A 144,179-nucleotide genomic window follows, 5' to 3' on the forward strand; every position below is an offset into this window, starting at 1 on the left:
AGTGAAAAATGAATATTTAATAATACAATTTATTTAATAAATAGATAAGGCTATTATTTTAACATAGATGAAGAATCAAAGGGAATATCATAAACTATAACTAATCATAAACTATAATACAATGAGAAGACCATAGCTGCTAATGGAATTCTAATACATCGACTCACTAAAGCTAAAAGTATATACTGTTTATTAAGTGAACTATATAAATGGTATATGATCTTTAACTTTCGCACATAAATAATCTTTTTTATATACGAAAGTGAAAGATCAGGTACCATTTATGCAGTTCACTCTTATTTACTTGGCAAAAAGGTCTACAATTATTTGAGAAAAAGTATGTCTTTTTTAAATATAATTTTATAAATAACCTAATTATTTCATATGTGAATGGATAGTGTTATGTAAAAATCTCATTTAAAGGGTAAATATATTTAAATTGGGACTAATAAATTTAAATTGGGATGGAGTCCATTTAAATTTAAAATATATTCGCTCTGTCCATGATTTAAAATCTCATTTTGTCATTTTTGGGATGCTCGTGATTTAAAGTCTTATTTGCATATTTCCATTTTAATTAAATGGACCCACCATTCAACTAACTCATTATACTCAGATTCTATTATAAAACAAATACTCCCACCGTCCGTCAATAAATGTCTCATTTCATTTTTATTATATTTGGCAAGTAGATCGACATTCCACTAACTCATTACACTCATATTTTATTATAAAGTCAGTATATAAAAGTAGATCTCTTATTCCACTAACTTTGTTCTTTTTCTATCCACTTCACTACATAAAATCAAATAATTCTTAAAACTCATTCTGATCAAATACAAGACATTTAATCATGGAATGAGGGAGTACATATAAAAGTGAAGTCTATATTCCGCTAACTCATATTTTTATTTTTCTTTAAAAGTTAATTTATTAATTTCTTATTCTTAGATATATATACGACCGGCCTCTGATTTATCCGATCTATAAATAACCCTCCACTTTAATTTGTTAATCAAGTTATAACTACAAGCAACAGTACTTCAATGTCCGAGTTCGGCGACTCATTCCACCAACTCACTACCTCCATCGTCACTCAGCTCATCGCCTTCCTTCAACTGAAGTACCACGGCACCGATCCGGCGCAAAACCCACTCACCACGGATCCAACAACAATGCCCATCGCTCTCTCGAGCTTCGTCATCTACTACGTGCTCCACGTCGTGCTGCTACGGTCCCCGGGGCAGGGCCGCTTTGCTGCCGTCGCGGAGCGTTTCTTGGTCTGGTCTGGTCTGGCTACGCGGCCGTTGTGAGCCTCGCAGCTGCCGTGTGTTGGAAATTTAGGCTTCCACATGACTAATTTAATGTGTTGCCCAATTAAAGTGATCTGTTAAAGATTAAAGTTTGGGCTAAAGTGTATTTATTTGTTATAGAAATAAGTGTAGATATCTTATGAGATTTTCTATTTAATGAAAGACCGAATAGACAATAAAGGGTCTTATATTTATATAAATATAAAATTAGGTTATGGTCCCCAAACGTAAAAAGAACATTCGATATCTCTGTATTCTCTCGGCAAACTCTGATCGTTTGGAAGATCCATAGTCGCTGCAAAGCAATTCAGCCTTTTGTAGAAATCATGGAATAAAATATGTCCGGTCAATGGATTTTGACCAAATAATAAATGTGACGAGACATCTAATTTTTTGAAATTAAATGATATATCGTCAATCTATATTTTACGTAGATAAATGTAGTATATTCACTTTCTCAAATCCGATTTCCGGTGAGTGAGAAATAGTGGATTAAAGTTGGGCATAATTAGCTTTTAACTAAAGCTTGGAGTTTGAGCCTAGGGAATAATTAACTAGTGTTAATTATCCCACATAGGAGAAGTGACACATCTTTTAATGTGCTTAAATTAAGTGACTTAATGTTACTTAATAATTATAGTGGACCAAGATGGGTGAAAGAGCCCACGCGCGAGCACACGCGCGCGCCGCCGCCCCCGCCCAAGCCCGTGCTCGCGGGCCTCGGACTCGGACTCGGATCTTGGCAATTGGTCTTTGGGTGGTCTTTGGGCTCGGGTCTGGACCCGTAGTAATCTTTTTAGACCACCGCTGAGTCAGCAATCCAAGTGGCTTGACACATCGTCAAGCGTGGCACAGTCAAAGTCTACACGGCTGCCACGTGAGAAATCCAAACGCGAAAGGCACACTCCTGCCACAAGCATGTAACCGCCGACGGTTACGAATGAGCCATGATGAGCCTTCATGGTTTGGTTGACCTTGCATGGTGGCTTGGCCTATAAATAGGCTAGTCATTCCACTGCATTACACACACTGAATATCACAAGCATACTTCCTCTCTGCATAGTCTTTTCGAAGCTCTTCCCTATTCCTCTTCCAGTTCGCCGGAGCTCATTCCAACTGTGGTGTTGCAAGGAACGAGACGTAGCCGTTATATCTTTGGGGACGTCGCGCCAAAACCGAGAACACTACCGGGGCGTATCTCGTCTTGCGGAAAGAGGCCTTCCTCGACTCGGCTAAGTTCATCTTTACAGTTTCAAATTTCTTATTGTAATTTTCGTTTCTGTTTTTTCTTTTCTTCGATCTTCTCTCGGGTTGTATTACGCCTGGTTAGTGTTTTTTATAGCTATATCTCCAACACCTTTCAATTTGTTATGGATCAAGGTACCCTTCCGCTCTACAGTTTCTACTCCTTCTCCATCGTTTTCGGTTAATTATCATAGAGAACTTTATATAATTGTTCATTCAATGATTCCAACATGTGGTATCAGAGCCACTTTATTATTGATGATTCTCTGAGAATTGGAAAAGGAGAATTAGGGTTTCTTATTCTTAATTGGTTTTATGAATCCAGAAAAATTGGATTTGTATAACTGTTTGGATGACCGATTTCAATTCAAAGTTTATAATAATTATAGCATGTCGGGGAATTCTTTAGTCTTTGTAAATTGATTGGATTTGTGTATAATTTTAATTTGGTTGTATTATGAAAATCAATTCACCGCCGCTGCTTGTGATATGTTTTAATTGCAAGATTCTTTTGATGATTTGAGATATGGTTTCCTCTTTGTATTCATGTCATATATCTTAATATATATACACGGCAGTTTTGGGAAAATTGATTTCGGTGAATTTATAATTATGCACACTTATTGGATGATTGCCATTGATGATTTGAGATATGGTTTCCTCTTTGTATTCATGTCATATATCTTAATATATATACACGGCAGTTTTGGGAAAATTGATTTCGGTGAATTTATAATTATGCACACTTATTGGATGATTGCCATTGTTGTATAATGTATAATCATGCTTGCATAATTCACGTTTTCTGTTTAGGAATTGATATTTCAATTCATATACACGCATATACTCGTTCTGTGGAAAATTAATTTATGTACATATGTCGTGACTTTGTGCTCGTGAATTCAGAATTCGTGGGAATTCCATTCTTGTTATATGTTTGGTTAGTTCTGTTCAAGTAAAGTACTTCGCTAATTCTATACTTGTTTGGAGTATTAGGATTTTTGTTCTTGTTTTGGTAAATCCATTAACAAGATCATAAATGTGAATCCATCGAGATAGATATGATGAACACCGAAGAAGATATTTTGGAGAGGGAAAACAATCTGATCTCTCTTATTGATTGAATGAATTGATACAAAGCCAAGCATCTTATATATAGTGCATGGTGTAGGTACATCTAAAGCATGAGATAAAATCTCCTATAACTAACTAACGTCATTAACAGAAGATGACAGCTAGCACGAGCGGTTATTGAGTGAATTCATATATTCTAATAGCCTCCCTCATGATGGACTGTATACGGTAGTGAAATCCATCTTGAAAAGTAACATCTGAAATGGAGTGGTGGCCAGCGATTTGGTGAAGATGTCAGCGAGTTGGTGAGAATTATGAACATGGACAGTTTTGATGACTCCTTCAAGAATTTTGTCACGAACAGCGTGGCAGTCGATCTCTATATGTTTGGTGCACTCGTGAAAAACTGGGTTCGAGCTTATGTGAACAGCAGCTTGGCTGTCACAATATAGAGGCATCGGTTGATGCACTTAAAGTCCAAAGTCCTTGAGCAAAGCCACAATCCATACAACTTCACAGCAAGCAAGTGCCATTGCCCTATACTCAGCCTCAGCCGAAGATCTAGAGATAGTATTGCTTCTTTGATCGCCAAGATATTAGTGAGGTGCCTAGAAACAAGGTGAAGCCTGAGATGGATCTCCTAGTGTCGGGGCAAGCCGCCCAATCCGTATCAGAGAAGATGCTTAAAGATGGTGAAGACTTTGCTAAGTAAAATAAGCCATGGCCAATAGTGCCTTTTAGGTACTTCAAAACTCTCTCACCAGCTGCCATGTGATCAGAGCACGGTTTAGAAAGAAACTGACTCAGTTTGTTGACTGCAAATGTGATGTTGGGCCATGTTATGCAGAGATACACAAGCCTCCCAATCAATCTTCTGTATATAGTTGGGTCAGCTATAGGCTCCCCTGCATCCACAGCTAGTGATCTTGTTGAATCCATAGGGGTAGAAGCTGGCTTAGAGCCTAACAAACCAACATCAGTTACCAAGTCTAGAGCATACTTGTGTTGACAGATGAAGATTCCAGAGTCATTCCTAGCAATCTCAATGCCAAGAAAATATTTGGGTGTGCCCAAATCTTTGAATTTAAACTGACCAGCAATGAAGTCCTTGAACTGATTTTTCATTCCTTCATGACTGCTAGCCACTAAAATATCATCCACATAAATGACAACTCCAAAGAAATTCCCATCATCAGAATATTTATAGAAATAGGAATGGTGAGGGGCAGATTGGAGCAAACCAAAACCAGATAGGACTTGAGAAAATTTCATGTACCACTGTCTTGAGGCCTGCTTGAGGCCGTATAGAGATTATTTCAATTTGCAGACAAGCTGCCCAGATCCAACAGGAGGATCTGTGATGACAAGGTCAGGGGCAGAACCATGTATATTTCATCCTCAAGATATCCATACCAAAAGGCATTATTGATGTCAGGATGAGCTAATATCCAACCTCTAATAGCTGTTAGAGCCAACATCATCTTAACAGTAGTGAGTTTTGCAACAGGGGAAAAAGTATCATGAAAGTCAATTCTTGCATGTTGAGTGAACCCATTTGCAACCAAGCATGCTTTATAGCGTTCAACTGTAGCATCTGCCTTGAACTTATCTTATAAACCCATTTGCATGAGATTGAAATCTTGCCTGCTGGTAAAAAGGTGATCAGCCAAGTATTGGTTTTGATCAAAGCCTGTAGTTCATCCTGCATAGCCAACACCCATTCTGGATGTTGGGTTGCTTGTTGTATGATGAAGGTTCAGTGAGTATGGAGAGGAGAACGGTGAATTTTTGATAGGGCTGTGAGAGTTTGGCCAAAGAAAAGTAGTCAGCTATTGGATATTTGGAAGAAGTCACTGAATTACATATGTAGTCAGAGAAATGAGATGGATGTTTTATTTGTCTGCCTGATTTAGATATATGAGTGGAAGAAGCTGAGTTTTAGGTATCTGATGATGTTTGAGGAGTAATGTGAATAGAGTTGGAAGAAGATGCAGAATGTGGAGAGACATCAGTTAGGAACTGTGATGGAGTTTGATGCGAGAAAGGAAAGTCAGACTCATGAAAAATGACATTTCTACTGATGAAGATGTCACTGGTCTCTAGATTTAAGACTTTATAACCCTTATAACACGAAGGATATCCAATGAAGATGCATATGATGGAACTGGGAGAGAATTTGTTTTTACTTTTGTCCAAAGTTGAAGCAAAACAAAGGCAACCAAAAACCTTCAGATGGGAGTATGATGGAATTTTTGCGAAGAAAACCTGAAATGGAGTGAAGTTGTTCGGTAGGACAAAGGATGGTGTTCTATTTATGAGAAATGATGTTGTGAGAACACATTCACCCCAAAAATCAATGGACAGATAGGACTAGAAGAGAAGGCTCCTGGCAACATTTAACAAGTGTTGGTGTTTTCTCTCCACTCTAGCATTTTGTTGTGGGGTTTCTACACAAGAGTGTTGTGTAACGGTTCCATAAGAGGAAAGTAAGGATGTGATATTGAACTCTGGGGCATTATCACTTCTCATGACTTTGATTTTCTTGGAAAACTAAGTATTTACAGTGGAGAAGAACTGTGTCATGACTTGTTGGACCTCAGACTTTTGGGTGAGGAGAAAAGTCCAAATAAACCGTGAAAAATCATCCACTCTGGTCAAGAAATACTTGAATCCATTGTGTGTAGGAGTTGAGAAAGAGCCAAACATCACAGTGGATCATGTCAAAAATGGAAGTTGATTTATAGTTTGAATCTAGGAATGGCAATCTCTTTTGTTTAGCAAGGGGACAGATTTGGCATGTATTAAGATGAGTATTTGATGGAGATAGAACATCAGATAAAAGCTTCAATTTATTCAGAGAGTGATGCCCCAACCTTTGATGCCAAACATTTAGGCTAACAACTAAGTTTACAGAGGCAGAGACAGAATTTAAAAGCTGATAAATATCAGTGTGAGGTGAAGTAGGTGAAGTTGAAGCCATACTTGGATAACTCTTTGGTGTATCTGGGAATTCAAAGATGTAGAAATTACTAACTCGATTACCCCTCCCAATTACTGTCCCCAGTAAAGCTTCTTAATTATGAAGCTATTATGAGTAAAAATCACTATACATGTTGTATGTTTGGTGAGAGCACTAACTGAAATTAGGTTGAAAGAAAAGGATGAGACATATAGGACTGAGGAAAGAGTGATGAGAGGAGTCAGCAGGACAATACCTAGGTGTGTAACTGGAGTAGTATGGCCATTTGCGAGATTGACAGCAGCATTGGCTATAGGTGATGCATAAGTGAATAATGAATGATCATGACACACATGGTGAGTAGCCCTTATGTCTAAAATCCAAGTAGAAGAACTAGAGCATGAGATAGAATTAATATGAGAAGAAAAAGAGATTGTACCATAAAAGTTATTTGTGAATGGATCTGAATTTTCTGCAGCAGAAGTATTGATCGATGGTGATGAGGTATGGAGTTGCTGGTTCTGCAGAAGACTAACAAGCTGTTGATATTGATCAATACTTGGTAGATTAATTGTAGATGGAGCAGGCATACTCAGAGGAGCTATATCTTCAACCAATTTAACAAATCGATTCTGATAAACAGCTTTTCCAGAGGAACTAGCAGCTGCATTGCCTCCATTCCCTCTACCTTTTTCCTTGCCAAATCCAGGTGGAAAACTGTGGAGTAGAAAGCACTTCTCCACAGGGTGGTTTGTCTTACCACAGTGAGAACAGAGAAACTTATTTTTGCTCAAACCACGGCCATGAGAAACTGCAACATTAGAGAAAAGTTGCTCACTAGGAACTGGAGTGTGAACATGAGCGGGTTGTGATTGTGAGAAAACTTTTCCATCAATGTTTTGCTGCCTTTCTTCTTAAATAACTAAGGAAAAAACTTTTGACAGAGAAGGAAGAGGCACCATAGAAAGTATATTAGATCTAATATGAGAGAATGAAGGATTCAAACAAACAAGGAACTGCATCGTGCAGTCGGCTTCCTGGTGCTGAGTCCTTCTTGAAGCACTATCACAAGTGCATCTAGAGCAGGTACACCATGTCAGAGGCTAAGAGTTTTTGAATTCATCCCACACACTGCGCAATTTTGTAAAATAACCGCTAACATCAGCAGATCCTTGCGAGAGGAACGGGAGTTGTTGTAGTATCTGGTAGGTCCTAGCTGAATCGCCAGTAGAAAACCTCTCCTTCAAATCTGACCAGATCGCATATGCATCATCGATGTACATAATGCTTGAGCAGATTTCAGCAGAGACCGAGTTGTGAAGCTAAGATACCACCATACTATTGCATTGGAGCCATAGCTAATAAAGAAGATCATCACGCATTGGATGAAGGATCGAGCCATCAACAAATACCAATTTATTTTTGGCGAGAAGAGCAGTGGTGAGTGATCGACTCCAAGCCGAATAATTCGAGCCACTGAGCTATTGATAAACAAGGATAGTACCCGGACTATCACTCGGATGAAGATAATAAGGACTAGAAGTGTCCTCATCCGGAGGAGCACGATCATTGCCGTGATTACCCCGGCCATTCATCATGAGAAAATATGCCAATGAAGAAGAAAACAGCTACAGAATCCGAGTAGCAAGAGAAGAGCGATTATTGAGTGAATTCATATTTTTCACTGATACCATAACAAGATCATAAATGTGAATCCATGGAGATGGATATGATGAACACCAAAGGAGATATTTTGGAGAGAGAAAACAATATGATCTCGCTTATTGATTGAATGAATTGATACAAAGCCAAGCACCTTATATATGGTGCATGGTGTAGGTACATCTAAAGCATGAGATAAAATCTCCTATAACTAACTAACGTCATTAACAGAAGATGACAGCTAGCACGAGCGGTTATTGAGTGAATTCATATATTTTAATATCCGTAAAATCTAGAGATTGTGTTTTATGAATTTATTTGGTAATTTTGATGTTGTTTTTGGATGTGTTTATGTTCGTTGGTTATGATCTTGGGTAACATCAAAATTTGGATTTTGTCGATTTTAATGAAAATCGGATATGGATAAATTATATGGAATCCCATTAGGAGTCACCAATTTGCAATTTTCTGAGGAGTTATTGGACTGGCCATCAGGATTCAGCGACTTGCTAAGTTCGCGAGGTATGCGAACCCAGTGACTCGTTTGCTAACCACTGTATTCCGGAAAGTTATCAACGACTTGCTTGCAAGCGTTTGCATTCAGTTTTAAAATTATAAATTCAAAATTTTTGATGCATCACATGTTCGCTTATTGATGTGTGTGTATTTTAATGTGAATATTAGTCGGCCCACAGGAAGATTAATATTTGGCACGAGACAAACATATACCTTTAGTGATAAATACGTGACAATTATTCAGTTTTCGTGTAAGTAGTGTGTGATGCCCACAGGTGGACACTAGTTAGCTCTTATTGTCAGTGTTTGATTACTGTAAAGAGGCTACCACTTACAAATTCACATTACTGTCAAAGGACTTATTATGAATGTTGTGCTCGGTACCTCGATATGTTTTACTAATGTTCAAAATAGATTAGTCGAAATAAGACGTTGCAACAGTAACCTCTCTTGTCTAGACTTATTTACTGTGAATATTAGGACGGTATGCGTGTGTGTATTTTAATGCGGATATTAGTTGGCCCACAGAAAAATTAATATTTGGCACGAGATACACACATACCTGTGGTGATATATACGTGATGATTATCCAGTTTTCGTGTGAGTAAATGTGATGCCCACAAGTGGACATTACTTGACTTGATCTTATTGTCAGTGTTTGATTACTACAAAAGTTTACCACTTGCAAGTTCATATTACTTTCCATAGACTTGATATGGATGTTGTGCCAGTACCTCGAGATGTCACTTTTTTTTATTTGAATTTTATTATGTGAGCATGACAATTATTTCAGTTTTTGTTCTCTGTTTAGTTATGATATTTGCTTCTACAGTTTCGTCCAATATAAATAATATATTAATGTTGAATGGGTAAAATTTTAAGGATTGCAAAGATAATATTCTGATTACTCTGGGTTGCATATATCTGGATTACGTGCTAAGGACCGAGCAATTTATTTCTCGTATGGATAATAGTACTCTTGATCAAAGGAGAAACTATGAGAAATAAAAAAGTTGGAATCGCGTATGTCTAATGATCATTAAGTATAGCATCCTAGAAGCCTTTCGAGGCACTACATCTTAGAATATTACTAACGCCAGTGAATACCTTGCCAAAATTAAGAAGCGTTTTGAGAAAAACGATAAGGCTGAGACAAGCATGCCTGATCTCAATAAAGTATAAGGGCAAGGGCAACATAGGGGAGCACATCATGCAAATGTCTCACGTTGCTTCACTTAAGCTTGAATTTTAAAGACTTGCTTGTGCATTTGGTGTTTCAAATCTAGTCAGTATCTCAAGAAATAAAGTAAAAGAGCATTAAAAGAGTGTATTGAGAATGCTACTATGGATAAAGGTTCATCACAAAAGAAACAATATAAGGATAATGATAGTTAATTGATGGTGAAAGATACATCTAAGTGTGACAAATATCACGCATGACATGCAAAGGAAGTTACAATTCTTGCTTTGGTCTGTACTGGAGTTAATTTGGCTTTAGTCCCTAATGATATTTAGTGGGTAGATTCAGGTGCTACTACTCACATAAGGTTATCAACGTAAGACTGTCTGAGCTACCGAAAGTCAATTGATGGTGAAAGATACATCTAAGTGTGATATGACAAATCGGTGGAAGTATAGACTATTGGTCATTGTAGATTGTTATTAAAGATCGGAATTTTTCAGGTTTTGAAGGATACTCTATTGTATAGTCATTTAGACTGAATTTGGTTTCTATTTCTGCTTTGGACAAATTTGGTTTCTCTTGTTCATTAAAAAATAGTAAAGTTCTTCCTTTAAATAATTCAAGTATTATGGACACTGTTATGTTAAGTATCTATGGCAATCTTTACATGCTTAATTATGTTACTTCATATTCAGAAGCTTTACATATTAAATCAAAAGGGACTAAGCAAAAATTATATAATGAAAATTCAGTAATTTATGGCACAAGCGTTTAGGTCATATCTCAAAATCAGAAATTGAGAGACTTGTGTCAGATGATACATTGAATACACTTATCTTTTTAGATGCTGATTTGTGGGTTCAATGTATCGTAGAAAAACATATCAAACATTGGAACTAGGTGCCAGTAGAGATACGAATGCCTTAGAATGGATATAGACAGAATTTGTGGTCATTCCCTTCGGATTCTTGGAATGTTCAACAATATTTTATATCAATCATAGACGATTGTTCTCATTATGGGTACCTATATTTTATCCATCAAACGTTTGAGGTTCTCGACAAGTTCAAAATATTCAGGGCTGATGTTGAGCTCCAACTCAACAAAGGCATTAAGAAAGTCAAATCTGGCTATTGTGGTGAATACTACGACAGAAATGAACGATTAGGTGAACAATGTCAAAGACCTTTTGCCCTCTATTTGGAAGAGTGTGGGATCGTCCCTTAATACACCATGTCAGGATCGTCTAGCATGAGTGGTGTAGCTAAAAGACGAACTGGAACTCTTAAAGATATGTGAAGGAGTATGATTTCTTATTCTTCCTTGTCACATTTTCTTTGGTGAGAGGCATTAAAGACTGTAGCATATATTCTCACTTAGGCTATCCACAAAAATTTAGGGGTTTTTAAATTTCATGATCCAACAAAAGGAACTAATTTTAGGACGAGAAATATAGTATTCCTAGAGGATGTTGAGTTTGGGGGGAAGAATGTATTAAGGGACATTACTTTCGAGGAGGAGTCTGTATAGATACCTACTACTGTTTCTGACAATGTTCAGGTATCAAATACTATAATTGAAGAAGAAGCAGATTAAGAACCTCAATATGATAATGTTGTAAACGTTCAATCTCATGTGGATGAGATCATTTCAAGCAAATCTCAACAACCTCAATTAAGACTCTCGTCAATGGTACCGCAAATTTTATGAAGCAATTCTTTCATTTGGATTAAGAAAGAATGCTATTGAGGGTTGTGTGTATCACAAGTTCATTGGGAGCAAATGTATCTTCTTGGTATTATATGTCAATTACATATTGATTGTCATTAATGAAAAGGATATGTTGCACTAACACCAAGAATTTTCTCTCGAAGAAATTTGAGATGAAAGATCTTGGGGAAGCCTATTTTGTATTTGGGATCGAAAGAAATAATTTTCGATTGTCACAAAAGGGATATAGTGAAAAGGTTCCTGAAGTATTTGAGATGCATAATTGCAAGTAAAGAAATACTTATATGACTAAGGGAGACAAACCTAGTCTCATTTAGTGCCCTAAGATAAATCTTGTGATTTAGAAAATTCAGAAGGTTCTATATTCTTCGGCGATTGGGAGCCTAATGTGTGCTCAAGTATGTATTAGACCCAATTTGGTTTTAGTTGTTAATGTGTTGGGCAGATATCTCAGTAATCCGGTATGGATCATTAGGAAGCAGCAAAACGGGTTATGAGATATTTATAGAGAACTAAGCATTACATGCTCGCATACAGAAAATCGGATCATTTGGAGAGATCATTAGGTATTTTGATTCTGATTTTGTTAGATGCCAATACAGTAAATGATTCATTTTAAGTTACGTATGTCTGTTGGCTGTGGAGCCATTTCGTGGAGAAGTGTTGAGCAAACACTTGTAGCTACTTCTGCCATGACAATAGAATTCGTAACTTGTTTTGGGGCATCTAGTAATTGAATATGACTGCAAAAATTTTGTCACGGGGCTGCATATTGTTAAGGTATTAAAAGACCACTTAAGTTATGCTGTGACAATAACTCTGCGGTATTATATTCTAAAACAACAGGAGTTTCCTAGTTGGTAAATAAAGGGTTTGGAATGGACAAATACATATAGAGCATAAGGGAACAGATTTGATGATGACAAATCCGCTCACTAAGGGACTAACACTCAAGGTCTTTCATGGGCATGTAGCCCAAAGGGGTGTTATGTTGTTTAAGGGAACTTCCGTTCATTGGGAGTAATTTTGGTTATTGCCCATATCGTGTTTTGAACGTGCAGTTATAAAATTCATGTTATTCTCTGCAGAAATAAAGTATTATGTTTTGTCCATTATTTGTTTTATTTGATTTTGGTTTGATCTTGCTAAGGATTTGGGAGGACCAATTGGAAATAGGCATGTATGATCATCTTGCATGAAATTTCCATGCTACACTCCATAATTGATTTGTTGTTGATTATATTTTCATATGTGATTACTGATGGGTTTAATCATGAAAAAATATGGTGACTGCCTATGTCGATATGGTTGATAATAAGATTATTTGGGTATACACTATGTGATAGCATATTTGAGTGCTTATTCAGTTTGTACACATTTATTTGGTGTCATGTGTTGCCCAAGTGGGAGATTGTTGAAAATTTGGCCTTCCACATGACTAATTTAATGGTATGGCTATCTTTCAGTTGCCCAATTAAAGTGATCTATTAAAGATTAAAGTTTGGGCTAAATTGTATTTATTTGTTATGGAAATAAATGTAGATACCATATGGGATTTTCTATTTGATGAGGGACCGAACAGAAAATAAATGGTCTTATATTTATATAAATATAAGATTAGGTTACGGTCCACAGACGTAAGAAGATCATTCGATTTCACTGTATTCTCTCATCAGACTATTGTGAAGAATGTCTCTAATCGTTTGGAAGATCCATAGCCGCTGTAAAGCAATTTCGTCTTTCAATTTGTTATAGATCAAGGTACGCTTCCGCTCTACAGTTTATGCTCCTTCTCCATCGTTCTCGGTTAATCATCATAGAGAGCTTTATATAATTGTTCATTCAATTATTCCAACACCGTGTTCTCCAAAGAGGCTGCCCCTTTCCTCTACACCATTTTCGGATTGTTATCAGCATTTGAAGTGATGTATGTTGGTTCTACTGATTACAAGAGATAAAAGCCGGGCGTAATACAACCCAAAAGAAGGAATACAAGAAACGAAACTGAACTGAATTACAATGAAACAAATAAACCGTGAATGTTTAGCCGAGTCGAGGAGGCCTCTTCCCGCAAGACGAGATACGCCCCGGTAGTGCTCTTCGGTTTGGCGTTTCGTCCCCAAAGGTAAAACGACTACGTCTCTTTTGATGCAGCACCGCAATCAGTAGAGCTCCGGCGAACTGGATGGAGGAGAGGGCAGAGCTTCGACAGAAAGACAATACAGAGAGGGAGAGAGCTTATGATGCAGAGAATGCTTGGAATTGTGTGTCCTAATGCAGTGGTATGGCTAGCCTATTTATAGGCCAAGCCACCATGCAGGGTCAACCGAGCCATGAAGGCTCATCATGGCAGATTCGTAACCGACGTCGGTTACGAGCGTGTGGCAGGCGTGTGCCTTTCGCATGTGGAGCGTGTGGATTTCTCATGTGGAAGCCGTGACTGTGCCTCGCTTGACGACGTGTCAAGCCACTTGGATTGCTGACTCGGCGGTGGTCCAAAAAGAATAGTTTGGGCCAAGCCCCAAGCCCCAAGCCCAATTGCCAAGATCCAAGTCCAAGTCCAAGCCCAAGCCCAAGATCAAGATCAAGATCAAGATCGAGATCGGGATCGGGATCGGGATCGGGCCCGGGCCCTGGCCCTGGCCCGCGGCCCGCACGTGCACGGGCTCGGGCTCGGGCGGCGGCGGCGCGCGCGTGTGCGCGCGTGTGGGCTCTTTCACCCATCTTGGTCCACTATAATTATTAAGTAACATAAAGTCACTTAATTTATACACATTAAAAGATGTGTTAATCCTCCAATGTGGGATAATTAACACTAGTTAATTATTCCCTAAGCTCCAACTCCAAGCTTTAATAAAAGCTAATTATGCCCAACTTTAATCCACTATTTCTCACTCACCGGAAATCGGATTTGAGAAAGTGAATATACTACATTTATCTACGTAAAATGTAGATCGACGCTATGTCATTTAATTTCACAAAATTAAATGTCTCGTCGCATTTATTATTTGGTCAAAATCCATTGACCGGGCATATTTAATACCATGATTTCTACAATCCCCCACATGAGTGGAAATAGCCGAATGCATATGCATGCAGACACAAGCTCAACCCTCGAGAGGTATATAAGCATAAGGATAGGTAGTTGTTGACTTTGAACCCTCCATAGTCGACACCATCGGATACACAGGCGGCTTAGTAGCGCGATGCTTTGAACTAATCCCCCACGGCGTGCACCGAGACAATGGTGTTAACGCTTAAACACCTCAACCTCATCCGTTCTCACGTTTTGTGTCCATTGCGGTCTTGGACACCACTTTGGATTCATAAGTGCGTTTTTTTATGAAGCGACCACACTTCGCACTTACATAGGTGATTCTTAGTCAAGTACCTTGCCATACTTGGTCTCTTTGAGAATTCCATCTCTTTGAGATCCTTAAGAACCATTAAAAGTCATAGACTTAGCCTTTACCACTAGGCAAGCTCTCCAACACTCTATTGATCTCTAGGGAATAGATATAGTTGAGTGTTTCTCATGAACTCTCATAGCTTAGTTGTCCCTTTGAACCAAGTTCTTGGGATCTCCAGTCATCATGGTTGGGTTACCACTATGATAATTCTTTAGTTTGTGGATTTCAAACCCATTCCCTCTAGCAACTTATTCATTTGATCACGGTTTAACCCTTTGGTTAGCGGATCCGCTAGATTATCTATTGACTTCACATAGTCAATTGTAATCACCCCTGTTGTGATCAAATGTCTCACGGTGTTATGTCGTCGACGTATATGTCGAGACTTACCGTTATAGAAGCCATTGTTTGCCCTTCCAATAGCTGCTTGGCTATCGCAGTGGATCAGCACTGGTGGCACTGGCTTAGACCAACATGGAATGTCTTCAAGGAAGTTCTTAAGCCACTCGGCTTCCTCACCAGCCTTATCCAAGGCAATGAACTCCGATTCCATTGTTGATCGGGCTATACAGGTCTGTTTTGTGGATTTCCACGATACAGCACCACCCCCAATAGTAAAGACATATTCACTTGTTGAAAGTGAGTCTCTATTATCGGATATCCAATTGGCATCACAATACCCTTCAAGTACCGGGGGGTATCTCGAGAAGCGTAGCCCATAATTTTGAGTATGTTTTAAATATCTCAAAACCCTTACAAGAGCTCTCCAATGCTCTTTGCTTGGATTGCTCGTGTAACGACTCAACTTGTTCACGGCACAAGCGATGTCAGGTCGAATGCAATTAGTCAAGTACATAATGCACCCGATGACCCGTGCATACTCTTCTTGAGCAACGGGCTCGCCTTTGTTCTTGCTCAAGTGAACGTCGAGTTCAATTGGAGTTTTAACCGGCGCGCCATCATAGGCTTTGAATTTATTCAATATCTTCTCAACATAATGTGATTGTGTTAAGATGATTCCATCATTCGTTCTTAGAATCTTCATTCCAAGAATTACATCGGCTAGACCCATGTCTTTCATGTCAAAGTTTCTCTTTAACATGGCCTTTGTATCGTTAATTACTTGAGTGTTGCTACCCAAGATTAACATATCATCAACGTAGAGACACACTATAACATGACCGTTATTAGTGCTCTTGATGTAGACACATTTGTCGCACTCGTTGATTTTAAACCCATTTGATAACATCACATTATCAAACTTCAAGTGTCATTGCAATGGCGCTTGTTTCAATCCATATAGGGACTTTACGAGCTTGCATACCTTTTTCTCTTGTCCAGGTACTACAAACCCTTCGGGTTGTTCCATATAGATTTCATCTTCTAGTTCACCATTTAGAAACGCGGTCTTTACATCCATTTGATGAATCTCAAGATTGTGCAATGCAGCAATAGCGAGAAGCACTCGTATAGATGTAATCCTTGTTACAGGTGAATAGGTATCGAAGAAGTCATGTCCTTCCTTTTGTTTAAAACCCTTTACTACTAATCGGGCTTTATACTTATCAACTGTTCCATCGGCCTTAAACTTTCTTTTAAGAACCCATTTGCATCCTAAAGGTTTAGCACCTTCGGGCAAATCAACCAACACCCATGTGTGGTTTAGCAAAATTGAATCAATTTCGCTTTGAACAGCTTCTCTCCAATGCAGCCCGTCTGGGCCAGCAAAGGCTACTTTTATCGATGTTGGTTCTTCATCCAACATGAAAGCAATGTAGTCAGGACCAAAATTTTTTGGTGTTCTGACTCTATTACCACGTCTTAGTACTGTATCCTTTGGATCGGGCCTTGCACGCTTGCGCGATTCAGGTTCCGCATCTGCTGATTTAGAACTAGTAGCTTCTTCTTCCACTTGTTTAGAACTAGTGGCTTCTTCAATTCTTGTCTCAGAATTGGTTGAGACTTTTCCTTGTCTTTGCAAGGAAATGTATTTTCGAGAAATACAGCATTCCTCGACTCAATTGTTGTTCCTACTGTGATAGTCGATATTTCAGACTTGTGAACAACAAATCGATATGCACTACTGTTAAGTGCATATCCAATGAAGATGCAATCAACCGTCTTAGGTCCGATTGTAACTTCTTTGGGCGGAGGAACCATCACATTTGCCAAACACCCCCACACTTTGAGGTATTTGTAGGATGGCTTCCTTCCCTTCCACAACTCATAAGGAGTGACATCTTTTCCTTTGAGAGGGATCTTATTCAAGATATAGTTGGCTGTCAAAACAGCTTCCCCCCACATGTTATGTGGTAATCCTGAAGTTAGAAGCAGTGCATTCATCATCTCTTTTAGAGTTCGATTTTTGCGTTCTGCAACACCATTAGATTGTGGTGAATATGGAGCAGTTGTTTGATGAATTATACCACTTGCGTTGCATAACTCCTCAAACGGGGCTACATATTCGCCTCCTCTATCGCTTCGAATCATTTTGATTTTACAACCAAGTTGATTCTCAACTTCGTTCTTATAATTTTTGAACGCTTCTATTGCTTCATCTTTACTTCTTAAAATATAAATGTAGCAATACCATGTGCAATCATCTATGAAAGTGATAAAGTACTTTTTACCACCTCTTGTTTGCACCATCTTTAAATCACATACGTCCGTGTGAATTAATTCAAGGGGTTTTGTGCTTCGTTCAACCGAGTGAAACGGCAACTTAGTCATTTTTGCTTCAAGACAAATTTCACATTTATCTTGGGTATCCAATTCATTAGCCTTTAGTAAATCTAAATTCACTAATCTTTTAATAGCTTTTGAATTCACATGTCCCAATCTACAATGCCACAAATTTGAAGACTCAATCAAATAAGAGGAAGTAGATGCTTTATTCTTATTAGCCAGTGGCTTTGGAACACGCAGTGTTGCTACACTAAGCTTGAAAAGTCCGTCGGTTACATAACCTTTTCCGAGGGACTTCCCAAACTTATACAATGCAAACCTATCGGATTCAAATACAAGTTTAAAACCCTTATTCACTAGTATTGATCCTGAAACTAGGTTCTTCCGGATGTCCGGAACGTGCAGCGCATCCTTCAAGGTGATTGAGACGCCAGACGTCATCTTTAGGATTACATCACCAACTCCGAGGATTTCAGACGAGGCTTGATTCCCCATGTTTATCTTTCTCCCTTCAACGTTGTTGTGGTGGAGAACATACTCCTATCTGCGCAAACATGTGCAGTAGCGCCGGTATCAATATACCAGCCACCCTTGTTGTTGTTAACAAGGTTGACCTCTTCAATGACCACAGCAATGAGGTCGTTCTCATCCCAGTCCTTGAACTCCTTCTCAACGACGTGGGCAGCCGGCTTCTTCTTCTTGCTGCGGCAGTCTTTAGCAAAGTGGCCTGGTTTGCCACACTTGTAGCAGTCGCCTTCAAACTTCTTTGAAGGCTGCTTTCCCTTCCCTTTGTCGTTTGGACGGTTTGGGCGAGGGCGTTTGTTGGAGGGACCGCCCCGCTCCAACAGGTTGGCTTTGGCTTCATTTGGGGTGAAGCCCTTAGCCTTTTGATCACTTTTGCGCACGTCGGCCTCAATGCGCAACTTCACGATCAAGTCTTCAAGGGTCATCTGCTTTCGCTTGTGCTTGAGATAACTCTTGAAGTCCTTCCAACTTGGAGGGAGCTTGTCAATGATCGTGCACCTTAGGAACTTATCGGGCAATGTCATCCCTTCAGCCACTAAGGAGTGGATGATCATTTGGAGCTCTTGGACTTGCTCCATGATGGGTCGAGAGTCGACCATCTTGTAGTCCATAAACTTGGATGCTACAACCTGTTCAGTCTCTGCAGCATTGTCTATGCTATATTTCTTCTCTAGGCTTTCCCACATTTGTTTAGATGTGGTTACATTGGAGTATACATTATAGAGGCTATCATCTAATGCACTTAAAATAAAGTTTTTACATAGATAATCCCCTTTTCTCCAAGCTTCATAGTCCGCCATGACTTCGAGCCTAGTCTCTTGGTCGCTTGGCGCGGGCGGCTCGTTCTCCGTGAGGAAGTTGGCGACGCCCAATGTTGTCAAGTAGAACAATATCTTCTGGTACCACCGCTTGAAGTCAGATCCTCCAAACTTTGGTGGCTTCTCGGCAGGTGGCATCATTCTTGGTGTCATAGGTGCCGCACTTGGTCCTTGGAATGAACCAATTCCGTTGCCCCCGAAGGAGCCAACAACATGGTTGGGCATAGAGCCCCCACCATTCATGTTGGGCATAGAGCCCGCCATGGTCGTACCAGCCCCGAAGGGACTAGCACCCGCATGAGACCCGAAGGCCCCAGCATTCGTGTGAGACCCGAAGGCCCCAACACCCGTGTGAGACCCGAAGGCCCCAGCACTCGATCCATTAAAGGACCCGAAGGAACCACTAAAAGTGGAACCAACCGACCCACTCGAAGTGGATCCACCAGTGAGCCCAAGGGGGTTAACGAACTCCCAAGGGGTTGTTGAGGAAGAAGGATAGCGCCCGAGAGTGGGCATCATCGTCGGAATCGACGACGTGTTGACAGGTCCAGTGGTCGCCATGGTTGAAGGAATGGCGGCGGTGGTGGCGGCAGCGGTGGTGTTGGATTCCGTCGACATCTCCAGCAAAGGTGTATTAAATTTCGAAATTTTAAGTTCAGTTTAGAGGTCAAAAATCCCTTCAAAAGCAAGTTATCTCGTCTTGCGATTGTTGGTTCTACTGATTACAAGAGATAAAAGCCGGGCGTAATACAACCCAAAAGAAGGAATACAAGAAACGAAACTGAACTGAATTACAATGAAACAAATAAACCGTGAATGTTTAGCCGAGTCGAGGAGGCCTCTTCCCGCAAGACGAGATACGCCCCGGTAGTGCTCTTCGGTTTGGCGTTTCGTCCCCAAAGGTAAAACGACTACGTCTCTTTTGATGCAGCACCGCAATCAGTAGAGCTCCGGCGAACTGGATGGAGGAGAGGGCAGAGCTTCGACAGAAAGACAATGCAGAGAGGGAGAGAGCTTATGATGCAGAGAATGCTTGAAATTGTGTGTCCTAATGCAGTGGTATGGCTAGCCTATTTATAGGCCAAGCCACCATGCAGGGTCAACCGAGCCATGAAGGCTCATCATGGCAGATTCGTAACCGACATCGGTAACGAGCGTGTGGCAGGCGTGTGCCTTTCGCATACTGTGCCTCGCTTGACGACGTGTCAAGCCACTTGGATTGCTGACTCGGCGGTGGTCCAAAAAGAATAGTTTGGGCCAAGCCCCAAGCCCAAAGACCACCCAAAGACCAATTGCCAAGATCCAAGTCTAAGATCGAGATCGAGATCGGGATCGGGCCAGGGCCCGCGGCCCGCGAGCGTGAGCACGGGCTCGGGCTCGGGCGGGCGGCGGCGGCGCGCGCGTGTGCGCGCGTGTGGGCTCTTTCACCCATCTTGGTCCACTATAATTATTAAGTAACATAAAGTCACTTAATTTATACACATTAAAAGATGTGTTAATCCTCCAATGTGGGATAATTAACACTAGTTAATTATTCCCTAAGCTCCAACTCCAAGCTTTAATAAAAGCTAATTATGCCCAACTTTAATCCACTATTTCTCACTCACCGGAAATCGGATTTGAGAAAGTGAATATACTACATTTATCTACGTAAAATGTAGATCGACGCTATGTCATTTAATTTCACAAAATTAAATGTCTCGTCACATTTATTATTTGGTCAAAATCCATTGACCGGACATATTTAATACCATGATTTCTATATCAGTATATGCATGGCGGAATCATGGAAGAGGATGGCTCCATTTTTGAGATTTGTAAAAAATGTGTTTGTTTCTGTTTCCAACATTTATGGTTTGGCCTCGCCAACTGGGTAATTTCTTTCAGAAGGAGACCCCACGTCCCCACCTATTCCGACTAGATTTTCCAATTTCCTTATATGGACTTTTTTTTAATCATAATATATTTCTCTCTTTGTCCATAGTTGATGTCACAATTCAGGATTGACATGAGATTTTAGGAGGTGTTGTTTTGTGTGTTAAGTGGAAAGAAAAAATAATATATTTATATTAATGTGAGAGAGAACTTTTTCCAAAAAAAGAAATGTGACATCTTTTATGGGACAAACTAAAAAGGAAAGTATGACATCTATTATGGGACGGGGGTGTATGAAAGATTTTGTTGGAGGTAAAATTATTTTTAATCCTGTAACATTTTATCTCAATGTTTTCTTGTCTATATTAAGACGCGTTTGAATGGAATAATACTCTGCTTTTTAGAGATGAAGTAGTATCTTTAAAGAATAATGCACTTGTGGTTATATATAGTGATGTTAACTTAGTCAAAATTTGGATGTGGATCCATATATTGACTTGTTATGCTAAGATAATTGTTGAATCTTGAATGAAGAAATGGAGTAATTGCTATGGTAGTGTTCGGTTTGCAAGATAAAATAATATCAAGATACAATCTAAGATTGAGTTGTGAGATTATTTTAGTCATAGGGGGTTAGCTATGACTAATTATTTCATGATTATCCATCTAAGATTGAGTTGTGAGGTTGAATATCATGAACCAAACTTACAACAAATTTAATCTCGGATACAATCTTGCAAACTGAATACCCCATGAGTATTCACTTCGTAAATTAACTCCTCTGCCACATCATCAACACTAAAATACCCCATGTCACATCATCAGGACAAGCAACTGGACAAGCAATAGCTCAGCCATAGCCTAGCCATATCATCAGCACTAAAAACAAATAATTAACAATCACACAAAATACGGAATTAAATTTACGACACAGATACGGGAAAATTCAATAATAATATTAAAATTTTAAAAAGTACATTAATTAAAAAAACACACTTCATTAAAATTAAAATAACATTACAACATCCTCAAGAATGAGTTTGTCCCACATCGAAAGTGGAATATAAAACATTCAAGGATGTCTCTATAAAAGAGAAACAACCAAGAATGAGTTTGTCCCACATTGAAAGTGGAACATAAAACATTCAAGGATGTCTTTATAAAAGAGAAACAACCAAGAATGAGTTTGTCCCACATCGAAAGTGGAACATAAAACATTCAAGGATGTCTCTATAAAAGAGAAACAACCAAGAATGAGTTTGTCCCACATCGAAAGTGGAACATAAAACATTTACGGATGTCTCTATAAAAGAGAAACAACCAAGAATGAGTTTCATAAAAAAACATTAAATAAAAAAAATTAAAATTTTCGCTCGCCGATCGGGAGGCTGCAATAGGGGCGAGCCGATCGGCGAGCGCCTGGGAATCGGCGTGCGCTCGCCGAAATTCTCGCCGATTTGGCGCTCGCCGGCTGTAATAATTCCGCGAGCGGACCGGCGAGCGCCAAAATGATTTATGGCGCTCGCCTCTATTGCGGATGCTCTAAAGAAAAGTAGCAGTACATACTTTCTTATGTATTCTAAAAAGTACTATCAGGAAAAAAAAAAAAGAAAGTTGCCGGTGAATACATAACATATTTAAGTATCCCGTTATTAGAATTTTATGCTGAATTACATAGTACTATTTAAGTATCTCGTTATAGAATTATATAAGCAGTAAGATATTGTAAACTTCTTTCTTGCGTCATACGACTTATACCATAGCCTATCAATCAAATACTACAATAATATCATGATTCATAACCATTTTCATAGTCTTAAAATACAATGGTTATATAAAACAGCAACGCCGATATCTATAGCAATACTATACTACAACAAACTTTTGAATTCATCAATCAAATGAGACTAATTTAGATTTTTTTTTTTTATTTCTGTCCATTCGATGAAGAAAAATTATATGATTAATAAGAATCTTCAAGTATGTAAGCTCTATCAACTTAATATACTTAGTTTGGTTGATAACTTATACTCCAATATGAGATCATAGTTATCATATGGAAGATTTATAAAGAGTGAACCATCTACAAAGTCCCATATAATATGGTTTGTGCATTTTCGATATGAGGTGTCATTTGGACAAAGATTTAACTATATTTGGAGTATTTTACATTATTTTCAGACTTTTGTCCATTTTCCCATTTTTTAGTTATAATGGATATTTTAGTCTTTATATTTACTCTCTCTATCCCACAAGAATATGTCATCTTTTCTTTTTACTTCATCCTACAAGAATATGCACTTTCTAATTTTAAAATATTTTCTCTCTAATGAGGTGAGACTCATTCCTCAATAACAATACTTTAATTATTTTTTCTCTCTACTTGTCTCTTACTTTACCAATTTTGCATTAAAACTTATGCTGAACCAAAGTGCATATTCTTTGGAGACGAAGGGAGTAATATTTTCTTTAAACCAAGCACTGAACACTGACACGAGCCGAATGAATCCCCAACAACAAGTTGTGCATGGCTAGATGATTGAAGCCCTCCAACATTAATTGGGTATGTCGGTCCTGTCGCGGAAGCAGTTTTTAATTTTTAGGATTTGAATTATGTAATTTTTTATTTCAAAAGATTTAACTTATGTAATTTTTAATTTTAAGGATTTAAATTATGCAGTACTAGTAACTTTGAAGTTTTAGGATTTAAATTAGGCAGTACTAATAACTTTGAAGTTTTAGGAATTTGTAATGTCATTTCTGGTTTTATTATGAAAATATGTCTTTTAGTTTAGAAATGAAATAAAAAATAGTTAAAAGTGATTTGGAGCCTATAAGAGTGTCCATAATAGGCCCGTTGCAGCGGTCTATAGCTGGACGAGGATAGCCGCTGTAGGGTGGGGGGGGGGGATGCGGCGCGGACGGGGTGGTTCCGCGGTGGTTCCCAGCGCGTGCAACGGTACTTTTTTTTCTTACTTTATTTTGTGATGATGTGGCAGAAAATATTTTATGGCGATGGACAAGTTTTTGTAGCTGTGGCGTGGTTGTTCCAGACTATTGTGGACACTCTAAATAATTAAGAGATGGCTTTCCACAAAGTGGATGCTCTAATATATAATTCTATTGTTATCAATATCATGTTTGATGAAAAATAGTATTTCTTCCGTCCAATAAAAATACAAATATTTGGGACGGGGTGAGAATAAATGAATAAATAGTCAAGCAAGAAAAATGAGGAAAATGTTAGTTAAAATATTGTTAGTGAATAATGAGACACAAACTATTATTAGTGTTTAATGATGAGTCCTAATGATATAAATTGTAAATAAATTGATGTACTCCCTTCGTCCGCCATTAGGAGTCGCATGTGAGTTCTACACAGATTTTATGAAATAAAAGTGGTTGAATAAAGAGAGTGAAATGTGAGATCCATTTTTATATATTAATTTTATAATAGTATGTGGATTGGTTATGGAAAGTAAAGTCTACCTACTATTATAAAAGTGAACCGAGACTTCTAATTACAGACGAACTAAAATAGTAAACCGGATTTTTAATAGGTAATGGAGGGAGTATATGAGTAATAAGTTGGAGAGAATTTTCCATAAATGGAAATGAGCTATTTTTATGCAATTGACAGAAAAGAAAAATGTCCCTACTTTTATGAGACGTATGGAGCATTAAATACTACTCCCTCCATCCCAATTTAGGACAGCAATTTAGTTAGGGTACGGGTTTTAAGAAATTGTTGGAGTGTGTAATAATTAAAGTGAGGTAATGGTTGTTGAAATGTGTAATAATTGAAGTGAGGTAGTGAAAAGTATGACCCTTTTGACTTTTTGTATGTTTAGGATTTTGTTTTGTTTTTATGAAAGTAATGGCATTTAAGTGTAAATTTCATCAACAATGAGGTTAAATTTTATGTCCAAATATGGTAAATTCTAAATGACACTCTTAAATTGGGACGGACGGAAGTGGCAAAACAAGACTTTTAAACTGGGACAAAGGGAGTATGTGATAGATTTGATTGTGATAATTTTATTGGTATGCATAATCTCCACAAAGTTTATTAGAATGTTATCACAAGTGAGTTAAATGACATCGTAACGATATCGTTTGGTTGAAAAATATCTAAATATAATAAACGTAGGCGACCATATTTTTTCAACATAGGGTAATTAGGAGCAAATTCAAACTTCATGATTTTTATGACTAATTTTAAGTTATGGGATTGACTATAATTTGACCAAATTTAATTCTTTTTTAGGAATTTGCATAAATTGCATTATACATTTATACTACCTCCATATATAAGATTATGTTTGATAACAAAATATTAAAATATTCATATATATATATATATATATACTACCTCTATCCACAAGAAATAGATCAGTTTTTACTATTGTGGTCCATCCATCAAAATTACACAAAGGTCTAAATATGGAAAATTTTAAACATTTAAATACTAGTATTAAAAATGTGGACCTCATAATTTACTAACATTATTTCTATTTTTCTCTCTCTTATTTTACCAATTGCACATTAAAATGCGTGTCATACACAGTAATAAGTTCTATTTTTGGGGAAGGGAGGAAGTACTTTATTTATAAATTATATGTACTTCCTTTATATTAAAGGAGTCGTACTATTCATTTATGAAAATTTCCAAATTAAATGACTTTATTCTTTTTTTAACCTTGTGCAAGAATCAGTCATATCTCTTAGATATTAAATAGTATTTTAATATCTTTATTAATATATATGCTTTTTTTTCTTTCTTATTTATTTTTCTTTAATTATTTCGTTAATTCTATCATTTACGATTTTATTTAACTCACTAAATATTAATGCAATTTTATATTCTCGAGAGAAAAATGTCTAAATTTACGGAATTCAGTACAGGGAGTCGTCTGCAATGCCAATAGCAAACCCCTAAATTATAGAGCGAGTTTTAGTGTTGATTTTGAGAAGCAACAGAAACAGAAACAATGCACTCTTTTGCGCAGAGAGCCAATGTTTTGCTAACGTTCGCTATCACCCTCCTCGCTCTAATGTGCGCCATAGCCTCCGTCTCCGACAACTTCAATTCTTTGTCTCCGAACGCCCAAGTCCAAGTGCGCTGCTTTACCGACCACTCCTATATACACTATTGCGTCTGCTAAGCTAAATTAACTGTTTTGGTATTTGTTTTTTTTCTGCATTTTTAGGTCGTGAATATCAATTGGTTTCAGAAGAAATCTGCTGGTGATGATGAGGTAATTCGATTTTCTCTCCTTCTGTTTGAACTTTGATGTGCTGAGCTGAGCTGATTTTGCCTCTTATTTCTGCAACTTTGATGGATTTTTGAATTTATTTTTTTATGTAAATTGCAATAGAATGCATCGTTCGTTATTTATGTAATTGTGAAACTGTGATATTGTATTTGTGAATTGCATTTCTTAGCCATTCCTTTCTTTTCGAAACAGTTTAGTTTACAATCTATGAACTAAATTGGGAGTAAAATTTAATTTGGGGACCTATAGAGTTGGTCGCAAAATGATGTCCTCTGTACCAGATTTCATCCTTGAATAAATAATCCTTCATTAGTTACTAAGCAGGAGTGCTATCCATCAAGATATAGACTGGTTCAGCAATATCTTACAGTCGTTTTTATGTTAAAACCTAGTTAAGATGCATTAAAAGACCAATCATCATCTAATCTAGGGAATAATGATGAGACTTGGGATTGGATATCTTGCGTATTATTACTATATAGTAGTATATACTGAATCCAGCTTAATTCCTGATGAAAAAGAGCCTTGAAGCTTTCCCACCTTTTTTTGAGCTTCAACCAAAGGGAATTGAAACAACTACAAAAGAGATATTAGAACTGCTTTTTTTCTCTTTTGTTGTCTCTCTTATGGATTTCCTCTTTTTTTTCCATTTTCAGTTCTTTTCCTATCTACTCTAGGGGATTTATTACCTGTGTTCTCAATTGGCATAGCAAACACATGACCAAATTCAAAGTTTGTGCCCTTATTATTGATGCACTAAATATCACAATTAATTTCAACTTACAGTCTTACACACAAAGTTGTGGGCATCTGATTTTCCGATTTTGTGAAGCAACAAAGCGAAAGTGATTCTGGATGGAAGTTCGTACATAATTGTCCAATGAGTTTTTTACATTATGCAGGTTAGCCTGTCACTGAATATATCAGCAAATTTAGAGTCATTGTTCACGTGGAACACAAAGCAGGTATGTTAGCATGATCACACAGTTTAGTCTCTACATTAGTGTTTTCTGAGTATGCTATGATCTTGGTGTTTTAGTGTCCAGAAGAGTTTTTTTTAACTCTTTTATTGTTGAACTTGTTTGCTTTTCATCATATTGTCCTTTGATGTTGTTTTGGTATTCATATTTTTTGTCTCAGTGCCTCGTAGATTCAGATTGCAAGCATAATAATAGATGTGGTCAACTCAGTTTTCAGTGGCACAAAAATGGAACGTTATGAAACCAATTGTGTTATGATTATCCAAAGATGTTTTACTATGGAAATGTAACTAATCTAGAATCTATCTGAATAATCATGCCACTGTGTGTAATTTTGAATTGAACTGGTGTTGAAATGGTGTTTACTTTGCACCTCCTTTTTATTGGCAGGGTTTAAGAATCAAAAGGAGTAACAAAATAAGTTTCCACTTCTTAATCTTCAAATATTTTGCAGGTGTTTGTATTTCTTGCTGCGGAGTATGGAACCCCTAAAAATGCACTTAACCAGGTTTGTGGATCCATAAATCCAGCTATACACATGTTTCCATTATTTTCCCATGGTATTGGTAGATCATGTGTGCCTTTCACCTGAGTATTTTTACACAATTATATTTATGGCGTTCAGTAGAATTCTCTAGTATCCAGTTGTCATCCAATTCTTGTTAAAGTGGATGTGCTTATATCACTTATATTATGATATTTTCTTTTGATGCATGCAACACTGTTATTTTGATGTATTGTTTCTTTTTCCCAATGTTAGTATATGGTTTAATTTTCCAAAAGTATCTTCTCCATACAAAACTTGTGCAGCTTATCCTTTTTCCCAACCAAAAACCAAATGTGGTTGGTTGTATATGTGATATGCTACACATAGTGATTATGATGAACACGTGCTTCTTTCGATCGATGCATGAACTTCTCAAGACCTCGGCCATATTTGGTTCCTTTTTTTATTGAAGTTCTGATAAACTCACAAAATAACTGAAGTTGACTCTGAGTATGGTTCCTTTTTCTTTGCTTATAGAAGTTAATATATGCCCTTTCTACATTAGCGGTTGATCCAAATACATGGGAAGTAGTTCTCCATCTAGGTCATGGGAGTCATTTAAACTCTTAACCATTTCAATAACACACGTTGCCGCTCTTTAATGAATTGCATCCAGATCAATCTACTATCTGGATTTCTCATTCACCATAATCTGTATGAGGTAGATTTTATGACCTGCATTGAGTTCCATATGAAATCTTGAAGGTAGTATACTTGGTTATGATATTCTTTATTCACAATCAAGTGTTTCATATGTTCCTTATTTAAAATCTGTCTTGATGTGCTTTGCTAATGAATTTGAATGTACTATGACAGATCTCCCTATGGGACGGTATAATACCTTCCAGAGAGCATGCAAAGTTTTGGATCCATACATCTAACAAATATCGATTTGTTGATCAAGTGAGTGATGATTTATCTCGTGTTTTTTTCTTGTTTGGTAGTACTACTGTGTTGGCATTATTTAGAAATTCCATTTGTTTGTAGGGGAGCAATCTGCGGGGCAAAGAGTTTAACTTAACGTTGCATTGGCATGTGATGCCGAAGACAGGCAAAATGTTTGCTGACAAAATAGTGATGAGCGGTTATCGTTTGCCGCAAGCATATAGGTAGGCATGTAATGGCGTATCCGCAGCTTGGGCTAGTTCGATAGATGATTGCTCTATTTTACTTATGGAAGAAAAAACAGAAAGATGTGATGTTATGTCAACAAAAAATATATAAATATTATGTATGCTACATAACTGGTCGGAGTAATTCTTCGTTTGCAAGTTGCAAGGTTAAAGTTTAACATTATGTGATGTGTCTTTGCACTTCATGGATTGACTGCATCACACACCAGCACTACATGTGATCTTCGAAAACAAATCGCATAATAAGAAAAATAAGAGAATTTGGTGCCGTTGTCGTACATTAGAATATGAAATCCCCACAACTAAAAGAAATGCAGACACAGTCAAATAAGATGCAAGCAAGGATTGTCCAACACTACTACACTGTAGTAAGATATGGGTTAGGGTAGGGGCGAAAACCATCGATCCAAGACTGAAAAGATGAGAGAACTGTTTTGATGGCTTCCTGAAATGGCGATCCACATGTCATATATACGAAAGCTGGTGATGAAGAGAGAAGACACAAGTCAATCTAGGTAGCGTATCTCATTGCTTTCAGTGCTATCCCCTCAAGAATCCCGTCTGTGGCAAAAGTCCCGTGGAATTGCTGAGGGTCAACTGGGCCAGGCAGCTTGAAAGAGATGCAGAAGGGGCCAGGCGGGCAAAGATTCTGACTTCGCATCTCAAATACTTGAGACCATTTCTCCACTGTTCTTTCACCGGTCACTGTCACTCCTTTTATGACCACCGTGCCATCACTCTCAACTTCACAGCTAAAGTCCTCTGCAATGTAGTGTTAGGTTTCATGTTACTGAAGCTAAACAAGACAGGAGTGTAGAGAAACAAATCCTATCACTAAAATTGAACATGATGATTAGCAAAGGGAAAGAAGCAAAGTTAAAACAAGCTTTTTCCACATTAAAATGACCTATTAGAAATGGGTCACTCACCCCCTTAAAAGGGCTCATAAGGGGGGAGGGGTTATCCAAATTTATATAATTAGATAGGATCATCACCAAGTCGATATGGGACAAGATTTAAGAGATTTAACATGACCAAATAGACAACTTAAATGTATAGATAGCATAGGCTTTTCTTAATCTAGCAAAATAATTTACCTGATCACTACATACAAACTATGAATGCCCAAATTATGCCAGGAATGTACTGTCATGGATCCTTAGAAAATCTGGAACTTACTTGCATCCCTTTTAACTCCGGGAAGAGAGACACGGAACAGATAGGAGTCCTCTGCTTCCCCAATATCGATAAGGCCTAGAACTGGTCCGAGATGACCTCTTGCAGCACTTCCAGTAACAGCAAAACCACCGTTAGTTGAAGAAACAAGGTTGCTCCATTCTTCCTTAGAAGGGCATGAGGGAAGGAATAACATTCCCTGGTCGATTTCTTGCCCGGAACTAGCCTTGATTTGTGATAGCACTGTGGAACCGCATGCCACGAGGTAAGTATTAAACATCATAAGAAGAATAGCTAAAATGTATTGTAGAAACAGATGGTTCATTACCATCAGGACATGTCTCAGTGCCCGGGATGCAATCCAGATGTTTACCATTGTCGCTCGGCATTGTACCATCTAGCTCTGATGTCTCTTGCACTTTGTTATAACATAAAGCCCTGTCATCCACTGTTTTGTGTGGAACTAGACTCTCCAAATCCAGATGAAAGTCTTCTAACCCTGTGAACCTCTTAAACTTTTCGAGATCACATGGCTCCAGGTAATTCATTTGGGGGTTGCTTACGAAGACAATGTTATCAATGGTGCCGTGTTGATCTCTACATTGAGATCGGTGGTGCAGCATGGGAGGAAAGAGATCGTCAAACAGAAGGTATGTCTCAGTACCTTCCTGTGCAACTGGAATACTACCATGAATATACTGAAGCAGTATAGACTGGTTAACAACAGCTGATGGGTCAGCTTTTCTCAGCACATAGTAATACACATTCTCCATTACTCTTGTGTTTATCTGTGAGCATGCTAAGTCATTTGCAAGGTATTGTGCGAGGCCTTCAGCATGCCTTTGTAAAGCAGACTTTTGGGGATTTCCTCCCTTGAGATCGGGGGCAAAATAGGCTCCCATGATCAGGTATAGAAGAAAATGCTGATCATCTGTCAGCAAAATATAAGGCATACTTTCTATTTCTCAACCTGCAGCAATTGGATATCTCGGTTTCACAAACTAGATGCAATAATATACCAAAAAGAACTATATACGCCATAATCGGCGTATTTAAGGAAATTTATCTAAATGGAGCTTGTATTGATGCCCAACAACTCTAATAGTGCTTGTGAAAATGTGAAGAATGTGCTAACCTCAGTATTCTACCATTTGAGTTTGAAATAGATGACACAGTAGAGATATGACTCTACAAGTAATATTATTTAGCATTGACAAACAAGATCATACCATATAAGGCAAAAGTGTTGATGAAACATAGTGGATTATTTTCTACATGATATTACAAAGTTAGATATAAGTGCAAACACACTGAATTGGTCTCCTGGAACATATCTACCTTGCAAGTTACCAGAATTTATTATCAGTATTAGTACAATTTATACTATGAGGGAACTAGAGCTCAGGAGGAATTTGCTTTACTTCCACCTCCAATTCCTAATCTCCATCTACCTCCATACATGATTTCATCTCACTTTTCAAATTAAAAAAAATAGAGGAATCTGGGGGTAATTCATGAAACTCGAAGATATAACAGTAAATTACAAAAACATTAGCAGCAATCATCAATTCATGAAACTCGCAGACTAATCTTCACTTACCTTATGATTTTTCTAGATACAAACACCATAAATTAGGAAATATGTTACGCAAATAGAGTTTAGATAGGGAGGAACGAAAAGCACAAAACTAAGAGAGTAAGTATCAAGATGAAGAAGGAAGAGAATCATTACCAGTCAGGTGAGGTTGATTACCAGTGAGAGAGAGAGAAAGGGAGAGAGAGTGAGTGAGTGAGTGTTGAATTGAAGAAGAAAGGAGAAGTGGAGCAGGCGCAGGGCATCAATTTAGTCATGCAGTGCCACGGGTGCAACTTTACTACCCCGTCACCGAATCTCGCGTGAAAAATGTTGGGTTAACTGCCACGTGTCGAAAAATTAATTCAATTTTATTGGACTAAAAATGTGTATGCAAAATAGTGAGAATAAAAATAAGTAATGGTGTATAGGGCAAATTTGAAAAGTAAAACACATATTTACAGTCCATTGAAGTCCATCAATGAGTGCAATTTCTTGTTTTATGACCGGAAGGATTTCGAGTTCAAATTTAATTGTTCCTCCCACCTAAGTCCTAAGGGTATCCACAGTATTAGATCCCGTGGACTTGGCCGGGCCACTAAAAATACTTGTTCACACTATAGTGGACAAGCTCAAGCCACAAATTAATTATTTTTTTTATTTTTAATATATTTTAATTTAACTAGAATAAAAATTATCGTATTATAATAATTAGAAAAAAAAAATTAATTAATTAAAAAAATGTTGACAATTTCAAGTAAATATATTTATTGAAAATTCGAATTTTAATTATTTCCTTAATTGGGGTGTGAATTGAAATCACAATCCTTAATTAAAAAGTTGACCAATTTTAATTGGGATTTAGTTTTAGAGATGATTTGCTCCCTAAATTAATGCTAATTTATTTTTTTGAAAACCGCCATCCCCTTTATTTTTTTTGAAAACCGTCGTCCTCTCCCTCTCTCCACTTCCTCTTCTCCATATTTCTCTCTGCACTTCATCTTCTCCAAAATTAGCACAAAAACTGGAAAAAAAAACTAAATCGAACCTGGGCTCACGCCGTAGCTCTCAGCCGCTACAATAGGGGAGCCGCCGCCAAGCCGCCGGCGTGGCTCTCCCCTGGGCACCCCCCCCCCCGCGACCTTTGGTGGCGCTTGTTATAGGGAGCCGCGACCGAGCCACACACGAGCCATGAGCTGCGGCTCCCCTATTGTGGTTACTCTAAGCATCCACAATAGTGTGGACATCTCGGCGGACAAGCACTAGACATCCCAAAAACACCTCCTGCCACGTCACTAGGACATCCCATTGCACTGCCACATCACTAGGATATCCCACTGCACAATAGCGGACAAGCACTAGGACATTCTAATAACCTAGCACAATAATAAATAATAAAATAAATTCACAAATACGCAATTACGGAATTAAAAATACGACACGAATACTGACGGAGAAAGTGCAATAATAATTTTATTAAATAAAAAAATTAAAATAGTACAATGCAATAAAAAAACAATAATTTAAACAAAGTACATGTTAGTATGCCTTGAATCTGTATGCGTTATCCGGTCGCTCGTCCGTGGTGCAAATGAAATGAAGTGCAATGAGCCGTATATAGACTTTTGAAAAAAAAATCGAAAATTGAGATGTCCGTCGACTCACTATAATAGCGGACGAGAGGATGGACGATCGCACATAACCGCGGACGACCTCTCGTCCGTCCGGAACGTCCCGACGGCCAAGCCTAAGGACATCCCAAAAATACCTCCTGCCACATCATAAGGACATCTCACTGCACTGCCACGTTACTAGGACACCCCGCTGCACAATAACGGACATCCCCTAGGACATTCCGACGGACATGCACAATAATAAAAATTCAGAAATCCACAAATTAACAATTACGGAATTAAAATTTTGACAAAAATACGAATGGAGAAAGTACAATAATAATTTCATTAAATAAAAAAAATAGTACAATTAAACAAAAAAAAACAATGATTTAAACAAATTACATTATAAATATCAACGTGCACTCCTCCGCGTCCAATAAAATGAAGTGCAACGAGCCGTATATATAAAGTTTTGAAAAAAAATCAAAAATTCGGATGTCCGCCGGGATGTCCGTCGAGTCACCACAACAGCAGACTAGACGACAGACATCCCGACGGACGTCCGCTCATGACCGCTGACGACCTCTCGTCTGTTTGAGAAGTCTGTTGCCGGGATGTCCGTCGCAATAGTGGACGTCACCGACGGACGAGTCGACGTCCATCAGGATGTCCGCTATTGTGGATGCTGAAGTCAAACAAAAAACACTTTTTTACTTGTTTTATAATAAAGATATATAGGTATGCTAATTATAATATTGGCATTAAATATATTTAAAATAGGAACATTGATTTTGTAATGATTTTTAAGTTTTTATTTGATTCGAATCATATTATAATTGTAATAATAATACAAAAAATATATACATTGTTGTCCAAACATGTAGTATCAAACTTATCAGAGATAGTGGTCATTGATAATCTATCTTAGAAGGTATATTAGCTTATAAGCTTCTTTAAGCAGATTATGAAATCATATTCCTCGACAGTTTTATATTTTGGTGCAACACTTTTCCCTATACATGAAGGTTATGTAGAATCTGTACAGTGCTCACAAAAGAAAACCACAACTATTTATTTAATTATATGAATCCACATCTGCTCAAAACCAACAGTGACATTCCTTGAATTTCTTAATCTAGCCACTGAGCTGTGTTTAGAGCCAATCTACATGCTTGCTTGAGACCTTGGGATTATTCTTAGGAATTTGATATCGATTATTCTCGTATCGGGTGAGAGAGTAAAGGAACTCAGCCTCCGCTGATGTATCATATGGCATGTTGAGGATGCTGCAAGATATATCATCGATTCCCATTAAAGAATGACTATTTTTCACAAGGAAGAATAATTCAGGCGAACCTATATAGGCAATATATACCTGTCAAGAAGCTCCTCCAGAATAATTCTCTGTGATGGAGTGACATAATGCATACAACTCCTTGGACACTGACCGACTGCACGTTGAACTTGATAGTCTCCAGCATGCCCTGACAAACAAACTCTATCAGCAAAAATCCCACTGAATCTTATAGTCCTACCCCATATATAGATCACACTCAAATTGAGAATAATACGATAGTTCCATTCCGTAGTTTCCTTTCCTTTCCTACTCTATCGCATTCTCTCGTCTGTGAATAAAGTTCGACCAAGAGTGTTATACTGGTCCAAAGTAAAGGTGGCAAACCAACCTTGAGATGTTGCGCGTGCAGTCCCTGTTTCTGAAGAAAATCTAAAAGCATGTGGGGCTGTATTACACATGAATATGGACAACCTGCATATTTTGAAATGAGAGTGAATTTAAGGAACCAATTCCTCATGCTAAATCATCTCATATGGATTGTTTCGTTAACAAGGACTCTTTGTTACAAGGATTCACTATATAAGTGACATTTTTCCAAAAATCATATGCATTTCAGTACATTTTACATCCCAGATCCTCAATACTACTTGTATAATTTTGGATCAATAAAAACAATCAAAGAGTTTGTACCTTTTCCCATGCAAAGAACCTCATTGATAAAGACATCATACGCCTCACACTCTGGTTGGTCAAACGGATCCATACATTCCCTGAAGTGTTGGGTGGATCGACTGATACGGTCAAGGCCTGGAGGGTATACAGCCGCCGAAATAAGAGGGAGACGGTTGAGGGCGGCGAGGAAAAGAAGGAAGCAGGCGCGGGAGTCTGAAGAAGTCAGCTGAGGACTCGGCCCAGCGTCAGCAGCAGTTCCGCATTCCCTATTTTCATGCATCCCTAGTTTTATGCTTTTTCAGTTAAGTTGCTTTAGTATAAATAAATGTAATTAGGGAGTTAAATTCATCTTGGATAGATCATTGAAATTGGACGACAATTGTCGTAGGCCTCTTCGGAGGAGTGTTCGCTACTATCATTCTTGCAATACAAGTGATCGAATTCCATTCATTACTAGCCTTACATTTTACATATCGTACTTCCGTGCACACCTCGTGCTCCCTACCCCTCCCCTCGTCTTCACTCCTATCATCGACCGAGCATAAGAGATTACGGCATATATCATAAGATTCATAACCAACAACCTTATGTGATAAATGAGCATGCAACATTCTTATCGACCTACGGATACGCGATGTGTCACCATAACATACACTAGAGAGTATGGTAAACTGAAGACTTTTGTTCCTATAATTGTGTAGAACAAAGTCACACCAGTGTGCAGAAGAAGGAGAAGCATTACAGTGTGCCCTTTACCTTTCAATAATTTCTGATTTGCTGTAGTAGGATAAAATCTGTTTGATATAGCAAATTATGTTGGTTAGGAGAGAGTGCCACATATGCAGCAGAAGGCCTAAAAAATGAATAGTAGGAACTGAAAATTGCAGGCTCCATTTTGCTGATTGAAGAAAGCATAAGTGTAGGTATATATTAGTGTACAAAACAGCTCAAGCTCAAACATAAATTGAAATCCTCACATCGATTATTTTAAGAGCCATTTCAAGCCAATAAATGCCACAATAATGCATCGTCAATTTTATTTTCAAATCAATCAGACACTATGAAATCATCTGCATTAACTCAAATGATGAAAATACGAAACAAAAACTAATCAATGACCTCGTATGCTTGAATCACAAGGCGAATCATCGCATCCGGATGAAACTGCTTCACCTGTAATTTTCACATCACCGAGTGAAAAAAGAAAATCGAGAAAAGGCACAAAATTGTCGAACCTCAATAACAAAAGCAAATCACGGAAATGGAGAAAAAGAGGAGATGATTACTTTGACTCGAAAAGCAGCTTTGATTTGTGCGGAGGAGCACTGAGGGGTGAGTCCGAGCACGCCATAGGCCCGAGAAAGGGTGAGCGGCTCATCATCATTCGCATCGGCAATTTTGCCGCCATCAGCGCAGTGTAGATGAAGAAGAAGGAGAGAGTTTGAGGCGAAAGAGGGGGGAGTTAGTGTAGTTGAAAGCAGAGAAGGAAGAGAGCTGTGAGAGAGAAACTGGATTCCGATTGCAGACGGAAATTGCTTCCATAATTGGTACAACCAACAACAAATTTCAGTTGCAACGAACGAATGGTCGTCACCATTTTTCTACTTTTCTTTTTCTTTATATATTTATTTAACTCATGTGTTTGTCTTCGCAAATCAATATCACACAAAGAATGAAATAAATATAGTAAATAAATTGCGTTGATAGCAAATTAAAAAAAATGTTTAAATGTCAAAGAGTCGAGAAATTTGGGATGAGCTTAGTGCATAGTATAAAATTCGTACTTGAATTTTACAATTTAAATCTTACTTCATACAATAGAAAGTATTATTCCGTCCCCACTAAACGAGACATACTTTTTTGGCTTGAGTATACAAATGAAGTTTCCGCCATGAATGGAAAAGAATAAAGTAAAATAGATAAAAAGTGAAGAAAAAATATAAAAAAATAATAAAAAATAATAAAGAAATGACTCAAGAATTCTCAAGCCAAGTGAGTCATTTAAATATTTTCTCTCTAATGTGGAGAGAAGCAACAATAGACGATGTTGTTCCTCACAAACAAATATTTTTTTAAATATGATAATATTATATTTTATAAATAACATAATTTATTATGAGGAACAACATCTCCTTATATGGTTTTCTCCACAACAAGGAATCTAATTCTTGAAAAATAATACTTCCTTCGTCCCACAGAAATAGCCTAAATTTCCTTTTTTTCATCAGTCCATAGAAATAGTTCATATCCATATATGACAACATTTTTCTCTTTTTTTACTTTATCATTTATGGGTGTCATCATCCACTGCAAATTCAACTCCTCCCTTTGTCTCGCAATAAGAGTCACATTTTGACATTTCGGTTCGTCCTACAATAAGAGTCACATTTCACTTTTACCATAAATGGTAAGTAGGTCTCGCATTCCACTAACTCATTTCACTCACATTCTATTATAAAACCAACATAAAAAAGTAGACCTCATATTCCACTAACTTTTCCAACTCACTATTATTTACATTTCTTAAAACTTGTGCCCACACCAAATGTGACTCCTATTATGGGACGGAGGGAGTACTATTTTTCCTTCTCTCTTAGTTTACCAATTACACATTAAAACCCGTGTCAACCCTAAATGACCATGGGACAGAGGGAGTATAAATCATTTAACAAGAGTCAAAGAGAATATTAATTTCATTATACTACTCCATCCGTCCTAAAAAAATAGACTAGTTTAACCATTCTGGGTCGTCCCCCCAAAATTAGACCAAGTCTAAATTAGAAATTTTTTTAATCAATCACACACCACTAATAATGTAGACCCCACAATCCACTAACAAGACTTCTACTATATTTTCTTCTCTCTCTTACCTTTTTCCATCTCTTTCACTTTATCAATTGCACATTAAAATCTTTGTCATTTACAAACTTTTCACGGAGATAGTATATTTCTATAATGACTTACAGATTAATGTTCTTCGCTATATATTTGTAGAAAAGTTAATATATTTAGTTTAAAGTTTCACTTGGAAGTAAGATTCACTAAGTCACATGTTACTCATGCTTTTTTCGATTTCAACCATGTTTGTTTAATGGCTTTCTATTTTGATTCGGTTTGGTTTGGTTTCTCTTGTTTTGTTGTTATTGCCGTTTAATTTTTTGGTAAATTTGCCAAGTTGTGAACTTGTTTTTAGTTTTTTTCTTTTTTTTCCCAATATGCCATGCACAAATTTAATTTGACGAGCTAGGATTAGTTAAGTCATTTTTCGTTTTGATATAGAAACTATATCTATTTTATGTGGCAATCATATGGAGATTGGATTCATGGTTATATAATTAATTTGTATGTGATTCCCTTAATAGAGAATGGAGCCTGAAAACCAGAGTGATATAGTTTTAGGACCGCATACTACACATTAGTTTGATGTTGTCTGGTTTGGATAAGCCACCACGGATTTATTTTTGGGTCACATCCAAAAACAATAAACTAGTTGGGGCTGGATAACACTTATAATCCCTCTGTCCCAGCCTAAGTAAGTCGTATTCCTTTTTGGTACATCTCAACCTAAGTATGACATTTTCTTTTTTGGCAACAATCAACTCACTCCTCTCACCTACTTTATCCTCTTATCTCACCTACTTTATCCTCTCATCTCTCATACTTTATTTTCTTTCTCACTTTATTCTCTCTTTCTCATTCATATTTTATCGTCTCTTTTACTTTTTTCTCTTACTTTCCTATCAATGATTTAATTAAAATCTTGTGTCAAAATAGAAACATCTCGCTTAGGCCGGGACGGAGGGAGTATAATACAACTTCCTTTCATTCTCATTGCCCCCTCCGGTAGAGTCCCTTCTCAATTCAGAATCAAGCTCTCACCATGATCGACGAGGTCAAAATATTTGTTGTGAATGTGATGTCGCACAGTTTCGTCAATCTTCTGAAAGGAACAATCACTTCAACAAAGACTGTGTCTTCAGCATCCAGCTTCTGCTGGTGTCAGCTTGGAGCATGTACCTGTTTTATTGCCACGGGGCATTTCCCTTTGTGATTAACGTGTCTGTATCGGTTATTTTGCTTCTCAGATTACATGGAACGGAATGAATATGCCAATGAACTATCGTATCTGGAGTTATCCTTTTTATTTGGCTTGTCAGGCTTACTGCCGAACGTTTTCGGACTCCGCGACCTATGTCTCAGATGGGTTAACTGCTTGTCTCATTTACACCGCAAATCACATTTTGCTTTGTGTCTATTGGATTATTCACGACATTGTTGCCAACTTGAAGAAACTAGCAGGCCCAGATCGCATCTAGCTTCTCCCAGCTGGGTGACAGACATGTTCTTTTTTATTGTCTGTGTAGTGTTATAAGACAACTAGTTTCGATATGGTTGTAACGAAGAAGATCGCCAGCGCGTCAAGCACAGGAGGGCATCCCTCTGCACCGCCTAAACTAAAGGAGAAGAAGATCGTCGGCACGTTAAGCAGCAGAAGGGCATCCTCCTCTCCACTACCACACCGCCTGAGGTCGGAATTCTCCTCTGCACCGCCTAAACTGGAAGAGAAGAAGATCGTCGACGCGTTAAGCAGCAGGAGGGCAGCCCCCTCTCCATTGCCACGGTGCCGTGCGCCGACATCCTTCTCTGAAATCTGAAGGGAACTTGGGGTCTAAATTTGTTAATTTATTGAAAAGAGAAAGAACAAATAACTTTTATGAAGAGTGTCTATTGTCTAATATATGATGAATGACCCCGTTATAGATATTAATATGATTGTTTTACTATTGACTTTTTAGGAAGTACTATAATTTGATTTAAATTTAAATTTTGTATTTACTTATGATGGACATAAAAAATAGTAGCAATATTGACAACCATGTAGATCTTATAGAGATTTTTCGGTGAATTGTTCTATGTGATTTATTTTTAGGTTATAGAGGTTATAGAGAGAACGATAGGAGATCTTCCGGTGAACTGTTTCGGTGAATTGTTCCGGTGAATTGCTTACTTTCGTCTGAATTTATAATGTTCACTTACAAAAGTTAAAACTAAAAATGCATGTGCATATGGTTAGTTATCAAAAACTAAAAAGACAAATAAAAACATTATTTATAATTCATTTATCCAGTCTTCTCCCTAATTGTGGCTAGCATTTTCTTCCACTAAATACAAAAGAATTATCTCAAATTTAGTAATTGATGATTTTTTTTACTAGATAATAATATCAATTCATAATTGAAACATAAATACAAACTAATACACTAAAAAAATTAAGTTATCTGCATAATTAATCTAATATACCAAATTCGGACTAATAATAATTTAGCTATCTAAAACTAATTGCATATACTATCAAATACAGACTAATACTCCTAATAATTAAGCTATCTAAAACTAATTAACTTAAGATTTTTGACTACTTAATTAATTTCAACCTACATAGCAAATGAACCTAAAGGATCTTAGTCTTTCCATGTGAGTGACCTGATTTAAAGATAATATCAAGATCTAATGTAGATCCCATCTTTCTTATTGTTTTTTTTTTGTTTCTATATTCCTCTCAATTACAATCCAATTTGAGTGTTCTTAGATATGTTATACTCCGTTCGTCCCATAGAAATAAATGATTTAGGGTTGACACAGATTTTAATGCGTAATTAATAAACTAAGAGAGAAGAAGAAGAAGAAAAAATAGTTTAAATTGTTTAGTGGATGGTGGAGCCCATAAATGATAAAGTAAAAGAATAGAAAAAAGTTGTCATAAATGAATATAAACTATTTTTATGGGATAGACGAAAAAGGAAATATGTTCTATTTCTATGGGACGGGGGAAGTAGTATAAATTAGATGACATCCGCAACATAGAGCAATATCTTCGAACTTACTTGCACAACTCATATGCGCCTTACACATATTTTCTACTTTGATCACTTTGCAGTTACAACCATATGGTAGTAATAAAAAGATATATTTTAATTAAAGAAGAATTGATGCTTAGAATCCAATTAAATAGAAAAATGTCTTGGCCCATTTGCATTATCTAATACTCCACTGTTCCTTGTTAATAGAGGAACTTCCAAAATAGAAAAATGACTCAATTAACATGGAACGGAGGAAGCGGTATATATTAAACTCATTCAATGTGGCGCAATACTTAATTGGACCACTATCGGGTTAACCTTAGGTGTCCATATCTTCATCTCCGTTCCATTCGAACCACACTTCTACTACATAAAATCACCAGCTTTTCAACAGAATTCTCCATTTTCCGAACAATCAACCATCATTCTTCCGCTTTTGATAAAAAAAAATCACTGTTTAACTCTAGAAACTAGTTCTCCTTCAAATCCCATCTCCAAAGGCGAAGCTGAAAGCTAAAGAGGTTGCGCTGCAGAAATGTTAGTTCGCTAGTGTTTGTTTTTAGTATCGGTTAGTGCATGAATATTCTTATCGATGTTGTACAATGCATGTATAATAATAGAGGTAATCTTGACAATAATATCGGTCTCACACATGCAATTTCTACGAATTTCGTATTTTTGTTGTGACTATAATGAAATATTTTATATCTTATACACTTTGTTTTGTAGTAGCACATACATTGCGTAAATCATCCCCTTCCATCCTTAATTGGCTGAAAAATCTACTTCTTCATTTATTGTTTACATCTATAGACATTCCCATAATAACATGCTACAATTATCAATTGTGCCATATAGTCATTATTAGATCATTTTCCAAAGAGTAGTGCTAAATGGCCACATTATGGCCAGCTATAAAAATAAAAAAAATAATAAAAGATAGTGTATTTAATGCCATTTCATTGAAATCAATACTTCTAAAAAGTATCAATTTTATTTGTACAATTGTACCTTTAGTTATGAAATATAAATATGAAGAGACTAGAATTTATTCAATTGGATCATTAGTTAACTCATGTTGCATGAAATTTATATAAATAAAAATTAATATTTATTAAGGTTACATGATAATTAATTTAATTCTTTCTTATATTTATAATACCAACGCATCGTGGTAATACTTTTATTTTTCATATTTACTTAAAATACTCTAAATGTTTGTATATTTACAAATAAATAAAATTGAGCTTTGATCAATATACTTATTTATATTAATAATCATGGGTTAATATTATAAATGATCACTAAACTACAGAGCAAGTATCAAATTAGTTCTAAATAAATTTATTTCATAACGAATACAAAACTTTATTGATTCCAACTTGGTATAATAGGAAAATATTTTTAAAAGGACAAAATTTTAATCTTAAATTAAAAAATAGTGTAAAAATAAATTATTGAAAACATAAAATTAAAAAAATGAATGAATCTAATAAAAGAAATACGTATAAAAGTGTAAAATTTGGATTAGAGAAATGAAATAAAAAACAACTAGAATTAAGTAAAATGGTAATAGTGTAAAATTATTTGAGCAGTAAATGACTTATTTGAAACATTAATAGTCATACTATCTAAATTTACTAAAATGCCATTTTATGGCCAGCCATAATGTGGCTACATAGCATTTTCCTTTTCCAAAACCTTTTTACCTCCCTGATTTATAATAAAAACCAAAAAACATTTCACTTTTCCACTTAATTATATTTTGCCTTTTCATTTACATAGTAATTAAATGCATAAACGAATTACATTTAAATATGAAATTGCCTATTGTTAATGTATAAATTCATAGACAAAAATAGTTTTAAATAAATTAGTAGTATAATTTTTCATTTAAAATAGCATTTTTTAAATTTCTCTAAAACTTTCCTTTTATGCATGTATATTGTATAAAACTTCTCTTATAATGCTATAAGCATTATAAGAGGACCCTTGCACCATATACTTTATGTACCAAAACATACATTTAAAATAAGATATAAACATCTACTACTACTAATATTTAACAATGAAGCTTTAAGGTTGTTATTTATTGTTTTATTTAATGAGGTGAGACTATTTTTTAATAAAATAATTTTTTTATATTTCTTTTTACTTTATTAATTTTTATATTTAAATCTTTATTGTTTCAAAAGAGATAATAGTTTAAATTAAAATAGTAGCAAAATCATTCATCCATTTTTCATTAAATAAAACCTTTTTAATAAATTAGTTCTTTCTCTATCCTTCATGAATTTGATAAGCTGTAATCATTGGGAATTCATATCTGCGACGAATTACCCTTCAATTCTTCTGTAGATTCTCTCTCTAGATTTTCAGATATACATCTGTATGTGATTACGTATTCACACACTGGCATGTGTGGTTCCATTGAAGGTATGTGAAATGTAACATTAGCCTAGGCTTACAAATCGCCAAATCATCATTTTGATTGTTCGTAATTTCTTTTTTTAGGTTAAGTCTGTTTCTCCAACATTACTGATCTTTTGAATCTATTTATTTGCAATTCAACTGAATTTGCTGACGACCTAACGTAATTGCATCCCTAATTTTCTCTTTCCCCAGGGATTGTGGAACTCTAAGGATGCTGAGCTCTTGAGATTTATTAAACAAGTGTATATATATATTGATATACGTATAGTCTGGAGCATTTCTGGAGTGGTAGAGGGGATTGATACAACGCGATTGTTTCCGATTTCTACGAGCTCAGATAGTTCACCCAGGGAGCAGAAAAACTCGGATAAAAGTCAGGCGCCGCTATACCTAAATGTATATGATCTCACTCCTATAAACAACTACCTTTATTGGGTTGGATGTGGGGTTATTCATTCCGGCATAGAAGGTATAATCAACCAAGCCTCATTTTTTTCTAATATGCTTAATGACTGAGCATCTCATCGTGTCTTTGTGTTTGTCTTGGTCTACATACTTTGTAACGCCGGTAATTCTCCAATTGGTTAATCTGCTATCAATAGGAAACAATGTTAACTTAGCCAAAAACAGTAGCAGCATAGTTTTCCCATGGATTGGAACATTTATCCAAAGATTTATTCATCTCCTGTGCAAGCTAAGTGGTAATGATATGATACCTTGCGTTTTCCTGTTTTAGTTGGACAATGACAATAGAATATGAATATTCACTGCTAGACTAGGTCAAATGCTTGTATTTTACTATTTTTATGTAATTTTTGCTGATTTTAATTAATAGATATTCGCTCTATTCTTTACAACTCCTTAAATATATGATAGGCTTATAGATGAAGTTTGTATCTAATGATTTGACCTGACAGCTAACTGAGAGTTTTCTCATGTTTTGGTTTTCCAATTGCATGTTAGGTGGTTCTGATTTCTAAAGGAATTTACTTATACTCATTCTATATAGGCCACAGTAGGCTTGATTTCTTTGCAATAGAAGAACAAAATATATTCCAGATTAAATGAGCATTGTTTGATTTGATCAAAGCAGTTTCGCTTGCTGTAAGTACGCGTCAACTTAATGTTTCTATCTGGTGGTTCTGCATCTGATAGAACATGGTTCAAGCTTTATCTGCATGTATTTTGTCATCATTATTCATGAAGAGAAGTGGTGAGCCTGCATTGTGCAATAGGATTCTTCCACAACCTTGGAAATTCCACCAAATTGTATGCCAAAGCATCCTAATTACTCCCTCCCTCACCCATTATGTGTCCCACTTTGGTATGTGTGTCCTACTTTAGTATATTAGTTTTATTATAAAATGTGAGTGAAATTGAGTTAGTGGAATGTGGGGCCCATTACCAAAAGGAGTAAAAGTGAAGTGGGACAATTAATAAGGGACGGACAAAAATGGAAAACCGGGACACATAATGGGGGACGGAGGGAGTAGTTGATAATGTCACTTCAACTCCTAGACTTACTATAATCTCCTATCTTATCTCCAGTGACTAGTGACCATGAATAGATTTAAATTCTAAGCGGTGTTTCCTGTCTGCTGGGCCTTTACGTTGATAAATAACAACGAAAGTTCTCTGGTATTAGTGCGGTTTACTAGAGAGGGCATGAGCCATGGCATGTGGGCTGTTTAAATATAATTTCAGAAAGCAGAGTTTATCTGTAAACTTTCCACATGTGCACTGCATTGTAGTTACAAAGATGAGATATTAGGCTATAGGAGTGAACAGAGACATGGTAAATTTTTGTGCTTTACCTATGCAGTATGCACTACAGAATTTCAGCTTCTTGTTCTGTAAATTGAAAGAAAGCTTTGTGTCCTTCTTAGAACCTTAAGATTGATAACATTCATCCACTTTGTGGCTATCTATTGTTTCCAGTTATGAATTACTTGTAGAATTAAGATAAGACACCCATTTTACTTGCATTTCTTCCAACTTTCTCCTTATTATTACATGAAATTGAAACAAAGGCAGTATGATATTTAATCATCCACGATTCTTGTTTGTACCCTCAAAAACATTTAAGCCATGAATTATTTCCCTTAATGTGATTTAAGATAGTTGCTTCATCATCAGGGTTGGATAATTAGTTCACTCGTGTCATTTAGAGTGAATTAGATACAAATAGGTCAATGTATTATCAATATTGGAACACTTTCCGATTTTATCTCCAACTAACTTATTATAAAACCTTTTAAAATTCAAATTCATGCCTGATCAGGTATTATGTAACTTTCGATGAAAGGAAAGGATTTTGTACTTTGAATGAAAAACATGTTTTATGAGATAGAGACTTCAAATCCATTAATCTTCATCCTCATGAATTCCTTTATTTTTATCTTAGTTATTTTTTGACTTGGTTTATGAAAGCATAAAATGGATTGTGGATTGTATCCTCAAAGGTCTATTGACATGCGCATTTACCCGTTGTTCAAGGGCTACATGGCCAAAAATATTTCTAATTATCTTAGCCTACTAGGCTACTACAAATGTAGTCAATAGCAAGGGTTGATCCGCACGAGGAGCAGAGTATAATCTCTTTCTCTGGTAACCAGATCATATAAAGGAATGAAGAACTACATGGGAAAGCAATAATGGTGGTTCCATTAGACGCTCAAACTATTCACTAATCTTCTATGTGATCCTTACCTCTACAGTCTACTCTATGTTTAACAGTGTTAATAAAATAAGAATGTAATCTGTCAATTAGCTAATTAAATTGCAACATCAATAATTTAACCAATCAACCAATTGAATCAATCTTGTTTCCTTTTTTTTCGGTATGTAGCCAAAGAGTATATAATAACCAGGAGTCATATATGACATAGGCAAAAGAATATAGAGATTATCTTGAATGAATTTATGTGCTCATGCCAATGATAATACTGTCCGCCTTTTTTATTGTGAACTGGATATGACATGTCATTTGTATGACTTCTTGAACTCTTAGTTTTGTCATTTTTATGTGATATTCTCTTAGATAATTTCTCTTCCGGATGTAATTAATCACCCAGTTATTTTCTCAATTTTATAAAATAGCACATGGTCTGGAATAGGGATTTGGAGCTCATGAGTACCCAACAAGTGGAGTGTTTGAGGTTGAACCCAGAGGTTGCCCTGGTTTTCTCTTTAGACATGCAATCCATTTGGGAAGCACTGACATGTCTCATTCAGAATTTAGGTCATTTATGGAACATCTCTCCAATGACTATCATGGTGATACATACAATCTAATTTCTAAGAATTGCAATCATTTCACTGATGAAGTTTGTCAGCGACTCACTGGAAAATTTATACCTGGGTGGGTTAATCGATTGGCGCGAATGGGTAAGAGTTAAATAGGATTGCGTGTAATAAGCTTTTGATCTTAGGAAACCCAATTAAGTTTCTTTTAAACCAAACACCTTTATATTTTACTTTCAAATGCTGTATACGCCTTTCCTGCGTCCCTCTCTTACATCATATTGTCTAATTTCAGGCTCTTTCTGCAACTGTCTGCTGCCTGAAAGTATCCAGGCTACTCAAGTGGCAAATCTTCCTGATGTTGAAATGTGTTCAGGCAAGTTTTATAAGATTGCACTAGATGATATATATAAGCTTTATCACGCAGTTCATCATTTATTGGTAATGAGATTGAAATGTCTGAAAATCCTGGGCTACTCGGCTCCCATGCTGCGGGAATGAAAATAAATACAGCATTATCTAATTAGGAGAAATAGACAAATCCTGCATCTCCAGCTCGTTATTAATCATGAACCACTAACATCGGACTATATCTGATTTCTTGTTCAAGCATTCATTATAGAAATTTTACTTTTCATATCTTTGATATCTTCTAAATCCTTTCTCGAATTAGTGATGAACAACCTAGCTAAAAGGTAGTCATTTTTAGTCATGTACATATTACATTTGGTAATTCGTAACAATTTATGTTTGGCTTATTAGATCCATTAACAGATGCTGTCCGATGCCCTTTTGTGTGTTCGAATATTGTGATTCAATACAGATTCTAGAGGATAAGTCTCGTCTCTTTTTCCACATCTATAATGAAAGGGTCAAAGTAAAGCTCATTTTTCTTGAAGTTTTAATTACTGTAGAGGAAAGAGTCAAAGCCCTTAACATGGTTTCGAACAGTTGATATACTTACAAGCTGATTATTATCAAAATTATTCTGGATTGACATGTTATCTAGCTGTCAAATAGACTTGTCATTGCTGCGGCTCTTTTAATATACTATGTGATTTGATTAGATCAACTGCGTCTCTTTTGTTGATCAGACTGAATTTCCCTAATAACTATTTGCATACATTGTATTTTGTAAACAGAAGATGGTGCCGACAATGGTGCAGCATATGCAACAGGAGAAAGCGAATACGAGGAAATAGACCACCATCTTATTACCACAGCAAGCAGCGAGATAGCATTTTTGAAAGACAAACCAGTGAGGCTAGCAAAAGATATTCTTTGATTCTAATTTCTCTGGCCCTGCATTTTCTTAGTTGTCGTGTGTAAATCTCCATTGTATTTTGTTATACATGATAATGTCAAAACAACTTTTTTGTTGTGTGCGTCTGTTATTTGCGCGATAGCCAGAAAGAAGCTTGGCTATCCGTCGTTGAGAATGTATGGGTTATGCCACTTTGGACTGGAGATTCCATCTTCTTGCTTTTGATTTTGATGTGGTCTATTACTTTGTATCTCTACTAGAAAGAGAGGAAATGCAACTATTTCTCTGAATGACAAAAGGCCCTTCTATTTTACGCAGATTGATTGATCACTCAAACATGTTTCTGTTATTCTTCTCGGTAAATGCCTCTGCTATTTAGGCAGATTCATTTGCTGAATGATTATGTGAAACATATTTTTATTTTTTTTGAGAGGAAGACCACGTTGAAAATATTGTTCCATTCTAGTTGAGTCATGCTCCTTTTTGGGTCGTTACACTATAGCTGAGTCATTTACCTTTTTGGTAAAATCGATCTTTCTTACTTTATTTTTTCTACTATTATATACCGTTTGGGTTTGTATCACATATTTCCTCTTCAAGGTCATTTCCAGCATGGATGTTCAGATAATAGACAAGAATAGAGTTGCTTTTGTTAACTAATTCCACTATTATGCTAAGGTAAATCGTCTTGTAATTATCAAAGAACGACAAGACTAACTGAGGATCAGCTATCTTAACTAGGTGCTTGCTGTTTCATGATAACTAATAACTCAATCCGGACCACATAATTGTGCGATCTAATCTTAACTTTTAAATTAAAAGGATAGGTTTGACATTTGAATATAAGATTTCAAACTGTTATTCTTCTCATACTCATTATGGAAATCGATTTCTCTATCTAAACACAATTCAAAATTTTAAAATTCACATAAATATTTTTAATTTAATATTATATTTTTACAAGAAATATATCAAATTAAATGTAATACTATAATGTAATTTTATTTGATATAATCGTTGAGTTAGATCCGATTTTGGGCAATTTTTTGTTTTCAAGGTTATATAAGTAAATTATTATTTCTTGTTGCCGCCATAAGCCAACATAAATAACGCGAGCTACTACTTAAATGAATGAATTTATGATTTATAAATTGAAAATTTATTATTTTTGTTTGATCACTTGATGCATTCAAAACTACCGATTTTATCTGTCCTTAAAGAATTGAGGAAACATTTTTTTTGTCTGCAATTTTTGCTAATGTATCAATTTTGGTCCATAAGTTTGAAAATATCTTTTAAGGTTCATTAATTTCGATATAATATCGTTTGAGCTATTTTTTCACTGTTTCAAACTTTTTTAGACGAAAATATCCCAAAACCCATAAAAGGGAATTTCGTCTATTTGATCTCTTTTCTTTGTTAAAATATTTAATTTATCTCTCTTAATTTTTTTTCCCTTTCTTTCTTTCTTCCTTCTTTTTTATTTTTTATTTTTGCTCCTTTCTTCCCCATTTTTCCTTCTCTCTTTTAATAAAGGGAAAAAAAGAGATAAATTAAATATTTTTATAATGAAAAGAGATTAATAGACTGAAAATGCGCTTCATGAACTTGAGGGTATTTTTCGCCCAAAAAAATTTGAAATATAAAAAAGTAACTTAAACGATATTATATCGAAGTTAATGGACCTCAAAAAATATTTCAAAATGTTACAGACCAAAATTGATATCTTAACAAAGGTCACGGACAAAAAAATGTTACCTCTAAAAAATTTAACTAATAATTAGTTGAATTAATGGATATTTTATTAGATGTTAAAGTTTTTTTTATTTGCAACAAAATGCTCAGCCAAATCTTTAAGAGTGAACTACAAAAATGGTCCATGAACTATGGGCTTATCTCGCCCATAGTCCCTAGACTTTATAAATATCGCCAGACATCCATGGACTAAGGGTTTATCTCGAAAATGGTCCCTTTTCACTATTTTCGGTCGAAAATACCCTTTTGGGGAGGTTTTGGGGGTTTTGGGCAATTTGGTCTGTTTACACTCTTAACATTTTAAATCTGATATTATTTCAGTTATGTACTAAATCTGATATTATTTCAAAATTATCATTCTTCTTCCCTTTTGTCATCCTTCACTTTGTTTCTTTATTTCAATATTAGATTTAATTTTATAAAATTAAATTTTAAATTTCAATTTTTAAATATCAATAAATTTGTTTAATTAAAACTATTAATTCATGGACACTATAAATATTGATTAAAACTATTAATTTTTGTTATTTAATATAATATTCAGCTGAATTGAAGAAGTACAGAAAAATAATATTAATCATGATGGAAAAAATAAGAGCTATTCTTTTTAACCTTCGTTCGGTTGTTATAATTGCTTATGATTGAATATTATGAAGTTGACTAAAAATTTGATCCTACTAAAAATTTTATATATGAGTATTTTTGTTGAAATTTTCTAGTAAATTTTGATTGTTTTCAAATTAATAAACGAAAATTGTATTAGTCTTACATTAGATGCATCAGAATAAATCGTGTTATATGATATATTTATGATTAAAGCTATTAAATATTGATTAAAACTAAGGCGTTGTCATAACTTATTGATTATATATTAGACACTATCAAATATTGATTATGACTATTAATTTTTGTTATTTAATAATTTTTATAATTAAAAAAAATTATTGATATTTAAAAATTAAAATTTAATTTTGTAAAATTAAATCTAATATTGAAATAAAGAAACAAAGTGAAGGATGATAAAAGAGAAGAAGAATGATAATTTTGAAATAATATCAGATTTAGTATATAACTGAAATAATATCAGATTTAAAATGTTAAAAGTGTAAAAAGACCAAATTGTCCAAACCCCCAAAAGGGTATTTTCGACTGAAAACAGTGAAAATGACCATTTTCGAGATAAACCCTTAGTCCAAGAATGTCTAACGATATTTTTAAAGTCCATGGACTATGGGTGAGTTAAACCCATAGTCCAGGAACCATTTTTGTAGTTGACTCGATCTTTAATACTTACTCTACATTATATATGTAACTTTTTCCACTGCAATAATAATTATGGCCTATCAAAACTTTAACCTTTTGATTAAAGATAAAATGTGTACGTCTTACTACATTTATCGTCGTATAATTTGAGAGCGACGATTTACTGGTTTTAGAAAAGCAAGAAGTACTATATTATTATGAAATTGAGCATGTAAGGAGATAAAATTAATAAATGAAAGGATAAAAGGATGTGATGAGATGCGATACAGATTTTATTATCGCAATTACTTGCGTTATGCTTATTTAATTAAGTATGGGAAATGCATGGGAACTTGCTGAGACAGCGTGGGAAATTGCAATTAATTACTAATATTGGAAGTATGGGAAATACAGAGATTGCGTGGTGGCCTTCATCTTTCAATAGTATAGCTGTTTTTAAGCCAAATATGTGAATCACAAAGGGTAATAATAATGTATTTATATTTTAATAATACCCGTCCCCATTTTATAGGTTTATTTTATCTATAAAATTAACAATTTTGTGTATTGTAAATTTCAATTTAGTACTAAATTGCAAATTAATCGACGTTAATTAATTTGTATATGTTGGTGTCCACGTTTACGGACCATGTTGGTGTCCACGTCATTTCTCGATCGCCCAACAACCGGGAAAACTCTAACTGCAAAAATTAGAAATTTTTTATATATTTGCAAATATAAAAATTTCTCTGATAGGGTACTCGATCTTGTGAATCTCATCAAGCATATCTCGTCCAACATATCTTCTTGATTTTATTTATTTAGCATATCTTCTATTTTCGTTAGTTATCTTTATTTATTCTCCATATCTTTTGTAATCTTTTATTTTAATTATGTTTCTTGATTAGCAAGACATATGTTAGGGTTTAGAATTCTATATAATAGAATTCTATCGTATTTTCATTCATTGAGAAATAAAGTATAAACTTGTTCTCATTCCCCGGTTCCGGCAGAAATCGCCCCCTAGCACCTCAACTAGGGTTTATCTTCCTTTTATTCTCGTTTCAAACGTGCGTGCTCAATCCCGATAGAACAAGGTTCTATCAATTGGTGCTTCCATTGTTTACTCTTCCTCCATCACATCAAATTCTATAGAACAAGGTTCTATCATTCTCTAATGATAATATGTCAAAAATACAAAATCTCAGTGTATGTGTTTGAGTATAATTAAGTTCGTTATATAGGTTTTAAGAGGTGTGATCCGTTGCTAACTTTTCATAAATTGCTAACTTGCTAACTCGTTAACATAGTGTATTAAAAATGTCAACACGATGATACTGAAATGTCAACATAAACTTAAGTTGATATTTTAATAGCAAGTTGGCAATTTAACAAAAGTTAGCATTATAACGCAACTGATTTGTAAACTACTCACTTATTAATACTAGCAGATTTCAATCATTTCATATCCTATAGCATTTGGACTTTGGAGCATGTAATGTACTCTCTATTACAAAAAAAAGAAGGATATTTCACTGTCCGTATATGTAGGTTAATTAATATAGTAGGTAGTTGAGAGTTGAGATAAGATTTGCCAAATTTATTATAAGATCCTCGGATAGCACGCTAGTTGAATCTTCTCTGACGTGCGGTAAATAAGACATTTTTAACACAAATTTTTAATGTTATAGAATGATTAAATAAAGAGAAAATAAAGTTAGAGAAAGAAAAAAAATAAAAAGAAAAAGTAGGAAAAATAATAAATTAAGAGAAATAGAATTTTTTTTTTCTAATAAAAAAATGCATCAAGTTAGTTGCAACAGACCAAAGAAGAATACGCCGCATTTACCGTAGGATGAAATGAGTATTTTTTTTATTTCCTATTTGTCTATCTACTATTGCATTAGGGCATCATTAACAGAACATTTGGCTAGGCGCCACACCGCGCGAAGGGGTACAATATGGTGCGACTCCCGTTGCTGGGGACTGGGGATAGTGTGGGATATGTTGCTATGTCGGTTGCAAATGTGATCCCGCATCAGCAAGAATTTCTTCTATAATTAGATTTGAATTTATATTATAAATAATTTATTTAATAGATTTTATATTTAAAATTTGATTTTTCAAATAAATTTTTTTTTGTATATTTAGTTTATAATTAATGTAATTTTTTAGAAAATTTAGTTTTTGATATTTGTAATTTTAAACTCAATTAATAGCAACATATTTTTTTTATGATTTTTAATGTAGTAACTTTGGTATTTATAATGTTATTCAATTTTATAAAGTGAATGATAACTAAAAAGTAGTAATAGGAAATGAAGATTCAATTATTGGTGTGAAGCTGGTATTCAAATTATTGGTGTTAGAGAGATATGAAGCAGGGATTCAAATTATTGGAGTTGGAGAAGGAAAGAGAGATAAAGTGGGGTAAGCGTTATAGTAAATGTTATATATTGAGGAGAATAGTAATGTGCGTGACAGTGATAGGAGTATAAGGGCACCCGCAACGCTGTGCCGTTGCGGTTCCTATGCCGTTCCGGCGGAACGGTTCCGCGGCGGCACCCGTTGCGGGATGCGTTCCGTCGCCGTTCCGTGCCGTCGCCATTCCTATGCCGTGCCGCGTTCCGTTCCGGAGGAACGCGGAACGGAACGTTCCGCCACGCGCCGAGGCGACTTGGCGGCCTCCCATTCGACGCGTGAAGCCCACTTGCTGCCCCGCGAGTGGGCTTCGTCCGGTGACGCAATAATTCATTTTTTTTAAATTAGAATTTAATAAATTTTTTTTTTTTGCAACGGTAATGAGACCGTTTTTTTATATCCGTTTTTTTATTTTTTTTTAATTTTTATTTTATTTATTTACTCGAAGTGGAGCGCATCCGTCTATACAAGAACGGTTATCTATTCGTGCAAGGACACGCGACTCTAGTGCCCACACCCAACTCCAACAGGATCTAATTGGGCACATTTGGGCAAATTTTGGCGGATGAAATTATTAAAATTGTGTACTTTTATTTTTTTAGGATTTTTATTGTGTGCTTTTTATTTTTTTAGGATTTTAATTGTGTGCTTTTTATTTTTTTAAGTTTAAGTTGTAATTTTTTTTAATGTTGTGTGTTTTTTAATAAAGTGTGTTTGTTTTTTAATAAAGTGTGTTTATTTAAATTGAATTGGGTTGGAAATAAAAAAAAATGAAATTGAATGAATAGTAATTTAAGGAACGGTTAAGGAACGGAGGGTTGCAGGTTCCGTTCCTTAGTTAAGGAATGGAGTAAAAAAGTACAGTGGGGCCCTCAAATAGTGGTTTAAGGAACGGTATAGGAACGGTATAGGAACAGCGTTGTGGATGGCCTAATGAAAGATATTCGTTGATGGCAGCCTTAATTAGGGGATCAGCCAATACCTAAATCTTATCATCATAAATCATACAAATATCGATGATTAATATTAATTCTTACTTAGTTCCAATATTAGAAATTGGTTAGTAATCTACGACTATGCTACTTCTCGAATTTGAATGCCTAAGTTTTAGTCCTCACTCAATCAATCGTACGTTCGTCTCCAATGATTAAGTTTTCTTAAGACACTTGAAAGTTAATATTCTCTCACCTAAAAATAGTAATCTTATTTATAAGAGTGAACTACATAAACCATCCCTGACGTTTCCATTTGTTTCACTCCAGACCCCTGACAAAAAAAATATCGTCACACGTCTCTAGCGTTTAACATAATCACATATCGTATATTTGTAGTCATTTTTCGGACTAAAATACCCTTATGTCTTGCAGGGCATTTCAGTCATTTTTACTCTGCACATGGCTGCATTTTTGCAGACATTAGCTCTGCACATGGCTGCACTTTTGTCAAATCATAGCATAATTGTTTGAGTTGATTTATTTGTTTTCACAAATACTATAAAAAATTTGTTAAGACTTTGAATTTGATACACAATTAATCAATAGATATTATAAATAAATATAATAAACCTGCACAAAAAATGTATTATACTCCCTTCTTACTGTGTCCGCCACTGTTTGCAAATATAAAAATTTCTCTAATGAAAATATGTCAAAAATACAAAATCTCAGTGTATGTGTTTGAGTATAATTAAGTTCGTTATATAGGTTGTAAGAGGTGTGATCCGTTGCTAACTTTTCTTAAATTGCTAACTTGCTAACTCATCAACATATTGTATTAAAAATGTCAACACGATGATAATGAAATGTCAACATAAACTTAAGTTGATATTTTAATAGTAAGTTAGCAATTTAAGAAAAGTTAGCATTATAACTCACCTAATTTGTAAACTACTCACTTATTAATACTAGCAGATTTCAATCATTTCATATCCTATAGCATTTGGACTTTGGAGCCTGTAATGTACTCTCTATTACAAAAAAAAGAAGGATATTTCACTGGCCGTATATGTAGGTTAATTAATATAGTAGCTAGTTGAGAGTTGAGATAAGATTTGCCAAATTTATGATAAGATCCTCGGATAGCACGCTAGTTGAATCTTCTCTGACGTGCGGTAAATAAGACAATTTTTAACACAAATTTTTAATGTTATAGAATGATTAAATAAAGAGAAAATAAAGTTAGAGAAAGAAAAAAAATAAAAAGAAAAAGTAGGAAAAATAATAAATTAAGAGAAATAGAATGTTTTTTTTTCTAATAAAAAAATGCATCAAGTTAGTTGCAACAGACCAAAGAAGAATACGCCGCATTTACCGTAGGATGAAATGAGTATTTTTTTATTTCCTATTTGTCTATCTACTATTGCATTAGGGCATCATTAACAGAACATTTGGCTAGGCGCCACACCGCGCGAAGGGGTACAATATGGTGCGACTCCCGTTGCTGGGGGAGTGCCGAGAATAGAGACAGGGAGGGGGATGGCACTGCGTGGGGACTGGGGATAGTGTGGGATATGTTGCTATGTCGGTTGCAAATGTGATCCCGCATCAGCAAGAATTTCTTCTATAATTAGATTTGAATTTATATTATAAATAATTTATTTAATAGATTTTATATTTAAAATTTGATTTTTCAAATAAATTTTTTTTGTATATTTAGTTTATAATTAATGTAATTTTGTAGAAAATTTAGTTTTTGATATTTGTAATTTTAAACTCAATTAATACCAACATATTTTTTATGATTTTTAATGTAGTAACTTTGGTATTTATAATGTTATTCAATTTTATAAAGTGAATGATAACTAAAAAGTAGTAATAGGAAATGAAGATTCAATTATTGGTGTGAAGCTGGTATTCAAATTATTGGTGTTAGAGAGATATGAAGCAGGGATTCAAATTATTGGAGTTGGAGAAGGAAAGAGAGATAAAGTGGGGTAAGCGTTATAGTAAATGTTATATATTGAGGAGAATAGTAATGTGCGTGACAGTGATAGGAGTATAATGAAAGATATTCGTTGATGGCAGCCTTAATTAGGGGATCAGCCAATACCTAAATCTTATCATCATAAATCATACAAATATCGATGATTAATATTAATTCTTACTTAGTTCCAATATTAGGCCATCCACTACGCGGCGCGCCACTGTCCCGCGTTCCGTCTCGATGGCAGCCTTAATTAGGGGATCAGCCAATACCTAAATCTTATCATCATAAATCATACAAATATCGATGATTAATATTAATTCTTACTTAGTTCCAATATTAGGCCATCCACTACGCGGCGCGCCACCGTCCCGCGTTCCGCCGCGGAGAGACGGAACGCTCGCGCGACGCGTTGCGGCACACTGACCCGTCCCGCGACCCGTCCCTGCGAGACAAGAGATGGGCTGTCTCGCCACGCGCCATGGCGACGTGGCGCGCCCCTGCACCATGCGTGACGCCCACTCGCCGGCCCGCGAGTAGGCGTCGTCACGCACTGACGCAATAAATCTTTTTTTTTTAAATTCGAATTTTTTAAAAAAAATTGTAAACGGTAAAATTACCGTTTATATTCGTTTTTTCTTTTTTTTTCAATTAATTTTTTTACTCTATAAATACTCCCAATTCATTCTCATTTCACACACAATTACACATCTATTCTTCTTAAATCATCTCAATTTCCTCTCCATTTTTTATCTAACATCTCATCACAAAATGTCCGGCGACGGCAACTCCGGCGGGTGGGATCTCAACGCGTTCGGCGATTGGGAGACCATGTACAACACACTGGGTGGTTCCGGTTCGGCGACGCCGGGCACCCAGGGTTCGGCGACGCCGGGGGGTTACCAACCACCCAATTTTGACGGATGCATATGCCCGTCCCTCCGCCCCGCGGTATTCGCAGGGATTATCCCAGATTCGGGAGGATTTTCCCGTTGAACCCACTCCGGGAGTAGGCCGAGGCGGGGGAGGTGGCCGAGGCGGTGGAAGCTGCAGGGCGGAAGCCCAGGCGGGCGAGGAGGAGGAGGAAGAAGAGGAAGAGGATGAGGATCTAGGCCGGCATCCGTACAGCAACAACGAAATGATGGCGGTGTACAACACCTGGATTTCCGTCTCGTACGATCCCATCGTCGGGAATCAACAATCCCAGAAGTGCTTCTGGGAAAAGGTCCTCGAGACTTACCACCAGATCAAGCAGAAAGGATCCCGCAAGCGCACATATCAAATGCTCCGCTCTCACTTTGACCGAGTCGACAGACAGGTCAAAAAATTCTGCGGCATCTACTCGACCGAAGCGGCGCACTACCAAAGCGGCGCCACGGGAGCCGACATTCTGAGGGCGGCTTTGCGCGTCTACAACTAGGACACCGGCAAACAATTCAAATTTGTTGATGTTTGGCTGGCCGTCAAGGATGAGGAACGGTGGGCCGGCGGTATCCGCTCTCAACCTCGAAGCGCACGAAGCACACGACGAGTGGCCAATACTCGTCTGGTGACACCGGTGAGGGCAGAGACGCACAAGAGACTGCCTCGCATGAGTTTGCGGGTACGGCCGGCGATGACGGGGGACCCAGCCGTGGGCGCCGTCGGCCGCAAGGGACGAAGGCGGCGAAAGCGGCTAGAGCGAGGAAGGGCCGAGGCGAATCAAGCCAGGCGGCCTCGGGATCGGGCTCGGGGGAGGCTTGAACACCCCTATGGCGGTGTACATGACCGCCACAATGGCGGACACTTCCCGCTTCTCGCCCTCCCAATACCAAGCCTGGTGGAACGGAATTGTGTATATGGCAACACAACTTGGCCTTCCGCCTCCTATTGCACCTCCACCGCCTTCAGGGGATGATTCGCCGGCGGAGTAGTTTTTTATTTTCTTTAAATTTGTATTTTAAATTATGCAACGTTTAATTTTTTAGGATTTTAATTGTGTGTTTTTTTTTATTTTTTTAAATTTCAAGTTGTAATTTTTTTTATGTTGTGTGTTTTTTAATGAAGTGTGTTTGTTTTAATTGAATTGAGTTGGAAATAAAAATAAAAAATGAAATTGAATGAATAGTAATTTAAGGGACGGTTTAAGGAACGGTTAAGGGATGGAGGGTTGCAGGTTCCGTCCCTTAGTTAAGGGATGGAGTAAAAAAGTACAGTGAGGCCCTCAAATAGTAGTTTAAGGGACGGTTAAGGAACGGTATAGAGACAGTGTAGTGGATGACCTTAGAAATTGGTTAGTAATCTACGACTGTGTTCCTTCTCGAATTTGAATGCCTAAGTTTTAGTCCTCACTTAATCAATCAATCAATCAATCGTACGGTCGTCTCCAATGATTAATTTTTCTTAAGACACTTGAAAGTTAATACTCTCTCACCAAAAAATGGTAATCTTATTTATAAAGGATACGAGTTTTCATATGAAATTTGTAAAGTAGTAAATATAATGATAAAAAGTGGGTAAATTAGATAAGGGAGAATAAAAGTAATAAAAATATTTTATAAATAGAAATGAAATTAATTTTGGTGGACGGACATAAAAAACCTTATTTATTTTTTTATAGATGCAGGGAGTCATATAAAAAAGTAAATAATTTTTTTATAAATAAAAATAAGAATAATTTTGATGAACGAACTAAAATGAAAAAATAGTCTATTTTTTTTATAGACATAGGGAGTAATATCAGAAAAATAATTAAAAAAAATTTCAGGAATAAAAATGAGATTAATTTTGAAAGACGAATCAAAATAAGAAAATAGACTATTTATTAGGGAAAGAAAGTAATATTTTTTTTTGAGGAATAAAGTGAGAGTATTATTTAAATAACTTTACAGTATAATAATGTTATAGGTTACTAAAATTATTAATCGCAGTTTTGAAAGCAGATAAGAGTCTTCGATGATTGACAAAAACATGAGTGAAGACCACCTCCTACCTATGTATAGAAAATATACGAAAATATGAAAAATGAGTTGTTTAAATACACTAGAGAGCATCTACTCGTGTCTATAAATACATTCCCTTTCCGATTTCTCTTCACTCATCCTTTATTTGTAGAACACTACTAGAGAGATGTTGAAAGGCTTAGTGAATACGTTGTCAGGGATAAATGGGGATGGGAAGAAGATTAAAGGAAAAGTAGTGTTGATGAATAAGAATGTTCTAGACTTCAACGACGTTGGGGGATCACTTCTCGATAATCTTCATGAATTGGTTGGTCAATCTGTAACTCTGCGTCTCATCAGCTCCGTCCATTCCGACTATGCAGGTGCTCTCTCTCTCTCTCTATGAATTTGATGTTTTTTTTAGCACGAGATTTAAGAAAAATTGATAGATGAAAATACGAAAGAATAAAGTTATTGCCTGAAATATATAGATGCAGGAAATAAGTTGAAGGGAAAAGTGGGAAAAGCGGCAGGGCTAGAAAGATGGATCACAACAATCCCATCTTTGAAACCGGGAGATTCAACATACGAGGTGACATTCGATTGGGATGAAGAGATCGGAATCCCAGGCGCATTCCTGATAAAGAACTCCCACTTCACTGAATTCTTCCTCAAAAGTCTAACTCTGGAGGGTGTCCCCGGCCACGAGCACGCCCCCATCCACTTCGTCTGCAACTCTTGGGTCTACCCTTCTAACAAGTACAAATCCGACCGCATCTTCTTTTATAATCAGGCCTATCTTCCCTCCCAAACTCCACCTCCACTAGTGCCATACAGAGAGGAGGAACTCCTCATCTTGCGAGGAGATGGAACCGGAGAGTTGAAGGAATGGGATCGAGTCTATGACTACGCTTATTACAATGATTTGGGAAATCCTGATATCAGTAAGGAGTCCGCCCGACCCGTTCTTGGTGGATCTTCCCAGTATCCTTATCCTCGTAGGGGGAGAACTGGCAGGCCTCCTACTCGCACAGGTAATGTAATTCCTTCTCAATATAAATAAACATGTATTATTATTATTGTGCAAGAAGAATACGGAATGATGGAGTTGGTCTTTGTGATATGTAGATCCCAACACTGAGAGTAGGATCCCACTGCTTATGAGCTTGGACATTTACGTTCCAAGAGACGAGCGCTTTGGCCATCTAAAGCAGTCTGATTTTCTTGGTTATGGCCTCAAATCCATTACCCAGTTCCTTCTGCCCACTCTCACGGACTTGTCTGCCACCATTAGCAACGAGTTCAAGAGCTTTGAAGACGTCCTTCAAATCTATGAGGGAGGATTTAAATTGCCGGAAGGGCCTCTCCTTGAGAACCTATTCAACAATGTCCCTTCAGAGCTGTTCAAGCAGATTCTTCCAAGTGATGATGAGGGCTTCTTCAAGTACCCAATGCCTGATATTATCAAAGGTATACCTTCATATCTGTTTCACCAACCAAAATCAGAAGTAGAATTTGTTTATATGACTAGTGTAAAAATGTGGTGGCAGCGGACAAAACTGCATGGAGGACTGATGAAGAGTTTGCTAGAGAGATGGTAGCAGGGAAGAACCCTGTCAATATTAGTCGTCTGCGGGTATATTCAAATCCCATCAATATCACTATAAGTCTATGATCAACTATGAATTTAGAATGAAGAAAAGAAATTCCTCAAATATGTTGCATTTGTATGATCTATTTGATGTTATCTCCTCAACATATGAAGTTGTTAAACTTGTAGGAGTTTCCTCCCATGAGCAATCTTGACACTCAACTATATGGGAACCAAAGTAGCAAGATAATATGGGATCATATCAAGAATGAAGTGGATGGGCTCACTCTTGAGAAGGTATTTATGGTTGTATCAATTTATAGTTGCATCAACATTACCATAGATGATATGAGATGATTCTAAGTTATCTGCAGGCGTTGGGAACAAACCGACTATTCATACTGAACCATCACGACTCGCTGATGCCGTATCTGAGGAGGATCAACAGCACCACAACAAAAATGTATGCCACAAGGACTCTGCTTTTCTTGCAGAACGACGGGAGTTTGAGGCCCTTGGCTATTGAGCTCAGCCTCCCACATCCAGATGGGGATGAACACGGAGCTGTGAGTCAGGTTTACACTCCCACACAAGACGGCGTTGAGGGTTCAATTTGGCAGTTGGCCAAGGTCTATGTTGGAGTCAGTGATTCTGGACTTCATGAGCTCATCAGTCATTGGTAACTTTGATACCATCTTCACTAGCATACAACTTTTTGTCGATATAAAGATGTGGTGGTTATATATGGTTATTTAAGTGCAGGTTGAATACTCATGCTGCAATAGAGCCGGTGGTGATTGCAACGAACAGACAGCTGAGTGTGATGCATCCCATTCATAAGATTTTGTATCCTCACTTCCGCGACACGATGAACATCAATGCTTTGGCACGACAGGTCTTGGTCAGTGCTGGAGGAATTATTGAAGAGATCATCTTCCCTGGTCGATACGCCATTGAGCTATCTTCCTTCATCTACAAGGACTGGAATTTCCCCGACCAGGCACTCCCGGCTGATCTAATCAAAAGGTAGTAACCAAACACTATCATTATTCAAATTCTTGTGCCCATTTGGTTTGTTTGTATTAGCGATTGGTTATTTATCAATAATTAGAATTCTTCGTGGTTATATTTAGCTGATTTATGATATGATATGTATACTCTGCAGAGGCATGGCTGTGGAAGATCCAAAATCCCCACACGGAATCCGCTTGGTTATGGAGGACTATCCATACGCAGTGGACGGCCTCAAAATCTGGTCGGCTATAAACACATGGGTGGATGACTACTGCAATGTGTACTATCCTTCTGACGAGGCTGTGATAGAAGACACTGAGCTACAATCATGGTGGAAGGAGATTCGGGAGAAGGGGCACGGTGACAAGAAGAATGCCCCGTGGTGGCCTAAAATGCATACCCGCAAGGACCTCATAGACTGTTGCACCATCATAATTTGGACTGCATCTGCGCTCCATGCAGCGATCAACTTCGGGCAGTACCCCTATGGAGGGTACATGCCCAACCACCCCACCGTGAGCCGACAGCTCATGCCCGAGCCTGGCAGCAAGGACTATGAGTTGTTGAAGACTGACCCTGACAAAGTGTTCTTGAAAACCATTATGTCGAGGCTGCAGATGTTGCTAGGTGTTGCCGTGATCGAGATCTTGTCGAGACATGCCTCAGATGAGATATATCTCGGGCAGAGGGATACCCCGGTATGGACCAAGGATGAAGAGGCGCTGGCGGCGTTTGAGAAGTTTGGGAAGGAGTTGGGTGGGGTGGAAAAGGAGATCGTGGAGATGAATGGTGATGGGAAGTGGAAGAACAGAGTTGGGCCTGCCAAGCTGCCTTATACCTTGTTGTATCCAACAAGTGAGGAGGGATTAACGGGTAGAGGGATTCCTAATAGTACCTCTATTTGATATCTTTTATTTAGTTTCACTCGTGCTAGTCTGGGATTTCTTCTTGTTGTCACTTGTTATATAAATGGATTCCAGATCCAGCAAGTATTGTAATTTCATGTAACTTTGTTCTCGTCACGCCTTGTGATACGGACTCGACGGAGAGCAGCCGTGGATCACTGTCACAGCCCCGATCACAGTCATCACCTCTACTTACATAGCCGTCATCGAACGCAGGCCGACCGCAAAGGACGTGAGGTCCACCCAAGAGATATGGAGACAATTTCGTTATTTTATGTAATTTTATTTCCTTTTGAGTCGAGCACAATTAGAAGCTCCTTTCTGGGTTTTCTTGACGGTTCTTTCCCGGATCGTATTTGGTGTCGAACCGCCTAGGGTCCTATATATATATATATATATCTTGTTACGTTCATTATGAAATAATGAAAGAATTAGAATAAATCTCTTATTCTTTCTCTTTTACTTTTCACACAAACTGTGAAACTCTTAACACTAAATACTCCAAATCGCCTCCCATAGCCCGACTTGGTCGACCTCTCGCCCGCTATCATACCAGATTACGTACGACAGAAGATACGAACGTGTATCATTAATGCTTCATCGTGTTCTCAACCCCCACCCACCATGCCCCCAATAACTGAACCGTCGTCATCTTCTGGAGACGAGCTTTCAAATCGGATGGCGGAGATCTTTGACGTGCTTGCTGGCCTAACGTTTGTGCTCAACACTATGAATAAGGTTCTGGCGGACACGAGGGCTAATCAGGTCACTTTCCGAGCGGCCGTCCGTGATCACATTGGAATGAACACACCCACAATATTGACGAACGGATGAAGAACGATACTGGTGAAGGCAACGTCGACCGCAATAGCCACATCTGCGACCAACCTCCTAACAGAGAGAACACAAAGGATTGGATCGACTGAATCAAGACATACTTCGATTATCATGACATGCCTGCCATGGTACGTCTATAATTGGTTAGAATGCTCATGGATCCCCCAGCATCATGATGGTTCTGTTATTACATATCAAAACAACTGTGAATCTACGATGTACTTTTTATTAGCACTAAATAAATCTGGAGTAGATCTAGTACCAAACATGAATACAGAATTTCACTATCAAGCTGAAGACTGCATGCACTTATCCAAATGGTGTAGCAAAATCCCTTCTTTGGAAGGCCTCTGAGGACCTGAACCGACATACCAATGAGTTCTTGGAGATAACCAATTCTATCAAACACAATGGAGTGCTAGACGATACCATCAAGCTAACCTTTAATCATATGGAACAATCAAAAGTAGTTAGTAGTATTATTTTTAGCAATTTAGCAATTTAGGGGAGTTAGTAAATGATCACACCTCTAAAGACATATATACATAGGGATGCATTATGGTGGCTAGACGTCACCACGGTTCGGGAACCGGCGATTCACGGTTCGGAACTGCCGGTTCCGGTTCAAGATTTGGATGAACCTGAACCTGAACCGGCCCGGCCAAGGTTCGGCGGTTCCGGTTCGTGAACCGTGAACCGCCGGAACCGCCGTGCAAATCCGGTTCCGGGCAGGTTCGTCCGGTTCGGCGGTTCGATTTTTTTTTAATTGTAAATTTGAAATTCAAGTAAAAAATGTAAATATATTTGCATAAATAAAATTAGAATAAAACGATGTACAAATGCAATTTTATTGATACACATTACAATTTCAAAATTACAAATTACAACTTTAAAATTGCAAATTACAACTTTAAAATTACAAATTACAACTTAAAATTTACAAATTACAACTTTAAAATTACAAATTACAACTTAAAATTTACAAATTACAACTTAAAAATTAAAAATTACAAAAGACCTAAAGTCTTGATTACAATTTACAAATTACATATTCGAAACAAAGGGGAGAAAAAAAATAAAGGAAAAGGACTCGAGCTCAACTTAAATTTAAAATTTAAGTTGAGATGCCTACGTATCCTCAATGCTCAATTGCATTTTGGAATCAAAGTCCACGTAGTTCTCTTACCTTGCTTACCTATTTGGCTTGATCGGAGGAATTGGCGGCGCGCCTACTCTTCTTCGTCGGGGAAGTAGTCTTGGTCGGGTTGTACTACTTGATTGTTCCAATCCGGTTCTTGGTCTCTAATTTCGGCGGAGCACCAATCATCAAGTAACATGGTGGCTTCCATGTTTTGCCCGGTGAGTCTACTTCTTCTGTCGTCCAAGACGTTGCCTCCAACACTAAAGGCGGACTCGACGGCGACAGTGGAAGCCGGAACCGAAAAGATCTCCTTGGCCATTGATGCAAGGATGGGAAAATCTTTCTCGTGTGATCCCCACCAATCTAGGACGTTGATTTGTTGGGGAACGAGACCTCCTTCTTCCTCATTGAATGAAAAGTGTGAGTCAAAATATAAGTCTAACTCACTTGTCGAATTTGCCGTCCTTCCTCCGCTACTGAAGCCGTATAGGTCCGCCAATTGGGATTGGGCGTCGGGGTCATCAACTTGGAAGAAGCCAAAGTTATCTGTTTGACGGGGGGTCTAGGTCTCACTTGGTGGGTACGGTTGTACTTGGCTTCGTAATCGTGAAAGAGAGCCCGCAAGTCGAACTCAAAACTTCTTTGGAGGCTTGGGAGGTGGGGGATGTTTATTTGGAATGTTTGGGCTAGGTTTATGTAGTTGTCGTCGTCCTCGTCAGTTTGCAAAGCTCGGAGTGGTTCAAGATCAATAGAAGCCAAATTGTTGTAATAAAATTCTAAAAATTTTGAAAGTACCAACTAGTTTCCACTTTGGATCCAAAACTTTGGCAAGCAAAAAAACCGTGGGGATCTCGTTGAAATACTTGAACCATTTTTCAACCATATAATATAAAACACACATTAACTCAAGATTGTTTGTGGAATTTTTCATTGCAGTTTTAAAACCAAGTGATATGATCATGCAATGTTCTAAAACACGAACTGATGTGCAATAATACACACCCGATAACTCAATAGTGGCATTTCGAAAACCTTTGAATAACTTAAACAAGCTCATGCTTTGATCCCAACAAGAAGATGTTAGATATAAATCATCAACAGGGTAAGTTCTATAAAAATCAACTAAATATTCTATATGCTCCAATGTAGATTGCAACATATCATATGTGGAGTTCCATCTAGTAGACACGTCTAAAGTAAAAAAAGTTGTGTACTTATTTTCTTCGAGTGGCAATACTTCTTCCACGCCTTGCCAATTTGAGGCTTCCAGTGGATCAAGGATACAACTGTAGTAATAGGTTGAATATGTCTTTGCCATAAAGACAAAGCATCTTGTACACATAAGTTTAAAATATGACAAATGCATCGTTGGTGAAAATACTTATCACTTATCACCGGGGAGCAAGCCGCAATTAAATCGGCTATACTTGCGGTGTTAGCGGTTGCGTTATCAAAACCAACCGAAAATATCTTGTTGCATAACTCATACTCATTCAAAACTTGAATAATTAAAGATGCAATTGCTAGTGCGGTGTGTGGGGAAGGAAATTGTCTAAAACCAATTAAACGTTTATTTAAAGACCAACTATTGTCTATAAAATGACATGAAATTCCCATGTAAGAATTTCGTTGGAAAGAATCCGTCCACACATCGGAGCAAATATTAACTTTGTGCCCCAAGGTGGAGAGGAATTTTCCAACCTCTCGTTTTTTGTTAAAAAACTGACGGTTGTTAGATCTTTGAGCAGTAGAGGGGGGAATTCTCTTTGTAGCAACATTAAAAGCGGTTTGCATAGTAACTTCATATTTTTTGTCATTAAAAAAATTGAACGGCAAATGTTTCATTGCCGCCCATCTTACCATAGCATCGGTAACATTTTTCGGATCATATTTAAATAACGGCGTACCTGTTTGAGACGATAAGCTGGCGGGGAAGTTTATTTGGCTCTGGGACTTAGTATGCCCATATTCCACGGGGTGTTTTGACTTCAAATGGCGATGGAGAGTACCATATCCCCCACCGATAACAAATGGATAGACTTTATCGCAATAGTTGCAATATGCTTTGAACTCACTTGTCTCCACGGTAGTGGTCGGATCATTAGGATTTGAAATTACCACCGGGACCTTCTTGAAATGTTTGGTGAAAATCTCGGATTTCAACTTGGGAGGCATCTTTTTCTTTTGTCGTCCTGCGGAAGGAGGAGGATCGGCCTCCTCCTCATCATTGTCGCCAACTTTGCCGGTGCTAGAAGGGGGGAATTGATGCGATCCATCATCGCCTTCGTCCAACGATAGATTCACATCGTACTCGAAATGCGAAGCCGAATGTGAATGCCCCCTTGTTGGTCGTCGTCGGCGAGGGCAAGTAACAAGGCCGCATTTCGATCTTCTTCCTCCTACAAAATTATACAACTAAGTAAAAATACTAACACAAAAATAAAACACATAGACACATAGATGTTGAAAAATGAAATTATGAATTTAATAAAAATGAATTAACAAAAAATTAAAACATATTATAACTTACTTGAGCTCGAAGAGCGGCTAGCCTTCCCACCTCCTCCGCAACTTGTGCTCTAGAAGGGGCACGTCGACGATGAGTATCACTTTGACTTTGATCTTGGGCAATTCCCTTGCCCCGATCACCACCACGACGAGATGAAGACATGATATAAATATTTATGGAAATTGAAAGTGAAGAATAGAGAGTAGTGTGATTGTGTGAAGATGATAACGTGAATAACGTGAGAGTAAAGTATGAGCGCAAATAACGTAAACAACTTGAGAGAATGAGGATGGAGAATAGAGAAATTGAGATTGAGAGAGAAATTCTTATTAACACAAGAATGGGGTGAGTAGAAATGAGGAGGAGGGGGGGTATTTATAGGGGAAAATTGTGATAAAACAATAAATAAATTAGTATTTGAAAAAAACGGCCGAACCGCCGGTTTTCGGTTGGAACCGCCGGTTTTTCGTCAAATTCAAAATTCAAATTTTTACAAAAGCCTTTGGAATCGCCGGTTTACCGCCGGAACTGCCGGTTTACCACCGGAATCGGCGGTTTTTCGGCCGAAACCGGCAGTTTCCGTCAACGGTTTCTGACCAAACCGGCGGCCGTGGGAGCGGTTCTGAAAAGCTAGGAAGTAGGCCTAAAAAGGTGTCGGGAGGTGTCGGGAACCGCCGAACCGGCGGTTCCGGCGAGACCTGCAGTTCGGAACCGCCGGTTACTGTTCTTCAAATTCTGCAAACCTGAACCGGCCCGGCGGTTCGGGCGGTTCCGGTCCCGGTTCGAACAGCCACCGACGGTTCCGGTTCCGGGCCAGTTCGTCCGGTGACGGTTCCGGGCCAGTTCGTCCGGTTCGGTTCGGTTTGGAGACCTCTAATGGTGGCACACTTTTAAAGTGATAATGTGACAACAACGTAGCATGCAATCTATAAACGCTGCAATGCAATAATATAAACAAAACACTACACTACAATATGAACGTATTGTAGTAAAGATTGTTTAGTTTTGCATTATAGACACTTTGCATTGTAGCATTCATAATATTGCAGTATAGATTGTTTAGGTTTGCAGTATGAATATTTTGCTTTGTAGCGTTCATAATATTGCTTTATAGCGTTATAATATACTCCCTTCATCCCACTCTAAGTGGAGCATTTGTATTTCGGCACAGAATTTTATGTAGTGTTGTTTTGTGAGTTAAGTGGAGATAATAAAGTAACAGAGAGGGAAAAAGTAGAGAGAGTGATGTTTCTATTTTTAGAAATGTGCCATTTAGAGTGGGACATCCCAAAAAGGAATATGGTTCACTTAGAGTGGGGACGAGTGGAGGATACTGCAGTGTAGCGTTTATACTATTGCATGCTACGTTGTTGTCACGTTGTCATTTTAAAAAGGATTGTCATATTAATACAAACCTACTCCTTCCGTCCGCCATTAAATGTTCCATTTTTTTTCGCCCGTAATCCAATAAATGTCTCATTCTTTTACCATATTTGGTAAGTGCACCCTACATTCCACCAACTCATTCCACTCACATTTTATTATAAAACTAATATATAAAAGTAGCTCACATTCCAACAACTTTTCTATCACTTTACTTCATAAAGTCAAACAATTTCTTAAAACCCGTGTCGGTCAATTAATAGCGGACGAAAGGATTAATATATTTGAAATTAATTTAATTAATTTATGTCTACATTGACTTGAAATAGATGTGAATATATTTTTACTAAATTAGAATTGATGAAAATAAAACAAAAATAAAAGTTCTAGTCTTTATCTCACAATTAGTGTCCTAGATATATCGTTTTTTAATACTAGTATTAATCAAATTTTGTAGCAGGCATATATCCTTCTTAATGTCATGTGTTCGGTCCATAAAAATAGTTTTTTTTTTCATTTTGGTCTATCCTATAAAATTAGTCATTTTTTTAGCAAGTGTTTTCTCTCTTACAAAGTGAGTCTTATTCTCTACTAATAATAATTAAATCTATTTTTTCTTTTACCTCTATCCTATTTAATCAATTTTTCATTAAAACTCGTGTGGTGACAAAGTTACTTTTTATGAGACAGAAGGAGCCATTCTTATGCAATAGGTAAATATATGAAAGGGAAAACGTTAATGACTTGGGACTTTTCGTATTCCGATCTCCTTTCTCTCTCCTCACACACTGCATGCGACTAACCCATTTTATTTCTCTATCTTTGGAATAAAACAGAAAGGCCTCATTTGAATTATCTCTATCTCTTCTTTCTCGGTAACCTCTGATAAGGCTAATTTCATGCATAGGTCTAGGGGATAAATTTATGAAATTACGGGGTCTAACACACGTCTTAAGCCAGGTGTATAGAAGAATTTTGCCAGGTCCAGGAAAGAGAGAGGACAATCACATGGTCCGAGGAAACTGGCGAAAAAGTGAGCATTGTGGAGGAAATTGCAAGACGGAGGAAATCTCGGAGCTGAAGGGTAGAATGGAGATTTCTACGAAGGCTTCTAGAAGATTATGTCCGCGCCTATATAAGGAATGAAGCATGCATTCTAGAGGGAGCTTCTCGGTGGAGGGCCTCGTTGCGGATTGTAGCTAGGAGCTCACTTTTCTCTTACACACTTGGGTTCTTTTTGGGAAATTCGGGGGTTCACGTCTGGTTTCACTTCCTGTTTACAGTAGTTTCATTTGGGTGTAACACCGTCCTGTCGAGGGTGAAGAAACAATTTCCAATTTATTTCTCGTTATTTTGTGGATTTCACCGAGCTTCGCTGTTCGAAGCTCGGCACTTTGTTTACCCTTTATTCTGTGGGTTTATGCAAGCTATTTTCCATAATGTTGATGGTGTTTGTTTCTGCTTCAGTTACTGTGTTTTTCTGGAGTTCGTGCTAGTACTTGTTTTGGATGCTTTTCGCATTTGTTAACTGAATCTGTGTAGAATTATTTGAATTGGTTGTTGATCGGAGTAGATCTTTAGAATCGAAGGCGTACGGTTGCTTACATCACACCTACAACAACCTGCAACCGTTCCCATCCCTATCTAAAATACCTATTTCCCTCCTTATTCTTTTATTTTCCACAAACCGAACTCTCTCTCACTCTAAAAATCCCCCAAATTTTCTCTCGCAATTTCCACAGTTCTCTAACCCTAATCGAAAATTTGTCCAAGTTCTTGTGAACTTTTGCAGATTCCGGTCATGGAGTCTACACCGAAAGTAAGGAACCCCATCACATCCGCCGATTCCGGTGCGGCGACGTTCATGTCAGACTTGGTGCAGAAATTCGGAAGTGCGGAGGAAGCGATGAAGGCTTTCTCCCTCTTCACGGCAATGATGGAAAAACCAAATCCTACCGCGTCAGCAACCACCACAACCACAGCGCCACCACCACCTACGATTCCGGTAGATTCGACTGCCCAACTAGCTATTTTACATACAGTGGCCGAACCGACCATTACCGTGCCGGAGAAAGACGCTGCGGTAGGCGAAGAAAATGAGGATGAGGCTGATCTGGCGGCGGGGTTTGAACAGATGGTGGTTGGAGACCTAAGGTTAGCCCGTGTTGTTGAGGGGGAAACCCCTGGTGTTTCTACAAATGTTGGTGAGGGGGAAACCCTAGGTTGTGAAGGTATTGCCGAGAGGGAAACCCTTGGTTGTGAAGGTATTGCTGAGGGGGAAACCCCTGAAAAGTTTGTGGGCAGTGAAGCCCTTGGTGTTGATCTGTTAGTTGCTAAGGGGGAAACCCCTGTTTACATTGAGGGGGGAACCCCTGGTTTGTCTGAAGGGGGAGAGGCCCCCGTTACTGAGGACGTTTCGGTGCTCAAGGGCAGTGGGCTACAATTGATGGTAGATCTGGTAGAGATTCTGGAGGCCACAGATTTGCCGGTAGATAAAAGGGAGGCCAGACTTAGGGCCAGGATAAGCTTAAGGGATGAGATCGAAGATCTCACCCTACCCACAGAGGAGGAGTGCCTAGCCCCGGGAACAGAAGACGGACAAGGGGAGCAGATCCCTGGGTCTAGCAAGAAGGAGGACGAAGAAGAGGAGCGCCGCCTGGCAGAGGAACGCAAAAGAAAAGGAAAGTATGCTGCTACCTCCCGGACCAAGAATTCCAAGCAGACTACATCGGGCGAATCTGCTGAGGCTCCACTCACAGCCCCTACTAAAGTTCCCTTCGCCATGGAACAAGTTGGCCCTACTATGGATAGTGAGTCTGATGAAAAAGAGATGGATGAACAAAAGGAGGAGTTGAATTTTGAGCCAGCAGAAGTCTGGTTGACGAAAGGATTGTTGGAAGCAATAGGGAAGTTTGAGGATCCAAAGAGGGCGGCAACGTACAAAGAGCTGTGTGGTTATGGCAAGCTAGCGAAATCCAGGAAACGGTACGATCAGGAAGAGTTACGGGAGATAGACTCCGATGAGGAGTTTCGTTAGTACATCGGTGCAATTGGGTTCGATTGGATTTTAAAGCATAGTGACGCGGAGGTGCCGACAGCATTGGCCCGGGAGTTTTTCTCAACTTTCCGCCGGAGACCCACCACTGATCTCGATGCTGACACGATTACTTTCCGACTTTTTACAGAAGAACATGAAATGAGTATAAGAGAATGGTCCCTCCGGTTGGGGATGTTTACCCGTGCAGAAGACGACGAAGGCGTTTGGAACGAGCGCGTCGTGGGACCTCCGAAGTACACTCCCGGTTTCAAACCGCAGTCTGCTTGGGAATTTGTCACCCATCCTAAAGTGGGGCAATTCAAGACTAGCTACTCGAAAGCCTTTCATATCGACAACCGTATCTTGCGTTTTGCTCAGACTTTTATAAGCTATAATTTGATGGGGACCTCCAATTCTGCCCTAACTACTGTTGACCTCTATTTTACATGGTGCATGGCTAAAGGCGTGCGGGTACACCTGGGCAATTGGTTAGCTCAGGCTTGTCACCAGATGGCTGCAAATCCCTCCCGCCACATGTACACATGCCACCTTCTCGGAGCTTACCTTCAACGAAACACAATCATGAAGATAGCAAAATCTGCGCCGGAGGTAGTAATGTGCGAGCAGCCTGAGATCTTCAGCGTTGATTATTTCTTCAACAAGGGCCTGCTCTACATGCACGGGAAGGATGTTTGCTTTTATGAGGTCGGCAGAGCGGAACCCCAAGTAAAGCCAGAGCAGGATGGTGTCGAGACAGTGAACAGTGATGAGTACGAAGAGATGAAGAAGGGCATGGGCATGATGCAGAAGGAGCTCAGTTACGTCAGAAAGAAGATGGGCGAGATGAGGAAAGACCTCAGCGGAGTCCGGGACGAGTTAAAAGTCCTCAGGGGCAGTATTACTGAGCTGGCGGGGAGGTCATCCGCACAGAATGATCGTATGGCAGAGGCCGTCACCTTGATGATGATGATGACCAAGTGGCTAAAGGAGAAGTTTCCCGAGCCACAGAAGAAATTGTCGGCTGGACCCAGCAGTGTGTCCAAGCCGCCAGGGCAGGGAAGTTCTTCTCTCCAGCAGCCCCCACCAGCGTCCAGGCCCCTGATAACCCCGTCTGCATCTAAGCCCCTGTCAGTAAAGAAGCCAGTGTCTAACAAGAGTGAGAAGGATGAGAAGAAGCCGGAGTCGCCGGCCAGGAAGAAAGCGAAAGTGACCCGACCCTATGTTCCACCCCAGTTTGGCTCCCGAGGGGGCCAAACCCCGAATTGAGACCCCTCATGACCAAGTAACTTTTAACTTTCAGTTCTTCTTTATTTTTCTTTCCGTTTTTTTTGCGTTTATATGTTTGTTGTTTTGTGTTTGTGTTGTTTTTTTCAGCATGCCTTTTGATGTAGATATTTGTGTTTGTGTTATGTGTGTCTTCTCCCACTTAGCCCAATCTTTGGTCTAAGTGTGAGAAGTTTGTGTTGCTTTTGGGCATGTTTTGGTTTTTGTTCTGTTGTAATTTCTCCCACTTAGCCCGTTGCTCGGTCTAAGTGTGAGAAGTTTGTTTTGTTTATGCGCATTTGTTGTTCTGTATGATGTGCATTTTGTGTTTTGTTGTGGTATGTTATTACTTCCCTGTTTCCCCCCTTCACTGGGATAGCTTGGGGACAAGCTTGAGTGAAGCGGGAGGGGGAGGGAGTAGTATAGTTTGTGTTTAATATCGATAGGAGTCTTTAGGTCTAGGTTTTTGTGTATCGCATGAGCTAGTGAATATAATAAGGTAAGATCCCCTTAGTGAGAGCAATTGAAGATAGGATGCATGTCAACTTTGATGTCTTTTTCCTTCATAAGCTGAATTCAGTTTGAATGAAGTAAGGACGATAGATGATGCCTTAGATGACCTAGTTGTGAAGCTTCACCATAAATGTGAGTTATAAGCCTATACACTTAGAGCTAACTTGTAAAAAAAGGGGAGCCATCACTTGATTGCTTAGGGAAAAGAGTCTGAAGGAGAAGGAGGTATAAACTGGACGAAGTCTAGGAAAAGGAGGTATAAGATGGACGAAGTCCAGGAAAATGAGGTATAAGCTGGACGAAGTCCTGGGGAGAAATAAAATAAAAAATCGGAGGTATAAGTTGGACAAAGTCCAGAGAGATAAATATATATATATATATATATATATATATATATATATATATATATATATATATATATATATATATATATGAAAGGGGGAATAGAAAGAAAAAAAAAGATCTTAGGGCAGGAAGCAATAGTAACCTGACCCAGGAATTAAAAAGAAAAAGGGGACTGTAGGAAGGAGAAACTCTCATAACCCGAAGCATCAGTGGTGTGTCATTGACTTAAGAGTGAATCGATCCTAACATTCCTGGTGATGAATGAGCGATCGAGTGAATCCAACAATTGGGAAGTCAGTAGGCTATCTTGACAAACTGACTGACCGATTAGGTAGAAGAAGGGAAGGGGAGGATTTGGAGACTGTAGACAAATCGGATAGACCTTAAGCTTGTGGGGACAGCTACCTAAAAGTTGAAACTAGTTCATGCCTTTGTGTTTTTCTTTAAGTGTTTATTTTCCCTTTGTTAGTCTGTTAGTGTGTCTAGGTCTAGGAGTTTGTGTTTTGTTTGTAGAGTGTAGAAATCGGTAATATTATTGCTTAATTATTCACCATGGTATAATACAGGATATATAGGCTAGAATATCACTATACAAGGTAAGATATTAACTCAATTAAATCTTCCTAATTATGCGGTAGAGATACTCCGTAATCTTCTCATTCAATGCATGATCTTCTCCTTGATTTTGTAGATGTTCCGGATCTCTTTCCAACACTCCCCCTCAAGTTAAGTGACGGGATCTCCAAAACTTAACTTGCCCAGTACTTCTTGGAAATTCTTTGCGGAGACAGCCTTAGTCAGGATGTCTGCTAGTTGATCTTCAGATTTCACATATGGGATCTCCACTATCTTCTCTTCGAGGTTTTCCTTTATGAAATGTCGATCAATTTCGACGTGTTTCGTTCTGTCATGCTGTACTTGATTCTCTGAAATGCTGATTGCAGCTTTATTATCGCATAGCAGCTTGCAAGTCTTCTGTGACTCCAAGTCCAATTCTCTCATCAACCTTCTAAGCCACAGTATTTCGGTCAAGCCACTTCGAATACCTCGGAACTCAGCTTCGGCACTTGAGAGTGCCACGACCTTTTGCTTTTTACTTCTCCAAGTTACCAAGTTCCCACCAACAAAGGTGGAGTATCCTCCAGTGGATCGTCTGTCCATCAGGTTCCCTGCCCAGTCTGCATCAGTATATCCGTGGATGTCTAGGTGCCCATTTTTCCGAAATAGCACTCCATGTCCGGCAGTTCCTTTCAAGTATCGTACCACCCTAAGCGCTGCTTCCCAATGTTCTTCTTGAGGACTGTGCATAAATTGACTGAGGACTCCTACCGCATAGGCAATGTCTGGTCTCGTATGGGATAAGTAGAAGAGTTTTCCAACGAGTCTCTGGTATCTTCCCCGATCAGTAGGGTTCGCTCCTTTTGTCATTTGAAGCCCATGATTCTGAACTATAGGAGTGTCTGCTGGCCTACAGTCCAACATTCCTATCTCTGCCAAGAGGTCCAGTATATACTTGCGTTGACTGATAAAGATCCCTTTTCCAGACCTAAGTACTTCGATCCCGAGAAAGTACTTGAGGTCACCCAGATTCTTCATTTCAAATTCCGCTGCAAGATGTCCCTTTAGTCACTCTATCTCGGCGTCATCATCTCCAGTGATAATCATATCATCCACATAAATTATCAAACAAGTGATTTTCTCGCCTTCTCGTTTGATGAAGAGGGTGTGATCAGAGCTGCTTTGTTGATACCCATATTTCTTCATTACTTCTGTGAATCTGCCGAACCATGCTCTTGGGGATTGTTTTAACCCGTATAGGGTTTTGTTCAACTTACATACCTTCTCTCGCCCGAACTCCTCTGAAAAACCTGGTGGAGCTTCCATGTAAATCGGGTCTTTCAATTCTCCATGAAGGAAAGCGTTAGTGACATCATACTGATGGAAAGGCCAGTCTTTATTTGCCGCTATAGATAGAAGTACTCTTACAGTGTTCATTTTTGCAACTGGAGAGAAAGTCTCAGAATAGTCAATACCTTGAGTTTGAGTGTATCCTTTCGCCACCAGTCGAGCTTTATACTGTTCAATACTTCCATCTGGTCTCCTCTTGATGGTGAAGACCCATCTGCACCCTATGGTATGCTTCTCTTCGGGTAGGGAACTGATCTCCCATGTGTGATTTCTCTGCAATGCCTTCATCTCAACTAGCATCGCTTCCTTCCAATGTTTGATTTTCATGGCTTCTTCAAACGTTCTAGGTATCTCCTCCTCGTATAGTGCAGTCTGGAATGCCCTCGCCATTTGGGAGATATTAGCTTCAGCAAAGCTTGCTATTGAGTATCTACTTCTTCTTCCTATCCTCTATGGTGAATATCTTTTGGGAGGGACTCCCCTTGTACTGCGCGGCGGAAGTACATACTGTCATGTGTCTTGATCAATGGTGGTATCTTCCTCTGTATCAGGGGGGTTAGAAATAAGAGTCGTATCCTCAGAAGGTGTGCCAGAGATTACCTCGGATTCCGGTACGGTTGGATCAGAGGGGAGCGGCAGAAGCGCTGAAGGGCTCATTTCTGTAGGCAAATTCGACTCATGGATGGTACCAACTTGCTCTGGTGGTCCCATATCAAAGTGACTTGGCACATGCCACCGAAGGGAGTCGCTTTCTTGGGTCTCCCCCTGTCTCTCACTCTCCCCCTAAGTCCCAAGGTGGTAAAAGAATTTTGTTCCGAGGAAGTTGCAATTCATGGTAGTGATAATTTTCTTAGTTTTAGGGTCATAGCATCGATAGCCCTTCTGAGTGATCCCATACCCCATAAATACACACTTAATTGCGCACGGAGAAAATTTGGTTCTTTCTTGGTTTGGGACGTGTACGTAGACAGTGCAACCAAAAATTTTGGGGGAAACGGATAAGGCTGCAGGGATTTGTGTTAAGGTAGCCAGATGGTCCAAGGGTGTTTTTCGATGTAGTGTTTTTGTGGGAAGACAGTTGAGAAGGTAAATAGAAGTAGCAACTGCTTCAGGCCAAAAAATTGGTGGGACTTTGGAATCAAAAAGAAGTGCTCGAGTCATTTCAAGGATGATCCTATTCTTCCTCTCTGCTACCCCATTTTGTTCTGGTGTGTGAGGGCATGAAGTTTGGTGGATTAACCCGTTAGCCTTAAAAAACTGAGACATCGAATTATTCACGAATTCCCCCTCCGTTATCCGACCGTAGGATTTTAATGGTTGTTTGAAATTGGGTTTGGACCATTTTATAGAATAAAACAAATTTTTCAACCACCTCTGATTTATGTTTCATAAAATACACCCATGTAGCCCTACTGCAATCATCAACAAATATCACAAAGTATTTAAACCCTGAACTAGTACCAATAGGTGTTGGTCCCCACACATCAGAATGTATTAAAGAGAAAACAGTCTCAACACGTGTATCATTGGGTTTAAAGGAATTACGGTGGCTCTTGGCCAAAACACACGATTCACAAGAAAAGTCTTTAGGAACAAAAAGTTTGGGAAATAAAGATTTCAGATAACCCGGAGAAGTGTGACCCATTCTTCGGTGCCAGAGCCAAGTCTCCTGGGTGGTGGGTCCGCGAGCAAGCATCGCCGTACCATCGTGTCGAGCGATTTCATCTACGAAATAGAGTCCACGGCGTTCAGTGCCACGTCCAATAATCTTCCCCGTCCGGATATCCTGTAAGAGGCAAAAATTTGGTTGCATCAGCAAGGTACAGTTCAATTCTTTAGCCACATGACTAATTGACATTAATTTCTGAGATAAGTTCGGCACATAGAGACAATTCGTAATCTGCACATTAGGGAATATTTCTATAGTCCCTGCTCCTTCAACTAGAGTTAACCCCCCATTGGCTGTTTGGATATGCGACTTATGGGTTTTATAAAATTTCACAAAATCCCTTTTATCATAGGTCATGGTATCAGTGGCCCCACAGTTGAAAATCCACCCTGTATCATCAAATTCATCACAATCCCGGGCCTCAAAAGCATATGACAAGGTTTCTAGGGGAGAAAACGAATTTTTACACAATATGGGGTTAGATTCGAGAAATCTCATAGTCTGGGGGTCATTTTATATGGCTTTCTTAGTCTGGGGTTTAATCTGGGACACAGGCATAATTCGGGAACTTAATTGCAATTTATGGAAATTATGAGGATTCAATAGCAACTTAGAGTTAGGGTTGGGTTTAATCTTCCCCAACTCTTTACCTCCTTCGTCCGAGCCGCCTTCCATTTTTAGCGAGGCCACCATTGCCTCGGCCGTCCTTCCTCCTCCGCCGTCGCCACGTCGCCCTCCGCCGGTCTGGAGACCGCCGGCTTCGGGCTTCCATTCCTGGGCTAGCACCGTTTCTCGGTTCCCTTCCACCCCTGTTCCATCGCGATTTCGTCCACCGTCTCCAATCGCCATTTTCGCCTTTGCCGCCTTCTCCTCTTCCCACCAGTCGGTATATCCGGTCAATTGGAAGCATGTGTCTTTGGTGTGTTTGTGCATTCCACAGTGGGAGCACCAAAGCTTCGATTTGTCCGGTTTAGAGTTTCCCCGGCGGCTGGTGTTCGGTCGTGGTGGCGGTGGTTGGCTGCGGTGTTGGGGTTGTGGCTGGCGGTGTTCTCTGGCTCCAAAGCCAAACCCTACTCCCGATGATGAGTCGTTTCCAGTAGCAACGATGGGTGATTCGGACGCCAGTGACATGATTTTGAATCGAGCTGCCTCCCGTTTCACCCACCCGTACGCTTCATCGACTGAGGGATATGGATCCTCCTTGAGGATTTCACGTCTGACCCAATCGTATCTCTCGTGTAGTCCGGTAAGGAATTTGAATAATCTCAATTCTGACTTGATGCTTCGATATTGTGAGACTCCTTTATCGCAGCAATCAACCGTTTTGTGTGGGCATCGGTCGATATCCATCCATAATCCATGGAGTTTACTCCAATAGGCTTCTAAACTTGAGTCTCCCTGGATGACTCTGCTTGCTTTCTCTCGCAGGTCGTAAATCAGGTACGAATTGGCTGAGCTTGCGAAGGTCACGGCGAGCGTATCCCACAGGGACTTCGCCGTCTGATGATGCGCAAAGTCGGCTATGATATGCGTCTCCATGTTGTCGATGATCCATGAGAAGACTATTAAGTCTATCTCCTCCCAATCGGTGTATCCCTTCTCTCCCGGTTTTGGTGGAGTCGGGATACCCATGATGTGACGGTAGACTCCCCTACCGCCAATGGCTACCTTCATTAGGCGTGCCCACAGTGAGTAATTCGATCCGTTAAGCTTGAAGGCCACGATAACGCTTTTGCTTGATCTGATTTTTTCGGCAATTGGTTCAATTCCATCTTTGTTTTCATCGGTCATATTGAATCTGGTTGATTCTCGCCGTTTCGGTCGAGAATTGTGTATTTGGGGCTAGGGCTATGATGATGTTTTTCTGAGCCAAACCTGCTCGGATGCCATGTAGAAATCGGTAATATTATTGCTTAATTATTCACCATGGTATAATACAGGATATATAGGCTAGAATATCACTATACAAGGTAAGATATTAACTCAATTAAATCTTCCTAATTATGCGGTAGAGATACTCCGTAATCTTCTCATTCAATGCGTGATCTTCTCCTTGATTTTGTAGATGTTCCGGATCTCTTTCCAACACTCTTTCCAACATAGAGTCGGTCATAGGATAATCATGCATTGAAATTCGCCTTATTTCTTTTTCTTGTCTTTATAATTGAGGACAAGTATGGTTTAAGTGTGAGCAGTTTGGTAAGGCTAATTTCATGCATTGATTAAAGGGTTGAATTCATGCATTTATGGGTCTAACACATGTTTTTAAGCCAGGTGTGTAGTAAGTTTCGCCAGGTCCAGGAAAAAGAAGGACGATTGCATGGCAAAGGGAATTGGCGATAAAAGTGAGCAATATGGGAAAAATGACTAGACGGAGGAAACAGCGAAGCTGAAGGGCAGAATTGAGATTTCTGCGAAGGCTTCTAAAAGATCCTCCGTGCCTATATAAGGGAGAGAGCATGTAGAAAAGGAGAGTTTTTTTGGCTCCTTAGGTTTTATTTTGGCTCTCTTAGGGCACTTACTTCTACACACTTGAGGGGATGTCCGGGAAGTTGTAGGGGATTACGGGTTTCACTTTCTGTTTGTTGTAGGGTAACACCTTCCTTGCGTAGGGTGAAGATACAATTTACCGCTTTCATTTCATTCCGTTGCTGTGAATTTCACCGAGCTTCGCTGTTCAAAGCTCGAGTCTGTTTTTTTCTGAAAAATTATCGTGGATTTATGCAATTTCTGTTTTCTGATATGGTGATGTTTATTTCGAGTATGAATGATGTTTTATTTCTAAGCTCGTAGTTATTTACTCAATTGGATGTTTTTCGCATTTGCTTGTCGAATCGGAGTAGAATCGTTGATGATTGTTGTTGATCGGAACAGATTTGTTGAATTGGAGTTTATGGAGTTGATTTTGGTGGTAGTTGGGTTCGGATTGCTTGGATCCGGAGTGGATTAAGCATCTGATGTGTGGATCTGAAACAGAGTAGTCGTAGTTTGATGCCTCATTTCCGTATTTTTATTTCCTTCCGTCTAGCATATGTAGATCTGTTTAACTTCCGGCTAATCGCAAGTTTCCGACGTCCGAACTTTTACATTCTGTTTGAATCTGGAAATCTACTCTGTTTTCTTCATATTCGCGCTTGAATCAGTAGGAAAAGCATGTCGTTGTTAGTTAAATTCATAGTTCGTTAGTTGCAGCTTTTCATCCGTACTTTACTGTTTTAGGGAGATGGTCCCCACTGCTTGCGTTTTTTTCTGTCTAGCTAATTTAGGTAGTTGTTTACTAGGTCAAGGAAATTTGTTTGAGAGATTGAAGTTACGAACATGTTCCATGCCTACATGATGTTTTCAGTTTCCTAGGTCTAGTATCATATTTTCTTCCTGAGTCTAGTAATAGTTTACCTCAACCCAAAAATTGTGTGGCAGCAGCCCATTCACCTTTCCAGAGTCTTCTAAATGCTTTCATCTTCGTGGGATCGACCCCTACTTCCCTGTACTAATTCATAGTATAGCGGGTTGAGGGTTTTGAATGAGGAATTTGTGTGTCCAACGACTGAGACTTCTGAGATCCTCTGAGTTCCTAGACCTCGTGATCTAGTGGATTCTCTGGACTTGAGAAGCCTGACCTAGCATAAAAGCACACACGGTTCCGAACAAACTTTCACACTCACACGCAGAAGATCACCGATTGAAACACCTTGAGTCGACTCATCATGTCCCATAGGCTCGAACACCTATCCCTCAGCTTTACAAGACGCATAGTAGGCTCGAGATAGACTTCTAAGCACATTAAACATCTAAGATCCATCCAGGATCAATCCTACCCGTTTCAATCCTATTATTCTCTATTTAAGTTTGCTCCCTACCCTGAATTAAAGAGATGTCGATGTTAAAGCCATTACCAGATTTCTTTACCTAGTCTAACTCCACCCGGATAAATATATAAATAGAGACAATGAATAACAAAATTATTCAATATATGCTTATGAAACCATATTTACATATAACCCTAACTAACTAAGGACAATCATATGGTCTAGCCTACCTGATGGAATGAAAACATGGTAAAAACACATAGATGCTACCATTTGGGGCTAGCTCTAAGATGAAATTGAGCTTTTGATCTTCAATCTCCTTCCAAAAGTGGGTTAAGGTCTTCTTTCCCTCTCTAAACTCGAGCTCCATCCACCTTCAATCATTATGGAACACATCCCGAGGCTATGTATACCTCTAGGTCGGCCTGGAATTGAAGAATGGGCTTGCAATCGATGGGTCGTCGGGTTCGTAAATGGCCTGAACCTGATGAATCGCTGAATTTGGACCTCTCCCAACAAAAGCAGCGGGTTGCGGAGTTCGTCGGCGTGCAAAACTTATGCACTTTTTATTAGAACTAAAAATACCTGCAAATATACAAGGTAGATCTAGTATAGCAAAAGGTTAGTACCGGATATCGAACACGGGGAATAGTTTCACAGCGAGTACTTAGTTTCAAATACTATTTGGAAACACGGGGTTGGTTTGGAAAACACAATTAAATAAACAAAGCAGTTTAAAGCAGAGATTGAATTGATTTGATAAAAGAATAGAGAAAGTTTAATCAAAACACAATTATGATATCCAAACAATGACTTCAGGGTTCCTAGCTACGGCAAGTCCACCTTATTACTGCAGTTGACTGAACATCATGGATTACTAGCATTAAGGTTGTTAATATTAGCTAGTAACTTCTAAAAGCATAATTAGACCCTTATAATGCTCTCACTCTTTGGTTTATTTTTTTGTGGGATATTAATTATAATGTCATCAGTCTTAATCTAACATATGGATCCTCTCCCGATTCCCCCACGTGCCAATAAATCGACAAGATGTGTCACACAACTTGAAGCATTATAGAACAGAATTGAACCGAGTAAATATAAGTCTTGGATATCAAAAATAGGAATTAAGTAAACATGAAGAGTTACTTTCCAATTCTGAGAATTCAATAAATTAGTTACTCATGAATGAAGTAACAAAATCCATAATAAAGTAAGAAAGCATAAAAACTATCCATGATAAAACCTAAAGGTAGAATCTTGATGGCTCTAGTCTCCTTTTTATTCTCCTACTCCAATCTTCAAGTGCAGAATGATCTTTGAGCTCTATCATTTTCTATGTCTATTTTGCAAATTTCTCACAAAACACGTAAAAATGAAAAAAAAATGTATAAAATATGCAATTAAAGGACATAATTTGCATGACTGACATTCAAAGCTGACCAAATAAAGGCCCTAAAAACATGCAAAATTCGTGTTTTTCAGCCGTCCATCTCTCTGTCTCACGACTCCGTCACTCTCTCACGTCCTTCTCTCTCTCTCCCCCCTTAATCGGTGGAAATCATCTCCTCGACTAGAGCACCGCTCCTTCCGCACAGCCTCGCCGCTCGTCCCGCCTGTCTTGCCGTCTCACCCACCGCGCTGCCCTTCCCTGTTCCCCCGCCACTTCCCCCTTATCTTTGACATCTCTATCTCGATTCCCCACATTTTCTCTGCTCTGCCAGCCGCCGTGTAATGCGGGTGACAATCTACCTCTTTCCCTCGCCGGATTCCGGGCAGAATCGCCCCATAAGATAAGCACTGCAATTAAAAAATTAGTTTACATTAGTTCAAATAAAGTCATAAATGCAACCTTAATTAATTATACACCTATTTATAGGTATTTCAAAACTTCTTTGAGAAATTTGTATCAACGCATTTAATTAGAACATTAATTTGTCCAATAGTTATGCCTTCTATTTTCACCAATAGTTTTGTTTCCTGCCTAAATGGACTCTTGTAAATTTTCACACAATGCTTCCTTTATACTATAGTATAGATATAGATTTTCTCGTGTCTAAGATTTTAATATTCATTCATTGATTTTTTATATTCCATAGACTATGAATTAAATTAGAGTTTATAACGTTATCACCAAAGTGAAAATGCAGTTTAATGAATATGTGCTCTGACAATTAATTAATCGTCATAGAAGTAACGTGATTATTATGATTTTGTAGAAACCGACGTCCCCCCTATTAAATTGGATAGATCAACATGTTGGTATTAGAGATACCCATCAATGAGGAATCCATTTTCTTGTAGCCAAAAGTTACAAACATTTGTGGTAGTATGGTTTTTAAAATTTATTAGTTATATAGCTAGCCATCATTTTAACAAAGAAGGGAAAATATTTAATTAGAGCATATGCAAGTGAAAAATTGAAAGTCTGGACTTGCAAAGATGAAAACTTACTAATTAGTTACAAAATATTTATATATTTTATCTATAATACTAATAACTCATTGACCATGTATAGTATCATTGTCCTCGCTGTCATTCGTCAAATTTATGAAAGTTGGAAAAGGTCATCGACCAGTTGACGTTGCCGAATACCGAATCACATGTTTTGAGATTGCTCGCTTTGAATTTGAATCCATAATTACGTGTCATAAAATGATAAAATATTGAACGAGGTAAAACATATCATTAATTAATCTTGCTAGTATTATTATTTACACCAAATCGGGGAATCATTTTCAGTGAGATATTGTCACATATATTAAAATCAACAATCAAATATTTTAATTGTTGGATAATGAAACACGCAATATTAATACAACCTTTTTGAACAATTCAAACAAATACTAGTACTACTAAATAAGACTCAACCTTTGTGAACGGGCGATATATTAAATAAAATAATGAGTTTGTCTCGAATTTACGAATAATGACGAGATTTGGCTATATGTAAGTTATTTAATATAGAAGATACGTAGTTGAGATTAGGTTTGGTCAAATTTATGATATGATCCTCGATTGCGCCTAGCTGTACTTTTTTATTTTATCCTATTTGTTGATCTACTTTTGTATTAGCCAACACGTCATATTGTATACTTGTATGTTCATGGTCGCCAATCATTGAATAAGATTTTCTCAAGTGACTTGCATAAATAATGTTTTTCAGATATAATAATATTAATTAAATAAAGCTTATTTGTCTTTGAATTCTTAAACTTGATATTTGTTGCCTAAAACGTGATACCGTTTTGGTGGAAGTCCGATATATAGTACCCAATCTTTTAACAATGTAACGCAAAATTTCATCCCGAGTCAATTTTTTCGAGCTTTGAAAGTTGATACCCGTCCTTCATATGCAAAATCCCTAAAATACAAACCAACAATTATTCACCCTTGATGCACATTTTCACCACATTTTTCATAGGATTCTTAAATTCTTTTGTTCTTTATTTAAAGGCTGTATGTCTAAAATTTATATTTCGAACATTATGATATTTTTGGGAAAAGTGTTAATTAAATGTTGAGACATTTTTCTCATATATATTATAGTTCAATTTGTTAGTATATTTTTTAGAAGTCAAACATAATGGGAGGGGCCGCCCCATAAACACGTTATCAATTTGATGCATATGTGGGGAAGAAAATAATAAAAATAAATAAATAAATAAATAAAACAAGCCGCCCATAAAATGGTTAGAGAAATAGACTATTTACAGTCAAAAAAAGGAAAATGAGTAGTTGATGATTAAAAACGAGCTCATCTACCCCTCTCTATATATACATCCGATTCTTCTTCATTCATCCATTCATTACAATTTACAAATCACTACTTTTTCATAATTTAGAGAGAGAGAGAGAGATGTTGAAAGGTATAGTAGATACGCTGACGGGGAAACATGAGGAGGAGGAGAAGAAGATAAAAGGAAGAGTTGTGTTGATGAAGAAGAATGTTCTAGACTTCAACGATTTAGGAGCATCGATTCTCGATCGTCTTCACGAATTGGTCGGTCAAACCGTTACGCTTCATCTCATCAGCTCCGTCCATTCCGACTCTGAAGGTGCTTTTTCTCTCTCAGTTATGCTTGTATATTTGTGTTAGTAAACATCTTTGTCTATGCATGACTTTCTTTCCTCTATAGTCTATATATGTAGTACATATTTCAATTTTTTCTCGTGATTTTTCAACCAACAAATATTAATTGCACCAATACATTCACTGGTTAATAGTGTACTATATATTTTTGGCTCTTAATTTATCCACTTTATAAGGACAGAACTAGTATTATAAGAATGAACCGTTTGATATTAGTAGTAAAGAAGTATAAAAAGATTAATACTACCATTTTACGTACGTGTAGATATCTATATGTGTTGATGTTATGCTATGACTGTAGAATGTCTTATAAAAGAAAGATTAAATACTGAACGGAAATACTATAAATGAAGTAATTTGTAATCTGTGGGTTTATTTAGTTCAGCAAATAAATGATTAGTCGTGGGATGAACCAATCAAATCCTAACAAAAGTTGACGCACCACGTACTAATACCTAACCCAATTATCTAATTTCATTAAGATCGAGTTGAAATTATGCATCTTGGATTAGAGTGGTTGCCGAATCAATTCTGACGGCATCATATTAAATTATATTAATGGTGGTATACTTTAGCATCGATTTTGAAAAATAATAAATAATGAAAGAATAATGTAGAAATTGTCTTTAACTATATTATTCTCTCTCTTATTTTATTATCTTTCCATTTTAATTATTATTATTACTCCTTCCGTCTCACTTTAGGAGTTCCGGTTTATCATTTTTGGGTGTCCCACTTTAAGATAACCGGTTGGGATATTTCATAAATGGTAATAGGTCACGCATTCCACTAACTTGTTTCCATTCAAATTTTATTATAAAATTAATATTATATAAAAGTAGGACTCATATTCTACTATTTTTTCTTCATCAACTTTCTTTTATATTTCTTAAAATTTGTGTCGAACTCAAATTGAATTCTGAAATGGGACGGAGGAATATTATTTTTTTTAAAGGATTGTGAAAAAGAAATATGTAACATAAATGGAACAGAGGAAGTACAAAAATCCAACGGTTTTAACAGAAACTGAAACCACTATTGCCAACAGCCCAGCAGCAACAATGTAATAAGATCACTAAGGAATTTTTTTATGCAATAAAATGCAGGAAATAAATTGAAGGGGAAGGTGGGGAAAGGAGCAGAGCTAGAAAATTGGATCACAACAATCACATCTCTGAAACCAGAAGATTCAGCATACGAGGTGACATTCGATTGGGAAGAAGAGATCGGAATCCCGGGCGCATTCCTGATAAAGAACAACCACCACAGCGAGTTCTTCCTCAAAACCCTAACCCTAGAGGACGTCCCCGGCCACGAGCACACCCCCATCCACTTCGTCTGCAACTCATGGGTCTACCCTTCTGACAAGTACAAATCCGACCGCATCTTCTTCGCCAATCAGGCCTATCTCCCCTCCCAAACTCCGCCTCCACTTTTGCCCTACAGAGAGGCGGAGCTCCTCGTCTTGCAAGGAGATGGCACCGGAGAGTTGCAGGAGTGGGATCGAGTCTATGACTACGCTTATTACAATGATTTGGGCGACCCTGATAGTGGCGAGGATTCCGCCCGACCCATTCTTGGTGGATCCTCTCAGTACCCTTATCCTCGTCGGGGGAGAACTGGCAGGCCTCCTACTCGCACAGGTAATGTTATTCATTTTTTCCTCTATCCTAAATTGGAAGGCCTCCTAAATAAATGGGTATCATTATTGAGCAAGAAGAATATGGAATGATGGAGTTGTTTTTTTATGACATGCAGATCCTAATACTGAGAGCAGGATCCCATTGCTTATGAGCTTGAACATCTACGTTCCAAGAGACGAGCGTTTTGGGCATCTGAAGCTGTCTGATTTTCTGGGTTATGGCCTCAAATCCATCATGCAGTTCCTTCTCCCTGAGTTAACGGATTTGTGTGCCAGCCTCAGCAACGAGTTCACGAGCTTCGAAGACGTCCTCCAGATCTACGAGGGGGGGTTCAAGCTGCCGGAGGGGCCCCTGCTTCAGAACATATATGACAATGTCCCTTCGGAGCTGCTCAATGATATTTTTCATAGAGATGATGACGGTTTCTTCAAGTACCCAATGCCTGACATCATCAAAGGTACACTTTCGTATCTGATTCACCCAACCGCAATCAGAAGCAGAATGTGTTGATTGATTGATGTGAATATGTTTTGGCAGAGAGCAAGTCCGCGTGGAGGACGGATGAAGAGTTTGCCAGAGAGATGGTTGCAGGGATGAACCCTGTCATAATTAGTCGTCTGCTGGTATGCTCAAATCCCGTCATTGCATCTATTACTATAAGTCTGTGGCTGTTTACACACCACAGATAGTGGCTCCAGTGTCACGAAATTGTTGTCTAAACATAAGAAGTTGTTGAAATGCAGGAGTTTCCTCCGAAGAGCAATCTTGACACTAAACTGTATGGGAACCAGAGTAGCAAGATAACGTGGGATGATATCAAGAATGGAGTGGATGAGCTCACTCTTGAAGAGGTATTTATGGTTGTATCAATTTATGGTTGCAGCAATAATACCATGGATGATATGCATTGATTATGACTGATCTGCAGGCGTTGGAGACGAACCGGCTGTTCATACTGAACCATCACGACTCGCTGATGCCATATCTGAGGAGGATCAACAGCACCACTACTAAAATGTACGCCACAAGGACTCTGCTTTTCTTGCAGAAGGACGGGAGTTTGAGGCCCTTGGCGATTGAGCTTAGCCTCCCGCATCCGGATGGGGATGAACACGGTGCTGTGAGTCAGGTGTACACTCCCGCTCGAGATGGCGTTGAGGGTTCAATTTGGCAGCTGGCCAAGGCTTATGTTGGAGTCAGTGATTCTGGAGTTCATCAGCTCATCAGCCATTGGTAACTAAGATACCATCTTCACCAGCCCTTCTTTTTATATAAACTGGTAATTGGTAAATGCTGATTAAATTTTATGTGGTTTTTTAAATGCAGGCTGAATACTCATGCTGCGATAGAGCCAGTGGTGATTGCAACGAACAGACAATTGAGTGTGATGCATCCTATTCATAAGCTTTTGCATCCCCACTTCCGTGACACAATGAACATCAATGCTTTTGCGCGACAAATCTTGATCAATGCTGGAGGAATTCTTGAGGCGACCGTCTTCCCTGCTCGATATGCCATGGAGCTATCTTCATTCATCTACAAGGACTGGAATTTCACCGAACAGGCTCTCCCGGCTGAACTACTCAAGAGGTAGTAATCAAACACCATCATTATTCAAATCCTTGTGTGTCCATTGTTTTGTACGACGCTTAGCTATTATCATATTATTTGAATTCTTCTTAGTAAGTTGATTCATCATATGATATGTATACTCTGCAGAGGAATGGCTGTGGAAGATCCAAACTCCCCACACGGAATTCGCCTGGTGATGGAGGATTACCCATACGCAGTCGACGGCCTCCAAATCTGGTCGGCTATAAACACATGGGTGGATGACTATTGCAACCTGTACTATCCCACAGACGAGGCTGTGAAGGGTGACACCGAGCTACAATCATGGTGGAAGGACCTTCGTGAGGAGGGGCACGGTGACAAGAAGGATGCCCCATGGTGGCCTAAAATGCAGACCCGCAAGGACCTCATCGACAGTTGCACCATCATAATATGGATTGCATCTGCGCTACACGCAGCGCTCAACTTCGGGCAATACCCCTACGCTGGGTACATGCCCAACCGCCCCACCGTGAGCCGCCAGTTCATGCCTGAGCCAGGCAGCGAGGACTACGGGTTGCTGAAGACGGACCCGGACAGGGTGTTCTTGAAGACTATCACGGCGAGGCTGCAGACGCTGCTGGGGATTTCCATTATCGAGCTCCTGTCGAGGCATTCCTCGGATGAGATATATCTCGGGCAGAGGGACACCCCGGTGTGGACCAAGGATGAGGAAGCGTTGGCGGCGTTTGAGAGGTTTGGGAAGGAGTTAGGTGGGGTGGAGAGGAAAATCATGGAGATGAATAGTGATGAGAAGTGGAAAAACAGAGTTGGGCCTACCAAGCTGCCTTATACCTTGATGTATCCTATGAGTGGAGAGGGGTTGACTGGTAGAGGCATTCCTAATAGTACCTCTATCTGAAGTCTCTTCTTTCATTTTAATCATGCTGATCTAGGATTTCTCTTGCTATTGGTTGTGAATAAATAGATTCTAGATTTAGTATGTAATGTCAGGATTCATCTCATGTAACTATGTGCCTGTTATGAAAAATATGTATCACTTCTTTCTAAATAATAATAATAATGTGTTTCTCTATTTGTTTGGTCTGGAGATCTCTTTATGTATGACTTCTTTCTAAGCTACTAGTAATAGATAGTATTTGGTTTACCAGTTACATTTTTCATTATTAAGAAACCATTTTTAATCATAAAAATTCATCTGTTATTTTGAAAATTGGAACACTATTACCTTCATTCGTAATGATACACACTTTTCACTCTTAGTGAATTCAACCTCACATAAGTTTTTGTTAATTATTAGTGGAATGGAGCAATTTTATTAAACCTCGTACGGTTGTACCTCACTTTCTTATGTGATTTAGCAGAAAAGAATACTTAGCTTATACACTTGTGAGATTATTCTTAACTTTCAATAAAATAGTAAATTGACAAAAAATGTGAAATATAGAAATATTAGTGTAATGTCCAAGAACTAGAAATATAGTTGTCTCTACTTTTCAAAAGAGAGGCTAGTTTTGAGGGGTATTTTTAACCATTTTTTACTTTGCATGATGAACAAATTGACAAACTGATATGATAAAGAAGAAAGGCTCTCAAAAATGCTCTCATGATCTTGTCTCTTTTACATGCCGCGATTACAACAATGACAGTACCTGCTGTCGGGATTCGAAACAAGTAGCAGGTTCGATCTAAGCACTCGAAACACACAAAACTATCTAAAACTTCTGGCCTTTGGCTTTGTCTCTCATCGAGTCTTCTTGGCTTTTGCCAACTTCTTTTTCTTTTTCTTAACAGCTTTCGGTACTTTGTTCTTGCGTGACTCTCTCTTTTCTTCCTTCACTTTCTTCTTGTTCTCCTTTCTGGCTGATTTCCTCTCTGCCGGCGTTTGCTTATCACCATCAGAAAAGGAACCGTCTTCTGAGTCAGAGTCCCCTTCACTCTCCTCCATTTCTGTTTCTGATTCTCCATCAACGAGGCCCTCGGTTTCAAGTTTACCATTGCATTGCTGCTGTCCTGATTCTACTTGGGAAGAATTGTTCAGAGAAAGGGCCGACTTGAGACCTGTGATCGTCTGATAGTACATTTCTCCAGTGTCCTTCCCACTGATGATACGTTGCACATCCTCCTCCACGTGCTTTACATCATCCAGGGTCTTCGGAATGTACGTCTGGAGACAAACAGCAAAATTGTTTACATATATGTACAGGTGAAAGAACAAATAAAAACGGCCTTGTTCTATTTACTAGAAACCAATCATGTTCAAAGATCTTCATTGACGAACGGTCAAGATTAATTCTCAGACGGAATTATGCTTTTTTACTCATAAAATAATTACATCGCCACACTTACAAAATAAGGTCGGTTTTTACCAGAATATGTGAAGATGTATATGAAGAGGGATATGAAATCACAAACCTGGACAAATACTAAATCTGCAATTTCTTCTTCAGCAGAGATCTCATCACCTCTAGCTAAAATCTTTTTTTGGACCTATAAAATAGTGCATATGAACAACAGGAAGAATGTTACGTGTCGTTAAAGAGATACGAGTTCAGATTGCATCTGTTTGGGTTAAAGTACTTGTGTAAATTTTCCATACCACTTCCAGATAACTATCAATAGAATCATCATCAATAGTGGGATCGACTATAAAATCAAACAATTCCCGTATTGTCATAACAGCAACCCCATGTTTCTTGAAAAAATCCTGTACAAAAGTGACGAGGAAAGTTACGAAACTCAGTACATAAAGTAAACAAAGAAAGTATAACCAAGGGCAATATTTCAAGAGGCGCGTACCGAAACATGGATACAATCCTCTCGAAGGAAATCAAGGGCATGAGGATGGTCGAGATCAACTGATTGTGACACGTCAATAATATACAAGTGGCCCTGCATAACGCAATAAATCAATTACACTAGTAATAGATATATATGTCGGACAATGGTATTCAATATGAGAGAAAAACAAAAGCTTACCTCATAATAAAGTATATTATACTCACTGAGGTCTCCGTGCACTAGCTTACACTTCTGATACAATGTCCGCATCGACATAATCATCTGGCATTGAGAAGGGAAAGGCATCATTTAGTTTTCTATTTACGTGTTTGTTTCAGAAAAGGAACTAAAAGTATTTTAATAAGTAGCAGAAATTACCTCGACATAACATTCGCGTAGCTTGTCGTCGGATAAATCAGCATCTTTGAGACGAGGAGCAGCCCAACCTGCCTTGCCTGTATTGGAGAAATATCAAACAAATTTAGGCAATTTAAGTAAAGGCTTTTGCTGATAACCAAATATGATAAAATTTATGAGATGAGATATAAATACACGTAATGTAAATACCACAATCGCCAAACACAGTAAAAGTACCTATAAATTCCATCACCAGAACATGGAGTCTCAAAAGTATTGGAACTGGACACCGTATTCCAGCTGCTTTTAGCCTTCAGGTTTAGGCAGAAGTAAAATCATATCAGAGAAAAAAATGAGTTTTTAGTGTTTTTCACTCTTCAATTGCATAGAGTTTTACTGAAGCACCTTCATGAATGTTTAAGGGATTCTGTTGCAGATTGAAGTGCAGAACAGAACTCCCAATTTGTTCTCTATTTTAACATAAAAGAGCAATGGAGGATTCAGAAGATTACCTCATGAGATTCCTCATTTCTTTCTCAGCCCATGTTTTAACCATTTTTCGAGGGTTGTGCTTGCAGTATCCATGTCTGAATCGGTAGTCACCTTGTACATAGCGATCCCTATCCCTGTTGGTTGCAAGAGGAGATAAGATATACGCCATTATTGGTGAACTAATCACTTTCATGCAATAGTTAGAAGGCAAGCAAGACAGAGGAAACATATGAGCATATGAAGATTTTTCGCTGGAAAATATTTAAACAGAAATAAATGGGTTAATAGTGAGACCATCTCCCACTGACCAACATCCACAAGAAGGAAACCAGAAAGTGATTCATATTGCGTACCACAAATATAAAAATAGTTGATGAGTTCATTTGACCATTTTCCCTTTTCTTATTCAATCTAAAAGTCAAGTACATTTTTATTCGATAACAAGTTTTACATCAAGGGGAATGGAAAAAAGTCAATGGCCATGAACTAAAATGGTCACATACTTGAATACAAGGACTGATGTTTTGTAAACCTTGATAGCAAGCTCCTGGCCATCGGATTTTGTAGCATGATATACATTGGCCTGTTGGAGCAGAGAATAAACAATATGAGACTCAAATTTCAACTTGCACTTTCACTAAGGAGAGAGATAAGAAGTTCAACCACTTGGGGACTTCCTGGAGAATACACAATATGCAAGACTGATTGCAAAATAAGAATAATAAAAGAATTATCAACCAGAGAGGGTGTTTCGCTTACTTCCTTTCCAGTTGAAATGCAGCCATTAATGTCATTAAAGATACCCTTGTTAAGCATCTTGAATAAAACCATACGGGTTCTAGGGTCAATTGCCTGAAAGGAAGAAGAGATTTCTAAGCATAACAGGATGTATAGTTCAACCAACAATCAGCTCTCAAAAAAAAGGAAATTATTTGTCAGTAAACAAGGGAGCAGACCTAAGAAATGCACAAAGAAAGATCTAAAAACCTGCACATTCAATGTTTTTTCTAGCAAACATATACCTGCTCAACCGTTGCACGATCTGCTTTCTCAGTTGTCTTTGTCTTACCAATAGCCATATCGCGAACACTGCCACGAATTGCAGTGGTAACAGAGTTTGACATCCCAACATCAAACCTTCCTTCCCACTCCTGCACATCATCACAACCAATGAGCACAATATCAAACTTAAAAGTAGATGAGCAACCACAAAATACTCGGTAGAAAAACAATCCATAACAGTTTCTAAACGGCATAAAGGAAATCCCATTTAAACAACACACACAGACAATGACTCAAATATTAGAAAATCAGCAAACCATAAACACAAATTGCAATCCAAAAACACAGAACCTGGATAATTTATCAATCACGGAGCACTCAATATCAGAAAATCAGCAAAACATAAACACAAATTCAACAGAAACGCAAAATAAAAAAGCAATCTTTATACAATACTACCTCCAAAGGCGAAGCCCTGATGTGATTGGCAAGTTTCTGCGATTTATTCGAGATGGGCTGAAGAGAAGAGCTGTTGGGACGCGAGTGGAGCCCACCGTGAGCGTTGGGGCGGCGCGTGTGCAGCGGCGTGAAGGATCCATCGAGCAATCCGCCCTCTGCATCTTCTCTGGAGTCGAGAAAGTCCAAAGCCTCCGCTATTTCGGAGTCTGATGATAGGTAAAACTCATCGTCGTCTTCCTCTCCCTCCCAGTCCTCTTCTCTCCCCGCCTCATCCCAATTTGTTTTTTTTTCTTCTCCCGCTTCCTTCAGTGTAGAAGATTCACAGCTTGCTTCTCTGTCCTCTCTAGCAATTTCATGTTCCTGTTCCTTCACAGTGGCAGTTACACAACTGCCATCGCTCTCCTCTCTCAACATCTTGCCGCCACCTAGAATTTCTTCGTGATTTTGTTAGGGTTATCAAGCATCGTAATTTTGAGTCATTCTAGTTTCAGTTCAATTAGGATGAGGTTTGCAAGATTGTCTCAATATTAAATATTTAATTTATTTGATTTAGGAGAATCAATTCCATCTTAATTTAAGATAAATAATTATGAGATAATTAATTATAATTAATCCCATAATTAAAATAATCTTATTACTCAATTTTAAATTATATTTTAATATTATTTTATTTAAGAAACTGAACGTATCTATCTGTATAACATAATCCTATCATCTATAGTACAGTACTATTAGTACTTATCATTAGTACAGTACTATTAGTACTACTACCATTATTTAATTCTTCAAATTTATCGATAAACTAAATTTGATATCACGTTGGTGGCAGATTATTTATATTTTCTTAAAAATGAACAGTTACTAATTCATACATGCAAGCTCTGGCATGTCATATTAACAATACTATGTCAGAATTTGATTTGGTTTTAATACTAAAAAAATTGAAAATTTTTATATTTTTAAAAGGTTGAGATAGATTTCAAATTATTAGAAAAAAAGTGCAACTAGCGTAACATTAGAGTGTCCACAATAGGCCCGCCGCGGCGCCGCCGTCGGCGATCTATTAGAAAAAAGAGTGAGATACATAAATGTATCTGATCTTTCACTTTTACACGTAAATGGTACCTGATCTTTATTTTATATCATTTTTGCTACCAGTACCAAACATGTAATTGTTTTTGTTATGAAAGATATTTTTGAAAATTTAAATTAAATGATACCAAAAATGTGATTTTTTTACCCTTTCTTATTTCTTTTTTTCTTTTTAGTTTCTTCTTTCTTCTTTCTTCATTCTTTATTTTCTTCTTTCTTTTTAGTATTTTATCTTCCTTTCTTCTTTTATTTTTCTCCTTAGTTTATATTTCCTCTTTTATCTTCTTTCTTTTTAGTGTTTTATACATGCGTCTAATTGTGTGCATAACATAAATCAAGAACAAAACACCTAATTAAATTAATTATTTAAAGTAATTAAATCAATTGAATATTTTTATTAAATTATTTAATACTCATTTTAGGATTGAAACACTTAACTAAAAATATTCAACTCTTTATATCATTACGAATACAATTCACAATTTTAAATTTTTATTAGACTATATTGATCAGTTATTAATTTAATATAAAATAATAATAACAATAATAATAATAATTATTATATAATATATATGATTCATAATTTAAATAATTATATTATAATTATTTATTAATTACTACTAATTTTTAAGTATTCTAACAATAATATTATTATAATAATTAAATATAATCATAACTATAATTATAATTAAGTATGAATGATATTAAAAAATAAATTAATTATTAATTTATAATATCAAAATAATAATATTAATATTAATATTGATTAATAGTAATAGTATAAAGAGTGAGGTGAGGAGAATGAGAGAAGATATTATAATATCACTTTTGGTACTAGTTTTGTGTATGCCGAAAATATCCTCTATGACATAAATGGGAAAATGTATTTGTTTAGATGGCATTTTGAGGTGAAAATTGCATCAGGTACTAAAAATGTGATTTATAGGTACCAAAAACGATATAAAATAAAGATCATGTACCATTTTATGTGCGAATGTGAAAGATCAGGTGTCATTTATGTAGTTCACTCTAGAAAAAAAGTGCAACTAGCGTCATATTAGAGTGTCCACAATAGGCCCATCGCGACGGTCTATTGCTGGACAAGGGGCGCCGCGGCGGGGGCGGAGCCGCGTATGTGGCGTGGACGGGGTGGTGGCTTCGGCGGTTCCGCGGCGGCCTATTGTGAGCTACCTCCGCCGCAGTGGTCTTTTTTTTCTTAATTTATTTTGTGATAATGTGACGGAAGAGTTTTTTGTGGCTGTGGCATAGCTGTTCCGGACTATTGTGGACACTCTTATTGTTTTTCTTTTATTTAGTGTAGTTTTGATCAATAACCTACGCAATAATAATTATTGAATAAAATTAATGATAAACAACTAATTTCATATCACAATTATTGTAACACAACAAAATGGGGTTAGGAAGAATTATTGTTGTAACATTTTTATTAATGGAATTGAAATTTATAAAATACCATCTAACAGATTTTGGTATTTATAAATTAAATTAATAATAAATTGCAAATTTTTTTACCTTTCAAATTATATTATAACTGTAAAACATAGATATCCATTAGTCAAAATTCTGTTTAATCAACAGATCTTTCCAGCTAACAAGCATTCCTATAAATTTCTCTAATAAGTCCACTCAATTAGTACTCCACATTTCACATCATTAATTTTCATCCTTCAATAATCACTTTAATAATAAAAAGTTCGTTGTGTTCGTATTACTGAACAAATATCATCAGTTTGGATTATGTTTTCATTTTTTATGGTTAAATGAACCTAAATTTTAAGGCCGCCTCACGAAGGACTCGAACCTGAGATCTTTACCGCTTGGCTAACTCACACACAGTGGATTATGTTTTCATGACAATATAATACGTGGTACTCCCTTCGTCCACGATTAATTGCACACTTTGGATTGTCAAGAGTGTTAAGAAATATATTGGAAAGTGAATTGAAAATTTTAATGAAATGTGGATCCTATTTTTATATATTACCTTTATAATAAAATGTGGGTGTGGTAAGTTAGTGGAATAGTTCATTATTAAAAATAGTAAAAAATAAGAGTGTCAATTAATTGTGAACGGACGAAAAAAAGAAATTGGTGCCAATTAAATTATAGTACTATTTAAGTATTTTAGTCATGTACATGAAAGTACTAATTTTGGAATTTTTTATACAAAGAGTGAGAATTCAAGGAATTTTAGATATCTAAAAGATTTTAACAATATTATTGGATTACTTTTAATAAATAATTTTATCATTTTACATATTATTTTTGATACGAACGAGAGGTCCAAGGCCCGGGCTGGCCCGAGCACGACTCCCCTTAAGCTGTCCGGGAGGCCCGTCACGAGATCTATGATACAAAAGCTTCGGGAGGGCGTTTCAAGCTTCATCGGGAGAGCAATGGAGGAGGCAGACGGAACGCCCGGTCGGGCGAATCCACCCCTCCAAAACGCCCGATCGGGCGTTTGTGCGCTAAGTGTCGTCCACATTCCAGAGAGTTCGCCCGGTCGGGCGAACTCACCCTCCCAAAACGCCCGACTGGGCGTTTGACAAAGCCGCGGCGAGTCCAGAGAATTCGCCCGACCGGGCGATTTCACATGTCCAAAACGCCCGGCCGGGCGATTCAACTTTTGTAGCCGAATTTCTTATGTTTTAACCCTTTGTCTTCGGATTCCAACCCAAGGTATAAATACCATTTTGTAAGACTTTAGTTGGCAGACTTTGATGAATGAAATTATGAAGACTCCTTTGAGAGCATCTCCCTTGTGAGATTTTTATCCAAATTCCTACATGTTAGGTTGCTTGGTTTATGTTTAATAGACTAGATCAAGTATAGGTATGCATTTATGGTTGTGTAATCATGAATGTGGAGCCAATGGAGTATTTGCTTTGGGTGAAAGTAGCCTAGGATTGACTTCATCTTTTTTAGGGAGGTCATAGGTTCCCAAAGAGGATTCCTCCCTCTTTACACTTTCTTCTCACCTCTTTTCTCTCCATTAAAATCCATTTTGAGCCTAGTTTTTGTGGCTAGCTCAACTTATCTTTGTTTATCTTAACTAAAAATTGGAATCAAACACTAGTTTGGGTGTTTATTGGGCACATGGAAGCCTCACAAGGAACATTATCAATTTTTAAAGGAAATACAAATTCAATTTTGATTGATTCAATTTTGTTCGTAACTGAATTTATTATTTTATTCGTTGCAGCAAAAAAAAGGCGATTCCGTCACCTTGGCAGCCCCCACACTCCGGCCTGACATCATGTGAGGGAGTTCAATCATGGTACGCAGTAGCTGATGCACTTTTTATTAATACTAATAATACCTGCAAGTATACAGAGTATGAATAGTATAGCTAAATGTTAGTACCAGATATCGATCACGGGGAAAATAAACACAGACTGTCTATCATCTACTAAAACTCAATTACTATTTGGAAAAACGAAAGATTTTTGAATTTTTAAAAACAAAGAATAGTTGAAAGCAATAAACAACTAGTTGCAAATAAATCACAAAGATAAAAAGTACAGAGATAAGGGAATTCTAGGGATGTGCGTTCACAATTATGGTTATACAAATTACAATTACAATACTCAAGCACAGTTCTTACTTTGATAGAACGAGTCACCTAATTTATGCTCATGCGATGCAAACGTTGGTTACAAAAATTAAGGTTATCAATCCTAAATACGTAACTCCTAAAAGCTCCTAAGTTCCTTGAAAAGTTCTCACTCTTAATTAACAGTGATGTTTTAAAGGAAGCTAATTGTAGTGTCTATTAAGTGGATCTAACTCGTCAACCTCATCTCACGATTATGTAGCAAGTTATATTAATTCATAACAGAATGTGTCACTCAAACGTGAAGCATTATCCAACAACTTAAGGAAGAAACAAAGTAAGAACAAACAGATATTAAATAGAAAAAGGAATTATATAACCAAAGTCGTTACTAACACATACCTAAAATCCTATGAATTTAGTTACACATGATAGAATAATCTAAAAACATAGATTGAAGGGAAGACAATGAAATCATAAAACTAAAGCAAAATAAAACCCAAAGGTTGAATCCTTGTAGCTTTGATGATCTTGAATCCTTGTAGCTTTGATGATCTTGAATCCTTCTTCAACTCCTTGCACAATGAAGTACTCTAACTTTTAATCTCTGGAAAATATGTTGCAAAAAGAGGATTCTAATGAAGAGGTTTGAGGGGGTATATATAGAGGAAAAATCGAGCTCTTCAAATAAGGAAAAGAGTTGCAAAATCTTGGAGAGAAAGTAGCGCAAAAAATGCTCGCCGCTTTTTCCCAGCGGGCCGCTGCACATTGGCCAGCGGTCGCTGTGGGTTGGTCCGAGACTTCTGACTCTTGGGCAGCGGTCGCTGCACTTGTTTCAGCGGTTGCTGGCTATTATCCCGTAACTTTCTGGACCCTTTGTAGCGGTCGTCACGCATTGCCCAGCGGTCGCTGGGCGTGTTCTTCATTCCATGCACAACTTTCCTGGAGCGGACCGCTGCTGTCTTGGCGGTCGTTGGGCGCCGGCGGTCATCGGCGGTGTTGCAGCGTTCGCTGGACGCTCCCAGAATCTCCAAATTTCCAACTTCGCGTTTTGACTCCCTTTTTAGGCTCAAATATGCACATTTCTCACAAAACACGTCAAAATACCAAAATAGATAAAACATACAAAATATGGACATGAATTGTGATTTTGACATTAAAAACGGACCAAATAATGGCCTTAAAATCGTGCAAAATCCGAGCGTATCAACTCCCCCGTACTTACATTTTTTTTTGTCCTCGAACAATATACAAAAGACACAAGAATAGACGCACGGAATGCACAAGGACTAGATGTCATAATTGCCTCAAAGTATGGAAAAGATAGATTAAGCATGTATTAACGCAATCAAATCAAGCAAGGCTTATTAGTGCACTTTCATTACTAACTCATGGAACACCTTGAATTCATGCACTCTCATGTGGCAAACTTCCAAAGATGGGAAGTGATTTATCTCTCACTCTCAAAGTGTATCTGGCAAAGTGTATAACACTCAAATCATGCATCATGCAAAGTTTACCATAGACTTGCTCAAAGTCTAATCCCTCTCCTCTACTAGATGTGATTAAGCATCAAAAGTCCGAAAGGTCTTTATTTTTTGTTGTAATGTAGCCTCTTTGGTAGGTGAGGAATATTTGGCTAAAAAGTTACTCAAAATAAAAATATCCAAGTAGAGTTAAAATGACTCCACTTTTCTAAAAACCTAACACACTTCTAACACTTATTTTTCTTCTTCATCTCACTTTCCAAACCTTTGATATTTTCTTTCTTTTCTTCACAACCTTTTTTTTTCATAAGCATCCCTTCTAAGATCAAGCACATATTTTGATTTTTCTATTTCACAACTTGCACTTTTCTACAATTAACCACACTACTTTTTTTATAACTTTCTTCCTTATCTTTCCAATTCCTTTACAAAAGATAATAAAACTATACTAACTCAAGGAATTGTCCCCATTTATTTTGGCTTCCAAAGAATAGGATTAAAGGCTCAATATTGGCTCCAAAGGGAAAACTTTGAGAGGGTCGAAAATTTGGGAATAAAAGTAGCTAAGAAAAGATGGTCTAACATCCTCCTAAATCAACTTAAACACTATGTAAACTTAGGCAGACTAGCAGACTAGGAGCAAGTTCTAGAAACATATACATGAATGCAGATAAATCACAGAAGAAAGAAATTTGGCTCAAATCTCACAAGGTCTAAGCATGATTCAAAGCGAACAAGCAATTCACTAATTATGCACCTTTTTACCAAACCATCATATCAAAACGCCAAGCCATACTTAATCAAAGATGAAAAGAACTTTATATCATTGGCAACTCGGTCTAATGTGTCCCTAAACATGCAAGTTTCTAAATTCTTCATGTTAAGTTCATGACATGGATTCACCTTTGGGATTTTTAAAACAAAAACATAAAATTAAAACCCCCCTAAAAACAAAAACATAAACTCACAGTCCACCACTTCATTCCCCCAAACTTATTTACAACAAAGTGTAAAATAAGTTTGTAGAGTCGGTAGGGACGTGAGTAAACTACTAAAAATAAAACATACCTTAAAAAATTTCGGGTAGAGGCTGGACGGGGCGAAAATTCAAAAAAATAACGCTGGAAACTGCAATTGGGTGGCGGTCGCTGAGGGCCCTCCAGCGGTCGTTGCGGTGAGTCGGAAAGTTTCCAGAAGCTGGCCAGCGGGCAGCTGCGGACTCCGCAGCGGTCGCTGGCGAAGGTCCAGAACCTGCGAAAACTTTCAACAATATGAAAACCAAACAAAAATAAAAAGTACTCAAAAACTTAAGCAAACATTGTCAAAACATAAAAAGAAATTGTCTCAAAACAAGAACAAATAATGATACAAGTGCTCATTTAAAGTCATGAGCTTGACTTCTTCATTCTTGTGGAAGAGGAGGGAAACGAGCGTTGAGGTCGTCGAATGCGCCAATAAGATAGGCGATGTCGCCATTCATGGTTTGGCGCTGCTCTCGAGCCTTGGTGGCCATCCTTTGGAGCTCGGCGATTTGTTGACATTAATGAACATCTTCTAGCCGTTGCGTTGCTGCTCCCAAAAGTCTTGTTCCGCCGTCCGCCACTCGCTTTGTGCCGCCCATCCTTGGCGGTTGTAGGCAATTGTCCTAATTGTTGGACATATTTTTTATATAGGAGAACATGTCTCCTAATTGGGCGGAGGTGTTGGCTTCAAACTCCTCATTGTCGTTAGGCCTTCCGCGACGGCGGTTGGCCCTAGCACGGCGGCGGTGGGCTTCCACTTCCTCTTCTTCCTCTTCTTCTTCTTCTTCTTCTTGTTGTGGTGGCGGCGCCCCACTCCCTTGAGCTTGTGAATGCTCCGCCTCCTCGTGATAATTTTCAATGGCATCGAAGGCGGAGTCATCTTCGGGATCGAAGACGGGGATGCGGGAAGGAATGTTCCTCCTCCTAAACTCTCCATTAATGGGGTTGGCCTCGATGGCTCTCCGGTGGGTGGGAGTGTTGAGCTTCCAATTAGCTTGGTTCTCCCACATGTCGACCTTGGTCAAATGGGAAATGGAAACAGGAAAGTGATCCCAATCCAATTGCAAAAAGAATCCTTGACCGCTAGAATCGGTCTTCAAAAGCCCCACCGAGAAAAGCACCTCGTAAGTGATGAATCTCTCCCCCATATCCTCGGCGAACCCCGCGGTCGAGATGCCAAAATATTCGGCAAGCGTTGTTATCAATCCCCCGCAACAAATAACTCCCCCGTTTTTCTTGGTAATCCGGTCAACGTAAAGAGTGAAGAGGATTCTAAAGTTGAACCCCCTTTTGGTGAGAAGACACCACATGATGTTGAGCTTAGTTTGGGACACACTTCCACCATCTATTCTTGCAAACATAAGTTGAGTCATGGCTCGGTGGAGGTACCTCAAAACGGGGTTGCGCATGGATGAGGACTTGGCGTAGTCCGGCTCATGATTTTCCCCTTCCGTAGTCATCGCACCCCAAACATCGGAGTAATCATAGTCAATCTCTTCATCGGGGTTGGGGTCGAAGCAATGGAACACCACACAAAGCTCCTCCATGGTTAGAGAATGGTTGCAATTGCCGAGACGGAAGTCGATGCTCTCAGGGGTGCGGGTACGACGGTTCTTGTGCACCTTGAGTGTGCTTAGGAACTCTAGAGTGAGTCTCCTATATGATGGTCACCTCCCTTGGAACATGTGGATGAGGCCATTCCCTTCCCCTACGTTGCACAACGCCCAAAAGTCTTCTATGATCCCCAAAGTTTCTAAGGGAAGCTCGATGGGGTATCGCGAGGGTGTCGTTTCTCTTGCCGAGACCTTCTTCCACATTGCCTTATGCTCACCGTCGTAAGGCTAATTCCGTAGTTCTTTGCATTCTTGGCCTTTCCTCTTGTTGTCATCTTCCTACAAAAGAAAACCAAACTCTAAAACGAGCTCCAAATAATAGACAAACAAGGGTTCCCCCAAACTTGCACTCAACTAAGCATACATCAAAAATCAACAAAGATGTGCAAGTTTGTATCAAATAAGCATCCTAAATTGTAGCATGTGATTATGTATAACAAAGTCAACAATTTAGAACACAAAAAAATCCATCCCCCAACGTGAATTCATCCCCCCTGCAGAGACGTATCAACAAAATTAACACAAATCAACAATCTCTCTAAATAACATGTATTGCAATTCATGGAAGTAATAATAGTCTCACAATGCAATGAACATGATTGCAACATATAAACAACTTAGAACAAGAGGGAAATTCACTAACCAAAAACCAATAATTCACCACTCTATGCAAAATCTAACCATGAAAAATAAGTAGAAACATCATTAAACTCATCCCCCATATTAAAACATACTTTTCAACCGAACAATTCATCAAGAAAGAGCAAAATCCATGGAAGAATTCAATTTAAACTCAGAAATTAAGAGTAGAATTCATACCTTGAATTAGAGAGAATTTGAACGATGAAAGCTTGAAATTCGGAATGGAATGGGAGAATGAGAGTGTGGGTGTGTGAATTTGGTGATATTTTATAGTTGGGGTCATGTGCAAGAGAGAATTGGAGAAGATGGTGGAAAGAATGAGAAAACTCACCTTAAATAGCCAAAATCACGATTCTGACCCTCCGTTGCGCGACATGCAGCGACTGCTGCGTGTGTTTGAAAAATGTCGCATCTCCAACGGGCCACTCTGGCACGCGCAGCGAGCACTCAGCCCACCCTAGGCCCGCTCTAGGGCCCGACCTGCTCCTGCACACGTGTACAATCGGTAGCGACCGCCGTGGATTGTGCACCGGCTGCTACGAGTTAAATATATATATTTTTCTGTGCATAGACAATGCACGAAAATCAAAGGAAAAACATAAATACAAAAACCGAAGGAAAGCTTGATACACTTTTTATTAGCATTATAAATACCTGCAAGTATACAAAGTAGGAATAGTATAGCTAAAGGTTAGTACCGGATATCGATCACGGGGAAAACAGACACAAACTATCTATCCTCTACTAAAACTCAATTACTATTTAGAAAAACAAAAGATTTTTTAATTTTTTAAAACAAAGAACAATTGAAAGCAATAAACAACTAGGTGCAAATAAATCACAGAGATAAATGTATAGAGATAGGGGAATTCTAGAGATGTGTGTTCATAACTATGGTTATACAAATTCCAACTACAATACCCTAGCACAATTCTTACTTTGATAGAACGAGTCACCTAATTTATGCTCAAGCGATGCAAACGTTGGTTACAAACATTAGGGTTATCAATCCTAAATACGTCACTCCTAAAAGCTCCTAAGACCCTTGAAAAATTCTCACTCTCAATTAATAATGTCGTTTTCAAGGAAGCTAATTGTAGTGTCTATTAAGTAGATCTAACTCGTCAACCTCATCTTGTTCATTCCATGCACAACTTTCCCAGAGTGGACCGCTGCTGTCTTGGCGGTCATTAGACGCCGGCGGTCGCCGGCGGTGTTACATCGGCGTTGGACGCTCCCAGAATCTCGCGATGGACGCTCCCAGAATCTCGCGATTTCCAACTTCGTGTTTTGACTCCCTTTTTAGGCTCAAATATACACATTTCTCACAAAACATGTCAAAATACCAAAATAGATAAAACATACAAAATATGGACATGAATTGTGATTTTGACATTAAAACAGACCAAATAATGGCCTTAAAACCGTGCAAAATCCGAGCGTATCAGTAGCCCGTTAAAGGGGATGACTTAACCAACTGGCTGCCAGAAGTCCATCTCCCAAGGCCTCACACTTGTGCCTGAGAGATGGAAGCAACTACCTGACAACAATGAGATTTGAACTCAGGCTCATTGCAACAAGATCTGCCCCTCCGTTACCAACTGTGCTGCCCCTGCGGGCATTACACATTATTTTATTCATCACTATTCTAATACTCCCTTCATTCCATAGTAATAGAGGCATTTCATTTTGCGCACTCATTTTGAAAAAATAATTATAAATAGATAAAGTGGAGAAAAAGTAAAGTAATAGAAAGAATATTGTAGATAAGACTCTTCTCTACATTATTCTCTCTCTTACTTTACTCTCTCTCCACTTTAACTATTTAATATCATTTTTTTCAAAACGAGTGCAGAAAATGAAATGCCTCTATTACTGTGGAACGGAGGGAGTAAGAGGGGTACTATTAGCATTACACATTTTAGCTACAACATAATTGAATCTATCAAAACTTTTTATCTCGATTTAATTTTATATAACGAACAACATACTTGCCATATCTTACCTAAACCACGGGGTGTGTTCGTAAGATATATCATACCATTTTTATTTTGTTTTTTTAATATACCATACCATATGTTGTACAACAAATTAATAGTATGAGTAAAAACCATACATATACCTTACCAATTTTTTTTGGTATATTGTATTTTCGATAAGAAAAAACTCTATACAATATTGTACCGCATTTTCATGTGTCGTATTTGAAATTCTATGTACCAGAATTTTATGACGATATACTTATTAGAGTTATGTAGATTAAAAATCACCTTTCAAATGATTGGATATTGTAAAAATTCTTATTTTTTTTCCAAGGAATAAAATAGATTATTTGGTATGTTGGGTCGATATCAAAGTAATCCCGGTATGGACTACTGGAAGGCTACAAAGAAGGTTCTCAGGTACTTGCAAGGCACCAAAGAACACATGCTTACCTACAGGAGATCCGATCACCTTTGGATAATCAGATTCAGATTATGTCGGGTGCGTTGATACCAGAAAATCAACGTTTGGCTATTTGTTTCTTTTAGCCGAAGGAGCAATATCATGGAAAAGTGGAAAACAGTCTGTCATTGCTACTTCCACTATGGAGGCTGAATTTGTGGCGTGCTTTGAGGCCACAGTTCACGGATTGTGGCTGCGGAACTTTATTACATTTAGGGTGTGTTTGGTTGGTCTGTTAGACTCCCTAACTGGGCCATTTCTATGCCTATCTAATGTTTGGTTCGTCTGCTAGAGTTTATCGATGGCCCGACTTTTGGGCCAAGGCCCGACAAAAAACCTTATTTCTTGAGTTACCGAAACTTTCCATCTCACCTCATTTAACATTTCTGTCTATTTGAGTTAAGCGATTCTTCAGTGGAAATATCCCAAATAGCCCCAAGCTTCCCTATTTCCCCTTCAATTCACAATACGAAACCAACGTTATTCTCTTCCTTCTTCGCGTCGGAGAAGACATACACGGTGACCCAAGGAGAAAGCTCACTAAATCCGGCAAGGGCGGCCATATCAATGACGAGGTTAGGTTTTTCTCAATTTAACTTCAATATATACGTGTTTTCTATGGGTTTCGAATATGTATGTGTTACGGACGTACTCCGTAACGGTTTCGACAACTCGGAAAAAAGATAAAATAAGACAAAATCGACGCCCGGAGAGTGTCGCGGTGAACAAACTCTGAGCGGCTGTGCGCAGGATACCCCGTCGGGCAGCAGCGATAGAGATGGGAGACCCCCAAAATTAGGGTTGTAAAACACACGTTTTTGGTGGGGAAAATATTTTATTCATCCATTGATTAAAATATAACAATCTATCCTCTTTATAATACTAGCTTATGGAACAAGAAAACAATATATGAGAAAGGTATGGTGAATCAAAAGATAACTAAATACTAAGATATAGAGATCGTATCAACTCTCCCACGGTTGAAATCCACCTTGTCCTCAAGGTGGGATCCACAACACAACGAAAAACGTCACCAACTAATGCTTTGTCGAGATATCCCCTTCTGGATAAAACGCAAAAGCTAGTTGTTTTGTACCCTAATAGCCAACTATCATATGCTTAATGTAAACATCTCTTAAATCGAATGTCCTCTTCATTGCATCAAGAAATGACATGTCTGGCAAGCCATTAACCATTTCTCTCCAAGCATCCTGTAGTTCAACAAAATACAAATTCTAGAACTTCTCTGTTTTTATTGATACATGGGGAAAATTGTATTTGCATCTACTCTCTTCCCATATGTCATTGCAAGACCTTCATCAAACTCAAAGGTTGCAATTGTACTTGAATCAAGAAGACCACCAACCTCATCAATTTTACGCACCTCTATAGCACGTACTTCTTCATCTACCAAATTCTTCTCCTTGAGCTGCAAGTCAACTTTATTTAACACTTCTGAATCACCTTCAACTCCCAAGTGCATCTCTTCACAAGAAACAAGCTGCCTAGCCGGGCGGGTGCTCGGTGGATGCAAGGAGGGCGGTGGGACAGCAGCAGAGGCCATCGGTGGTATTGCTGAGCGTTGGAGACTTGTCGGACTGAGCAGTGGATGCGGCACAACAGTGGGTTGCTCGTGGCAGGATCGGCTTTGAGTTGTGGCTGCCGGGAAATCCACCTTGGTTGTACATGATGGGCTGAACACTGGTCGGAAGGCGGTGTTGGTGGATGCAGCGTTCGGTCAGGGAGGGGGAGTTCTGACTGCTACAGATGATACATGGTAGATGAATTATGTGGCTGCCCGTATGAGTCCGTATATGGCGGATGAGGGGGCAGGTAGTCAGATTGCCTGACATGGTATTCGGCGTCGAGATTTTGTAGCGCCGCATCTGAAACGATGCAGGTGTACGGCGAATGCTCAAAGGCCGGTGTTGGGTTTGATTGATATCGAGGTCGGGAATCGCCAAATCGACAGTTATGGGCTCCATATGTGCAGCAACAGGTTGGTGTTGCTGCCAATAGGCATTTGTCTGCTGTTGCTTCCCGTAGGCGTGCCGATGCCGCTATGCGGGCCAGTAACTTGGGGGGTGAGCGTTGCGGTGGCGGCTAGCCGGGAGGCTGTTCGTGGCAGGGGCAAAAATGAGTAGGTTGCTGATAGAGATCAGTGGAGTAACCCCCAGAAAAAGACGGATAGGGCGGCTGCGCATATAGTGGTGGGTCCCAGCAGGTCGGACGACGCCTGGGCAGGGGTCGTGGTGACCAGGCGGCGTTATTTGTTGCTTTTAACGCCTGCAATTTTGTCACACGTCGATCGATTTCTTCCCAACGTGATTCCAACTTTGAGGTAGCGGCATCCAATTGATCAATCTGATGTTCATAATGCTCCATGACGGTGAACTAATAATGGAAAATAATGATGTGCGGGGTTGAGGTATGGAGGATGAGCACGAGAAGAAAGCACCAGTTGTTACGGACGTACTCCGTAACTGTTCCGACAACTCAGAAAAAAAGATAAAATAAGACAAAACCGGCGCCCGGAGAGGGTCGGCGGTGAACAAACTCTGAGCAGCTGTGCGCGGGATAACCAACCCGTCAAGCAGCAGAGACTCCCAAAATTAGGGTTGTAAAACTCACGTTTTTGGTGGGGAAAATATTTCATTCATTCATTGATTAAAAATGACAACAATCTATACTATTTTTAATACTAGAATACTAGCTTATGGAACAAGAAAACAATATATGAGAAAGATATGGTGAATCAAAAGATAACTAACTACTAAGATACAAGGATCGTATCAGTATGTGAGTGGAAATGCACCCAAAATTGGGTCGAAAATTGGCAAAATCCAGCAATGGGTCGAAATAGGTTGAAATTGGATTATTAGCATAATCCATACAAAACGAGTCGAAAATTCAACAATGGATTATTAGCATAATCCATACAAAATGGGTCAAAAATTTGAATAATGTCACTTCCAGAAAATGTAATGTAATTTTGCATTTTGTCAATCTTAGATTTACACTAGTGGAATCAATTAATTGGATCTGTTAATATGGATGTTTATGTTTCCAATTTTTGTTGGTTTCATCTTGTATATGTGCAAAATGCATCTATTTATCAGTACTTGAAATTTGTGAAATTTTAGTGAACCCTAGATATATGAATTTACACTCTGTTCTTTTTCTAACTCTGTGTGAATGTGTATTTTTCCATTTTTTTTTTGTTTCATATTTTATGTGGGCAATATGATGAAGTTGGATTCAAATCTTGAATTATTAGTCTAGTTTTTAAGATTGCTTCAAATCAGTATGCTAATTTTGTTGTGGGGTAGATTTATGGACTCTGATTTCTTCTTCAAATATCATAACTAAATTGTTTGCACAGTTTTGTTTGAGTATGGTGGTATGAATATGTACCATTTCCTCTAAATTGACACTATGTATCTTCCATTTTCTTGGTGTAAGATGGATCGAACTTCCAAAAGGACAAAATGTGGTGCAAATGCTGGAGGATATTATACGGAGTTATCTTTTTGTTCGACTATGTATCATATACCTGATTCTCATACGATTGGGCCAGCAGAAGAAGAGGAAGATAGCTTAATTTGTACTACCTTATAGCATCGTCGGCAGAATGCACACATAAGTGAGCCACATGAACAGGTTGGTTAGTGTTACTGACACGGACTACATTGACAATCTTAGGATGGACCGGAATGCATTTGGTAGGCTATGTGCATTGTTTCGACAAATGGGTACTCTTTGCGACAAACGGTTTGTCTATATTTAAGAACAAGTCACCATTTTCCTAGGTGTATTGGCACATCACAAGAAGAATCGTGTCGATCAGGCCACACAATTTCATGGTGCATCCATAAGGTCCTTCGAGCTATCTTAAAAATGCACACTTTGTTTCTCGTAAATCCCGAGCCGATAGCTGATGATTGTGCCGACTAGAGATGGAAGCATTTCAAGGTAAAGTTCTTATGGATATAAAAAGATATGTGAAAAAAGCTTTATGTAACAATATTCACAATAATGCACTCATGAATTTGTATGTTTGGCTTGGCTTTATTGTGTGCAGGGTTGTCTCGGTGCTCTTGATGGCACTTTCATCGATGTTTTGGTTCGTAATGCCGACAAACCACGGTATAGGAACGGAAGGGTCAGATTACAACTAATTTCCTAGCAGCATGTGATCAACACATGCGTTTCACCTACATATCTGTTGGTGACGCTCGTATTTTGCGCGACGCTGTTAATCGCCCATATGGTTTGAGAGTCCCTTTAGGTATTGCATTTAATACTCCGTTTTCATGAAAAATGACCTTCCATCTTATCTTATCTGTGGTTATGTTAAATTTTTCAAAAGGTAAATACTACCTCTGCGATAATGGGTATGCAAACAACCATGGTTTTCTCACTCCTTAAAGGGGTGTTAGATATCATCTGAAGGAATGGGGTTCGAACGTGGACACGCCGCAAAATGCAATTGAGTTGTTCAATATGCGTCATATTGAGGCCAAAAATATAATTGGAAGAGCTTTTATAATTGACTGTATTTGTGGGATGCTTGAGGAAACTCTTTTCATTGGCAGATACTTTTTGATTTTGGGTGTTGTATGTAAGCCACTTTACCGATTTCTATACCGAAATCTGATACTAGATTTGTATTAATTCAACCATTACATATACATCATCAAAGAGATGATTTACCAGCCTCCATCTAAAGCTTATATTTGATGTAGGGTTGTATTCCACGAGTTGATGTTTAGGGCTGGCAAATCGTGTGGATTGGGTCGTTAACGGGTCAACCTGATAATGACCCAACCCAATAAGGCCTAACCTGAACCCGACCTGTTAAGGAAACTGTAAATCCGAACACGAACCCGACCTGCTACCTTCAAATCCAAACACGAACACGTTATCGACACGATATAATATGGGTTGACACGACACGATAACAACCCAAACCTGATATTACACGATTAAAACCTAATATTACACGATTAAACCTTAATTTTTAACCTAATTTACACAATTAAAATTCGTTTTATACTATTTAAACCTAATTTATAAGAAGTTAATAAATTAAAGTAATATATATTTTTTTAAATAATAATAAAAATAATAATATTATTTCTTAATGGGTTACCCGTATCCGACCCGCATTCGACCTGAACCCAACTCGAAATTATCGGGTTCTTAATGGGTCAACCTGATAAGGACACGGATCCAATAAGACTTGACCCCAACTCAATAATTTCATGCGGATTCATGTCAGATTATCGTGTCGTGTCGAAAATTGCCAGCCCTATTGATGTTTCCCCTAAAAGCTGCGGTTGATATTATCGTCTCTTTCGCCTTTTCTTTTCGGATTCTTTCGATGGAGAAGAATCTAATAACAATATGACTTTTCTGTATTCCTTTCACGTATATAGAATTCTGTAGAGATTTTTGTGTCATTCAAATCTGAAAATCTGATTTGTTTATATAAGTTATACGCAAACTTTCACGAAAGGTTGCATCCATTCACTTATACCCTTTCATGTAAAACCCATCAGATTTTCTATAGACTTTATTCTACAGCTTTCCATCTTCTATACACTTTAATGTACACATATTTACACCATCTATGCAAGGCAAGAGAAGAGGGTTATCAATACACCCGATTCTAATTCTTTAATCGAAACCGATCCATCACGGTATCGTCTTTTATATTAGAATCCAACTGATATGTTTGAACTTGATCTTTAATATTAAACCAATATCTACATAGGTCACATATAGGAATAAATATTCCTACATTCTCCCACTTGACCTTTGTAGCTCTCAATGGTTTAATTACTTTTCTGCACACTTTACCATCAAGTTCATATATCCTTTAAATACCTATAAAGTTAAACTTGTTTGAATCATGGAGGTCACACAATCATTTAGTTGACATGATTCCTTCCATGTATCACAAATCAATTCTAACCTTATATGAATAAACCTTTCATTGAGATGAACTTTGATTCTTAATACAACATATGTTATCTAAACAACCATACTGTATACAAACTTTAATGATAACATATAAACAAGCAGAAACATAACTTTTATTGAATTCACAAGAGTGTTTATACAATACATGAGCACACAACTAAAATAGCAAGGCTTTATCTATGATACTCATCCTTTCTACATGGCCAATGTAAGCTTTGGGTGGTAGTCCTTTAGTTAACGGATCCGCTACCATCATATCCGTCCTTATGTGCTCAAAATACACCTTTTGTTTCTGCACTTCTTCTTTAACCGATAAGTATTTCAACTCCATGTGCTTAGCACCCTTCGAGTACTTATCGTTCTTTGAGAAGAAGACAGCTGCGGAATTATCACAATAAATTTTCAGCGGCTTGGCTATAGTGTCGACAATTCCAAGCCCCGAAATAAAGTTCCGCAGCCACAATCCGTGAACTGTGGCCTCAAAGCATGCCACAAATTCAGCCTCCATAGTGGAAGTAGCAATGACAGACTGTTTTCCACTTTTCCATGATATTGCTCCTTCGGCTAAAAGAAACAAACAGCTAAACGTTGATTTTCTGGTATCAACGCACCCGACATAATCTGAATCTGAATATCCAATCACCTCAAGGTGATCGGATCTCCTGTAGGTAAGCATGTGTTCTTTGGTGCCTTGCAAGTACCTGAGAACCTTCTTTGTAGCCTTCCAGTAGTCCATACCGGGATTACTTTGATATCGACCCAACATACCAACCGCGAAGGTGATATCTGGTCAAGTACATGTTTGAACATAGTTCAAACTCCCAACCACTGATGCATAGGGAATCTTTTCCATTTCTTTACGCTCCAATTCATTTTTCGAACATTGCATTTTACTGAATCTTTTCCATTTCTTTACGCTCCAATTCATTTTTCGGACATTGCATTTTACTGAACTTGTCTCCCTTCTGAATTGGAGAATTTCCTGCGGAGCATTTTTCCATTCTATATCTCTCTAATACTTTATTGATATAGCCTTTCTGAGACAAACTTAACAAACCTTGTGATCTATCCCGGAATATCTCTATTCCGATCACATAAGATGCCTCACCCATATCCTTCATTTCGAAGTTCAAAGAGAGATATTTCTTTACATCATGTAATAAACCCATGTCATTTGCGGCTAGCAAAATGTCATCAACATATAGGACTAATATAATAAACTTGCTCCCACTGATTTTAATATAGATACATCTATCAACGATGATCTCTACAAAACCATATGAAACAATGATATTATTGAACTTTATATACCATTGTCTAGAAGCTTGTTTGAGTCCATATATTGAATTTCTCAACTTACATACTAACTCTTCTTGTCCTTATATCATAATTCCTTCGGGTTGTTTCATGTATACCTCCTCTTCAAGTTCTCCATTTAGGAAGGCCGTCTTTACATCCATTTGGTGAAGCTCTAAATCATAATGATCCACCAAAGCCAACACAATTCTTAAAGAATCCTTCTTTGAAATTGGAGAGAAGGTTTCTTTGTAGTCAATGCCATCCTTTTGAGTGAAACCTTTGGTGACAAGGCGAGCCGTGTACCTTTCAATGTCACCTTTCGAATTACGTTTTGTTTTAAAGATCCATTTACAATCAATGGCTTTAAAACCTGTAGGAAATTCTACTAAGTCCCAAACATTGTTATCGCCCATAGATTACATCTCTTCCCTTGCTGCATTTAACCAATTTTCAGAATTGTTACTTTTCATGGCTTGTTGGAATGAGATCGGGTCTTCATCAATGCTCAAGTCACATTCACTTTCAACAGAATATACCACATAATCATCTGATATGGACGATCGACGTTCCTTTACTTATCGCCTTAAAGGTTCTATTGGTTCATCATTCTGTTCTTGAATTATGACTGGTTCATCTTCAATCTCAACAAGTGGATTATGCACTTCATGTTGTTCGATAGGAACAACAACCTTAGGTGCAACAATAGGTGGATGAACAACTTTTTCTTGAACTTCATTAAAGTCCACTTTACGAGGTTCATTACTCCCACTAGTTTCATCATTTTCGATGAACCTAGCATTTCTCATCTCAACTATCCTCGTACTATGATTAGGACAATAGAATGTATATCCCTTCAACTTATCTGGATAGCCAATGAAGAATCCACTGACCGTCTTTAAATCCAGCTTCTTTTCATGTGGATTATTAAACTTTACTTCTGCAGGGCAACCCCAAATACGTATATGCCTTAAACTCGGTTTCTTTCCCGTCCACCATTCAAAAGGGGTCTTTGGAACTGCCTTACTAGGAATCCGATTAAACATATATGTTGCAGTCTTTAATGCATAAATCCACAACGAAAGAGATAAATCACATCCACTTAACATGCATCTAACCATATCCAAAAGAGTACGATTCCGCCTCTCCGCTACACCATTTTGTTGCGGAGTACCGGGCATTGTATACTGTGCACAAATGCCCTTACTTTCGAGGTACTTTGCAAATGGGCCCGGACATTGTCCAGACTCATTAAACTTCCCGTAGAATTCGCCACCTCTATCTGATTTCACAACCTTTACTTTTCTATCTAGTTGTCTTTCCACTTCATCTATGAATATCTTCAAGACATTCACTGATTCAGCCTTTTCACGCAATAGATATATATAACCGTACCGTGAGAAATCATCAATAAAGGTGATAAAATATTTTCTACCATCCCACGAAGATGCATCAAAAGGACCACATATATCAGTATGAATTAACTCAAGAAGTTGAGAACTCCTTGTGGCTGATTTCTTTACTATGTGTTTAGTTTGCTTCCCCTTTATGCAATCTATACACATATCTAGATCACTAAAATCCAATTTAGGAAGAATTTCATTCTTTACCAACCTCATTATCCTTTCTTTGGATATGTGATCTAGTCTTTGATGCCACAAGAAAGCCGAACATTCACTTAATAGACTACGTTTTATGCCTCTACTTTCAATATTAAACAAGGATTCGGAAAACTTTGCATCAAGATTGAAACTGTAGAGTGAATCAAACAAAGTACCACTTCCATAGAAGTAATCATTTCTATACAATGTGAATACACTATTTACAAACTTGATTTTAAATCCTAATCTATCCAACCTACTAACAGATATAAGATTTCTAGCACAATCCGGTACATAGAGACATTCCTTAAGATCTATATGACAACCTGTGTCTAAGATTAGTCTGTAGGTCCCCCGATGCCTTTAATTTGTGCCTTCATCCTGTTTCCCATGAACAAGTATTGCTCACTTCCTTTTATAAGTTCGATCGTACTGAATCCCTGTTCAATATAAGACACATGAGTAGTAGCACCAGATTCTAATCACCAAGTATTATTAGGCACTTCAATAAGATTCGATTCAAAGCAAACGAAACTATTATGTTTACATTTCTTATCAAACCATGCCTTTCTTTTCGGACAATCCTTCTTGAAGTGTCCCGTTTCTCTACAGAAGAAACACTTCCTTTCTGGGGGTGTGCATTCGGGTTTCGGTTCGGTTTTTTGCCAAAACCGAACCAAAACCGAAAAACCGAATTTAGTTCAAAATCCAAACCGAACCGAACCCGAAAAACCGAGAAACCGAAAAACCGAAAACCGAACTTAAAAAACCGAAAAACCCGAACAAAACCGAAAAACCCGAAAAAAAAACTGAAAAACCTGAAAAAAATAAATATAATATAAATATGTATTTATATATGTGTATTTTATTTTATTTTATATATACTAATAGAATATTTATATATAATATAAAATTAATATTACTATATAATATATATTATATAGTAGAATATATTAAAAGAATATATATTATATATAATATAATATATTAAATTAATAGAATATATATAATTCGGTTTTTCGGTTTTTTTCTTCGCCCGAATCGAACCGAACCGAAAAACTGAATTTTTTTTATTTTTAAAACCGAACCGAACCGAAAAATCGAAAAAACCGAACCGAATTTCAAAATTTCGGTTTGGTTCGGTTCGGATATTCGGTTTCCGGTTATTTTGCTCACCCCTATTCCTTTCCTTCTGGATCTTCTTTTCGGGACCTTTAGGACAAGAAGAATCCTTGCGTTTGTCCCTTTTCCTTGACTTTCCCTTACTGGTGCTTGCTCCTCCATGACCCATTAAATTCACAACTTGGTCACCCATATTATTTAGTCTCCATTCCTCTTGTACCAACATGGTCTTTAGTTCTTTAAAGTCCCATTTTTCTTTTATGGTGTTATAATTCACCTGGAACTGGCCAAATTCAATAGGAAGAAAGTTTATGATGAATTGAACCAAGAACTGTCCGTGAACCTCCATTCCCAAGGTCGAGAGCCTTGCTGCCAAGTTTGATATGTGTGTTACATGATCGTGAATAGGTTGGGACCAGTCAAACTTTCTTGTAGTGAGCTCACTCATTAAGCTTCCTACAATTAACTTGTCAGCCAATTCCGATTGTGAACACTCCTTTATCTTTTCTATGAATTCCCTTGCATTCTCTGTCTTAGGCATAGATGGCTTAAAACTTTCCGCCATCGTCATCCTCATAAGATTGAGACTTAGCCTGTTAGAGCGCTCCAAAGTTTCATATCGAGACTTGTCTGTTTCGGAGCTCTCTTCCGTAATGGCTGCAAGCTCATCTTCCGGAAACATGGCATGGTCAAATGCCATAACACCCAGTGAAAACCGGATCTGTTCTGACCATTCACCATAGTTCTGCCCATTGAACTTTACAACAGAGTTTGCTGATGCATATATATTAGATGAAGCTGCAACATTTATACATGCTTACAATTAGTGCTTTGAACTTTAACAGTAATTCAGATAACTGTAATAAACTTTAACAACATGCATTCAAGCAACCTTCGGGCAATACTTAAACACACATACTTTCATTGATGCTAGAATAAACTTTAATGATCAATTATATCATACACATATCAAATAAGTATGTTTCCTTTGGGTATACATACTACATATGATACTGTAGACAAGATTAATCCTTTTCGTTTTATTAACTCATACACAATGATCCACCTTTGGGTGATCTCCAAGTATATAGATAATAAAGTTATTGATCAATCAACTTTCATGTCATTTATAGCATCCTTTAATCATGATCAATAAATAACCTTTCATCCTTTTCCATAATCATAATATCATATAACAAGACCACTTTGGTGATTAACAAGTCATATAAGATTTACATGCATCTTAAAAGGATTAAAAATTAACACTCTCGGAATTTTCAGAGAGTTTGCCCAGTCCGGGCATCTAAACGCCCGACCGGGCGTTAATGCATTGGTGAGTCCAGAGAGTTTGCCCGGTCGGGCATTCTTATACCGACTGAACGCCTGCCCGAGCGTTCATCAACCGACGTATCCAGTGACAACGCCCGGGCCGGGCATCTGTTTGCTCGGTCGGGCGTTTTCTCTGTACTCATTTTTTTCCCTTCGATTTTTATGTTTCAACATTCCATGAAACAATCACCCAATGCGCAACGGAATTATATAACATCAAAACGAAATAAAGACATTCATATTTCATTTTTGAACACTTAAAATGATGAATTAACCAAATCTAGATTGGCTCTGATACCAATTGTAAGCCACTTTACCGATTTCTGTACTGAAATCTGATACTAGATTTGTATTAATTCAACCATTACATATACATCATCAAAGAGATGATTTACCAACCTCCATCCATAGCTTATATTTGATGTAGGGTTGTATTCCACGAGTTGATGTTTCCCCTAAAAGCTGCGGTTGATATTATCGTCTCTTTCACCTTTTCTTTTCGGATTCTTTCGATGGAGAAGAATCTGATAACAATATGACTTTTCTGTATTCCTTTCACGTGTATAGAATTCTGTAGAGATTTCTGTGTCATTCAAATCTGAAAATCTGATTTGTTTATATAAGTTATACGCAACCTTTCACGAAAGGTTGCATCCATTCACTTTAATCTATGCAAGGCAAGAGAAGAGGGTTATCAATACACTTTAATGTACACATATTTATTCTACAGCTTTCCATCTTCTATACACTTTAATGTACACATATTTATATTATCTATGCAAGGCAAGAGAAGAGGGTTATCAATACACCCGTTTCTAATTCTTTAATCGAAACCGATCCATCACGGTATCGTCTTTCATATTAGAATCCAACTGATATGTTTGAACTTATCTTTAATATTAAATCAATGTCTACATAGGTCACATATAGGAATAAATATTCCTACATTGTATTATTTACTTACCGCCACCCTTGAAGGTTTGCAAATGTTATTTTTAAATTATTCGGCAAAAAACTTGTTGCGTATGGAAGCAAGTGAATAGATCAACACCTTTGAAATTTGTTATGATAGATTAAATTTAGAGCTTACTGATTCATGAATTTACAAATTAAACTTGTGAGTGGAATTAATTTATTCAATGTTAGAAAATAAACTAATGAAACTACCACAAGAAAAGAAAGGGTGACAGAGGAAATAAGTTTCAACAAACGTGCATAGAAAATATTAAATATCAACCTAATTGTTCGAGTTCATCAGACAAGGAACATACTTAGACAATCCTACAGTCGACGCAAGCCAATGGCTTCAGACAGAGGAAGCCATCTCCAATAAGCAATAACAGAAAGTCAGATTGACAGATATCTACCAACAAAAAAAGCACATGAGTTCCGACTTAGAGTTCAACTACAAAAACCAGCTAATTAAACAAGCATTTCATTTAAATTTTGTGAGGGCACGAAACACGTAAGCAACACAGTCGTCGTTGGGCATCCCAAGGAAAAAATTGAGGCGTTCCACTTCTCCAATATCAGTTAGCCGACATCGAACTTTTATTCCCAAGTGAGACCTGGAAGGCGTCCTAGCTGTTGGAAGACGTCCTTCTAAGCTTTGTCGAGGTCGAACTCATACCCAATACGAAGTGCGAGTTTGTCCAACCTCAAATTAGTGTCTTCGTGGAGCCTCTCTAGCATGTGAACAAATAGAAAGAAAATTATATTCGTCATCCTTGACTGTGACGCAGAATGCGGGTGTTATATTCCTGTAGAGATAAAACAGTAGAAAGCAAATTATATTCACATTTTATGTAGATCAAAAATTAATTGAACAAAATAAATCACTCAAAGTTAATCTATCCAACAAAGCCTATGCGTGCTTCATGACTTACGAAGGGAAATCGCTGGGATTCATGTTCTGATAGTACAAATGAGGCTAGGCTGAGGAGAGGTATAGCATCTGCGTGTAGATGTAGAGTTTGAGTGTTGTTGGCCAAATCCTTCAATTCATCAACATTAGCAAACCAACAGTAAATCAACCCGTGTGTAGAGTTGATTGAGGTTGAATGTTGTTGGTAGAATCACGCAAAGTTCCCTATTAGGAATGAAATACATATGCTACTTGACAAAAAAATTGAGAAATGGGTACAATATGTCCAACATAGTACAACACTCATGGAGAAAAACATGAAAAATTTGTACAAATATGATAATCATAGTACACTCACGGGTGCCTCCTACTACGCATGGAGTAGCTTCACCTAAAATCACATGCAACACTATCATTTATGAATTTTACACGGAGGGTTTACTAGTACCACACCCAATGGCTTTCCTAATATCAATTCTTTGTCATTTTCCAACTATAAAACCACCCACTTGGTAAACCAAATAAAAAAATGGGGAGCAACATCCCACGACAAGAAACTTTTTTCTATAAGGCCAAATGGTCGGCCGAGGTCGATTCAGTGCTATTGTCTGTCATTGTTTGGGCAAAGAACATGGGCCGATGGAGCGGCAGCGTCATCCCCATCGCCATTCTCCAGGAGGTCATCGAGTCCATTCAATCTGAAACCGGTGTGTCGTTCTCATGGCTCGAGTTGTACGAGCGGTACCAATTTCTTGAGCAGTGCTTCCATGCGTTCAAGCTTGTTTGGCAAACCCGCGGCGTCTATTGGAATATGCAATCAAACATGGTTATTTCTCCCAATAGCGCATGGTAAGAACTGATACAGGTGAGTATATCTTATTGTTGGCAAATGTTATATCAATATGGCCTTCATCGTGCGCCATATTCCAGCGAGAATTTTAACTGAAGTTCATTTGCAGAAAAATCAGTTGACCACCGTCTACTACTATGCGGGTGACATTGAGTATCCCAGGCTAGCAATGCTATTTGGTATGGAAGATGTGAAGAAGGAGGAGAATACCAAAGTGGTTGTCATTTATGATACCACAGTCCTCATATATAGGCCACGACCTCGACGTGGAATTGGTCCGTCCTCGCCTTGCGGTGAGGCTAGCGACTCGGTCTCCTCACTTTTAGCTGAAAATTTCGCGACCACTTGAAGAAAGTTGTTCTCCGATGCTTATGAACGATTGGATAATGAGGAGGGTTACGTCGGATGCGAAGCTAGATACGTCGTCTCGAATTAAGTCGCGCCCACTTCCTTTCAACCCCGCAGCTTCGCCGCACGGGAGCTCTTGCGGCTCCACAAGCCCTAGCAATTGGTGAAGGAACAATATGAAGTAGAAGACTATGTTTCGTTGCTTGGCCTAGGATTATCTATTTGAATATGTTCGTATATACGTGACTTTCTGTTTAGGGCGTTCTGAGTAGTCTCGTTTAATCATTTCGTTTATTTAGGTTAACATTTATTCAAGTAGTTGCATGGCCTACTAAATGTTTTAAATCGTGTTGTAATATGGTGGAAAATTGAGCTGAGCTTAATATATATGTCTCTTAAGTTTGAAATTTAGTCAAATTAAATACTAAATAACTATGATCAAAATGCAAAGTTAAGGTTCACATTTTACGAATGTATATACAAAATCAAATCAAATTAAAACACTAAACCCAATCCAAAGAAAGTGATGCTAAAGGAAAATCAGTTGATCCAAAATGTCATTATGAACTACCATTACATGAAGTTTTAAATCTTCCAAACAATAATTGTAGATTGTCTTGGAGAATCTATCACCAAATTGGCATCATAACTAAAGAGGTAAATTGGATGGCATTTTCAAATCTAACTAAATACAAGCAATTTGCAATTGGTGATACAGATTCATAAAAGCATATGCATAGGAACAACTTATTCAATATACCAATAAGTTTCAGCAACTACGTTGCCCGACAAAAAAGAAAGGGACTCATCGCTCACGGTCATATCCGAAAATTACCTGCCAATGCTCCCAATATGGCCAACTCTTTCCCCTAAAAAACTGAGCATTGGTGTCTGCCTGAGAATAAAAATGCAAGGTGTTACTACATTGCCAAAATGTGCATATGTGATTCATAGTGTAAATGATCAACCACCTTCAGAATATGGTACCATAGATCATCGTCGCCAAAATGTGCATATATGATTCATAGTGTAAATGATCAACCACCTTCACAATATGGTACCATAGATCATCGTCGCATTCAATCTTGTAGTCATTGTACGCGTTGAAACCAACGCCTCTATGCTGAAGAATATCTCTCAAAGACGAGTAGATTTTTTTCCACGCAATAATCTTTGAATGAATATGCGGACGGATTCTGATGTTAGATTTGGGAAATTGTTGCTTCAAAGCATCCTCAAGCTGGAACAGGTACCCTGACCAAAATCCGTTTTCAGATTTCCAGCCATTCAACACCAGATCCTTCATCGCGAGTACCAATATCTCCTCCTCACGGTCAGTCCAGCTCCTACGAGTGTGGTCCCCATTGGTCCTTCGTCCCCGGCCAATATATTCACCACGTATACACGATTAACACAAACACACATCAACAATTGTAACTCACAGAATGTGCTAGGACGTGACAATCAGAATGTGTACAAACGTAGATTATAAAAAAACATACTTGTAGTGCCCATAGAATCATCAAACGAGAACTTCGACGGTCGTGAGTCAGTCATTATACTGAAAAAAAACATTCAGATGTGTAATAAGCATTGAAAGCGTGTCTGTAGTGGCGTGTCATTCATTCCTTCTAAAATTTGTGCATAACAACATCGATATTTCAAAGGAAGCTTACGAAACTAGAACAACAAAACAAGCATATCGAGTATTTGCTCGACAAGATCGAAATTTGACTGAGTTTTCTCCAAATTAAATAAAGAAGTCATGTTATGATCATAGTCAAATAAGCTGCAGACAATTGTGAATTTTTCCAAATATATTGTAGAAAGGTGAATTTTCGAAGTGCTTATAACTGCATCACTCATAGAGCAAGACCTATAGAGTAGCATACAAGAATTCTACTAGTACTATGTTTCAACATGATAGATATCTAATAAATATTGATGCCAAATCAAATCAAATTAAAACCCTAGAAACAATCCAAAGAAAGTGATGCTAAAGGAAAATCAGTTGATCCAACATGTCATTATGACCTACCATTACATGAAGTTTTAAATCTCCCAAACAGTAATCGTAGAACAAAATCTTGGAAAATCTATCACCAAATCGGCATCATAACTAAAGAGGTAATAGCATTTTCAAATCTAACTAAATACAAGCATTCTGCAATTGGTAATACAGATGGATAGGAACGAAGTATTTGCTCGACAAGATCGAATTTGATAGAGTTTCATCAAAAACACGTTGACACAGCATGCCATTTGGGAAAACAAAGTCGGATCAAATTTCTACACCAATACACGACAACATTATTCAGTATTTGCGAGTGTAAATCCATATCGAGCTTACCTCCTTCGAAAAAACGCGGTGCATTGCTTTGATAAAAGGTTTCAACCAATGAATGCACAAGATGTAGCGGCTTAGGTGATAAAGGGGGTGAAGAATTCTAATTAGAATGAATTAGGTCATTGGAGGATAAAATTGTAAACACAAAAAAAATTCATGAGCAAAAATGTCTTTTCCGTTTTCCACTTTTGGTATCATGGAAACCAAACATCATATACCAAATATCAAGAAATGATAACTATCGAACCAAACATGAGGTGGAGTTATGCTAACCTAAGATAAAGTTTATCAATTTATGCTAACCACATTTGGTCAAGAAATGCTACCAAATTAACAAAACACACCCTTAATGGTTGTTTTACATATATAAATGTATAAGAAACATAACAAGGCTACATCTTTGTTTAGTAGACCGGTTGTGAGCGCCGTCCACTTTAAGGTAACACGGTCAGTTCTGAATAAAGGAAAACACAATTTCACAACCTAGATAGGCTTTGACTACTTATCGTGAAAGGTTGCAATGTCACTCCGTGTATTACTAAGCCGTATTGAAATAAGATGAAATTGGTGTCGTATAACACTGAATGGATCTAACAGCAAGACATGTCTTTATGCTATCTACTGAAAGACCAGGTCTTGATAAATAATCATATCTTAATCAATATATTTAGCATTGAGTATACATTATTGATTATGCATTACTTTGATTTATCAATTGGTGCGGGGTGATAAAGATCTTTGTGATGGATCCATATGTTTTACCCAAGGAATATGCCTCCAGTGTTGATCAACAAAACAAATAAAAAAACAAAGATAAGGTGGATTTAGCCACAAAAACTAGATCCAAACTTGAATTGGATATAAGATTGGAAATGGAAGAATGTGTAAATGTTGAATAACTAGGATTAAAACCATAGGACCTTAACCAAAAAGATGGAGACAACCCTATACAACTTTCATTAATCCTAATCACCCTTTGGCTCCACTACTCAATGGATACACTACCATTGACGCATACTTATACTCGAATCTATCTAAGGAAAGAACAAGCAACCTTCAAGAAGGAATTAGATAAAATCCTCAAAGAGGAATACTCACAAAAGAGGTTTAAACATTCATCAAAAGCTGCTATCAAAATGATACAAAAGAGTATTTATAGTTAGGGCTTCATCCCCAAAAAAAGGGTTTGCAAAATCTAAAAATTAAGGATAACGGATAAAACGCCTGGAAAGGAGTTCAGAAGAGGTAAATCGCCCGACTCGGGTGATTCTAGAATTCGCAAGGCATACACCCAATCACCCGGTCGGGTGTTCGGTAGCGTTATTTTGCCTGACCGAGCCAAAACCCTCAGCAACTCGCACGCCTTCTGCCCCAGCGCCTGATCGAGCGAAGCAGGGCTATGATTCGCCCGACCGGGCGATTCCTCTGCATTCCTTTGAGCAGCTAAGAGCGTGGTCTTCGCAGCAAGTTCGACCCCGGAATTTGACGATTCTTCTTGCAACACCCTTTGGACGAGATTGGAGACTTCTCCTTGGAGACGTCTTGCCTTGGCTCTCGTCACGGGTCCCCCTTGCATCTTGAACGATGTGCTCTCCTTGGGTGCGGTTCCTTGGGTCGTATTAGTAGGTTTTTCGCAACCCAATAATTATGATATCTTGGGTAGTGGTGATTAATTTCTAACGGTGTTAGGATTGCTATTGTATTTGAACGCGCGTGAAAGCTCATCTAAAGGACTCAGAGTTCACATGCTAATCAAATAAAGCATATAGAGTCACGCACTTGATCAGGTTAGACAGTAGATGGATCAAGTTGGCTACTATCTGGTCATTGGTATACGAACGGAGAGACTTAGGACTTTCAAGACCTTAACTGACAATACTATAGACTAGTAAATGGAAGTAAGGGTCGAATCCCTCAGGGACAGAAGTGAGTTGAGTTGTGTTTAGGACATTGGGAGATTGGCTGCGACCACGCTTTTCAGTGGGTTAAGTTTAAACTAAGAAATAAGAACTGATCAACTTACTAAACTGAACTAATCAATCTAGACTAGACAAACTTAAAACTAGGAAACATGTTGGGTTGAACAACTAAACTGGGAGGAAAAGATAAAACACCTACATCAGATCTAAAAAGAGCAACAAATATAAAAACGGAAATCAGACAAATCAAGCACAGATCCATGTAAATCTGACGTAAAGAAAATAGATCTAAAGTATCTACCCTATTCTCATGCAAGTTAACGAACTAAAAACTTAGATCTAACTACGAAAAATCATAAACAAGGCGGAACTAAAACTAACGAAAGCAATTAAATAATAGAACATCAAATCTAAAACAACTTGCATTAAAAACTTCATTTCATAAACGATCTTCAAAAACGCAACTAAAATAAAATTCCAAACAAGGATTTAAAGGTCGATCCACAACGGAAAGTAACTAGAATAACAACTGAGCGAAAACATAAAAAACAACCAAGCTACGGAAAAGATGAACTAAAAACATAGTAGAAATTGTTTGACCCCTCGGGGTGTAAGGAAAACACAAACTACGAAGACTTCTTGGCAGATCCAGGTCCCTCCTTCCTTGACGAGGAAGAAGATATGAAAGTAGAGGTGGAACGACGACTCCGACTGCTGCTAACTTGCTTACTCCATGCTACGAAAAAGTGTGAAGTGTGGAATGTGGTGATGGAAAAGGATGATGATGTCGAACTCCCTCTGTGTGCACTCTCTCTACTATTTATAGTAGAGATGGCATCTTTTCTTCTCTCTCCTCTGACTCATCATCTCTTGTGGTGAACTCCACTTGATCAACTTGTTGTCTAAGCAGATTTCATTACTTGTCCGCAACTGATCAACTTATCTTCTATTCTGATCATTTTTCGCTTCTTTCCAAAGTTGATCAAGTTGTTCCTGCACTTTGCCGCTTCAACACTTTATAGCTCCTGCACACTCAAATTCACCACTTTTTCGCACATTATCAAACATGTTAGTGTAATAAACCCCTATAAAACCATGCTTGTAACGAGCCCTATCAGCACGCCTGGTGAGTCTGGTTTGATAATGTCCTTAAGAGGAGCTCGAAACAAGGTTTTATTATTCAGATCCTAGATAATTGGAATTTAATTATTCCATGAATAATAAATAAGTGAATCTTGTTAAGTCCACTCTTGGAATTAACAAGATATTAATTAATTAAGCCTATAGCAGACATTAATTAATTAATGGACATTTATATCTTTAGCGCGAGAAATAACTTTCTAAAAGTGAAAACCGGGTTACTTGTAATTTCGGATTTGCAAGGGTAATTCAATATTATTACTGTAGTGGCTGAGCTTGTATCAAAATTGAGGTTCAATTTATTTAGATATGAGCCAATTGGGTGTGGCCTCATCCAAACCTCCATAGTTCCCTGACTGGACCCAATATGTAACTTATATAAATGTGAGAATAAAGGAGAGATAAAACACACAATACTCTCATAATTTTCGTTCTCCTCACTCTCTAAGTAGGTGCCGATTTTTCTTCTCCTACTTTGTGTGGGAGTTCTGTCTTCTTTTATTCAAGTCCAATATATTTTGATAAGATCGGCACACCCTGATATTGAAATATAGTTCAGGAACCAATCAGAAGATTTGTGGTTTAGTACTGAAGATCATCACGTGGAGAAGTAGCGAGCCATCTGCGGTTCTTTGGAGAATCAAGAAGGTATTAAATCCTCTCTATAGAAATGCATGCTTTACAGCTTTAGGTTTCAATTAATCAAAAGCATTTTATTTCAAGTTTTGAGCATGATACATGTGCTAATTACGCGAGTAGATTTTGTCTAAATAATCTGCTAAATAGATCTAATTCTCCGATATATTTGTTCTTCTGCTGCCAACCCCATCAATACTGCAATACCGTTATTCCATAATATAATATTATTAATATTTTCAATGTAATATAAATTGAGTTAATGTAAAATGGAAATACATTATGCTAACTACAACTAAATAGCCTAGATCATGAAATCAATGCTCAAGATTATCTCAACCTCGAGTACCAATAAGATGAACAAAAACTGTTGTTAACTACCAACTCATTAGTTATAACTAACTATTTTCGCTCTCTTAAATTATAGCTAGTATATCTCAAACTTTGTATTCATATAACATTTCAATTTTATTTTATTTTTCTCACAAAACATATATCAATTTTATTTTATTTTTCAAACAAATTCTAATTGTATATGTTCAGATTGATAAAATTTAATGGAATAATATTTTCATGAGTTTTATATATTTTGATAATCAATTGAAATCAAAATACCGATCATAATATTTCAAATATAATATAGTACATGTATAAATTATGTTGATATTTTTAATATACTTTAGTGTTACTATTGCAATACTATGCTCCAAATTTGGTAGTTATTATTAAATAATAAAAACAAAATTATATCACTGTTACATATCATTTGATATCTAAATTCCTAAGGTCTCCTGTAGTTAGTATTTTAGAGAGAGTTAGCAATTAATTCAACTCTATATAAATATTTTGTATTCGCAGTATATATTGAAATCAGTATATGCATAATATATCAAAAATTCGGTATGTTGCTATGTATAAAAACTCATCATACCGAAATCTTTATGTATTTTTTTGATTATGTTATACATCGGTGTTTCGATATTTTTTTGGCACGGCTAAGATTCTAAACGCAACATACAAAGTAAGTTCGTGGGCTAAATGTGTGTTGGGCCAATCCTTCAAACTGGACCTCATGGGCCGACGCGTTGGTCCAACGGCTCCGCTTGCCTGTGAAATTTGAAAAAGAAGCAAAGCGTGTAATCACCCTCATGTATCCATACATATTCAAATTCAATTTCTTCACCTGCTAATCTTCATTTCTCTCTCGAGATCGACCTGTGGCTTGTTCCCTGTATCAAATTAGCTTCATATCTAAGCGATTTTAAAGTGCAGTCAAAGTCCAAGTCCAAGGATCATTGACTCCGAGCTGAGTTGGGGATATGGAGAATCTGATTTCATTGGTTAACCGACTGCAGAGAGCGTGCACCGCTCTCGGAGATCACGGGGAAGAGACCGCGCTGCCTACTCTCTGGGACGCCTTGCCTTCTATCGCCGTCGTCGGCGGTCAGGTTTGATTGTCTACTTTTACTTTACCATTTTCCCTTTTCTCTGTTCGATTAAACTTTATTTTTGTCTTGATCTACGCGGATATAAGGTTTATTTATTTCAAGTGAATCTGCTTTTTGTTCTGTAGATCGTAGTTAATGTCGAATTTGTCGCTTATTTGACGCGTTTTCTGCGGGGATCGGAGTTTGGATCTGCTTATCAGCTGTTTTTCGAATTGAATTCGTTTATAGTGATATTGAAGATTTTATTTCACCTGCTTGTTTGATCGTTGTTTAATTCATATTCAGTTGTGCTATTGGCTTTTACTGTATTGCGCTTTAGGAAAATATATATACAGAGGAAAACGATATAACGGTTTGATGAAAATTGTTACGATAATAACTTATTCCCATACCGGAACTTTTTGGAGAGAAATTTGCATAGAAAATTAACAGGAAATGCCAGCATGTGTTTTGGTAGTTCGAGTTTATGTGATTTTCTACAAGAAAATGTATAGCCATATTCTTTTGAACATTTCTGATGATGATTCATATACATTATAGCTCAATTAAAAATTTTCCCCTGCTGTTTTCTGAATGATTCTTTAGCATTCAGATATTTTTCTGATGTTATTGTGATATTGCTACAAATCAATTGCACCTCATCATTTATGCTTTATTTTAACTTTCTTAACTTACTCATTTGCATTTTTGGCTGATTTGATCCAAATATTGTAGAGTTCTGGAAAGTCTTCAGTACTTGAAAGTGTTGTCGGGAAAGACTTTTTGCCTCGTGGATCTGGTAATGTTTGGGCTTTCATTTTTATAACAATAATGATAATCATGAAATTACTTCCATTTTTGACATGTTGATGGCCTTTATACAAACAGGTATTGTTACTCGACGCCCTCTTGTTCTGCAGCTTCATCGGCTTGATGAAGGTAGAGAATATGCGGAATTTGGACACCTCCCTAGGAGAAGATTTACTGATTTTGGTAAGTTTCTTCATTGCTGGTACTGACTTTGATTTTGCTCTGATATCAAATTTCTTTTCATACTCTCTTTGATTGTTCCAATACAATAGTTTTTACAAGCCAATAAAACCACTGAACTAAAAAAAACTCTAATGGATTTATACTAACCCTCTCTTTCCTTGTTCCACACTTCTTATACGATTTTTTCTTGCATACATCTCTTTAAAAGCTTAACACTTCTGGTTTTTGCTTGAACTTGTCATATTTTGCACAGCTGCTGTGAGAAAGGAGATTGCTGATGAAACTGACAGAGAGACTGGACGTTCTAAGCAAATTTCCACTGTCCCAATATACCTTAGCATTTATTCACCAAATGGTATGTCGAGTTGATCTTGATTATTTGTCATGTTGTCTATGTACCACACGAGTTTCAAAAATAGCAGTTATTTATTGCTGCTGATTTCATACTTTATAGTTTTGAGAAGAAGTATGCAGCAGCTCTTATTCTACTTCCTTACAATCCTATATCTATTTTTCTCTAAATAAAGTTTACCTAAATAAGAATCTGATGTGATTTCTTATTTTAATCTAATGTTCAGAGAGCAAAACTTAAGTTTGATAAATTTTGTGATTGCAGTGGTAAATCTAACATTGATTGATCTTCCTGGACTTACAAAAGTGGCTGTTGGTGAGTTTGCCATTTTCATGTTTCTTCTTTCTTTTGTTATAGCTACTGTTAGTTCTAGCTTAAGTGTGAAACAACCTTTCAATTTTGACAAAATGGTTATTTGTTTGTTTTTTCGTAGATGGTCAGCCAGATAGCATTGTTATGGATATTGAGAACATGGTCAGGTCTTACATTGAAAAGGTATTGTCAATCTTTTCATTGTTTGATCATTGGATTTCTGAGGCTTGAAATTATTCATGATATGGTTAGTCCCTGCTTGGTTTTACTTGAAAGGAATAATTGCTGACAGTTTCGTGCTTATGTGATTTCTTTTATCAGCCCAACTGTATTATTTTGGCTATTTCTCCTGCCAACCAAGATCTTGCAACATCAGATGCAATTAAAATTTCTCGCGAAGTGGACCCAAAAGGTATAATCTGTTGGTACTGGTGTAAAACTGTGGGACTATGTGTCATTCTCTTGCATGTGATTGTTGTTTTCAGATAGACTGTGAGATACACCTGTTAACCAAATTATTGAAATCACCAAAGTATCTAGTTTCTGATAATTTTATGATAGTACGTTTTGATATGTGACAGTCAACTAATCGTATTTCAGGGGAGAGAACATTTGGAGTTCTAACGAAGATTGATCTTATGGACAAGGGTACTGATGCTGTAGATGTAAGTTTACAAATGATAATATCGAGCTTATATATCGTAGGAAAACAATTAAACAAGTAACAATAGTATTGGTTTTGATACTGAGTATATTGTACTACCATCTTATGTGTTTTAAACTTATTTTTAGTGTGTGCCTCTTGCCCTATACATTCGCTTAATTTATTTGGGTATGCAGATCTTGGAAGGGAAAGCATACAGGCTGCAGTTCCCATGGATTGGTGTTGTTAATCGTTCTCAACAAGACATTAACAAAAACGTTGACATGATTGCTGCTAGGCGTAGAGAGCGAGAATATTTTGCACAAAGTCCAGAATACAAACATCTTGCACACAGGATGGGTTCGGAGCATTTAGGGAAAATTTTATCAAAAGTGAGCAACTCAGCTTAAACCTTACCGACTTATTCTTGGCATAAGATTTTGAGTGTTCTATCAATTTCTCACACTGACCTTCGCTTGCATCATTTGTCGTCTAATATTTAAATTTATGCTGCTGTTTTCTAGCATTTGGAAGCAGTCATCAAATCACGAATTCCAGGCCTTCAGTCTCTAATCAACAAAACTGTGATTGAGCTGGAATCTGAGTTGAGCCGTCTGGGAAAGCCCATTGCAACTGATGCTGGAGTAAGCTTTTACCTTATTACATTTAGATATGTATAATTATTGTCTTTAATATATCACTATAAAGCTTTTTTAGTAGACCTTCGTGATCCTTTCTGCAAATATTTTTCATGTAGGATCAATCTTGTATTTTCCTTTAAGTAGGGGGCAACCAAGCAACCTTCTTTAATTTTGTTGATTGCTGGTCCCCTTGATGATCTACATTTTTATTAATGTTGACTGCATTGCAGGGAAAATTGTACATGATCATGGAAATCTGCCGTACATTTGATGGAATATTTAAAGAGCATCTTGATGGAGTGTATGTATTTATGTGCTCTACTTGTCCCTGTTAGCATGCATTGCCAGATGTTTTTATTGCTTTGTAATTTGATTTTTTTTTCATGTCATTCCTTATTTTTGCAGTCGACCTGGTGGTGATAAAATATACAATGTTTTTGATAACCAACTGCCAGCGGCCTTGAAGCGCTTGCAGTTTGATAAGCATCTTGCCATGGAAAATGTACGCAAGTTAATCACTCAAGCTGATGGGTATCAACCTCATCTTATAGCACCAGAGCAAGGTTATCGCCGTCTCATTGAAACTGCTTTGATCACTATCAAAGGTCCTGCTGAAGCTGCGGTTGATGCGGTATGCATTTTAACTACAGATTGTCTATATCCAGAGTTCATTGATTTTCCTAGCTTTATAGATGGATTTTTCTATGTATTTTTTAAAAATATATAAAATATATGTCTTCATGCTAAGAAGTCATATATCTTATATTGTCTTTGGATAACTAAGTCTTATAATCTAGTACTAGTATTTGTTACAATGTCTTTTTGTCTGAAGCAGATGACCGTACTATGCTCATATAATTCTGTCTTTATTTTCTTACTTTAAGGTTCATGGAATACTCAAGGAACTGGTTCACAAGGCTATTAATGAGACTGTAGTAAGTCTTCCAACTTCATTGTAGTCTGTTACTATTGACTTTTATATAATTGTATAAAGCTCGTTGGCACAATAATCTTCTTCAATCTTTTCCTTCTTCCTCATAATTCATAAAAGAAGTGGCATGATTTGATTGAAATAGAAAATTAGTCTTACGATAGAATCACTTGGTCTATGTTCTTTGCAGGAGCTAAAGCAATACCCCTCTCTCAGAGTGGAGGTGGGGAATGCTGCGATTGAATCATTAGATAGGATGAAGGAAGAGAGCAGGAAAGCAACTCTACAGCTCGTAGAGATGGAAAATAGTTACTTAACTGTAGATTTCTTCCGGAAGCTTCCTCAGGATGTCGAGAAGGGTGGCAATCCGACTCACTCAATCTTTGACAGATACAATGATTCATATCTTCGCAGAATTGGTGAGTGAGAATAACCTCTTAGTGACTTCAGCATGTTCAAATTTTGACAGCGTTCTTTTATCTAATGTATCAGGAACAACTGTTCTGTCTTATGTCAACATGGTATGTGGAAGCTTGAGAAACTCCATTCCAAAGTCTATCGTATACTGCCAAGTCCGTGAGGCAAAACGGAGCTTGCTTGATCACTTCTTCACCGATTTAGGGAAAAAAGAGGTAAACCCCTCACACACACCCAAAAAAAACCAAAAACATAATGCTTTTTGCTTCTTAGGATTGATTCTCTGAAATATAAATAGAGAATGAAGTAGTAACTAGGAATATTGTCAGGATCACCTTCTCATAGAAGGATCATCTAAAATGCGATCCCATTTTGTTTTCACTCTTGCTAAAAAAATGAAAAACGAAACCTTCACTTTAAGTACTTGGGTGAACAGGGGAAGCAGTTGGGAAAATTGTTGGATGAGGATCCGGCTATCATGCAACGACGCCTCTCCCTGGCCAAGAGACTGGAGCTGTACAGAGCTGCTCAGGCAGAGATCGATTCAGTCGCATGGTCAAAATAGAGGGTCGATGGCAAAAATATTGCGCCTTTTGCCATCTCCTTACATATATAGCGCTTTCATTCTTGGTGCCACCGATTATTATTTGTATGATCAACAGATTTTTAGGTAATACGTGCACTCCAGTTTTGTTGTATAATTTTGTCTTATTTTTTATATTGTATGTTGGGGTTCTTTGCACTCCAATTTTGCTTCTTTTTCTTTGCAGAAACAGAGGTTTGGGGTTTCAGAGAAGTTCGAAACTCAGTTTTGTTTTCTTAAATTCTGACTTGACTGCAGTAAATTGACTTATCAATCATTACAGAAAGTGAATAATTTTGTTGCTTTTAAAAAAATGCAATGCACTAGTGGAAGAATACAAGTGAGGAAATTTGGGAACCTTTTTTTATCAGAATATTACGTTATTCCGAACATAAAACCAAGTTCAATTTGTTCAATTTGTTATGTGTCAAAGTTAAAGAGGGTATAATCAGAGATGCAACATGAAATTGAGCAAAATACGATTTTAAGCAAAGTTCATTTGGCTAAAAGCCACGTGCAGCCCCGAGAATGGTTAAAATAATGGAGGTGCGGGGAATCGAACCCCGTGCGAAGCGAGCGCTCTACCATATGAGCTACACCCCCTTCTGTTTTATTTTTGGAGGATAAACGTTATTGAATAATATATCCAGATAAATCTGAGTGTTAATCGAAATATTTGATGACCTATGTTGCAGAAAATGAAAAATGCGATAAAACAAAGGATCCTCTATTGAAAAGTTTCAATACAATGGACGGTTGCCGGCTGACACATGTCCAATTAAATATGTTTCAGTAAGGTTTAACTTGAGTCATCCGGAACGAAGTTTTTTATGTGATAGAATACTTAATAGAATTGGATTTTTAATATAATACATCATATAAGATACATTTTTCTTATTTAATCAGCTATCAATTGAATGTACTCCCTTCGTCCAAAAAAATAGTCTCATTTGTGGACGACACGAGTTTTAGTGAGAAATTGTTAAAGTAAGAGAGAGGAGGAGAAAAAGTTGGTAAAGTAGGAGAGATATGGAGAAAAATTGGGTAAAGTACAAGAGAAAAACTTTCCATTTTAAGAATGAGACTATTTTTCGGGGACACAAAGTGAAAAAAAATGAGCTAATTTCGTGGACGGAGGGAGTATTGATTTGAATTGGACGTTTTTCAAATTAGTCATTAGTTGTTGACTAATGTACGTGTTTCCTATTAAAGAAAATTGGGATAGATTAGCATTAATTTAGTCAAATATATATATATGCTTACATATATACTTACTATTGCCATGAATTTGACATTAATTATGTCATTGACTGATAAAATCAAATCAAATTATTGTGATCAACTTTTTAATTTGATTTTTGGTATTACTTAGTAAAAATGAAATGTCCTAATTAAACGGTCACTTTGATGATAAGGGAGTTAAGAGCATCTACAGTGGGGCGCTCTAAAGTCCGCCTTATACACCATCACGTCAGCATTTTATCCTCCTGCCCTTCCACTTGCAGTGGGGCGCCCTAAGCATTTTCTTCTATTTGAATACTTAAATAACTACAAAAATTGAGGAAAACCTTCATTTCATTTATAAAATTAATACATTACAATGCGAATTAAAAAACGCAAACTCATCGACGGCGGTTATAGGCCCACACTTCTTCAACCATCTTCCCGATACCGGAAGTATTCATCACGTGACTCCAACGTCTGGACAATGCTGAGAAAAAGGTAACGAGGCATTCTAAACCGGCGGCGGAAAACCGTCAGGCCCCACCGTGGTTTGCTCGGCAAAATAGTCTGCAAATAGACGTTTGTGAGCTACGTCGTGTTAGCCTGCGGATCTGCTCCGCCGCCGCCGCCGCCTCACCGCGTTGCATTATGGCTAAGCATTCCGCCATTGCGTCGTGCACGACTGCATTTAAGGCTCGAGTCAAGGTCGGACTACCGTCCTCCGAGGAACTCCGGTCGTCGTCGTGGTTCATTTTGGTTTGTGAGAGATGGAGAAACGTGAGAGATGAGGGAAATGAGAGATGCGAGAAATGTTCGTATGAAAAATAGAATGACAATCGAGGCTTAAATAGACAAATTTTGAATTTAAACGTGTTGCATCGTCCGCGGCGCCCACAGTGGGCGGACGATGGCACGGACGATGCCCTATCATCCGCGGACTAAGCGTAGGGCGCGGACGACTCATCGTCCGTCGTCCGCGGAGCCACTGTGGCGGACGATAGCGCTCCCGATGCATCGGGCGCGCTATCGTCCGCCCCACTATGGATGCTCTAATTGTTTATTAGGGTTTGTCCCCTCTCTTCCTGTATATACAAGTGTAGTGATCTCATCAAATCACAAACATTACAGAGAACACATAAATAAGGAAAAGAGAAATAAACAAATAATTGGAGTTGGAGTTGTGCCACTACATCGAAGAAAGTTCAAGGAAGTCTTCTCTTTCTTCCTCAATCGCTTCCGCTATGGATCGTCAATGTAAGTTTTCGATCATATTATATTCATGGTTAATTACGTGAAATACATGATGTTCAAAGAACTTGCACTATTTATATTCAATTACGTATTCTTGGATATATGAAGATAAACTATTCCAACACGAGCTCGTCTCACCGAGAAAAGCCAGTGTTGCAAGGGTTTCGGCGCAGGGAGATGCTCGACGGGGGAGATAACTGGTGAGCCAGTGCGCCACCTCCCCCTCACCACGTGGCGCTGTGGGGTTGAGCGGTGACGTCCACTCGCCGGCCCGTGAGTGGGCGTCATATTATATCAAAGACTAAAAATATAATATTATAACGTTTATAAAATGATATGGTGTTGTTGATGTTTGTTGTTACTATCTTATTGAAAAAATTATACTTTAGTGCATAAAATGAAATACTCTCCCCGTCTCAACGAAGTTGAGTCAAAACTTTTGGACACGAAGATTAAGAAATTGTGTTGAAAAGTAGGAGAAAAGAATAAAGTAAGAATGATTAGAGAGGAAAGTGGCTAATGGAATAAAGTAAGAGTGATGATTGAATGTTTTCTTTTTGTCAAAAAGAAAATGATTCAATTTAGTTGGAACATCTCAAAAAAGAATACGGCTCAATTTAGTTAGGACGGGGGAGTGTTAATTTGATAAAATTATTTTAAGAGTCTTAACAATTATGGGCAAGAATTTTTTTTTTACCTTTCAAAAATAAAATAGTTTCCTTTAAAATTGAAAGATGCAATGTTAATTTTCATTCTATAGTTAATAAATAGTCAGAAACCGAAAAAGAAAGAAGGGCAATTAGATTGCCGGAAGAAATCATCATTGTGACTAATTTTAGTAAATTCGATTCCCTTTTCTATCAATTGCAGTAGGTTTAATTCAAGATTATAAAATGTATCTCGAACTTCCTTTGTAGAATGATCTTGAGGAAAGGAAAGGGCATGATTTGGTGAACCTTTAAAAATATTTAGCAATAAGAATCTGATCCATTTTATTTCCAGTCTATATAGTTCCCATACAAAAAGAGATTTATTTTCTTTTCGTATTACAGATATAAGATAGAACGACATTAAAAGAGATTTGTATGAGAAGAAATAAAATTGTTCCCATACAAAAAGCTAATGAAATGTATACAAAATTATTTTCAATGTTAATACTCTCTTCGTCACTGAAAAGCATGAATTCTTTCATTTTTAGTATGTATCTAAAAAGTATGAACCTTCTAATTTTGATAACTATTTTCTTTTTAATAAGATATGACTCATTCTCCGCTAGCAATACTTTAAAAACTTTTTCTTTCTATCTCTCTTACTTTACCAATTATGCATTAAAACCAAGGCGAACCAAATGTTCATACTTTTCAGGAATGAAGAGAATAATTTTTAACAGTGTTGTATTTATCCATGAGACAATATTCGTGACATTTCAGGAATATATCTAATGAGCTACTCCTCCGTCCACCAATACAATGGGAGTTTTGACCCGACTAGGTTTAAGAAATGTAGTAGAAAGTTGGTTGAAAAGGTTAGTGGAAGGTGAGTTTTACTTTTATATACTCTCTCCGTCCCAATTAAGTTGAGTCATATTCCTTTTTTTGAGATGTCCCAACTAAGTTGAGTCATTTTCTTTTCTGACTAAAAACAAAACATCCAATCACTCTTACTTTTTTCCATCATCTACTTTACTCTCTATTTATCTTTCATACTTCATCCATCTCTCCTACTTTTCAATATAATTTCTTAACCTCTGTGCCCAAAAGTTTTGTACTCCCTCCGTCCGCGAATAGGAGTCTCATTCCTATCTGGCAGAGTTTTAAGAAATGTTAAGAAAAGTGGGTGGAAGAAAGTTAGTGGAATATGTGTCCACTTGTATATATATTAGTTTTAAATGATATGTGAGTGGAGTTAGTTAGTGGAATGTGAGTTCTTTTTACCATTTATAGTAATTATGAACCGATACTCTTATTCGCGGACGGATCAAAATGGAAAAACGGGACTCCTATTCTCGGAGGAGTATCAACTTAGTTGGGACGGGAGGGAGTATTAGTTTTATAATAAAATGTGAGTGAGATAAAGTTAATGGAATGTGGGTCCATAACCAAAAGTAAAAATAAATAAATGGAAAGTTTATTGGTGAACGGACAAAAATAAATAAATGGAAAGTTTATTGGTGAACGGATCAAAATGGAAAAACGGGACTCCTAATCTCACGCCGCCTCTGACCGTTCGCTAGATGCTTCGTAGTTCGACGACCAGCGCTCCCATTCATTCACCGAGAATGGAATGGCTATGATTCTTCATTTATGTTCGAGCACTACTAAGGCCATCCACAACGCTGTCACTATACCGTCCCTTAACCGTTGAAACACTATTCGCGGGCTCCACTGTACTTTTTTACTCCATCCCTTAACTAAGGGACGGAACCTGCAACCCTCCTTCCCTTATCCGTCCCATAACCGTCCCTTAAATTACTATTCATTCAATTTCATTTTTTTATTTATTTCCAACAAATTCAATTAATAAAAAACACGCTTCATTACAAATAAAATAACATTACACCATAAAATAAAAATACAACTTAAAATTCAAAAAAATAAAAAACACACATGATTAAAATCCTAAAAAAAATAAAAACGACATAATTTAAAATATAATTTTATAGAAAATAAAAAAAACTACTCCGCCGGCGAATCATCCCCCGGAGGAGGCGGTGGAGGTGCACAGAAGCCTTGAGGAGGCGGAATGCCAAGTGTGCCGCCATAAACGCAACTCCGTTAAGCCAAGCTTGGTATTGGGCCGGCGTAAAGCGGGAAGTGTCCGCCATTGTGGCGGTCATGTACATGGCCATAAGGGAGTTGGGGGGTCTCCCCGAGCCCGAGACCGAGCCTGCCTGGCTTGATTCGGCTCAACCCCTCCTCCCTCTAGCCGCCTTCACCGCATTTCTCCCTTGCGGCCGACGGCGCCCACGGGAGGACCCTCGGCATCGTCTGTCAGGGTCTCCTCCTCCTGCGAGGCAAATTCTTGTGCCCCGCTGCCCGAACCGCCCTCAACAGACGAGTATGGCCACTCGCCGTGCGCTTCGAGGTCGAGCCCGAGCTGGACCGCACACCGCCGACCCACCTTTCCTCGTCTCTGACGAGCTCCCAAACATCGGCATATTTGAATTGTTTGCCAGTGTCTTCGAAGTAGACCCGCAAAGCCGACTTCAGAATGTCGGCTCCCGTGGCTCCGCTTTGGTACTGCGCCGCTTCATTCTTGTAGATGGCACAGAATCGTTTGACCTCTCTGTCGACTCGGTCAAAGTGAGCGCGGAGCATCTTATATGTGCGGCGGCGGGTCTTTTTCGGCTTAATCTCGTGGTAGGCCTCGGTGACCTTTTCCCAGAAGTACTTCCGGGGTTGTTGATTCCCGACGATGGGATCGTACGAGACGCTGATCCAGGCGCTGTACACCGGTAGCGTTTCTTTGGGGCCGTACGGATGCCGGCCTAGATCCTCCTCCTCCTCCGCATCCGCATCCGCCTCCGCCCTGGAGCCCCCCCGCCTCGGCCTTCTTCTGGAGTGGGTTGAACCGGATAATCCTCCCGAATCTGGGATAATCCCTGCGAATACCGCGGGGCGGAGGGACGGGCGTATGCATCAAAATCAAAATTGGGTGGTTGGTACACCCGGCGTCGAGCCCGGCGTTGACGAACCAGAACCACCCAATGTGTTGTACATGCTTCCCCAGTCGCCGAACGCGTTGAGATCCCACGCGCCTGAGCCTCCACCGCAGGAGTTTCCATCGCCGGGCATTTTGTGATGAGATGTTAGACGAAAATTGGAGATGAATTGGAAAGAATAGATGTGTAGTTGTGTGTGAAATGAGGATGAAATAGGAGTATTTATAGAGTAAAAAAAATAAAAAAAGGAAAAACGGCTCTATTAACGGTAATATTACCATTTAACATTTTTTTATTTAATACGAATTTTTTTTTAAAAATGAATTATTGCATCAGCGTGACGATGTCCACTCACGGGACGGCGAGTGGGCGTCACGCATGGCCTGGGAGCGCGCCACGTCGCCTCGGCGCGTGGCGAGCCGTCCCGCGTTTCGTCGCGGCGGGACGGGTTGCGTGACGGGCTGGTGACGGGACGAGACGCTGCAACGCGTCCCGCCCCGGTTCTGTCACTGCGGAACGAAACACGGGCCACCCGTGTGACGTGTTGCGGGTGGCCTAAGGATTACTGCTACGATTCACCATTTTGTAAGTCACTTTTTGATACTGTGCTTTTTTTTCACTTTGCTTTTTTTTCATTTTTGATAAATGGACCCTACTTTCCATCAACTCATTATACTCGCATTCTATTATTAAACTAATATATAAAAGTGGGCCCACATTCCACTAATATTTTTCACTCATTTTTCTTTACATTTTTTAAAACCTGCACCGACTCGAACATGGACAACATTTTGCGGACAGAGGGAGTAAACAACAATCATGCAAGATGGGTAAAAGTGAGTTTAAAGTTAGATTTGTTTGCTTTTAGCCATTTGATGCTTATGAAACATACTACCTTAAATGAATAGGAAAGCACAACGTGATAAACTTACTTCTTTTCACAACGGGTAAAAGTAAGTTTGGAGTTTATCGTATACAAGCAACTATTCGATTCAAAACTAGTTTTTCCAATATACCAACTCCAGGGTGTGTGTAGCACCCTCTACCCAAGCAGCGATTGACCAAATATGAGATGTCAAATTTTATTCGTATTTATTATAGAAATACAATCTATCTACTCCAGGGTGTGTGTAGCACCCCCTACCCAAGCAGCGATTGACCAAATATGAGATGTCAAGCAGAAATGAACAACACAACAGTAAAACACTAAAATACCTAACATGCCACAAAAACGACTTGATAGAGCATACTACCTTCGTCCCACAATATAGGAGTTACATTTGATGTGGGCACTGATTTTCACAAATGTAAAGAAAAGTGGATTGAATAAGTTAGTGGACTATATGTCTCTCTTATATATATACTCCCTCGGTCCCATTAAATATGCAACATTTGGGAATCGGCACAGGTTTTTATGTAATATTTGTTTTGTGAGTTAATGAAGAGAGAGTAAAGTAAGAGGAGATAAAAAAGTAGAGATAGAGATGTTTCCATTTTAGGAAACGTTTTATTTTTAATAGGACAAATTAAAAAGGAAAACATTTCATTTCTAATGAGACAGATGGAGTATTAGTTTTATAATAATATAAGTATAATAAGTTGGTAGAATGTGTGACCTACATATCATTTATGGTAAAAGTGAAATGTGACTCTTATTATGAGATGGACGGACAAAATGTGACTCTGATTGTGGGGTAGAGGTAATAATATACATAAAGAGGTGTTGACGAAGAAGCGAAGGAATATACACATAAATCATCAATCAACTAACAAGTAGCACACTCAACATTTTAGTCAAAACTCTCTATAAGCAATTAGTATAGTAATTATAATAAGTTATTATTTTATTTATCGATGTCTACCTTCAGTATAACTCGACTTAACCACAAACATTTCGCATCAAGCACCTATACACGTATATCAAAATAATTGGCAATCATATTCACCATTCAGCACATGTAGCAATAACAACAGCAAATCAGCAATATTAATATCATCATATGATCACATGTAGCATCGATAGCCCCAATACAGTATTTGGTCTCAAAACACAAGTACATGGAGTGGGCGACAATAACATGAGCGTGTAGATAACACATAAGAGGGTGTCGATAACCCATATGAGGATGTAGAACTCATGTCCGGATGCCTAAAACCCGTATAAGATGAATAATCATCACATACCATCCTATACGACGATAGCAATACTACAATTCTATGACATGCCAACTATACCCAATGTAATTGACCAGGCATAGGGGCACAACCCATGTACTCATATTCTTTCATTTTCATATTTCATTACCAATTCATTCTACCACTCCTCATATTTCTATATTTTATTCCATGAATTCCTTATCACGTGATTAATCATAATTCATCTAGTTAACAATTCACACAATCACATAAACTACACAACGACATTTAATTATCACATAAAAGCACATAAAAGAAAAACATAGCAAATAGGAAGTAACTATGGAAGGGGATGTAACATTTAGTAATTATCTTCATGAAGGGTTCATAGAAGGAGTAGGATAAGTTCAAAACAGCTTCAGCTTTGACACTCAATGGAAAACCATAGCAAATAGAAAAGTTAACTATGGAAGGGGATATCAAGTTACCGAGTACTGAATCAAATCATAGTATCCAAAATATTGATATCAGAATTGCTTTCTATGAAAGAATTAACCAGGACTTCAAAATCTTTGTTACGCACTGTCAAAATATATCTCAAAATAAAGGAAAGAATGCACCAATATGACTCCAACTCCTTTACTGAATGGTGGAAGAAGCATATACCAGGATCACCACATCCACACAAACCAAGAACAATTTTCAAAGGGAACCTGCGCATTTAAAGATCACAATGATCAGCACAAGATCAAAGCTCCTGGAATATAATTGAGGAAATTTTTACTTCTTCCGAAAAGTTGCTATTATATATTGAACAGCCGTGCTTTTGAAAACAACTAAAAGTAACAATCCTTCAGATAGATGGTAAGCCCTATACTAGGAGCTGTTTTCAGCTAACATAAAATAACGCTACGGGACTAATCTATGTAAACAATTGAAACCAATGATAAAGATATCTGCTATAGAAGTTTCAGGGGGGAATTATTAAGGCAGATCAAATACAGGAAAGTTAGAACTAAAGGGTATAATTAGAACTAACCTTTATCAGCTGATCAACATGCTCAGGCCTGTGATATGCGTATCACTTTTGGATTTTCTGAAATGTAACTTCTATCTCTTTTCAGCCATCGTGTTGTATTATGTGAATAAGATGATAAATCTACTCATGTAGCGTTTGCTGAACTGGTCTCCTTCGAGTTAAAGCTCGGGGAATTAGGAAGTTCCGTATCCCTAACAACTCTACTATACACAACTTTGAATGGTTGTGAACTATATGGTCGTTTGAGCAAACTTAATGGCATTCTCAACACCTGCTTTTTGTTCCTTTTCCCTCTAACTAAAACACTGAATCGTTTCTCACTGTCAGCCTTAAACGGCTGTCTCTGAACATGATAATCATTGCATCTCTCAGATTTTTCAGTTGGACCATTACTGCTATGTAGAAGTTTAACAGGGATCGGTAGACCATGGAACTTGGATTCAATTTCTTCCCCATTACCTGATTGAACCACATCTATATCACGTAAGTTCTCCACTGCCTCTGATGCAGGAAGATCTATTTCTTTCTTAGACTCATTCCCAGAGTCAAGATCCAAAGGTAATGCCAAATTTAGGTTCTCTGAGATGATGGGTTGTTCCTTTTCCTCCAAAAAAGGTTTAGCAATTGGTTCAACCACTGTTGGGGAGGGAAATTCTAATGGATGGCAGCCAGGCCAAAGTGTGACAGGAATGTATTCTTGTGTGTTAGCACGTATATTGCATTGCCAAGCAAATTGACCGTGATGAAACTGGTTGCTGGTAACTTGAAAACTGCTAGGTGGTAGGGACTGAGCCTGTGTGTAAGGAGGGTACATCAAAGGTAAGGGGTGGATCATATTTGGTGTTGTTGGTGGCGAAGGATAGGGGTGGTGGGGAGAGGAAATTGGACTGGGTAAAAAAGTAGCATGACCTTGATGAAGTCCCATATTCATTGGCCAAGGACCAACTGGTTGAACAGCTCCTGGACCAGAAGAGAGAGAAATATTCATAGGCAATGGTGCAACACGTGGACTAACGACTGATGGATTGTACGGAGCTGCTAAAGCTGACAACTTCCTGTTAGAAACTTCTCTTGAGTCACCTTGACAAGCCACTGGAAGTTTTGATTTCTGTTCTTCCACCCCTTGCAAAGTGGTTTCCGAATCATCATACGATCTAGAGACCAATAGATCTTCTGTACAAGTAGCAGTTTCCAATGACGAACCAGCGCAATTTGGCACATTATCCGTGTGGGTACCTAGCTCTTCGTGTTGACTGGACTCATGATTGTTGGACTGCACTTGTACCATACACTCAGATACAACCACCGAGTTTTCATGATTCTTAGCAGTATCTGAGTGTATTTCCTCTTTCTCTTCAAGAGTTTCATTTTCATTTTTCAGTTGATCTGTGGAACCCATGACTGTATCCTGAATGTTCCCTTCCTGGTCGTTTTGTGAACTTATTTCCACAGACACGGATATTTCCTGGGCCCTTTTGTTCTGTTCTTCAGGTTCAAGTACTCTGTTATAATGTGCATCATCCTCACGATGTCTCACTTGCAACATAGATATGGTACCAGGTGGTGCCAGAGCTACTTCCTTATATGAGGGAGATTTACCCAGACTTACTATTGAACTTCTCTTAGCAACAGTTCCAACTTCTTTTTGTGCAGATACCAGCCTTGAGTCTGTTGAAGAGCATAATGTCTCATCTTCATTTTTAGAGTTCCCCCCTGCACCATCCATGGTGGATGGAGACACCGACTTCACTCTATATGCTACAGTTTTCACAACTGTCCGTCCATACTTAGCCCCTGCCGATGAAGTCTTTGCTACATAGTATTCTGCTATGCTTCCTGCAGGAATTGCTCGTTTCTTTAAAATATAAATTTTTCCACTTTGGTGGTTATTCTTTAGTGTGGCATGATCCAATTCAGCAACAAGATCTTTCTTCTGGTGATTAAAAATCTTAGTTCCATGCTGTCGTCGCTGCCTTAGCCGTTTTCCAAACAAGCCGGACGATCTTGGTTTTTGAACTGGCTGCCAGCCGTCTTCTCCTTCAGCATGTGTTTCAAGTGATACATCACTGGACTCAGGAATTCTGATTTCAAGGTTTCCAGGCTGGACAGGATTTTCATCAGGAAATACTTCCACAGTGTCTTCAGACTGAACTGGCCAAGCATTGTTCACTGCTGCATTAGTGTCAGAGACATGAACTTGTTTATCTTCCTTTGCCTCTACTGCAAAGGCATCTGTCGAAGGAACCTCAGTATCTGAGATGGCTAGATTGTCATGGATGACTTTCTCCTTAGCCTAAAAATCAACCAGATAAAAGCATGGAAATAAGATTATTACATAGAAATTTGATAGCCTTATACGAAAAGCATATTTATTTGTTGTGCTAAAAAGAAAAGCTGCATTCCTTCAGTCGGAATGGCTATTTGGGTAGCTAATTAGAAGCGTGAGCAGCCACAAATCCTCGATTTTACAGAGAAGATTTATCTGCCTTATCTGGATGGGAATATTCACTTGCATAAAACAGTCAACTAGAATAAATAAGAAAAACCTTTGCAATGTAATTTCTTCTCTTTGATCCAATGGCATCTTTCCCTTTAGCATCCTGACT

General features: G+C 37.9%; 7 protein-coding genes, 4 long non-coding RNA genes and 2 pseudogenes across 11 annotated transcripts in view; 7 read left to right on the top strand and 6 right to left on the bottom strand.

Moving 5' to 3' along the window:
* Window positions 1-25,876: 25,876 nt before the first annotated feature.
* Window positions 25,877-29,095, top strand: LOC121775270 (signal peptidase complex subunit 3B-like). Its single transcript, XM_042172323.1, has 6 exons — window positions 25,877-26,113; window positions 26,207-26,254; window positions 27,175-27,237; window positions 27,707-27,760; window positions 28,616-28,702; window positions 28,787-29,095. The coding sequence occupies exons 1-6, from the start codon at window positions 25,988-25,990 to the stop codon at window positions 28,910-28,912; spliced, it is 504 nt and encodes a 167-aa protein (XP_042028257.1). The 5' UTR covers window positions 25,877-25,987; the 3' UTR covers window positions 28,913-29,095.
* Window positions 29,096-29,150: 55 nt separating this feature from the next.
* On the bottom strand, window positions 29,151-31,983 carry LOC121775269 (increased DNA methylation 2-like). The gene is made up of 4 exons (XM_042172322.1): window positions 31,841-31,983; window positions 30,437-31,078; window positions 30,112-30,351; window positions 29,151-29,694 (listed from the first exon to the last, which is right to left on the bottom strand). Exons 2-4 carry the CDS (start codon window positions 31,059-31,061, stop codon window positions 29,444-29,446), a joined length of 1,116 nt encoding a protein of 371 aa, XP_042028256.1. The 5' UTR covers window positions 31,062-31,078; window positions 31,841-31,983; the 3' UTR covers window positions 29,151-29,443.
* A 2,359-nt stretch (window positions 31,984-34,342) lies between these two features.
* LOC121775268 lies at window positions 34,343-36,905 on the bottom strand (annotated as a pseudogene).
* A 2,241-nt stretch (window positions 36,906-39,146) lies between these two features.
* On the top strand, window positions 39,147-48,384 carry LOC121774470 (annotated as a pseudogene).
* A 10,999-nt stretch (window positions 48,385-59,383) lies between these two features.
* Window positions 59,384-63,286, top strand: LOC121774707 (probable linoleate 9S-lipoxygenase 5). The gene is made up of 8 exons (XM_042171579.1): window positions 59,384-59,711; window positions 59,820-60,362; window positions 60,457-60,798; window positions 60,879-60,964; window positions 61,109-61,216; window positions 61,294-61,598; window positions 61,682-61,945; window positions 62,085-63,286. The coding sequence occupies exons 1-8, from the start codon at window positions 59,516-59,518 to the stop codon at window positions 62,836-62,838; spliced, it is 2,598 nt and encodes an 865-aa protein (XP_042027513.1). The 5' UTR covers window positions 59,384-59,515; the 3' UTR covers window positions 62,839-63,286.
* Window positions 63,287-85,007: 21,721 nt separating this feature from the next.
* On the top strand, window positions 85,008-89,637 carry LOC121775098 (probable linoleate 9S-lipoxygenase 5). The gene is made up of 8 exons (XM_042172068.1): window positions 85,008-85,310; window positions 86,452-86,988; window positions 87,104-87,445; window positions 87,526-87,611; window positions 87,732-87,839; window positions 87,917-88,221; window positions 88,315-88,578; window positions 88,708-89,637. The coding sequence occupies exons 1-8, from the start codon at window positions 85,112-85,114 to the stop codon at window positions 89,459-89,461; spliced, it is 2,595 nt and encodes an 864-aa protein (XP_042028002.1). The 5' UTR covers window positions 85,008-85,111; the 3' UTR covers window positions 89,462-89,637.
* A 496-nt stretch (window positions 89,638-90,133) lies between these two features.
* LOC121774972 (serine/threonine-protein kinase RIO1-like) lies at window positions 90,134-94,160 on the bottom strand. The gene is made up of 12 exons (XM_042171901.1): window positions 93,652-94,160; window positions 93,213-93,341; window positions 92,950-93,042; window positions 92,694-92,773; window positions 92,211-92,324; window positions 91,936-92,009; window positions 91,720-91,796; window positions 91,540-91,623; window positions 91,360-91,452; window positions 91,160-91,267; window positions 90,976-91,050; window positions 90,134-90,727 (listed from the first exon to the last, which is right to left on the bottom strand). Exons 1-12 carry the CDS (start codon window positions 94,063-94,065, stop codon window positions 90,305-90,307), a joined length of 1,764 nt encoding a protein of 587 aa, XP_042027835.1. The 5' UTR covers window positions 94,066-94,160; the 3' UTR covers window positions 90,134-90,304.
* A 15,204-nt stretch (window positions 94,161-109,364) lies between these two features.
* Window positions 109,365-110,065, top strand: LOC121774662. The gene is made up of 3 exons (XR_006044973.1): window positions 109,365-109,498; window positions 109,608-109,814; window positions 109,896-110,065. It is a non-coding gene; the product is annotated as an uncharacterized LOC121774662 (long non-coding RNA).
* A 7,990-nt stretch (window positions 110,066-118,055) lies between these two features.
* Window positions 118,056-118,919, bottom strand: LOC121775558. Its single transcript, XR_006045150.1, has 2 exons — window positions 118,746-118,919; window positions 118,056-118,619 (listed from the first exon to the last, which is right to left on the bottom strand). It is a non-coding gene; the product is annotated as an uncharacterized LOC121775558 (long non-coding RNA).
* A 308-nt stretch (window positions 118,920-119,227) lies between these two features.
* On the top strand, window positions 119,228-120,328 carry LOC121775557. The gene is made up of 2 exons (XR_006045149.1): window positions 119,228-119,588; window positions 119,683-120,328. It is a non-coding gene; the product is annotated as an uncharacterized LOC121775557 (long non-coding RNA).
* A 123-nt stretch (window positions 120,329-120,451) lies between these two features.
* On the bottom strand, window positions 120,452-122,393 carry LOC121775556. Its single transcript, XR_006045148.1, has 3 exons — window positions 122,272-122,393; window positions 120,893-121,482; window positions 120,452-120,816 (listed from the first exon to the last, which is right to left on the bottom strand). It is a non-coding gene; the product is annotated as an uncharacterized LOC121775556 (long non-coding RNA).
* A 4,733-nt stretch (window positions 122,394-127,126) lies between these two features.
* Window positions 127,127-132,503, top strand: LOC121775425 (dynamin-related protein 5A). Its single transcript, XM_042172508.1, has 16 exons — window positions 127,127-127,411; window positions 128,126-128,189; window positions 128,279-128,383; window positions 128,637-128,738; window positions 129,000-129,050; window positions 129,169-129,230; window positions 129,369-129,459; window positions 129,648-129,712; window positions 129,888-130,082; window positions 130,215-130,334; window positions 130,562-130,632; window positions 130,737-130,962; window positions 131,216-131,266; window positions 131,453-131,681; window positions 131,755-131,894; window positions 132,116-132,503. The coding sequence occupies exons 1-16, from the start codon at window positions 127,283-127,285 to the stop codon at window positions 132,242-132,244; spliced, it is 1,830 nt and encodes a 609-aa protein (XP_042028442.1). The 5' UTR covers window positions 127,127-127,282; the 3' UTR covers window positions 132,245-132,503.
* Window positions 132,504-140,986: 8,483 nt separating this feature from the next.
* LOC121773790 (protein TSS-like) overlaps window positions 140,987-144,179 on the bottom strand; it is a 13,164-nt gene continuing 9,971 nt past the window's right edge. Inside the window, exons 23-25 of the mRNA XM_042170707.1 lie at window positions 144,120-144,179; window positions 141,574-143,866; window positions 140,987-141,247 (exon numbers count right to left, since the gene is read on the bottom strand). The exon at window positions 144,120-144,179 is cut by the window's right edge and continues 31 nt beyond it. Coding sequence (XP_042026641.1) covers window positions 141,698-143,866; window positions 144,120-144,179 — 2,229 coding nt within the window. The 3' untranslated portion in view covers window positions 140,987-141,247; window positions 141,574-141,697. The remainder of the gene's footprint in view (window positions 141,248-141,573; window positions 143,867-144,119) is intronic.

Source organism: Salvia splendens, chromosome 17, assembly GCF_004379255.2.
Source record: "Salvia splendens isolate huo1 chromosome 17, SspV2, whole genome shotgun sequence".
Taxonomy (NCBI): domain Eukaryota; kingdom Viridiplantae; phylum Streptophyta; class Magnoliopsida; order Lamiales; family Lamiaceae; genus Salvia; species Salvia splendens.

Bases quoted from the DNA above. Each gene is read 5' to 3' on its own strand.
- LOC121774972 (XM_042171901.1), bottom strand. From the start codon at position 94,065: ATGTTGAGAGAGGAGAGCGATGGCAGTTGTGTAACTGCCACTGTGAAG. The intron at 92,325-92,693 runs GTATGTGACCAT...TGCAACCAACAG, and splicing joins ACATCAGTCCTTGTATTCAA to GGATAGGGATCGCTATGTAC. The intron at 90,728-90,975 runs GTTTGTGATTTC...GTTTGTCTCCAG, and splicing joins CAGATTTAGTATTTGTCCAG to ACGTACATTCCGAAGACCCT.
- LOC121775425 (XM_042172508.1), top strand. From the start codon at position 127,283: ATGGAGAATCTGATTTCATTGGTTAACCGACTGCAGAGAGCGTGCACC. The intron at 128,190-128,278 runs GTAATGTTTGGG...TTATACAAACAG, and splicing joins CTTTTTGCCTCGTGGATCTG to GTATTGTTACTCGACGCCCT. The intron at 131,682-131,754 runs GTGAGTGAGAAT...CTAATGTATCAG, and splicing joins TTCATATCTTCGCAGAATTG to GAACAACTGTTCTGTCTTAT.
- LOC121775269 (XM_042172322.1), bottom strand. From the start codon at position 31,061: ATGCCTTATATTTTGCTGACAGATGATCAGCATTTTCTTCTATACCTG. The intron at 30,352-30,436 runs GTAATGAACCAT...GCGGTTCCACAG, and splicing joins CACTGAGACATGTCCTGATG to TGCTATCACAAATCAAGGCT. The intron at 29,695-30,111 runs GTAAGTTCCAGA...ACTACATTGCAG, and splicing joins CGGAGTTAAAAGGGATGCAA to AGGACTTTAGCTGTGAAGTT.
- LOC121774707 (XM_042171579.1), top strand. From the start codon at position 59,516: ATGTTGAAAGGCTTAGTGAATACGTTGTCAGGGATAAATGGGGATGGG. The intron at 59,712-59,819 runs GTGCTCTCTCTC...TGAAATATATAG, and splicing joins CGTCCATTCCGACTATGCAG to ATGCAGGAAATAAGTTGAAG. The intron at 60,799-60,878 runs GTATACCTTCAT...ATGTGGTGGCAG, and splicing joins AATGCCTGATATTATCAAAG to CGGACAAAACTGCATGGAGG.
- LOC121775098 (XM_042172068.1), top strand. From the start codon at position 85,112: ATGTTGAAAGGTATAGTAGATACGCTGACGGGGAAACATGAGGAGGAG. The intron at 87,446-87,525 runs GTACACTTTCGT...ATGTTTTGGCAG, and splicing joins AATGCCTGACATCATCAAAG to AGAGCAAGTCCGCGTGGAGG. The intron at 87,612-87,731 runs GTATGCTCAAAT...GTTGAAATGCAG, and splicing joins TCATAATTAGTCGTCTGCTG to GAGTTTCCTCCGAAGAGCAA.
- LOC121775270 (XM_042172323.1), top strand. From the start codon at position 25,988: ATGCACTCTTTTGCGCAGAGAGCCAATGTTTTGCTAACGTTCGCTATC. The intron at 26,255-27,174 runs GTAATTCGATTT...TACATTATGCAG, and splicing joins AATCTGCTGGTGATGATGAG to GTTAGCCTGTCACTGAATAT. The intron at 27,238-27,706 runs GTATGTTAGCAT...AATATTTTGCAG, and splicing joins TCACGTGGAACACAAAGCAG to GTGTTTGTATTTCTTGCTGC.